The sequence below is a fragment of the Marmota monax genome, unplaced genomic scaffold (genome assembly GCF_021218885.2).
Source record: "Marmota monax isolate L192 unplaced genomic scaffold, Marmota_monax_Labrador192_F-V1.1 WCK01_AAM20220418_F8-fsc00025, whole genome shotgun sequence".
In the NCBI taxonomy this organism is placed as follows: domain Eukaryota; kingdom Metazoa; phylum Chordata; class Mammalia; order Rodentia; family Sciuridae; genus Marmota; species Marmota monax.
This window is the reverse complement of record NW_026691950.1, coordinates 9,785,509-9,907,100: the sequence shown is the minus strand read 5'-3', so window position 1 is coordinate 9,907,100 and position 121,592 is coordinate 9,785,509. Positions and strand designations below refer to the sequence as shown.

Here is a 121,592-nt window from a genome sequence, read left to right as displayed (position 1 = left end):
CCCCAGTACCCAAAAGAAAAACAATCCTATAAACCACTCAGTGGAAATGCTGGCCCCAGTACAGTTAGGGCAGCTAACTATAGTTAGGCCAGCTGTGGGGTGCTGGGAAAGTGCATACAGAAGGTGATCTAAGCAGAGACTCCCTAGGCACAGGCCCCAAATGTAGTCTAGGCTGGAACCCAACGTTATGGGGCTGCCCAGGAAGCCTGTGCAGGTATTCATTTTAATTTTCACCTATCATATCCCAATATCCCATGTATAGGCCACCTATAAAAACTTCATATTCAACTTCATGTTCAAGTTTTTATGGGTGTCCTGTACAGGGGACATCAGGACATAATGAGTTCAAACACAACTCAAGGAATCTTGCTCCCCAGACAGCAGCCGAGTTATGGAATTTTTCCCTTCCTGCTGAAGAGTATTAGTCTGCTACAGCTCTTCTGGCTCCCCTTGCCTAGGAGAAATCTGCCATGTTCCAACTTGACTTCTAAGTTAGACTGACTTCATTTTATAATGGGTAAGACCTGATGGATGTTATAAACGTGCTTTATGAAATCATCAATTTCTTCCCTCCCTGTGCATGTGAGATACACGAAGAAGTAGAAGTTGTTCTTCTACCTTGAACCTGAGCTTATCTGTGCCTGCTTTACCCAATACAGAACAGTGGAAGTGATACCACAGGACTTCTGAGTTTTTCATAAGAAGCTTTGTAGCCTCTGCCTGGGTTGCTCACTCTGGATGAAGCCAGCCACCTTGTAAAAAGTCCAGTTACCCTAAGACCACCATAATATAAGGAAGCCCAAGTTGGCCATGTGAAAAAGCCACATGGAAAGAGAGATGCCCAACTGCCTCCTAGTGGTTCCAGACACCCTTCCCTGATACCAGACATTCGAATAAAGATGATTTCAGTCCCAGCCCTGCAATCCCATAAACCCTGAAGCAAGAATACTTTGACCAAACCCATCAACCTCCAGAGATGTGAAAAAATAATAACAAATTATCTTAAGCTCCTAAGTTTAAGAAAGACTTGTTTACACATAGTCAACCCAAAAATAAAGGTATGTACTATACTAGGTATGTACTCTATAAAAATTAGGCATGGGGTCGCATAAGATTCTTTGTCTTGAGAGTCATGCTGTAGTAGTTGCTGCTGAGCTACTTTAGGGGTGCAACTGGAAAAGATCTCTTGCATTCATGAATGCATGTTAGTGCTTATTAAGTTTAGTTTTATATTTGCTCTATGACATACACACTAAAATTTTAATTCCTATTCCAAACTTTAGTTTTAATTCCCTTTCCTTCATAATTTGCCAAGTTATAGAACCATTTATAATTTAAGGACAGTACCTTTAATAAAGGGTGTTGAGGAAACTGGATATTCAAAAGTAGAAGAATGAAATTGGATTCTTATCTCACCCGTATACAAAAATCAACTCAAAATTCATGAAAGAATTCAATGTAAGACCCGAAACAATAAAGCATCTAAAGAAAACATAGGAGAAAAACTCCATGACATAGGTCTGGGCAATGATTTTTTTTGGATTTTTTTTTTTTTTTGCCCAAAAGCACAGGCAAGGAAAACAAAATAGACAGATGGGATTGCATCTAACTGCTGCGCAGGAAAGAAAACAACTAACAGTGAAAAGAGAACCCAAGGATTGGGAGAAAATATTGCAAACTATAATCTGATAAGGGGCTAATCTGCAAAATATATAAGGATCTCAACTCAGTAGCATGACATAACCCAATTCGAAAAGACAAAGGACCTAAAGATATTTCTTAAAATAAGAGAGATTAATGGCCAGCTATAAATGAAAAAAAAAATGTTCACTATCTCTAATCATCAGGGAATTACAAATTAAAACCACAATGAGCTACCACATTTAAAAACATCCTATTACTGGTTGCTTCTCAAATTTCTTTGTTTTTTGATTTACCAGGGTTGATATCTAAACAATGCTTCCTGTTGTGTTTTGGATTGGCTACTGTTTCAAATACCAGAAATCAGAATTATCTTTTCTAAAGTATTGGTAGGACCAGAAATAGATTTTAGTAGAAAAAAGAAAAAACACAATTTGCTTTAAGGAGATTTACATTTATATTAATTAACAAACACCACTCAGTATCTTTTTTGGGGGGGGCCGGGGTGAGGGAGTACCAGAGATTGAACTCAGGGGCACTCAACAACTGAGCTACATCTCCAGCCCTATTTTGAATTTTTTATTTAGAGACATTATTTATTTTGAGTTGCTTAGCGCCTCACTAATGCTGAGGCTGGCTTTGAACTTGTGATCCTCCTGCCTCAGCCTCCCGAGCCACTGGGATTATAGGTGCATGCAACCACACCAGGCCTGTCCACTTAACATCTATTACTGCCTCTTACCATAGTTGTATTTTGTGACTTTTGAAACTTTTCCAAAATCTATTCCATGATGACTTACATACAAACAAACAAAAAAGAATTTACATTTCATGTGGATAAAAAGGAGGCTTTTGTCATAGAACAATTTATTAACAAGAGAGTTCTGATAGCTTTACAATGAATAGCTGGAAAACAGACAAAAAGGTTGTCAACAGAGGCAGGACTATCACACTTATTCTTACCTGAGGCATGTCTCCACCCTGTTATTTAATAATTATACACTTAATTACAGCATCTTCTTTTCTCAATAAAGACATATCATTTACATAGCCCCATTAAACAAATGTACATTCAGGTGCAAGAGATTTTTGTCTTATGATTTCTTCTGATTAAAATATATTCCTTTCTTGGTGCTGGGATTGTGGCTTAGTGGTAGAGTGCTCTCCTAGCATGCATGAGGCACTGGGTTCGATCCTCAGCACCACATAAATGTAAAATAAAGATATGTGTCCTAAAGCTAAATATATATATATATATCCCTTTCTTAAAGAGACTTATATTTTTTTGTTTGGTTTTTCATTTTGCTCAAAGATACTTCCACTACTTCCAGTTCTCTGGGGCATGTACTCTGTTTGACTTCCTTGTCATGCAACATTGCCATGTCTTGTCATTTCTGCCTGTGAACTACCTTCCCTGTTAGCTCCATGGCCCTCCACACATGCCCTTGACCATGTAAGTCTACAGGGGGCTGGCTGTTTCCAGGCCACCTCTGCTCAAGCACTATGAGATTTGGTTATTCTAGATTAATGTTTTACAGGAGCTTTACAGATTGGACAAGGCATATTGGAGGGAATGAGGTCAACAAGGATGGTCACATGGCTATGATTTGGGCATCAGTTCATGAAGGTATGCATCAAAGCAGTGTCAGAGGGAGAGGCCTGGGAATGAAAAACCCACTTGAGAGACATTGTAGGGTAGAATCCCCCGTGTTGACTACTAACCTGGTCCAGTCATGTGGTGGCTGCTGAGTAGATACATGTCAACTAGGTGGATAAAGAAATGAAAGGATTGAGGGAGGGAGCAAGGGAGGGACAGGGAGATGGAACAAAGAAAATCCTGATACAGTGAGGTATAATAGGTCTTTTAAAATCTGGGTTGATAATCTACATTAATCCTAGATTAATCTTTACTCTATCGCCACATCTTTCTATGCCAATGGAAAGAAGCTAAAGAAGCAAGAGAGATTGTTCTGCAGAGGGACCCATATTCTGGATTTGCTGATTGCTCCCTGGTGTCATTCATTACCTTTGTTACTTGGCATCTTTGTTGTTCTGTCCCAGGGACTGTGTTTCCCCATTACTTTCCTCTGAATGTCCTGCTCACCCGTCCAGGCTGGCCAGCTGCTTCTCATGTTTTTATAAAGACCCTCCTGATTGTTCCAGAATCAAACTTCCTCATCCTTCTCTCTGTGTTCCCCAAGCACATTTCTTGCACTTCTATTTAGCCTTTATTTCATTCTGTCTTGCACTTGGTCCTTTTTCTGACTGAGCTGCGTCTCAGTAGATGTCTCTGAATAATCTCCTTAGGGAGCCAGCCTCTTCCCTAAAACTGCTATTCTAAGACTTCCACTTGATTTTTTTTAGTTATCAGCCTGTTCCCCAAACTTAACAAAACAAAAACCTGATTAATTAAATTTCATTGCTAAATCACAGCCTAAATTTAGGCCTCAATGTTATGTTTGAAACTTGAGAGTAGAATTTACTTTGGGCCGTATATTTTTATGGGATTGGTGGGCTTTGGGGTTGCCAGGGCAGTCCAGGTCCCAAATGCTGGCCTATCTCAATGTGGGTCAGGACTACACTAGAGACCCCATAAATAGAGAGGGCCCTCTGACTTTCTCTCCAGGGTAGCCAGAGGGAACAAGATGTGCACCAGACCCTGCTGTTACCACTTGGAGACCCCAAGCTAACAGAACAATTCCTTCCCCTGCCCTTCTCTGAAAATACTCAGTGCTCTACCCAGAAGGGCTGGAAATGGCACTGAAACTCACAGGGGATTCTACCTATACTTTGTGGGGCTGCACCAAGATTTACTCCTTTAGAGAAAAAGAACCTACTTCCGATTCTGTCCCTGGCTAGAAAGCTGTCCTTAGGCTAATGCACCCTGTGTCCTGGACTAAGTTCAATGAGAGCCAAGGTCAGCCAAGCCAAGGTAGAAAGTAGAAACCTTCCTGCCTTCCCCTACATTGCAGTACTACATATTGAACAAAACTTAATGGAACGTCAAATTCAAATAATCCTTGTTTGGTGAATTATCTCCTCAAACTAAAGAAAGAGTTGACTATTCCATTTTATTAAAAAGTATTTACATTGTAGCTAATCAACAAGGAGAACTAGCAGAACCTCAAAGGATTCTGGATTGAACATTGTTATCTCTCAATGCAGATAAAGCTGGAAGGAATGGATCCAAGGGTATCTGTGATTTTTGACCAGGACCTGGTGCAAATGCGATTAGAAGTGCTTTTAAATCAGGTGTAAAGTTCCAAAATGAACCAAAGAACTTTAAAAATCCCCTTAGTGTCTGTCTATATTTGAGAAGCAGAACAATTATTACTACTATTTTCCATAAATTCTTCACTCTCATGTAAAGTTAAACTTTCTTTGTACTCGATGACCTTAATAACTAGTGCAGATATTGCAGTCATTGCTTATATCAAAGTAAGAGTTAATTTTCCATTCAAATTCAACGCTTTGTCTATTTATGCAGTAGTAACATGAAAACAACTATAAGAGGGAAAACTTCAATTACACATTCATTCATTCTTTTTTTTTTTTTTTTTTTTTGGTGGTGGTGCTGGGGATCAAACCCAGGGCCTCATGCATGCAAGAGCTCTGCCACTGTGCTACACCCTAGCACCATCGACTCTTTTTAGATTCATTCATTAACATTTTGCTTCTCTCTTTCTCTGAATGTTTTTCTCTCTCTCTGAAAAATATATTTATATTTTTAAAATCTATATCAAATTTATATACATTAAAATTTATGATTTATATGTTAATAAGTATATGTAATCAGCTAACTATACAAGCTGTCCATAAAATCTGGAAGTCTAGGTGAATATACATAATATTGTCACAAATATCTTCCATCTGAAACAATGTTGTGTATGTTCCCAGAGTCTTTGGACACCCTGTCAATATCAAAATCATTCCAGATGCATTTTTGTCTTGCCTGAGCATTAGTTCATTAATGTTTATCACTTTCCCTGAAGGCCATCCACACACCCTTTGGCAATTGAGGAGTAAAATTCTGATGCTGGAAGATGAGAAATAACGTTGAGAATTATGCAGGGAATAACACATCTTTAGCCCTGCCCTGTTGTTTTTAAACTTGTCATTCTGTTCTTTCTTATAGCTAATGTAGGTAACTGAACTGTCGCTGGAGAAATATGATTCTCGTTTGGAGAAGTTTCCAGTTGAACAATGAAAACTGAACTGTTCTGTCACAGATAGTAAGTTTCTATGCCCAGGTCACCCAGATAGTTCTACTGTCCAAACAGAATTCCCTGTGGACATCTGCCTTCAAAGAGGACACTCTGTCCTTGTACCCAGTTCTCGGGGCTTTGCCTCCCTGCTGGCTAGCTGGCTTGATAGGGAACCCTGTCACCCAGGAGCTTTAAAAAGCATTTCTTTGAGGCCTCATGCTTTCCCAGAAGAACCAGGTGCCTGCAGAAGCACACGCCATGCTGGGCACCCTGCTGCTCCCTCACTGAGAAAGCAGGCTGTGTCTTTCAGTTGGAGTTATCCCTGTGCTTTTCACAGTTCCTGCCTGAACCTTTATCTTCCTGCCATCTGAGAAGCCCTACACAGCCAGCTTCAATGTCAGGTCTTCTACTCCCTCCAGATCCAAGGAGCTCAGCAGTCCCCCCTCACCTGCTCCTTGCATCTTTCCTGAACCTCCTTTCCCTCAGGTTTACCTGGGCCATACTGTAGCAGGCAGCAGGGTACCTCTGGGGCCATAAGAACAGTAACAATGACAATGACCCTCAACTGCCTTCTGCTATTTTAGCAGCAGGAGTGTGCTTGTTCTGAAATTGTTTCTGTTAAAGATGGCCTCAACCAAGCTGGCAGTGGCCCCTTATACTCTAAGGCCAGCCTCCCTTCCTCCTCACTCAGACTTCCTCCAACATGTCACTGAAGCCTGCCCTTTGTGGGACTCCTTGCCCTCACAAGGAAAGACTGCACAGTGTAGAAGATCTTGGAGAAAAGAGAAATGTTCCATCAAATATCTCCCTGTTTCCTGAGGGAGAAGATCAGCCTGCATAAATGGCTGCAACTGTGATTTCAATCAGGGCTGCCAGATTCCTAAAATAAAAATACAGGATGCCTAGTCCAGCCTGTATTTTAGATAAACAACAAATACTTTCTTAGCATTTAAGTATGTCCCATGCAATATTTGGTCCCTATTTATACTTGAAATATTATTTGTTGTTTATCTGAAATACAGATTCAATTGGGTAACCTACGTTTTATTTGGCAACCCTATTTTAATATTCAAATAAACTAAAAAATCTTCCATGCAGTGTACGGAAACCTTCTCCCATTCCAAAAAGGGAGGAGGATATTGCTGAATGTCATTTGCTGCAGTAAAGAAATGATTAGCTAGCTGGTTATGTTCTGCATGAGGCAGTAAGCACATACCACCCATGCTTGCAAAAGTGCCTCTGTCAAAGCCTAAGCAATGATTTACAAAAAGGTATAAATGGAAATTCACTCACACCAGATCCAGAGGGAAAAAATTCCAGAACATCAAGTCCTGCCTGCAGTTGCCAAGGAAAAACCAAATAAAATTGAACAAAACAAACCCTTGCAAAAAAAAAGGTGTTTCATTGCACAGACGCAGCATTACTTGCAGGGAGGGTGTATTAGGTAAAAGCTTGCACAATTTCAAAAAGAAGAACCTTCTTCAGAGCCTTCCATTCTGTTAGTTCTACAACTAGTGGTCGTACTCTCCCTTAGTCACCCTCAGCCTCCCCAACAACCTCATAGTTTCAAAAATATATCAGATCTGACTTTGCCTAACCAGCCTGGAAGGAATTACCTTCTATCAACTGCATGGCACAATTGAAAAGGACCATAGGCACTGCTTTAGTTTGCTAAATTGTGCACACATGCACAGGGAAATGCTCTTGTATTCACCATTCAATTCCACTGACCACCTCTAAAGTGCAAAATGCTGTGTCCATCCAGGGATGAGGGTGCCACGTGAGGGAGGCGCCAAGTGGAAGCTGGACCAATGCAGTCCTGCCATCAGAGAGCTTAGAATCCAGTGGGAGAGACTCACCAAGACCAAATTCCTCCACCAGAAGTACAAACCCATACTGCCCAGGGAAATCGAGTCCAGGTTCGGGAAGTAAGTGGTGGAGGAGGGGAAGCAGGAATGAGAGGTGAGGGAGATGGGAAGTCTGCAAGCCAGATTTTTGTTCATATTTTAATGTGATTTATGGATTTATGCAAAAGGAACACCAGTGTATTGTTTAGACCACAGATCTAAATAATAGCTGTTAAATTACATTCAAAATGTGATGGGCTACAGCCATACATGGGTCAGTAGAGGAAAAATCAATTTGCAAATTCATGAACAAGATTCTATTTACATTTAGTTATGAAGCCCCAACCACTTAGGAAAATCTAAATCTATAGATGGAAGTGTGTGGAAATTTTGTCTTCAGGTACCTAATGTCATTAAATGGCAACGTGAGCAAACCAAAGCACAATGGAGGAAATGCAAATGTACATTTATTTGTATATGAATAAGGCTACCATTAAGCAAAATGGGAAATATTTCCTTTAAAAAATGTGTGACTCCTTACCCAGAATCGAATGCACAGATTCCTTTTTGTTATTCTCCACTAAACACAGCTGGGACAAGCACACTTCCCACCAGGTAGCCAGATCACGTGGTCGCCCTGCATAACATCTTCCAGCTCAGCACCCCTGGCTGCCTACTGCGCAGTCTCCACACTAGCCTCTTGGTTGTACCAGGTCAGCCATACTGGCTTCTCTCTGCTCCTAGAACACATCTGCTGGTACCACTACAGGGTCTTTATGTTTGTTGTTTCCTCAGCATTGAGTGTATTATCTGTAGTTCCTATTCTGGTTTTTTTCTCTTTTTTTTTTTTTTGGCAGGGGGGATGGGGGGTGGGCAGATACTTGGAATTGAACCCAGGGGCACTTAACAACTGAGCCACATCCCCAGCCCTTTTTAAAAAATATTTTTTATTTACAGACAGGATCTCACTAAGTTGTTGAGAGCCTGGCTAAATTGCTAAGGCTGGCTTTGAACTCAGGTCCTCCTGCCTCAGCCTCCTGAGCAACTGGGATTGCACTCGCTCCTACTCTGGTTTCTTATTGTAATATCTTCCGTCTAGATAGTGCGCATCCCACTAAAAGCATTGTCTTGCACATTTTGACATTTATTATCTTCATGCCTTCTAAAATGATCTATAAAATTATTGTTTATTGAAGCATTTCCTTCTGAATTGTCTATAATCCCCATAAGGGCAAGAGTCTTATGCTCTGGTCACTAAAGCATCCCCTGGGCTGGGGACAGTGCCTGGTACATTGTTGGTGCTCAACAAACATGTATTGAATGGACAAATTATGACTCCAGCTAAACCAAATGGAAACAGTGTTTTCAACTACTCATATTAGAAAGGACACTCCTATTCACTGGAGAACAAAGTCCCAGACTGATTAATTTCAGAAATAACTAAAGAAAAATGTCATTTAATCTCCTATTGGAACAACTTTGTGTGATTTCTTGGAAGCATCCCCATGTTCTAGGAAACTGGAAAATTAGAAGAATGTTTATAATTTCTGACTTTCAGTCTAATTCTTTCTTTACTTAAAACATTTTCATAAAATTTCAACAGAAAGGGCCACAAAGCACCACCTCCCTGACAGTTCTCATCATTGCCCGATAATTCCTTGTCACAACTTCTATATGCTTTGGAGAAAAGAAGCACAGTTGGAGTCGTAATTTAGAAAGTAGTTGGGTAAGGATTCCTGGGATTTGCAGATCCTTGGTGGTACCATGCCCTCTCTTGGCTTTGGTTTGGTCCCTCGAGTCTACATGCCTTCCTTTTCCTTTTCCAGGGCCTCAACCAAAGCACCTACCTGGGCTTTTCCCCAATCGTGGACACCTCCCTGTGTTCTGCATGATGCACTCCCATCAGGGCCCAGTTGCACATCAATGGAAGCTTTATAATAACCCTCTGTGGCCTCATCAGTGAGCCTCTCTGGAGTTCAGCATTCTTCAAGGGCATGGGGCAGGTTTCTATCATTCTTTGGGTGAAATGCCTCAGCCTACACAACTGGGACTTAGGGCTGGGGTTGTGGCTCAGAGGAAAAGCACTGACTAGCATGCATGAGGCACTGAGTTTGATCCCCAACACCAGATAAAAATTAAATAAAGGTATTGTGTCCACCTATAACTAAAGAATAAATATTTTTTAAAACCCCTGGGACTTGGAGTATAATCAGGGTGCTGATGGCCTCCTTACATCTAATGTGTGACCATTTACCTTGAGAAATCTTTTCAAGGGAGTGTGCATAACCCTGAAGGAATAAATAATCTTGTGACCTTTAGAAGTGAGGATAGTTAAGAGTTTCACTTTCCACCCACAACTCTATTGGAACTCATATCAAATCATAAATCAGATTCTCTGGAGCCCAAAAGCCAATAAACGGCTGGTTCTCTCTGGGGACATTAGCCATCTAGCTGCCTATGGTAGGAAGAGCGCCAACGAGTCAGCTCCTGCCTAAGTCTTTCACTAACCCTCAGCAGGTGTTCATATGGAGTAGGTGAGCATGGTGTGTAGGGAACCATGAGTTGAGGGAGTCTGCTTCCTCTGCAGCATGCCTCTTTTCTGTCACCGCCTCCCTCAGGCTGCTCCCTGCAAACACTACCCTGAGAAGCAGCCTGAGACAAGGGTGAGAGCTCTGCGTTCTGGGCACACACACCCAGAAAGAACTTACAGCATCCTGCATGGCAGTCACCTCTCCCCACAAGGCACAGAGCCAGGCCTCAGGACTCTGTTCAGAGAGCCTCCTCCATTGGATTAGGAAGACCCTCTTCCTGCCCTGGTGCCCAAGCCACAGGCTTGCAGTTGAAGACAGAGGATGTGAAATATCGAGAGTGAAAGGTTGGAAACCTGCCCCTTGTGTCTTGAGGGTTTGTGGGAGGTGATAAGAGAGGAAGCAGGAGAAGAGTGACCTACCTGACTTTCCTGCCTGACAGAGGTAAGGGCGTGGGTTAGAGAGGCCAGGGAAATGCCGAGGCCTCAGTGAGGACCTGGGAGGGCGGTTTCCTCAGACCAGCCAGGTTCTCTGAGCCAAGGAGGCTCAGCGGTGCCCATGGCCAGAGAAGTGGAGAGTCAGAAGTGAGCTGGCCCAAGCTGCTCTTTCTCCATGGTGGTGTGGCTAAGATCCAGAAAATCCTGCAATGACCCAGAAGCAGGGTGGCCTGGGCCTAATTTATTTACCTTTCCAGTTTCCTTTGGTCATATGCGTCTAGGCCCACACATGGAGCTGCTGCCCAAAATAGGGGACCTTTTCCTTTTCTGCCACAAGCTAGCAGCACACCATTGACCACAGCCTTCGTTTCTTCATCCACTTAACAGGGATAGGAATAGCCCCTCCCCCCCCAGGCTTACATCACTATTTTGTGCCTCAGTTTCTTTATCTGTATATAATGTTATTATAGATATGATGATGTTGCCTACTGCAAATGACTGTTGTAAAGATTAACATGTAAAGCACTTTGAAACAGTGTCTGGCACCAATGAGCACCACATAAATATTTCTTGTTACTGGTATTTTATTTCCAAGTTAGTTTCACCTCATCACAGTTTCTACCAACAACATACCACTAGGAAATAGTCATTTTTATCATAGCATTTTAGAATCGAAGGGATTTTAAAAATCAATGTAGTTCAATTCTTTTGTTTTACAAATGACAAAAACCAGCTCAAAGTACTATACCCAAGATCAGGTAGTCCAGTGTGGCAGGGCTCAGGCTAGAATTCAGTGTCATCCTCTACTCTCTGCAGATCAAATCAAGCACCCAGTTGGTCCTGGGAAAGTGCCATTTGGCCCTGGGAAAGCCAGGGCTTTTACTGCAACAATCAAGCTTGGAACAGAAGGCAAAACAAGCAAACAGAAAGATCTGTAAATTCCTCCAACACTACCACCAACCCCTCTAGATTGGGTTTTGGAGCACTTATGGAAACCTGACAAGTCTTTATGTCAAGAAATGTCACCAGGCAGGGTGGCGCATGCCTGTAATCCTAGGGGCTCAGGAGGCTGAGGCAGGAGAATCGCAAGTTCAAAGCCAGCCTCAGCAAAAAGTGAGGTGCTAAGCAACTCAGTGAGACCCTGTCCCTACATAAAATATAAAATAGGACTGGGGATGTGGCTCAGTAGTCAAGTGCCCCGAGTTCAATTCCTGGTACCCCCCCCCCAAAAAAAAAAGAAGAAATGTCATCCATCTGGATTCTGGGCTACACCCTCCACAGCTTCTATGAATGACATAGGAAAGTTCTCCCAGCTCTTCCCTGTGAATTCGGTTAGGACTCTGATTGCCCTAGGAAGGCTCTTGCCCAGGAAGAGTACATGTCACCTTCTGCTGAACCCAGAGGCTGTTTTCTTTTGGCAGCTGAATGTTAATTAGTCATTGATCTTTGAATCTGCTTTATTTTTTTTTCAGACTGAGAAAAATGAAAGAATATTTGTCTTTTAGAGGGCACTCTGTAAAACAAACAAGCCAACCCCCAAACTCTCTCTCATCCATCCTTTCCTTCTTTGTCACAGCCTCTGCCCCAAGGGGATCCTTTTCACATCCTGAAGGGTTTAATACAGAGGTTATTATGGTTTAGATATGAGGTGTCCCTCAAAACCTCCTGTGTGAAACAATGCAAGAGGGTTTAGAGGTGAAATGATTGGATTATGAGGGCTTCAACCCAATCTATGTACTAATCCCCTGATAGAATTAGCTGTGTGGTAACTGTAGGCAGGTAGGGTGTGGCTGGAAGAGGTGGGTCCCTGGGGGGTGCCTTTGGGGTGAATATTTTGTACTTATTGAGCAGAGCTCTCTCTACTTCTTGATGGCCATGTCCTGAGGCCCTTTCCTGGACCACACTCTTTTTCCATGATGTTCTACCCTACCTCCTGCCTCAAGGAATGGAGTTGGCCATCTGTGGGCTGAGACCTCTGAAACCATGAGCCCCAAATAAATTTTTCTTATCATGTCATTTGGTCACAGCAATGTAACAGCTCAAAAGGAAAGCAAGGAACCTGGAGATGGGCGAGCAAGAAATGAAAGATGGAGACTAGGCAGAAATGCACATGAGAGTTTATTTGTCAGAGCTGAAAAATAAAGGCCATTTCTTCATAGATGGAGAAGGTCCCCCGAGACGTTCGGGTGTTGCGCTTTTGTGGGGTAGGGGCTTGGAATTGTAACTGTGGCACTATGGGAGAGGCTTGCCTCAGAGCTAGGCAGGAGGGGAATAGCATGCGATTGGCTTAGGTGATGGCACCATGGGGCTTTCCAGAGTCAAAGGGTCATGTCCTTCTGGGATTGGCTTAGGGTTATGATACCATGGGGTAAGTCACTAAGGGAAGTGGGGGGAATTGGGGTAAGGAAAGCGAAACTTATAAGATGGCAGTTAACATCTAAGATGGCTGCTCAGATGTTAAATCAAGACACTATACAGCCAACAACAACAGGTGCTCTAGTGCTTTGGTTGAGAGGATGGCAGGGGTAAGATCTAGGTTTGAGCCCTGATTCTGCCACTAATGGGCAGAGAGGAGCTTTTGTGGAAGTTGCTTAACTTGTCTAGGCAGAGAGGAGCTAGAACTGACTCTAACCAGCACACGGGAGCAAATCCTACATTTCTTTCCAACTCTGTGTCCAGTGACATAGGTTGGAAGCTTAAGATTACCCATGCAGATTGCGGATTGTCATAACCTGGTTCACATTAATGCTGCCTCAGCATCCACCTCCTTGTCCTGCCCCTAGCTTGTCATCTTTGACCTGCCTGGCCTGAGACAGTCTCTACCCAGTTCTTAGTCTCATGTTCTAGACAGCTAAGGCCATATCCTGAACCACCTGGCCTCCCTACTTCTGCTTTAAGCCTGGTGGACACAATAACATAACTCCTGAGCTCCCACGTTTAGCCTTTCCCTCCCTGTAAAAATGACAAATTCAACCCTGTTGCCAGAAACTCACCTCTGCAATGACTTGGATCACAGTAAAGTCTTTGTCCCCTGGATCCTGCCCGCTCTCTCTCTTGCTTCCCATCTACTGGTTGGCCCACATCCCGGGTGGCCCCCTCTCCCCATTTGACCCCGGAAGGCATGCTGCCCAACTCACTCTGGGATCCAGGAGTACTACAGCCTCATTCTGGTCTAAATATCCCTCACTGTGCTGCACCTGACTACAACTACCCTCACCTAAATGTCTCACTTAACAAATCACAACAGTGATGCTTTACACCACGGAAATGGGCATAACCACAAATCAGCATCCCCTCCCTCCCCAAACTAAGCATTTACCAGCACTCCACTGCCTCCAAGCCGTAGGTACCCATCCACATAGTGGTGATGACAATAGTGTCTACCCCACTATATGAGAATTATATGAGAAAACATATGTGCAATGCTCAGGAAGCATCTGGCACAGGAGGCTGGATGTCCTGCCATTATTATTCACCTCTTAATGAGAGTATCACCACTGCTGTGGTCTGAATGTTTGTGTTCCCCCCAAATTCATATGATGAAACTTAACCCCCATGTGATAGTATTAAGAGATGGCGGCTTTGGGAGATGACCAGGTGATGAGAGCCCTCCATCATGGATAGGATGAGTGCTCTTATAAAAGAGTTTTGAGGGAGTCCAGTTGCCCCTTCAGGCTTGTGAAGACACATGGAAGCTGAGAGTAGCCCTCACCAGAAACAGAATCTTGAGCCTTGATCTTGGTCTTCCCAGCCTCTAAAACTACGAGCAGTACATTTCTATTGTTTATAAATTACCCCGTCTAAGGTGTTTTGTTACAGCAGCACTCACAGGTAAACACAGCTTCCAACCTGTCTCCACTCTATCCCATCATTCATTCATTCAACAAACATATTTGGCCTTGCCATCCTCCAGGGAAATTTTACATCAATCTTCCCACACCTTCCTAGTAACCATGATAATTTCCCCTACCCCCAACGATACTGCAGCTCTATTCTGAATCATAGATTCTGTGATCAAGGGGAAGGGAGGATGCATGAAAAGAAGGGAAAACAGACTAAATGTAGCAGTAAGGAACAGCTTTACCACCTAGGGAACTAGGTCTTCTTCACTAATTCTTTATTGTCCTGGAAGTGTGACATCATTATGTTCACAATGTGTCTGTTTATCCATCAGCAAGGTACGAGCAGCTGCACCTGTGTGCCCGAGGGCAGGTGTGCACCCCTACCCCACCTTATGCAGGGGTGATTCTCGGTTTGAACTGTCATGGAGGTGCTATGCCTATCATTCAGTTTTTGTCCAGGAGTACACACTAACTTCTCCCTGAACTAACCAGCTATTTATTGACTTGCTGACTTCAGAAAATCTGCCTTGTGATTTGGTACAAGCTCCAACAGAGTGGTGGGAGGAGAAAACTATGAACCGTCTTTACTTTTAAAGCTTGCAAGTTTATTTATGCTGTTTTGTGCATGTGCCCTTGGAAAGAGGGAGAGGTATTTTTCCACTCAATCTTTCCAATTTCTCTCTGCCAGGGTGCTTTCCCTGCTTACCCACTCTTCCCTGATTTTCCAGCTGGGCTAGCTGCTGACCGTCCCCTCTCCCTCTCCACCTGACCCACCCACTTTGCTTGCCCTAATTAACTTGCTCAAGTACAGACCGGGCTCCTGCTTCCTTGGTTCAGTGCAGCAGGGTTTGGAAATGTTCAGAAACACCTTGATTAAGAACCTAAAACGTGGCTGGTATTGAGCTAGCCTGATCCCCAGTATGATCCTACTTGGTTGTAAAGACATTGAAACACTTTTGTGTTCACTGGTGTTCTTTCTAAGGCCTCCCCTTCTCCTGAAGGGTTCTCATCAAAGATGGAGCACCTGGTATATTGGCAAGTAACTTTAGATCTTGCCCTAGCATTCAGCAAGCATACGGAATAAAATAGCTGGATATCACCTTGTGCTACTGGGAATAAATAAAAATTACACATTCCCAATTCTGATTCCCACAGGAAGTTGAAGGTGGACAGACGGGCATGTTTCCACTGCCTGGGGACATACCCACTTTCTTCCTACAGAATTACCTGGACTCAGGTACTAACCCCTATTGATCCAGGCAAGCCTTTATCTTTCCAGCCTAAAACATAGGCATTGAAGCCTCTTGGCCCAGCGGTTCCCAGTTGTTGAGGACACTGCCTACCTCAGGTGAAGGTTTTACCAGTCTGTTAAGATGAAAGTGGTGCCAGGTGCAGTGGTGCATGCCTGTAATCCCAGCAGCCCCAGAGGCTGAGGCAGGAGGATCTCGAGTTCAAAGCCAGCCTCAACAAAAGCGAGGCACTAAGAAACTCAGTGAGACCCTGTCTCTAAATAAAATGTGAAAAAGGGCTGGGGATATAGCTCAGTGGTTGAGTGCCTATGAGTTCAATCCCTAGTACCCTCCCCAAAAAATAAATGAATAAAGATATAAGTGATACAAGAAATACACTCATATAGGGTTTTGTTTACTTTATTTCATTTTCATTGTAGTGAAATAAATATAACCTCTTACCTTAATTTTCCATCTTAATCATTGTTAAGAGCTTAGTACTGTTAATTATAACCACATTGTTGTACAACGGATCTGTAGAACTTTTTCATCTTGAAAATGAAACTTTGTGCCCACTGTACAACCTCTCATCATTCTTCCCTCCCCCCAGCCCCTGGCAACCACCCTTCTGCTCTGTCTTTATGACCCTGATTACTCTAGGGACCTCATATGAGTGGAAACACACAGTATTTGTTACATTGTGTCTGGTTTAGTTCATTTAGCATAATGTTCTCAAGGTTCATTCATCCATGGAAGGATTCTCTTCCTTTTTAAGGTTGAATAATTTTCCATCATATATGTACACCATGATTTGCTTATCTAGTCATCTGTCCATGATCACTTGGACTGCTTCCACATTTTCTCTATTGCAGATAATGCTACTATACTATGAATGTGCATGTAAATGTATCTGTTTGAGTCCCTGCTTTCAATTCTTTAGGGTATATACTGTGAAAAATAGAAAGTCTGTTGGTCCATTTTCTTTTCTTTGTGTGCGTGTGCGAGCGCGCCAGTCAATTTTCAAAATATAGCATTCATCCTCAATTGAATCCAACTATAGTAGCCCTTGCCTTTTGCCCATCCTAATTCTAAAATTAACCAATGGCAAAGATTGTACCCCTGAGTCCTCCAATCAGGGCAAAGGGCAGCACTGTCATTAGGTATGTAAACAAGTGGACTGCCCACCCAGGTGCTCTTGTTAGCCAGGTTCTGTGGCACACTGTTCTGTCAGAAATAAAAGGTTTGCCTTGCCCATCCACTTTTGAGCTGGTGTTTGACTTCTTGCAGCACCTCCTTACTCTTAACAACTTTGGTGCCTGGCATGAGACTCCATACATCGCTTAGGGGTTGTGTGGACCCCCGTCCTTAGAGAAGACAAGTAGAGTATGTTGAAGTGGCCTTGGAGCAGGGGAGGAAACTTCCATCCATAGTGTAGAGAAAACTTAAAATAACAGTTGTTTGTTTAACCAGAGTTGTATAAGCCTAAATCCTTTAAGGCTTAGCTTCCCTAAGTAATAAAACCTAACAGACACAAGAAAATGCTCTTGACAAGAGCAGATCAATGTTCAGAAGACTTTGCTTCCTATCCATATATTAAAACCTGACTCACTTTAGCTGATGATGCTAATTATAGCCAATTTCTTAAATTTATATTTAGAAACAATCCTTTGAATGTTATCTGTGCGTTCATTCCTTACACTGTGGATTCTGAATTTTCTTTAAAAGTTACACTTGGTTATTATAAAGACATCAATATAGTTGGGATGCTATCACAGGCTTCTTTGTGTATTATATGTATTCATGTTCTCCAAGTGAAATGTAAAGCTTAGGAGAGCACTTCACCAAGCTGGTGTTGTCCAAACTAAAGTTGTCTATAGCAGTAGTCTCTTTCAGACTTATATAGAAATAACAATTTAGTTGGAGGTTTATTTATGTCATATAATATTTTATAATTGTAGTGAATAAGTTATATGTCTAAAATTTTGTGTGACTCTTTACACTGAAATGAAAATTTACATGTAATTTTGGAAGGTAATAAGGAGAGCCTAGTTTGTTTAAAGGTTAACAATATGGAACATAGACGCGTTTTGTCACTTCTTAAATTTTCCACACAAAAAAAATCAGTTTTTGTTTGATTCATGTTTCAGATGTAATCTTGTGTTGTCAAGAGCCCCACTTTACCTGAGATAAGTCTCTGCCTCTCTCCCTACTCCACGTTAGGATGGCTCCAAAATTGATGAAACTTAAGCTTATTTAAAGTTGTTGTAAAAATTACTGTGGTCTCAAAATAACCAAGAATATAATACAAAATTACAGAAAGGTTTGGGTAAATTAGAAAATACATGTAACATTATAAGAGTTTTTAAAGAAAGTAATATTTGTGAAGGGTCTCATGTGTGATTGAACTGATAAATTTATATGTCACTGTGGAGGCAATATAGATACCAAAGACATATTAGTGTTATTATAGAAATTATGTTTTGAGGCTGCAGTGGTAGCTCAGTGGAACAGCACATGGTTAGCATGTGTGAGGCACTGGGTACAATCCTTAGCACGACATAAAAATAAATAAATAAAAGTGTTGTGTCCATCTACAACTAAATTTTTTTTAAAAATAGGAAATTATGTTTCTTGGTTCAAAGCTATTATACAAACTAAGTATGTTTTTGGTTTTGTTGATTTCATTTTGTATTTTCCTTGTAGAACTTTATAACTTCTATCTGTTAGTGTTTTGAAGAAATATTCCTTCTAACAAGACAACTTGAGTTAATCTTGAAATAAGCCATCACCTACAGGGCAGATAAAATATAAGGCTGACATCCAGTACTAGTACTGACTCCAATTAAATGTAAGTGATAAGTAACTGCAAAGTTATAGATATTAAAGTTAAAACCCAGTATTCCCACTTTAAGACTGGTGAAACTAGCCTGCCAGATGTTCAAAACTGAAACAAAGGCAAGGAAATTAAAGGGAGGAAAAAAAAAAAAGCCAATATTTGCCTCTTGCCCTTTGAGGTCAGCTAGGACCCAGGGAATGACACGACTTCTTTTTTTTTTTTTTTTTAATGCTTCTATAGGATTCTGGTTCTTTATTTATTTATTTATTTATTTATTTTTTATTGTTGGTTGTTCAAAACATTACATAGTTCTTGATATATCATATTTCACACTTTGATTCAAGTGGGTTATGAACTCCCATTTTTACCCCGTATACAAATTGCAGAATCACATCAGTTACACATCCATTGATTTACATATTGCCATACTAGTGTCTGTTGTATTCTGCTGCCTTTCCTATCCTCTACTATCCCCCATCCCCTCCCCTCCCCTCCCCTCTTCTCTCTCTACCCCCTCTACTGTCATTCATCTCTCCCCCTTGTATTATTTTCCCCTTTCCCCTCACTTCCTCTTGTATGAAATTTTGTATAACCCTGAGGGTCTCCTTCCATTTCCATGCAATTTCCCTTCTCTCCCCTTTCCCTCCCACCTCTCATCCCAGTTTAATGTTAATCTTCTTCTCATGCTCTTCGTCCCTACTCTGTTCTTAGTTACTCTCCTTATATCAAAGAAGACATTTGGCATTTGTTTTTTAGGGATTGGCTAGCTTCACTTAGCATAATCTGCTCTAATGCCATCCATTTCCCTGCAAATTCTATGATTTTGTCATTTTTTAATGCAGAGTAATACTCCATTGTGTATAAATGCCACATTTTTTTTATCCATTCGTCTATTGAAGGGCATCTAGGTTGGTTCCACAGTCTTGCTATTGTGAATTGTGCTGCTATGAACATCGATGTAGCAGATTCCCTGTAGCATGCTCTTTTTAGGTCTTTAGGGAATAGACCTAAAAGGGGAATAGCTGGGTCAAATGGTGGTTCCATTCCCAGCTTTCCAAGAAATCTCCATACTGCTTTCCAAATTGGCTGCACCAATTTGCAGTCCCACCAGCAATGTACAAGTGTACCCTTTTCCCCACATCCTCGCCAGCACTTGTTGTTGTTTGACTTCATAATGGCTGCCAATCTTACTGGAGTGAGATGGTATCTTAGGGTGATTTTGATTTGCATTTCTCTGACTGCTAGAGATGGTGAGCATTTTTTCATGTACTTGTTGATTGATTGTATGTCCTCCTCTGAGAAGTGTCTGTTCAGGTCTTTGGCCCATTTGTTGATTGGGTTATTTGTTATCTTATTGTCTAATTTTTTGAGTTCTTTGTATACTCTAGATATTAGGGCTCTATCTGAAGTGTGAGGAGTAAAGATTTGTTCCCAGGATGTAGGCTCCCTATTTACCTCTCTTATTGTTTCTTTTGCTGAGAAAAAATTTTTAGTTTGAGTAAGTCCCATTTGTTGATTCTAGTTATTAACTTTTGTGCTATGGGTGTCCTATTGAGGAATTTGGAGTCCGACCCCACAGTATGTAGATTGTAGCCAACTTTTTCTTCTATCAGACGCCGTGTCTCTGATTTGATATCAAGCTCCTTGATCCATTTTGAATTAACTTTTGTGCATGGCGAGAGAAAGGGATTCAGTTTCATTTTGTTGCATATGGATTTCCAGTTTTCCCAGCACCATTTGTTGAAGATGCTATCCTTCCTCCATTGCATGCTTTTAGCCCCTTTATCAAATATAAGATAGTTGTAGTTTTGTGGATTGGTTTCTGTGTCCTCTATTCTTTACCATTGGTCCACCCGCCTGTTTTGGTACCAGTACCATGCTGTTTTTGTTACTATTGCTCTGTAGTGTAGTTTGAAGTCTGGTATCGCTATACCGCCTGATTCACACTTCCTGCTTAGCATTGTTTTTGCTATTCTGGGTCTTTTATTTTTCCATATGAATTTCATGATTGCTTTCTCTATTTCTACAAGAAATGCCGTTGGGATTTTGATTGGGATTGCATTAAACCTATAGAGAACTTTTGGTAATATCGCCATTTTGATGATGTTAGTTCTGCCTATCCATGAACGGGGTATATTTTTCCATCTTCTAAGATCTTCTTCTATTTCTCTCTTTAGGGTTCTGTAGTTTTCATTGTATAAGTCTTTCACCTCTTTTGTTAGGTTGATTCCCAAGTATTTTATTTTATTTTTTTTTGAGGATATTGTGAATGGAGTGGTTGTCCTCATTTCCATTTCAGAGGATTTATGACACGACTTCTTTAAGGGCTTTGCAATTCTGGGACACATGACCTACTAATCAGGGGAATCAAAGGGACCCTGGAGAACAGGAAACCAACCAGTGCACATTCTGCAAAGAGTGGGTCATTGGAGAGGGAAATGTGCCTGATGCTTCCAAGGGAAGCAAGATCCTAATCCATTCTGGCAGATGGCACTGGAGAAGCTAAGAGGCTTCCACAAGTTCCTAAGAGTTACCCCTTAAGGAATCTCAGCTGACTCTTAGTAATAAATAGGAAGGAACAAAGTCAATTTTGACCAACTTGGCCTTAAATACCTGGCAGGAGAAGTATAACTAAAGCACAGTCCTACATGGGCATTTAAAATAAAAGACAATGGTTCTTTTTATGTAACTAGAGATGTACATTAGTGTCAGTCCTCCCAAAAGTGAGTAAAACCAGGAAGTTATGAAGAAGGAGGAGGAGGAGGAAGAGGAGGAGGAGGAGGGTTTATACAGGAGTGCCTAATGTACTGGGTCAATTTGTTTGTTCTGGGTCAATTTGAGACCTATCTGTAGTTTTTTTGTTTTCTGGTATGATTATTATAAACTACTGCTCAGACTCCCTTTTTAGAATTTGCAACACACATTTCCAGCCTTGTGACTTGATTTTAACCAAGCCCTGGAGAGAAGACAGTCTTCAACCAAGCTGGAAAGGACCTTCCTAAGTGCTCCTGATCACTGGGATGGCACAGTGGGGAGGAATTTGTGATAAATAGAAAGTCAGGTGGTCCATTTTTCAAAATACAGTATTCAGCCTTAATGGGACTCAACTGTAGTAGTGCTTCCCTTTTGCCCACTCTAATTCTAAAATCAACCAATTACTAGATTATACCCCTGAGTTCTCCAATCAGAGTGAAGGGCAGCGCCGAGTTATGTATATAAATAGGCAGAAAAACTGCCTGCCCAGGTGCACATGCTAGCCAGGTTGTGGTACCTACCCTTTAGCCAGGAGTAAAGGTTTGCCTTACCCACCCATTTTTGAGCACATTTGATTTCTTGCATCACCTCATTATTTCTAATAATGCCCAAAAGGGGAATGGCTGAATCATATGATAACTTTACTATTAATTTTTTGAGGAACCACCACACCATTTTCTATAATGGCTACATCATTTTACATTCTCTCTGACCATGCATGAGTTCTAATATCTCCACATCCTCACTGACACTTGCTATTTTCAAGTTTATTCTTAGTAGCCATCCTAATAAGTGTGCTCGAATAGGGTGTGTTTTGAAAGATGAATTTATTCCATTGTCTTTTATTTGGGATCGTTTCTTTTTGTTTTTAAAAGCTAAAAAATCTCCTTTCATCAAATGATTGTAATGTTGTTTTTAAAATATCCTTACATGAAAAAATTAAGTTGACCTTGTTATGTTAGTCCTTGAAATTCAAAGAAAAATTCAAGCCATGAAATTCAAATCTAGTGAGTAGGAAGGAACAATAAACACATTAGCAACTGCACAAGATCAAAAGAATGTTCAAAAAACAAAACGAGAGAAAATGAATCAACTCCATCATAAATCAAATAGAGACAGAATAGATTGCCTCATTCAAGCTATTCTACCAACTCTAACAATGTTATTGGATCAATGTCAGCAACATCTGCCACCACAGGATGGCACACAAGCTCACCCACCCCACTTTCAGTGAGTCCTTGAACTCAGATTAGACACAACAGAAGCAGAATGACATGTTCACCTAGCCATGGTCTATAGTCTTCTTTAGATCTTTGCCATTTAAGTAACCCATAGAAAACTGCATTCCTTACTACCTTGGAATTTGTTCCCAAAGCACAGGAACTAAGGGGAATCTGCATATAGCAGGTCCTTCCAAATATGCTATGCTACACATTTCTACCATATAAGAGCAAAAAGTCTAAAAAAATTCTAATGCACACTGCTCAGCTTTTCAAGATTTTAAATATTATTTCTGATGCTATCCTATTTTATAGACAATGCCATTCATGCTTCTGTACCTTGTTGATAATTCTTAGCACTAGAAAAAAAAAGATATGACTAATTTCAGATGACAGAATTTACAAGGTATAATATCACAGCGCCTCTTAGAATATCAAATTCAGGTAAAATTAATGAGATGAAGATTTACATTAGTGACTGGGTTTTGAACCAATAAGAGAGTGGAGAGATGAATTGGTGTGTCACTTTAAGCATTGTTATCTTGAAGGCTATAAATGTGTCTTAAAGATTTTAGAACACCCTCTTGAATGATTCCCTGGGTGGTACATCACTATGCATTCAAAATGGATGTGATTTCTGAAAATAACTAAAAGTGATTCAGAACCACATCTGAAGAAGATGATTGGAATTGTGCAGGGAAAATCTAGTTTCATCAAAAACCCGAGATGACTACAAAAGAATTTAAGTGATTTGTAAACCTTTCTGGAGGCAATTCTAAGAGAAAAAAAAATAAAAAACTTCTGAAAATATTTTGAGCAATCAAAGCTTTATCTCAAGAAGTTTGTAGATACCCCAACTTGACTAATATAAAGGAAAATATACAAGTTTAAACCCTGGTGTGAATGTTTGGAAGAAATAAAGTACAAAACATTGCTTTGCATGGATACCTCATAAATAATTCTCTCAGAATTCCAAACACAAGCTGGCAGGCAACCCACAGGTCATATCTGGCCCACACTTTGGTTTTCTTATTTGCAGAATACTTCTTTTTAAATTTTTAATTATTTTACTTAGGAGATTTTACTTTAAAAAAAAATCAGTTTCTGACTAAAGAAAAATCAGCAGAACTGTGCCATTGTTTATCAGGCATGCCCTCAGACCACCTGAGTCTGAATCCCAGCTCTGCTACTTTATATGCTTTAACCATCTGTGGTCAAGTTACTTAACCTCTGGATACCTCAGGACTGGAAGTAACTCCAGTTATTTTCTTCATTTGTAAAATTAGGGATGATAATAGTACCTTCCTCATGGGGGTGTAGGGAACTTAAAATTTGCCCAACACATGGTAAATATAAGCCATTATCTCAAAGAATCATACTTTCTTTGCTGCCACAGTCAGTTGGTGAGGGACCTATCTGGTCCCTTTAACCCATTTATATTTATATTATCTGCCTGGGACCCAAGCAGATAAGCAGTTTGTGTCTCCTACCTTAGAATCACGGATTGGCTCAAACAGCCATATTTAGAGAAAAAGAAAGCTGGTATGGTGGTGCACTCCAGTCCTGAGGTATCTCAGAGACTTGGGAGGCTAAGGCAGGAGGCTCAGAAGTTCAAGGCCAGCCTCAGCAGCTTAGTGAAAAAAAAAAAAAAAGATTGAGGATGTGGCTCAGTGGTTTAATCAGTGGCTCTAGGATTAATCCTCAATAGTAGGGGAGGGCAGATGGAGAAAAAATTTCCTCTCAGTCACCAAGCTGCCTCACACGTGCCTGCTTTCTGCCATCTGGTGCCATTTCAGGGCATCTTGTGTGTCTGTAATCTTGGCCCACAGGAAAGGTCTCTCCTGTTACCTCAGTGAATCACAGCACAGTCACGAAGTCACTCCCAAGGCTCGCAGAGTCCCAGAGGAAATGCAGTTTCCTTCTTCCAGGGGGCACCCTGCCACCCAGGACAACAGGAATAACTTAGACTGGCCCACAAAAAAAAAAAAAAATATATATATATATATATATATATATATATATATATATGTATCTCTTCTGATCTAAATTGTCTCCCTTTTATTCAAAATCTTAATCTACTAAAAATTGGATTCTTTATCAGGCCTGGTTTAGCCCGTTTCATGGAAATGACTTCATTTCTGGCTTTCTCTCTTTCCATTCTTCTTGTGCTGGTGTCTGACTATAGGAGAGCCACACTCTGTTTTTGAAAGGCTTTGAAGGGAAGGGGCCTCCAGACTGGGTTCTGCAGGATATGTCTCTGGATTGCCCAGGGGCCACTCTTCTCTTTGTCATTCTGTGGCTGAAATCAGCTGTCACTTGCCCTGTCTTCAATTTTCCTTGTTATTTTCCTTGATTGAGCTGCTGGGTCCCTGTGGGATTTTCTGGGTCTGAGCCACACCACCCTGGAGGAAAGGGCAGCTCAGGACAGCTCACTTCCAGTCCTCCACCTCTCTGGTGGCTATGGGCATCAATGAGTCTCCTCAGCCGGGATGGGGCTGAGTGTCTGCGGTGGTAGCCCTCTCAGGGTCCTCACTGAGGCCTCTGCATTTCCCTGGACTCTCTAACCCACGCCCTTACTCTGTATTCAGGAAAGTCAGGTAGGTCACTTCTCTCCTGCTTCCTCTCTGATCACCTCCCACAAACGCAAGGGGCAAGTTCCCAACCTTTCACTCAATATTTCACTTCCTCCTGTCTTCAACTGCAAGCCTGTGGCCTGAGCACCAGGGCAGGAAAGGGGTCTTCCTAATCCAATGGGTAAGACTCTCAGAGCTGAGTCCTCAGAACTGGCTCTGGACCTTGTGAGGAGAGGTGACTGGACTCGTGTTGGCTTCATTCAAACTTCATTCCAGCAAACAGTGGCTTTGCCTCTGCTGACACCTGTTAACTGGTTAGGAACCAGAGAGTCCCCACACAGCACAACACCCCTGGGCCGTCTGATCCAGTTCAGGGTCCTCTGTCTTCTCTTGCAGCAGTTTCTTTAATCAAAAACTTCCAGAAACACAGAGTCACAGTAAGAAATGAGTCAAAATGGTATGAGGTGCTAATATTTTAGCTGTTAGCAAATTTCTTGAACGTCTTCCACTTAGTTGCTTAGAACAAAATTTGGAGACACCACTAGCTTTCACTTACTGTAAGATGAAGTCAGTCAAGCAGGAATTTGAAACCTTGGAAATGCAGAATACTCTTAATGCCTTTGAAGGGGAAAAAAGGGTCAAAATCCTGCATCTCTAGTTCCCACAATGACCCAGTTGCTCATCAGAGAAACAAAAGCTTACACTTGTGTAATTTCATGTGTCTTCAAACAGGTCAATAAAAACAAACAAACAAACAAAAAAACACAAAACAAAAAACAATGTTCCACTTAGGAAATTCTGATACTACAAAATGACATGCAGTTTATGATTGCCCTTCTTACCAGGGAATTCGGGCTTAAAACTGGAATTCAGGATCTTGAGCACAAAAACACTTTGCAAAGAAGGCTCTTTTATCATTTGGGTCTCTAATGTCCCCCACAGGCCCATGTATTAAAGCCTTGGTCCCCAGCCTGTCGTGCTATTGGAGGTAGCAGAACCTTTAAGAGGTGAGACCTAGTTGAAAGGCCTAAGGTCATGGGGGGCATGCTCTTAAAGAAGTTAGGAGACCCCAACCTCTTTTGCTCTCTTTCACTTTGGGTCACCATGATGTGAACAGCCCCTCCCACCACAGACTCCCTACCGTGATGTGCTGCCCCACCAAAAGTTCCGAAGCAACAGGGCAAGTGACCATGGACTTAGATCTCTGAAACTGAGTCAAGATCAATGTTTTCCTCTTTATTAGTTGCTTATCTCAGGTATTTGTTACAGGAATAGAAAGCTGACTAGTACAGCTGCCCACTGCTTCCACCCAAGCCCCCCTGAGGCCAGCATGTTCTATGGGGCCTTCTCCCCATCCTGGACAAGGCCGGAGGAAGGGCTTTCTGTTGCAAAGCTGCCAAAGCAAAGGCTTGCCACACAGATGAGTTTCTAACCACAACCGGGGGAGGGAAAATAGTATTTTATTTGGGCAGGAAAAACATTCTTCCAGTGCATAAAAAATTGTATCCTGTATCATTACTGAGCTGGTAGGCAAGAGCAGTTTGTAAAGGTGTTAATTAGCTTAGTGGAGTTGTGTGCGTAGAAGTTAAAAGATTGACCCCGGGAGTCAGTTTACCTTTCTTCAAATCTTGCTTCTTATTATCTGTGACTGTAGGGTAATTGCTTAACCAGTCTCTGCCTCTGATATTTTCCATCTGCGTAATGAACAAAGTCCATCTTTCTATGTAAGGAGACTAATAATACGCGAATATCCACCTCACAGTGTTGTAGAGAGCTAAGTTTAAAATTACTGCCTGCAAAGTGCTTTGGACAGGGCCCAGCTCATTGAAAACACTCATCAGATCTTACTTATAATACTTGGGGGTCAAAAATTTCCTCTCAGTTGTTTGTGATCCAGGAGGTGCCCTCTATGAATCCCTGGAGGAGGCAGAGCTCAGAGTTTCATAGGGTATTTATTAACTACTGAGCCTTCATCAAAGCCCCTAACTCATAAAGGATTTTTCAAAACTGTCCTCTCCTGGTCTTTGAGGTTCCTGGCTGCTCTGGGATTCTATTGTGACCTCTGGGGGTCCTTCTGGGATTTCACTGTGCCCATGAGCCTGGCTGACTCCTGGACTGTATTAGAGTGTACATTCACAGGATGAATTGCTGCTGCCTCAGAACACAAGCATGAACCATATTATATAGTGATTCAAAGATTTTAGAACTCCAGTTAAATGGATGATTTCATATGTTATCATGTCAGTGTAAACCTTCTTTTATGGAAGTAGAATGGCATATACCAAAAAAATAAAGGCATAAACATTAAATGTAAAGGTGCATGAATTATCACAAAGTGAGGAAACCTGTACAACCCTCACCCCAGGGCTAACACAGCACGACCATGCCTTAGAAATCCGCCCTCACCCACACACTCTCCTCATCCAGACACCCTCTTTCTTCCCCAGAGGTATCTCTGCCCTGATTTCAAACACTATAAATAGTTTTTCTGTTTCAAACCTTGTATAAATGGAATCACAGAGAATGATCATGTCTGCTTTCTTTCTTGTGATATTATACTTGTGATAATCGTCTATGTCGTGGCAGGTAGGGGTAGTTAGCTGGAATAATGCATTTCAATGCCACCGGAGGACTTACGTAAACATTTCTGATGAGTATAGACCTGGGAGGAACTGATAAATCACAGGCTGTGTATATATTTAACCATAGTATGGAATATCAATCAGTTCTCTAAAGTACACTCCTGCCAGCCTGTAGACGAATTCCGGTTGCTCCATGTTCACATCAAAACTGGGTACTGCCAGTTATCCTATTTTTAAACTTTAACTATCTTAGGGTTACAGTAGATGTGTCTTGCTGGATATCTCTTGCAGATAACTGCATGCTAAACTATATGAAATAATCTTTCTATGTCTATTGAAGTTATTTTGTGATTTCCCCCTTTATTTTGTAAATATATTGCATTCCTTACCAAAAGTTAAATCTAAGTTTTCTTAGAATGAAAACTTAACTTTTTGCTCAATTTGATTTAATAGTATTTTGCTTAAGACATTTGCATCTATGTTCATGGAAGAAATTGGCCCACAATATTCTTTGTTGTAAAGTTTCAAAATGTTGTAAAAAAAAAGTTTCCATATGTTAGTGTTATCTCTTCCTTTAGTGTCTCCTTAAGTGAGATCATCTGGGCTTAAAGTTGTGTTTAATTTTGTAGGTTTTGCTGTTTATTCGTATTAAGCAGAACATACTAAAAAATGCACACATATTTATATTTATATAGTGTAATACATTTTAAAAATATCTTTTAAAAATTATTTTTATGTGGCGCTGAGGATCAAACCCAGTGCCCCACATGTGCTAGGAAAGCACTCTACCTCTGAGCTACAGCCCCAGCCCCTGTAATACATTTTTACAAACTGAATATAGTCATGTAACCAGCACCAAGACTGAGAAAAGAATATTATCATCACCTTCTCTGGGCACTTCTTGTCTTCTAGTCTTTACTTCCCTTGCAACAGGTAAAGGCTATCCTGACTTCTAAGATCCTGATTTAGTTCTGCTGGTTTGTACATTACTGGAAATCTGTTGAGACTTGCTTTTTGGCTCAACATCTGGGTTTTTTGGTATTGTTTTTCATACACTTGAAAAATGCATCTCTTCTGGGATTATTAAAAGCAGCGTTCTACATAAGTCACTTATATCAAGTTTTATCACTGTGTTGTTCAAATGTTGAATGTCCTTAATGTCCATTTTTTTCATTTGTTCTATCACATGTTGGGAGAGATGTATTAATATCTCCCTCTATGATGGTGGACTTGTCTATTTCTCCTTTTGCTTCTGTCATGTTTTGCTTCTTTTATTCCAAAGTTGTGCTATTACAGTTAGAATTGTTACATTTTCTATATGGATTGAACAATTTACTATTATAAAATTTTCATTATTACCAATAATGTCAGTTACATTTAGTATTGCCAATTGCTTTAAAATCGACTTTGCTACTAGGACTGCTTTCCAGTCTTCCCTGTGATAATGTTTGCAATGGTCTATCTTTATATCTGTCCTTTTATTTCACTCTTTTGGTATTTAAGATTTGCTTATTGTAGGCAGCATTTAGTTAGGGTGAAATTCTCAAGATCTTGGTCTTTTAAAGGGAGTAACATCTATTTGTAACTAATGGATAAGATGGCTTAAGTCTACCATCTTACTATTTGTATTCTACTTATATCGTGTGTTCTGTTCATTTTCATCTCCTTTCCTATCCTGATTTGATGGGGTTTTTTTATTAGTCCACTGCATTCCTTCTATTAACCTGTCATTTAGCCTTACCATTTATAGCTACGATTTTCACTTCAGACTAAAGAATTTCTTTTAGCAGATTTTGTATTGCAAAGCTGCCAAGGACATTTTTCTCTTGATTTTTCCATTCTCTGAAATTGTCTTTATTTCACCTTTATTCATGAAGGATATTTTCACTGAAAAAACTCTGAATTGAGAAGCTTATTTTTGGTGTTAGTGCTATGGGCACCAGTCCAATGTCTCCTGACCTTTATTGTATTTGCTGAGAAGTAAATGGTATTGCAGTTGTTTTTCCTTGTATATAATATGTTATTGTCACTGTGGTTGCTGTCTTCAATTTTCAGCAGATTGACCGTGATATACTTAGACATAGTTTTATTCATATTTGTCCTGCTTTGGATTTTCTGAGCTTCATATATCTGTAACTGTGTATGCTTTACCAAATCTGGGGGGCTTCTAGCCCTTAATTTATTCATTCCTTCTTTCCGGCCTTCCTTTCCTTAGTTGTCCTCTTCTTGCCTTCTAAAACTCCAATTACATATATCTTAAATCTTTAGTATTGACATATAGATTCCTGAGCTAATGTTTATTTTTTCAATCCTATTTTCCCCTATTCTTCACACTGAATCTTTCCCTATGGATTTGCTATTTGAGGTATTGCACTTTTAACCTCTAGAATTCCTATTTATAGTTACTATTTTTTTGCTGAGATTTCTTAGTTTTCACTTATTAACATATTTAGTCATAATAAGTGAGAGAAGAATCAACAAAGCTGATGTTACCATGCTAGTGATAATGAATCCTTTTTTTTCTTAAAAGACAGACACATACTTTTATTTATGTATTTATTTTTATGTGGTACTGAGGATCAAACCCAGCCTGACACATGCTAGGCAAGTGCTCTACCCCTGAGCTACAGACACAGCCCGATAATACATCCTTTAAAATTCTTTCCTACTAATTCTAACATCTGGATCACCTGAGGATCAGTCTTCACTGAGAGTCTTCTCTTGGGTAATTGGGGTATACTTTCCTGGTTCTTCATAAATTAAGTAAGTCTATATTTTATCCTGGATATTGTGATCATTTTGCTGTGGAAATTCTGTATTGAATAAAATTCCTCCAACAACTATTGATCAGTTTGCTTGGATTCAAATGGTAAACCTTGTCTATTGAGTAGCAACTCAAAATTCACTTCTGTAGATTTAACTTCACTTGCAATCTGCCCTGTACGTGTATAGTTCTGGGATCAGCTGAAGATTTGGGCAAAATTTATACTCAGAAATTGGGGCTTTCTGGGACTCTTCCTCCGTTTCTAGAGGCTGTGGATTCCCTGAAATCTGTCCTCTGATTCTCTGAAATACTCTGAAGTTTCTATCAAAGTTTCAGTCGTTGGGTAGTGCTAGGGCATGCCCTAGGCTAAAAACTGTAAAAAAAAAAAAAAAAAAAAACACGGGGACTTGTCTTGTGCCATGCTCTTGATTCAAGTGCAGACTTTCTTCTGGACTCTGGCTGGTTTGCTTACTTACTTTCCAGTGTCTTTAGCTACTAGTTTGTAGTTTGTCTACAGTTTACAATTGCTATCTATGGTATGGTTGCTTTAAGATAGTGTCTCTGTTTTCCAGAAATTTTACTTATATGTGCCTAAGTTTGGTTTCTTTATTTTTAACGTACTTAGAGCTTTGTAGCAATCCTAAACTGGGTCTTTTTTTTTTAAAAGTTTTTGAAAATTCTTGGGACATTATCTCTTTAAATTTTGCCTCTGTCATTTTCCTTTCTCTTTTCTCAGGACTTCAATCACACATAGTTTAGACCTTTACACTGTGCCATGAATTTCTTGGCTCTTCTCTGTATTTTCTACTTTACTTCTTCTGTCTCTTTGCTTCAGTGTAGATTTTTTTTCTGACCTATTTTCTTCTCGTTAATTCTATGTTGTGTCCAATCTTCTGTTAAATCCAGTTCACAGGGTTATTGATTGAATATATTAGGGTTTTTTTTCAGTTCTAGGATTTCCATTTGATCATTTTTTATAGTTTCCAGTTTGCTAAAATTCTGCCTCATACATTTTTCTACATATTAAGCTATAATAATTTAAATTCCACATTTAATAACCATAATATCTGAGTCTCCTATGAATCTTTTTTCCATAAATTTTCCTCCTTTTAAAATAATTATTTTTTGTTTTGCGCACCTGGTTAATTTTTTACGGATTGCCAACATTATGTATAAGAAAATGTAAAGTTTTTTTTTTAACTATTGAAAAAAGGTTTAAGCCTTCAACATTATTACAGATATACATCCAAAACAAAAACAAAAACTAATACCAACAAGGAGGCCAAAAACAGCTGGAAAAATAGGTTCTAGACCTAGAACTTTGGAGACTAAAACTGCCCCATCAATTTCTCAAGGAAAAATGTTAATCTACCCTATATCTTCAGGACATTATAGATCTTCCACCCGCCTACTACTACCTGAATTATTTACTGTATCTTAGTTCAAATTCCTGAGAGAGTATGAAAGATTCAGTCAATCCTATGTACAGATGCTCTTTGACTTATTATCACTCATTAATGATATATTTTTCCACAATTTACTTCTGGTTCTGGTAAGCAGTTAAGCTAGTGATGTCCTCCTTAATCCCATCCAGGATTGAACTAATTTAGAAGTGAGTTTTGGTCCTTCGAGTACTGGTCTATTTCTAGCTCATCCTTACACTCTGACCCCTCAAAGTTTTTCAGGATCCTAATCTTGAGTCTGGGAGTTTACCAAATATTATCCTCTTTGAAGTCTGTAAACCCCAGCTTCTGTTAATTTTTTAGTCACTCCACTCCACTAAGACCTTCACTTTCACAATTAACAACTGCCTTATAGGAGAAAAAGTGATCTCAACACTGGATTCATCTCTTTTGGCTTCTTTTTCAAATATTTGCTCCACAACTTTTCACTTCCTTAGTAACTTTTCAACTCCTTCAAACATTTTAAAAAATATTTTGCCTAAATTTTCCAGTTATTCTTAGCAGGAGGTTGTCTAAGATAACAGCCATTTTGGAAAGCAAAAGTATGTAATCCACACATTTTCAAAATGTCATCATTTTTAGAACAACAATCGTTCTTGGGCTGGGGATATAGCTCAATTGGTAGAGTGCTTGTCTCACATACACAAGGCCCTATGTTCAGTTCAGTTCCCAGCACCACCACCAAAAAAAAAAAAAAAAAAAAAGAACGAACAATTGTTCTTATTTCCTAGGTCTTTGGTCCCTCCCTATTATGGAGGATCTTTTAGCTAACTTTCATATTAACAGTCACACCTAGTGGGTTTTTTAAAGAGCCTTCTGGAAACATAGGCCAATGAAGAATATTATCTGCTTTTGCCATAAGGTGAGACTCCAAGGTCAGCCTGAGCAACTTGTGAATATAATGAGAAACTGTCTAGTGCAATACATAGATCTTCCCCCATCCTAACCATCACTTGTTTCTTTGATGAGGACTGTGATTTCCTCTACTTTTCCTAGGACATGTGTAACACAAGTTAATTCCATTAAACTAATGGGATACTTTGGGCAAACTGAGAAGTTATGAGTTGATCCTGTCTGCTGTCATGATGTGGGTCTTACCTAAGAGAAGAAACTGTCATCCCCCCTGCCGTTTCCTTATGTGCCCCACCCCACAATGCATTAAGGCTGGTCTCCCATAATCACAGTAAGAGAGATGATGTTTGTGTTTGTTTCATGTGGATTCTCTGGTTCTTACCTCAGGTGTTCTTTGAAATTACTCACTATTTCAATTAGTTTTTTAACATTTTGAACAAAATACCTGACAAGAACAGTTTTGGGCAGGCTCTCAGTCCATAGACGGCCAACTCCATTGCTCTGGGACCAAGGTGAGGTGGAACATTATGGGAGAAAGGTGTGGTGGGGAGAAACTGCTCTCCTCATGGCAACAAGGAAACTGAGAGAGGGAGTGGGTAAGGGGCCAACGGGAAGGTGAGCCATTAAAGGGAAGTGAAAAACACGAGATCAAGCTCGAACAGATCCTTCTACATATGTTACATGAAGTAGCCCAAAGGGCATCTGGCTCCTGTCTTTTCTCTCCTGACCTGTGCCTATGGTGAGACATGGCCAGATATGATTACATATGAATTCACGGGCTATGGCCAGTATCTTGTCTTGGTGTTAAGACTTGGAATGTGATTGTAAAACTGATGACATGGAAGTATGTCATCCTTATGAATGGGCAAACACTATAAAGTTATCTGTGTCCTATGCAGATGCTCACTAAAGGATAACCTCAGCAGAGTTTTATTTTAATAATCAAATGGATAGGATGACCTTTTCTGTGGATTCTAGTCAGCCACTCCCTGGTCACTCTGTTTTCCCCAAATACCTCATGAATAAAGTGGCCATGGTAACAAAGATGGAGTTTATGTATGGGCTCAGCAACTAAGGCTGACCTGGCTGTGGAGGGCCCAGTTCGCCATCAGCAAGGCCAACACTGGGCCCCTGATGTGGAATCATTTCTTGGGTTGGTCATCCAGTGATCCGGTGACAGGTTGATTACACTGGGCTGCTTCCATTAGGGATGGGGCAATATTTTGTCCTTATTGGAACAGACACTCTGAATATGGATTTGCCTTCCCTGTGTGCAATACTTATACCAAAACCTACTGTGTGTGGATTTATAGAATGCTGTGCTTCATGGTATTCCACACAGCATTCTTTCTGAGCAGAAACTCGCTTCACAGCAAGAGAAGTACAGCACTGGGCCATGCTCATGGAATTTACTGCTTGTACCATGTTCCTTGCCATCCTGAGATCGTGGCTCAACAGAATTGTGCAATGGCCTTTTGAAAACTCAGAGGGTGGAAATACTTTAAAAAGCTGGGGAAAGGTTCTCCAGAGGGCTGTCCCTGTTCTGAATCAGCATCTAAACTACCCTGCTATTCCCCTGACAGCCAGTACTCATGGGTCCAGAATCAAGGAATAGAAATGGGAGTGGCACCACTCACTATTATCCCTAGTGACTCACTAGCAAAATATTTGCCTCTAGTTCTGGTGACCTTTACTCTGTTGGCCTAGAGATCTTAGTGCCAAAGGGGAGAATATTGACACCAGAAGACAGAACAATGATTCCACTGAGCTGGAAATTTAGACAGTCACTGGCCACTTGGGACTTTTCATGTCCCTGAATTGATGAGCAAAGAAAGAAGTCACAGTGGGTCCAAGCGGAACTCCTCCTCCTCCACAGTGGAGGTAAGGAAGGGACTGTCTGGAATATGGCAGATCCTTCTCTATTATTACGCCCTGTTACCAAGGTCAATAGAAAAGTACAACAGCTCAATCTAGGCCAGACTACTAATGGCCAAGACACTTCAGGAATGAAGATTTGGTTACCCGGCCAGGTAAATCACCATGGCCAGCTGAGGTGCCTCTGAAGGCAAAATAAAGAAGACTGGGTAGGAGAAGAAGGTAATTATACACACCACCTACAACCACGACCAGTCACAGGAATGAGAACTGTAATTAACATGAGTATTTACTCCTTATTTTGTCACAAATGTGTGTGTGTGTGTGTGTGTGTGTGTAAGTTTTAATGCTGCTATAACAAAATTCCACAAACTGGGTATCTTATTTCTCACAGTTCTGGAGGCTTGAAGTCCTAGATCAGAATGGCATGGTTGGATTCTGATGAGTGCCCTCTATCTAGACTGCAGACTCTTGACTTTTCCTTGTATCCTCTGGCAGCAGAGAGCTCTCCGAGGTCGATTTTTGTAAAAGCACCAACCCCATTCATGCAGCCTCCCTCCTCCTTACCTAGTTACCTACTAAAGCCACACCACCTAACGCCATCACACTGGGGGTTAGGATTTCAACACATAACTTTTGGGGAGGTCACAAGCATTCAGTCCATAACTTATTCTATGTATTTATAATCTGTTTTTTTCTTTCTGTAATTTCCTTATAAGATAAATTGAATTTACATCAAATATTTAAGTACTGTTCACGTTATATCGCCGTATACATCAAGAAAATATAAAATATTTGTTCTCTTCTGAAGGTGTGTATGCAGAATAGTTGTGTCAGTAAGTGTCACAATGGCCTACTATCTTTACTTGAAGCCTATGGTTTAAGCTGTACAAGTGATTGGCTTGTGATGACTAATTTTATGTGTCAACTTGACTGGGTCAAAGTGTCCAGTCAAACTTTCTGGGTGTGTCTGTAGGGTGTTCCTGATTGAGATTAACCTTTGAAATTGTAGACTAAGGAAAGAGGACTGCACTCCCTAATGTGGGTGGGCCTCATCAATGCAACTGAAGACTAGAACAGAACACACATGCCATTGAGAGTGGACTCTTCCTGCCCGACTACATGGAATAGAACATCTGTCTTGTTTGACCTTCAGACTCATACCAGAACCTCAACCTTTCTTGGGGCTTTGTTGGCCTTTGGGCTAGAGTTTATACCATTGGCTTCCCTAGTGCTCATGCCTTTAGACTCAGGTTCAAACTATACATTGGCTCTCCAGCTTGCTGACAGCAGTGCTGGGGACTTCTCAGCCTATGCAGCTGCATAAGACAATTCCTAAATAAATGGATAAATGTGTGTGCACGCATATATGCGCGTGCGCGCGCGCACACACACGGTTTTTCTGGAGACTCCTCACACACCCTGTTATCCCTGGACCCCAACACCACGCCTAGTACATAGTCAGACACAATTAACTATATGCCTGATTGTCCATCTCTTTAGCACCCATGTTCTGCTTTTGGGTTCATGGCTGATGTGATTTCGTGCTGGCATTGGACAGCTTTGGCTGGACTATACTGTGGGCTACCTTGTGCATATCCTCTGATCCTTTGTGCAGTACTTTTTAAGTCTTCCCGGGCCAGCGATGAGGGTGTGCAGGCTCTAGTATGATATGGCCTAGTGGAGCCATGGCAGCAGCAGGGATGTCAGGTCTGGGTCCAGCCATCCTCACTTGCCCCTCAATGTAGACTTGACCTGTGGCGTTCAGCACTAAACACAGAGCAGAACAGCGCAAGCACACCAGGCAGGGTGGGATGGGAGAAAGAACACGAGTTTAGGTAGAAGATGGAGGTCTCAGTCATTGCCCTTTCAATTACTAAGTGTGAATTTGAGTAGTAAATATATTAACAAAACTCTATGAGCCATTAGTTTTTTGTTTTCATCTGTTAAGTGAAAAATTTAAAAAAATTTTACTTCATGGGGGTGGTAGTGTGACTCAAATGAAAGACTGTGGAAGAAAAAGCACTTTGTAAACTGTGGAATGTAATTATATGTCTTTCAAACTTGGATCCACCTGTAAATAAAAATTACCCAAAACTCAAGAGAAAATCATCTCACTGGTGCTTTTTCCAAATACACACACACACACACACACACACACCTTAAGGAAGAGATGGTTAGAAAAAAAATCACTTTCTGATGACCAAATATGAGTATAAAATCTTATTTATATTGGAATCGACACAGGCAGTCTCCAGTTATAAAGTTATAGTTCCTGTTCAGAGTGTCACAAAGGAGCAAGAAGCAGCCCCAAATACTGTCCTCCATAGGAACTGACCACCTTAACCCTTGATCCAGGAAACATGGTGACCACAGATCCTGTAAAGCTCCTTGGAGGATATATTCTACTTATTCAATCTGTAGGAAATATCTGTTAGAGAAAAATGAATTTACTCAAAAAGTATAAATGAATTCACCAAACCTGGGTTAATGAAAGCACCACTATAACATTTGATGTCTTTTCAAGTCAGAAAGTATGTATAGTAACATACCTACTAGTTAAAATTTTAAAAATTGGAATTAAAAACTTCAACAGTGCTAAATGCTGATCAGGATATGAGGAGCCCCTAGAACTCTCATATACTGCTAGGAATGCCAAATAGCATAACGATTGTGTAAAAGTTTGGCAATTTCTTCTAAAGTTAAATATTCACTTGTTATAAGGCCTAGTAGTTACATTAAATTCCAAAAGAGCCAAGAGAAATAAATACACATGTCTACAAAAAGATCTATATGTGGATATTTATAGCAGTTTAATTTGAAATTGCCCAGAGTTGGGAACTCAAATGTCCATCAACACGTCGTGACACAACCATTCAACAAAACACTGCTCAGTAATAAAAAGGAATGAACCAAGAGTGTGAGACCAAATCTCAAACACATTAAAAATGAAAGTAGGAAAAAATCAAAAGTTATATACTGTAGGATTCTGTTGGTATGACATTCTGGCAAAGTTATGTGAAAGGGAAACACATCGGTGGTTGCCAGGGCTTGAGGATGGAGGGAGGGGATTTCCTGCAAAAGGGCCCTGCAAGATCCTTGAATGAGTCAAGCAGCCCAGAGCTTACATACCTCAATTTTCCTAGTTCCTGGAAGACTTCTGTTATATCTTGTGGTCTCCCCACCAAATTGCTGGGGTGGAGACAGAACCTGGGTTTAAATATCAGCTTCCCAACTTTCTAGCTAAGTGACTTTAAAGCAGTCACTTAACCTCTGTTGGAAAAACAAACCTACCAGTTTCACCTACTATACACTCATAACAGATCACTTCTGACATGAGATGCATAGGTGTTTCCCCACAAGCAAACAATTCTGGGTGTCCTCGAATTTGATTCAATTCTGACACTATCTACGGGGAGTTAGCATCAGATCCCACAGGTTGGGGGCTCAGTCCCTAAAACTGCTCTTCCCTCTATCTCCCTTTAGATGCCAGTCACAAAGTCTCAGGTGGCTTCACCTGTTCTTCTCACTGACTGGTTATAAAATGAATGTTTCTACATCCACCTTCCTTGGGCTCCATTAATTACTTTGAGTGGCTCTCAGAACTCAGGGAAAAACTTGTGCTTACCAGTTTATTATAAAGGATGTTACAAAGGATGGAGGTGAAAGATGCACAGGGTGAGGTACCAGAAAAGGGGCTTGGACTCCCCGGCCTTCTCCTGGCATGCCACCCTCCAGGAACCTCCACATGTTCCGTCACCCAGAAGCTGTCTGAACTCCTTTGGGTTTTTATAGTTTTAATAGATTGTGTTGAGAACCAAGCAAGGCCTAAATGTTCAGATTCTTCCTGGCTTCTGTGTAGCATTCCTCTCTCCAGGGTATGGGGCAGGACCCTCCTGGACGGAGATCTTGTGACTACCAAGGTAATTAAGAATTTTTTGTTTTGTTTTGTGTACCAGAGATTGAACTCAGGGGCACTCACCCACTGAGCCACATCCCTAGCCCTATTTTGTGTTTTATTTAGGGACAGGGTCTCACTGAGTTGCTTAGCCATGTCGCCATTGCTGAGGCTAGTATTGAACTCATGGTCCTCCTGGTCTCAGCCTCTTGAGCCGCTGGAATTATAGGTGTGTGCCACTGCACCCAGCATGAGCATTTCTTTAAGCCAGCTCCAAGACAAAAGGGCAGGGGAAGATTAGTTTCTATAACTTACCTTGGTAAGAGAAATTCTAGATACAACTTCACAGATTGTGTGACCATCCTTGGGGAGGGAGTTATAAGCCAGGAGCCATGAATGAAAACCAAAAAATATTTACCATCATACTCTTCCAATCTCATTTTCCCTCCAGATCCTTCACATGAATGTTGAAGAGTGTTCAATGAGATTAGTATAAAGCATGTTGCCTGGCTGACCACTTTCCCTGATAAAAAGAGTTAAATAATGTCAATAAACCACCAAATGGCCTTCTTGACTATACCCCTAAATGCATTACAGATTGCTGGTGCATCCAGGCTCTAGAGAAACAATCCTCAAGATGATCCATGAATGTGTACCTGACCTATAAAGAAAGCTCTTCACTCATTCCTTATTTAATTCCTATAATGCCCTGGGCTCCAGAAGGAACTCTCAGCTCCAACCTAGTCAATGTCTTTCTAATCTATCCTTTATAAGTGGCTGATGGCAATGGATTTAAGACCTCCCATTCAAGAGGGCCTGCTTAATTCTTCAACCTGTTTTTCATTTCCCTAGTCTTCTCTGTACATTCTTACAAACTTAAATGCCTGTTACCAATTCCACACAGGAATTCTGCCTAACACCATGAAAGTTTTTGATGTCACAATTACATTCAAACCTGAAAATCAACCTTAATGTGGGAGAAATAAGGACTAGGAAAGACTTCTGAGCACTTTGTGAGACATGCAGAATAAGTTGCTAAAAGACATGTATTTATTTATCCAATGATTTCATGAGCATCTGTGATAGGATTACTTCCCTGACCAAGCTGTTCTCAAGATGAAATAAAAAGGAGCCACCACAGGTAGGGGAGCAAAAAGGAATGACCAAGCAGAGACAGAAAAAAACAAAAAACAAAAAACAACAAAGCCTTTCAGTATGCTTTCCAAGTTGGCCCCCAACTTTTTAGTGACTTAGTTCACTGGTAATGAGTACAGCTGCAGCTCTTTTTGTCCTCACACATTTATCCTAAGATTCTAGAGAACACTGGTTTGTAATTTTAGATATTCAAATTAAGGCAATTCTGAGATGTCACTGCTGGAAAGTGTCAAAGGGAAAAAACCAAGCCTCTTGAGCCCCCTCCTTTCCCACAGCTAGGATTCTTCACAGTCCACTTTCCTGAGAGAATGATTGCAAAGGAATTTCTTTCAAAGTACTGAACTTCTTTGGAAGAAGAGATTTACATTTTAAATGTTTTTTTCCCCCTTTAAAAATTCCATTTAGTTACTATTGTCAATTTTTGTTTTTCAATTTCTAATTCCTGGCACAGCCTATTCACAATGATTTCTAAGCAAGTACTTCTATACATGGGATCATTTTTATTTCTTCTTAAGGCGATTGGAGATAAATGCCGGGAACAAATTCAGGCAGGGGAAAAGCCGCACATTATTCTGCTGAATGTGCCAAAAGCAGCGAACGTGCCCAATGTTGGATTATCTTCTGCCAACGAGCTCAGATAAGTAAACAGGGCCAGAAAGCTTGATGTGCTATTCCCCCACGGGGATAGTTTTTCTTTCTGGCTGTAACAGTTCCAAAGATAATTCTTTTGTAACGGAATCATAAGAGCTTTTCTCTAATCTGCATAAAAGTTACTCTTCACAGGAGGATTTGAAGATCCTACTCCAGTGAGTTTGGTCTGATGTGACGCATTACAGCAAGTATGGAAAGCAGGTTGGGCCTTTGTGTAGGTGCAAATGAAGATGCTGTCCAGAAATAGCACATTTTCCTCCCTCTTCTGTAGCCCCAGGGTTGATCCAATGAGCTTCAGTTATTTTTCTATGAGAATATTCTCCATTTTTCTTTCAGTTCACTTTCCTCTGTATCCCCCATTGTTTTAAAGGGCTTTAAAAGGTCCATTAGAGTAACCTTCCTGTATCTCCTTCCTTCACAGGCATTATCTGCAGTGCATCTCCGCTGGGCTGTCTGAGTAGACATTAGTTACGTATTCTCTCACCAGTCCTTTGTGTTTCAATCCCATTGCTGGAAAACATTCATTTTTCCATGTGAACTAGTATCATCCAGGAGAGCTCACCTTTTGTTGTCCTCTAGCACTAGATGATGTAACACATTCTATTTCTGTTTATCACACTCTAGGTTGAGAATGACCTGTTCTAAGGCTTGTCACCTCCCCTCCTTTGGATCGGTTTGGGATTAAGTTTTTTCCATTATCTCCACCATCCTATTTCTGGATAACTTGAAGAGCTTTTCTTGTTGTTTTTGTTGTTGTTGTTGTTTTGGTACCGGGGACTGAACCTAGGCAAACATAACCACTGAGCCACATCCCCAGTCCTTTTTTGTATTTTATTTAGGGACAGGGTCTCACTGAGTTGCTTGGTGCCTCGCCTTTGCTGAGGCTGGCTTTATACTCTCGATACTCTCGTCTTAGCCTTCTGAGCTGCTGGGAATACAGGAATGTGCGATTTTCTTGGTTTGAACCTTAGCTTTTGGCTAACGACAACTGGAGGAACATCTATATCACCAACCCAAACTGTGCAACTGGATTCTGCTTTTTAGCAATCTTGTTTGCTACCTCCTCTTTCTTGCATTCAAACTTCTTAAACTCTTTAAATATGTGTTAGTTCTTTCAGGATTTTCTTGGGTACTGACAAGTGTTTGCCCAGACTGGGAACTCTGTTAACTTGCTTCCTTGTACAATGTCCATACAGTATGTGCCAGAGGTCCTGCCCTCAGGAAGCTAATCTTCTAGTATAAAACCTTGTGGTATGTAGCCAGATTGATAAACATAGTTTAACTGGGTGGCAGCCCTGGGCATGGTAAAAATGGTCATTTCTGCCTTGCTCATGGTCCACGCCAAGCATTCTATTATTAGCTCAATGTACGGCACATGGTACCAAATTTTCTAAAAATCACTATTTGTCTGAAAAGTGTTATTTTTGGTGAGACCAGGGATTGAATCCAGGACTTTGTGTATGCTAGGTGAGTGCGCCTCCACTGAGCAGCATCCCTAGCCTGTTTACACTACAAAACATTTAAAATATTGTATCTGAAAGTGTTTGGGTTAAAAGAGACTAAGAGGCTTGACAACTAAATACAATACTTTTATCCTTGGATATAAAATAAAATAGCTATCAAGGCCATTATTGGGTATTTTGATCAGATACTATCATCAGTGTTAAACTTCTTGAGTGTGATCATTTTATCATGGGGACAGAATATTATTTCAAAATATCAGGTATGACATGCCATAATGTAACTTACTCGCAAATAATTCAGAAAGAAATATTTACCTACAGAGAAAGAAGTCCACACACACACACACACACACACACACACACACACACACAAACTCACGAATAGGGCAAGGAATGTGGTAAAATGTAAAATTTGAAGTGACAGGAATACAGGTAGGTGTTCAGTGTGTAATTCTTGCATTGTTCTTTCTGTAGCTTTGACATTTTTCAATAGAAAAAGTTGAGGGGGAAAAAAAGGATTTAAAAAATTATACTTTAAAACTACCCCACTCTTTGAAGAGAGAGAGAATAACTCACAAATCAGTTCAGAAACCAAACACAAATACTTCTTTATTTATGGAATATCATTTTACATCAATTCCATTAAAACCTAAAACCAGTTTGCTGTACTCAAGTTAGGTGGCATAACAGTATTTTAGTTAAGCTGGGAGTCACAGGACTTGCACACTTTTATGAATGTAATGCAAATACTGACGACACGAAGCATTCACAGTTATAGGTTAGCTGCTGTTCATTTAACAGTAACCCCCAATAGAAATTATTTTATGAAAAAAGCAACCCACATTTTGGTCTCATTTACAGATACCCAACATTTCAGTTGGTCAATGAATTCTATACATTTATTATACAACATATGAAAGAATAAAGGATAAGGCGTACAGAGGTATTTCAGCAGTTGTAAGAATAAAAACCAAGGGCAAAAACTAACTTTTAAAGCTTTCTGTATAAACTTCAAAAGCACTGCTAGAATGGAGACTGAGAGGCAACAGAAATCCGTTGTTAAACCAGAAATCTAGAGGTCTGTCTAGTCAGATTATAAAAACTTCAGAGAGTCATGCTTCAAAAAGATGCACGTAACATTATAGTGGATGTCTGTAACAAATTAAACAATGAAATTTCTGACCTACTGCAGCAGTAAACAAGTAAAAGTTGTATTCCCCAACTACAGAGTATTGCAATATGGAGTTGAGTTCAAAACACAAGGGAAGAGAGAAAGGGTGTAGACTCAGGTACTAAAGAAAACCCAGAAGAAGGCACCCTAATTTATTTAACATTAGCCCATGCTTAAGTGCTTGATGACTCTTCAATTCTGTGTGACTGAGGCAAATTTTTAAGAAGTGTCTGACCCCCTTTTCTCCCCTTCAAAGTAACTACATAAAAATCAAGAAAACAAGGGCAAGCACTCTGTACCAGCAGTCACAGAGGTTTTTTTTTTTTTTTTTTTCCAAGAAAGTTTATAGATGATTTGGAGTTTTCAACTATGCAAGATTATCCCTTTGGAATACTTAGTTTAGTATCACATGAGATACTTGTTTTTACTTGAGAGTTCTTCTTATCACCAAAATGTTCACTGTGGATTAAATGAAAAATCTTCCCTCATAACAACTTTTTTATTTTGGAATAACTGTGCTTAGTGTTTAAAACAAAACTCTAGATGCTAGCACGTTTAAAATAATTTCATCTATGATTTAGATATGTTTTGCACAAAACAATAAGGGATCAAATTTAAGAATTGTGGCCTTTAAAGTGTGATTTTTATGCTTCATTGGGGGTACATCTGAAAATGAATCAATTTTCCATAGATCCAAACCTGCCTATGGCCAGTCAACACTGTACGACACACGCATGAACCCTTTTCAACATGTCAGTTTGAACAGCTGTTGTTTGCCATCAACATTTTCTATTCTTTCCAGATATTAATGTATGCAAATATTCATTTGTAAAGTTAAAAGTGAGACTACAAACAAGGAATGGTTAAGTATGCTTAGTCACTACTGAGTTTTTTTAAACTTGTGGTTTATTTCACAGCAAACCAAACCTTATTATTTGGTAGAAAAAGGAAGTAGTTGCATTCTACCACATCATGATTTTGTATATGCACACACACTGTATATACATACAAAATTTCTGTCTTTGGTGGTTTAGTTAGGGAAAAACAAATATGAAAATCTGAACACCGTTTGCAAAGAAACTGTAAAACAGTGGTCAAGAGTAGCATTGTCTGTGTGCTTTACTCATTTAATGCCATTGAAAAGTTCACATTTAATTGAAAAGATTTTTTTTGCCAATAATCCAAACATCTTCCAATCATTACATGCTCATGCCTGGATCTTTCTTACAACTACAGCATCACTTGTTCAAATGCACCATTAGCTCTTCACTTGGTTAAATCATTAGACTTTTGTGTTTTCACAAAACTTTAGGGACTGAGTTAGTCACTCAATAGCACCAGATAGTTAGGGTGAAAACATGTTATCTATACATTTCCTCAAGAAGGCAAGGTAAAAAGAAAAGGAAAGAAAGAAAGAAAAAAAGACATAAAATACAAACCTAAAAATACCATCCCACTTACTCATTTCCTCATCCACATAAATAATGGCTATCACCCTTCAGTACAAATGACTCAGGTAATGACAAGTGGCCCCTCCAGGAAAGGTCCTACTGTATGATAGGATTAGCTCAATGCTGGTGGTCTGTTGTCCACTGCCTGCAATGGACACGCTGCCAGGAAAAGCCTAGCATGAAAGAAACAAAGAAAACAAAAGGAAACAGCACTCACTTATAGTATACCTTTTCCCAAAAAACGAGGAAATTAGACACCATGAAAGCTTAACTAAAAATTCAAGCCATAACTAAAAGTGCTCTGCAGTTATAAATTGCCAGCAAACCAGTAGGTTTTCATGGGGGAGGCAAAATAAATTTGACTTTGAGTGGCACAGAAAGCATCAGCAGACCAACACTGGCTACAAGAATGCAAAGGGCGGGGTAGGAGGACCACTGAAGAAAGTTCATGAGAATTTAAACCCCAAATTTCAAAAAAGGTGCATGTTAATTTGTTCCTTTGTACCTATATTCAACCTACTATAGCTTTAACATTAAAAAACAAAAATACTATACCTTGCATGGTGGAAATGATCTGTGGCATGTTACCTGTCTAAGTAGTCAAATAGTTATAACTTTTGTCATTTTAAAAAGCTAATATTGTCAAGTAAACCAAATGATATTTGGCATATGCCATGGAAAAGTTATGACTCCTACCTCCTTCCAGAAGTTGGCCTCTTAAAACAGTACGGTTAATTCTGGCAATGTTTGCTTATGGTAACAGTTGTTCTGTCTTGTTTTCTGAAATGCTACGTTTGAGACCAAATAAAGTATAACTGGTTCATTTGAAAAAAGGGACTAGAAATATGCCACAAAATTATTTTTACAATACATTTTTGCAGAAATAATCTCTAGGTGAAGCTTTTTCTTTTTATACACATATACAAAATTTAAACAGCAATATACACATAATCACAGTGAGGACGTTGGCAAATTCACCAATCTGTAGTGTAAATAACAAACTGCAAAGCAGCCTTCCAAGAGAACAATGCTACACAGCAAGCAGAGCTGGCCCATCAATAGCAAACACCAAAACATCCCTGCGAAAGGGAGACAGTGCAAGAAAAGCAGCATGCGCTTTGATACAAACAGCAATTTATGGCTAATGGGTGACATAACTGTGGTAACAGTGACTCTCTCGCTGCTATGCATAAAGTCCTAGGACATCTGTTTGTCTTTATACCACTCCACGAACTCGTCCAATAAAACTGGCCCTGGAGAGAGAGGGAAAAAAAAAAAAAAAAACACAGTGGCTCTAAGGCTTTTCTCGGGGAGGCAGGCAGGCTATGTCCAAGGATGTGGGAGAGGGAGGGAGGGGACACTCTGCACCCAGTACTCACATGCTCCATCTTCATCATAGTTGCTGAGGTCAAGATTAATTGTTCTGCTGAATTCCAGCACATTGCACCACTGGTCTTTGTTAATCACTTTATATTTTGATTGCTGATGGAAGAAAAAGGAATATGATTACACTTAAAATGAACAAGTGAGACAGTTTCAATTCCTGTATGAACTTAATAAACTTCATGTAGAGTTAATCCTTTCCATCTCAAACATTGATGCAGGAGGAAGCAAGGGAGAGCAAGAGTAGAATTTAAGATGACAATTTTCCTTACAAAATATGGGGCGGGGGGGGCGGGGGGTGGGGAGCGGCAATTCAAGGTGGCAAGAACATCAAAGAAACACAATTTCATATTCCTAGAAGTGAAATTTCTATACTGTGGAAGCTCTTTTATGTAAAATGACAATGCTACAAGAATTAAGAGAGAACTTATAAATTTATACAAAGCACTCTATCCAGTCCTTGGCACAAAGTGTTACATAAAGAGTAGCTCACCTTAACAATCCTCAACATGACACGCACAGCACACTGCCAAGCTGCTGGCTTGAAGCACATGCAGCGGTGGGTCACTTGATGAGAACTTGTTATCAGTGCTACAAGTGACCTCAGAACTGGGGGCCCTTGCCACTGAAGAAAATTACTATTCAAATAATTAAGAACTTGAATCTGATCCTAAAAGAAACTGGAATAGCTATGAAGTAGTTCCTCAAATCCTCTTAGACAAGAAATATGCTATATAGGCTTTTTAAAAAATATAGTATTCCTAAACACAGATTTTAAAATAAAATCCACAACCAATAATTTTTAACTCCTCACCACTAAAATATAGGAAAATACAAATGCATAAAAAACAAAGAGAATTAATTAAGTCAATAGTTTTGAGGATACAAACATAAGAAAAGCTAGAATCAAAGATCACTGTCTCCTTTTAAAAGAAAATGCAAATTTGTATAAGAGCAAAGCACAGACTACAAGTTTACCTTTCTAAGCAAGTGGAATCAAAGAACAGTTTGAAACAGCTGGTAATGATCCTGGGATTGTGCAACATCAAGTTTCCTCACAGCCAGGTCTTTCAGTAAGGACCCTTCACACTCAGCTCAACTCCTGCTCAGTAAACTAAAAGCGAGAACCTAGTTCCGTCTTTGTTCCAAATAGTGAGCTTGTATCTCACAGGTTTGTCAGATAAATGACAACAGACCGGACATGGAGGGGACCATCATATAAATAAATACTTACGTTAAAACCAGTTTTTATAACTTTCTTGAGTCCCAGAGATAACAGTCCTCAAAGAATTCTATCAATTGTTAGGTTCTTCTGGACCGTTGTCCAGTTGTCAGAAAGATTTTTAATGCAAGAGGGAAGCTGGAGTCAGGGAAGATCTAGGATTTTCTCCAAGACCCAACAACGTCTATGGTGTTCTTGCAAGCAAGGGGCATTTTTAAAAGGGCTTGGGGCAAGAGGGCAAGGAGAATGCCATAGATAGCCCAAGTAACTCAAATATTTCAGACACTTCCAGGTGCAGCAGCAGGACATTTCAACAAAACCAGCTCCTCATAACCAGCAGCTCAAAAATTCTGATCATCAATACTTAAAGCAAACAAAGATTGATGGAGTAGTGCTGGTTGTTTCTAATACACATCTGAAGAAAATTTAAACTGAAGGCGACACTGTCAGTTTTCTCAATACAGTACTTAAGTTGATCTAAATTCCCCAAGTGACTTGGAGATAAGAGTAAATAAGAACAGATTACAAATTAATTTTGGTAAGAAGGCAGATGGCTGTTTTTTTTAACTTTTGCTTATAATCAAAGCTGGAAATTCATCTAAAGCCATTAAATAAAGAAAACCTTGTTTTTCTATTGTTATAAAGAGCAGGCAACTAAGCAGCCATGAAGCTTTTAAGACTGGGCTCATACAAAATAAATTTAAAAAAAGAAAAAACTGGGCTGAGAGGGGCGAGGCAAGGACAGAGCTGCAGCTGCACGTGATGCACTGTAAGGCAGAATGAGGCTCTGCCAAGCAATGTGGACGGACGAGCTCCAGAAGACAGGGAGTGCTGACTGACAGCAGTTATGGCACCATGTTTACTATGAGTGATAAAGTACGACAAACAAAAATTACACAGAATGGTTAAGGAAAGTATAGTTGGTAGTTCTAAGCAAGCAAATATACATTTCATAAAATAACAATTTGGTACCTCTAAGAATTGGTGAAAAACTGGAAAAAGGGGCCAGATTTTTCCTAATAACAGTCCCAACATGCACTTGGCAGTGTTTATGTCTAGGCTGCGCTGGTCCTTTTCCTGTTTAACAAACAAAAACAAGGATGAGCCAGATGCCTCCAAATAATAACTTCCAATAATCCAAATTTATATTTCACTTCAACAAGAAAATTTCAAACAACTCATTTACCATACACCATAAAAAACCAAATAGAGACTAAGGCAGGGAGAAGGAGAGTAAGTAATATACACAGAAGTCTTGATTATTTTGATATTATATAAATTTATTGTAAGAAAGATTCATGTCAATTGAATGATTACCCTAATGCAAAATTAATTATGTAGCAGTATCTACAATCATTTCATTGAATAAATAAAAATCTATAACTAACTTGCTTGTTTGACACTTATGATAATTATAAAAATCATAATTGTTGATCCTGAAGCCTATACTTAACTAAATGGAGTGTAAAGGTTTGATTGCCATGCTTAGGAATCAGGTTTCCTTAATAAAAATCATTTTCCCAACAATTTTATTTCATGGGGTAAACATTTTTCTTGTACCTAAACATGCTGGAATTAAATTCCACTTAAAATAAATGCTGAGCCCTGGAGATTCTCTCCTCATCAGAGGATGTATTCAGCCACCTGTGCTGGGGGAAAGCAGGATGTCTATCATTACAATCCTTCTTACCTTGGATTTCTTAGCAGATTGTCCCTAACGAGTAACCAAGTGAAAGACATTTCATAAGGAAACCACAAAAGAAACAAATAAAGGTAGATTATGTTCACTCATCTTTTGCAATTAAAGATCCTAATTTCTCATTTCATCTTTCTTATAAGTTTCCATTCTAGAACTACAAATGGGCAGTTTACATGAAAGGAATCGAGAGGGTCTGGGACCACAATAATACCTTACACATCCAAAGCTAGCCTCCATGTAGTACCTGAACTGTTGAAGAAATTTACAAGAGTGTTACAAAGGAAGGATGTGCTTGGCTACCCCAAATGTGCAATTTAAATGCTCACCACATTAAGGGAGGATGCTGTGACCATCCTCATCTGTTACATATGCAGCCACACATACTTTCCAACTCCACCAGTGAAGTGCTCTTTGGTACACAGTAAATTTCTACACAGGGTACTGACTTTAAAAGAGAACTTAATCAGCGAATGTTAAGAGCCTCACACAATAGCAAATGAGGGAGATGAAGATACAGAAACATGCTGCTAAGGAAAATGTCTAATAGGTCTGTTTTGTTCTCAGTCATATAGTATAATGGTCAATTCAAATGGCACTGTGTCACCCTTCTCTGTTAGAGGCCACCCAACTCAAATCTGATGATGGCAGGGGCATCCCAATTCCACAATTCTACACAAACAGGAGGCCTCTTTCTCACAGCCTTCTCTGCCTGTCCCTTGGCCATGCAGATAGTCCTGCTAGGGCTGTAGTACTCACAAAGGAGAAGAGGACAGTAGTAGAAGAGGTGACTTAGAGATTGTCTTTTACCAAACAAGCCTCATTGGCTTGCTGCATTTGTGCTTATGCTTCTGTGAAACACTGTGAAAGCAAATGGGAAACATCCCTTAGCCTGTAACAGGTGTGGCAGACAGCAACAGCACACCACACCATGAAGCAATCCACAAGAAAAATGAGTAAATTTTTGAGAAGCACACGCGGCACCACAGGACCAGGCCAAAGTCCATTTGTCAAAAGTTCACGAAGCACTGGGCTGATGGCAGTGGTGCTCTAAAGAGCTTTCCTTTGCAGAGTTTGTCATCATTCACCAAATCCCCAAATCTCTAGTCTGGCTGTGAAATATACCGGGCCTTCTTCCATCATCATCAGTGCCTATGCCCCCATCACAACAGACATACACTAAGGTGACAAAAAAGAAAAGAGATACAAAAGGACCTGGACAGACTCTTTGCAACAATATAATCATCCGACAAACTGATGATCATGAAGGATTTCAACGCGTGTTTGGCAGTGATGCCAGAACATGGAGGAGAGGCATCAGACTCACAGGACCGGAGAGCTGAACAGCACTCACTCACTCCTGCTCTGCAGGGTGCCAGCCAGCAGCTCATCACTAACACCATCTTCTGCCTAGCAAATAAGAGAGAGATATTATGGATGCACTCACAGTCTGAACAGTGGCATCTCACTGACAACCAACAGTGCCTGTGTAGGGACTTGTACCTAAGTGCAAATGACCATAACTGGAAACACTCAAAAATTCCTGGGAACAACACAGTTGAGAGAGCCCACAGCAAATGCCAACTAAACATCAAAATGGAGACACTCCCCAGGGTTCTCTGACTACAATGATCCCTAAGGGAATTCTCTGCAAAGAGGTTCCAAATTTAAAAGTGAAATGAACTTCCCAGGATGCTATCAGGCAGCCATCAACATTATGGGCATCAAAAAGAAAAAAAAAAAATCACCTTAACCATTTCAAGGAGTACAGCAAAGGAATCCAAAAAACTCTTTGCAAGAAATTAAAATAGTACACTGTGCACATCAATCCTGTAACCTTCTGTTCATGCAGCACCAAGAAGTAAGGGACAGACCAACAGATTTCTGCATCCCAAGGTCAGTATCCAAGCAGAAAGTACCTTGAGAAAGCCTGTCAAGAGCCAGCCAGCATTTCCAGAAGGCCCATCCAGGTTAAAGGAGAGGGAAATGAAGACTTTTCTTCCTACCTATCTCTTAACACAAAATTTATATGTGTGTTTACTAAACCTTAATTTTCTAAATAGAAATAAATAGAAAAAATAATTTTGAGTCATTTCTCAAATAATAATAGAAAATGAACTATTTTGGACAAACCAATCCTGTACAATACACAACCAGATTCTCACTGTCCTCCTTAAACATGGATTAAAGGCACAGCAGGATGGAAGGGATCAGGCCTTTAACAGTGCAGCTAAAAATCAAAGGATCCCATTAGAAATAGTGGAAGAAGTTATATTTTATATGTGGAATAAATGCACCCCTGAAGCTGAAGACTAATAACAAACAATGTAGGATAGAGAATAAAGAGGTTTTATTAAGGTCTGATTTAGAACTCTAATTTTTCAAAGAGTGCCTTTGTTTACATAAGACTGTTCCAGTGCAGTTCTTTCCTAAAGTGGAACAAATGAATTAAAAAATAAAAATGGAAATAGAATTTAAAAAGTTAATTATAAATGTTAAATGTAAAGTATGTCACAAAAATGGATCTTTAAAAAAACTTCCAATTTTCATTAAGTTTTAATAGCTTGAAAATTATATGAAAAAGAAGAACCTTTTATTAAAATTATAATTAAAAAAAAAAACTTAGCAGAAATAAAGTCCTGCAGCTTTTTAAGAGATACTAATTGGACTCAAGAAAATATATATTAGTTATTGTGATTCCAAAAATAAATGGTGAAGACGAAGTTAGAAATTACATGTGAAATCAAAAGGCCTCAAAAGCCTTATGGCACGCATCACATGAGACCACAGAGAAAATGCAGTCCTTCTTAATACAGCTACCTGCATCAACAAACATCAGGTAAAATAGGCTCTCAAGGCTTCATTCTTAAACACTGTGGTTCAGTTTTAGAAACTAAAAATACAGCAAAGTAGCTTTTGCATGGGTTAAAAACAAAAAGTAAAAAAGCAAAAAGTCATAAAATCCAAAAGTACCCGCCCTCCTGTTCGTGGAAAAAACATATCTAAAATAATTATGCTCTTAGAACTAAGCCAACAATATTTTATGAATAACAATATTTGCAAGGCAATTTACTAAGCTCAATTTTTTTTTTTTTTTGGTACTGGGAATTGAACCCAGGGGCACTTAACCACTGAGCCAATCCCCAGCACCCACCTGCCTTATTAATATTTTATTTAGAGACAGGGTTCTGCTGAGTTGCTTAGTATCCCACTAAATTGCTGAGGCTGGCTTTGAACTCATGATTCTCCTATCTCAGCCTCCCAAGCAGTTGGGATCACAAGCGTGCACCACTATACCCAGCTAAACTCAACTCTTGACACTTCCTTTAAAACAGAAGAGAAGTCTGTTGAAAGGCACTTTGCTTATTATTTTGTTGGTGGTACAATCATATTCTACTATATTTAATAAGCACTACTCTCAAAAAACAAGTCATTATTGAAACTTGAGATCTGCAACTCCCTTACTTCTAATTATATGGTTAACTTTTACCTTGAACCAGTGAGTGTACTGTTTCTTAAACTCTTTTAATACCATTAGGATAGGAGCAATTATTATTATTCCTGATTTATAAATAAAGAAACTGAGGCAGAAGAACTTAAATAATCATCAATATATAGTAGAGATGGAATTTAAGCCAGGAATTCTGATTCCAAGCCTGAGCTCTTTCATATAATACCATCTTGCTTGCTGGGGTGGTAAAAAAGGAAGAACAATTGAAATATTAAGAGATAAACAGAGGCCAATTAGTTTAACTGCTGAGCAAATCTGAGTGGCTCTGCAACAGCCAAAGAGGAATCTTAAAACTAACAAGATTGTTAGGGGTAATGGGCCTGCAATTAAATGACTACTTCATATTACTTTTATTCCTGACCTCATCTGGGCTTACCTTCTGTTTTCCTTATATTTACAATGAAATGTGAGGAGAAAGGGGTGGGGGGAGAAAGAGACACACAGAGAAGCACAGAAAGAGAGAGAGAGAGAGAGAGAGAGAGAGAGAGAGAGAGAGAGAGAGAACATGTGCACACATGTGAGAGCCTGTGCTGGGGGTTGTAGAGAAAGGGAAACTAGACAGTAAGTGAAAAAATGCTTCAAATGAGAAGAGAAAGTAATTCCAAATGTTCACAGACAAAAGTGAATGGCAGGAAGAATTCTCTTGATATACCAGGAATTGCTGAACACAAGACCTAGCAAGTTTCCTTAGCAAATTCTGTCAGTAACATCCATAATCATTTCTAGTTCAACTGTTATTTTTCTTGGAGGAAGAAGGTACTTTGGCTTTATGTGTCCTCTTAAATCTTCCTGAATCATCCTCAGAGACAATGAATAGAAGCCAATGGCACCTTCTGTTGGAATAGTGAGAACATCAAGAAACCAGTTTGATCTGGTAACAAACTCACTTGTCAAAAAAGCATTAGGAAAATGAATTCCCCCAGGTGTCTCCTGCGTCCACAAGACCCCTCCACATCTGACTGCTCTAAAATGCTTTGAAAAAACAAAGATGCTACCCCCCACCCCATCTCTCATTGTTGGGCTCACTATCATTTGCCCAGGCCTCTCCTTTGCATCCAGCAGCTTTACCTGACCCACTCTGGTCCTATTTTGGTTCACCTTAATCACTCCATCAGGGGTCCTCTCAACTTCTGTACTCCAAGCCCACAAACTTCTCATTCTGAATCTGTTCCTTTTGGTATCAGGAAAGGATTACACTGCTGGTGGGGGGGAAGGCCTACTGTTATGTGAACTCATGGACTCTGCCCTTATCTGGTCCTTGATGCTGCTAGTCAGCATCTCACTCCACCCAACCAACATTCACCCTTCTCAAAATGCCAAGTGCCAACCTCCCCCAGACTCTCACAGTAGCTTGGCTCCACCACTGAGAATGTAAAAGAAAATCAACTGTGCTGGTATTGATTTGACTATTCCCAATCACAATGAAAAATAACTGAATTTAGTCTTTCATCTCATTCTCTTTATTCAATCTTCTTATTCTCATTAGGTCCTTTTCAAAAAATGAACCAAGGCTGGCATGGTGGCATGTCTGCAGTACCAGGTACTTAGGGGGCTGAGTAGGGATGATCGCTTCACTCCAGAGATCCAGACCAGCGTGGGTAACCCCATCTCAAAAAAGAAAAAGAACTAAAGCAGGGGTGTGTGTGTGTGTGTGTGTGTGTGTGTGTGTCTGTTATTTAAAGGACTCCATGCAATAGTTTATATAATAAATATAATTTACATTGAGGGAAAAAAATCCCTATGCATAAAAACACTGAGAAAAAATCCAATTGTATGAGAGAACTGACTTTTTGGCTCTTGACATTTTTATCTCACCATCTTTCTCTAACAAGACACAACGGGGTGGTGACAGTTTTGAGTTGAGGAAGACAGCATGGCTCTGGGAGGACTCTGGCCTACATATCAAGGGCTGACCTCGTGCCATTAGCTTTCCCTTCTCTCTGGCTCTGTTTCATCGTCTGAATATTGACAAGACTGGACCAGAAGTTTCATGATTCTGTGATAGTTATAAAACTATAAATAAGTACAGTTCAAAGAAAAAATTGGGGGAAAGTAATACAAGTTTATAGCCAATTACCAGTTTTGGCTACAAGGTTCAGAGGTAAGGAAAGAAATGAATACCCACTTGGGACTGTAATTTTGGTGGAGAGGTATTAGAAGGTCCATTTTATCATTTTCTGATATTACATTAGTTTCTTTTCTGATATATTAAAAGTGTAATTTAGAATACTTAACATGTTATTTTGTTGTTTGCAATATAGTATTTAGGATACTAAAATGGTCAAGAAGTTCAATCTTCATTAAAATTCTGATTTTTAAAAGACCTGCTGAGTTGAATATAACATATTACCTTCAGTAGTCATTTTTCTATTAGAAAAAATATATATATTGGGGGTGGAGTTGAGCTCTGCTTCCAACCAAGACCAGATTTCCCTTTTCATTTAAAACAAGCAAAAAGCTGGACAAAAGATATGAATGAAGTGCCAGCTTTCACTCTCTGCAAGAGGCAGCAAGGGACCATAACCCCTGAGAAAAATGAAACAAGGTAAGTCCTACAGGATACTAGTTTACCCTGTGTAGGCGGTTTTCAGGTTGTAAAAAAGGAAAAGGGAAACCCAAACTGAGCCCAGCGGTCTTGCTGAGTTGGAGAAAACAGAGGTTGGAGGTCAGGGAGGCAAAGGGAACTATACTGTGTGAGGAAAAATATCAGTGAGATGGGAGGCATCAGAGAGATCTGGAGGTTTCCAGAGCAGTCTCCTTCAGTCTTGGGCTGAGGACTCATCTGCACACACACAAGGGGAAGGAACCTGACGCTGGAGAAGGATACACCACAAACAACGAGGCAGGCACTCCCAGGGCTTACAGGGGGTGGGAGATAGTTTGTATTTCCACTAGCCAGCATGGAAGAATCTCAGGATATTCAGGGCACACATACAGAATAAAAGCTGCTCTGGCTCAGCCCTTTCAAAAGATCCAATTAATTCCAAGTAAGTTAACTATGCACCAGGGGGGGAAAAAAAAGAAATTCAACACTGTTTAAAGGACTATTAAAATCTAGTAACCAGCAATGTAAAATCCATAATACCTAAGAAAACTAGAAAAGCAAAGAAATCGAACAGTAGGACTCATAATGAAAAGAAAAATCAACCAACCGAAAGAGACCCAGGAATGACAGATTATGAAACCAAAAGGCAAGGCTGTTAAACACTCCCTAATGAACATACTCTAGATATTCAGGGAGGTACAAGGAAACATCATGATGAAGTGAGAAATGGAAGTTATAAAAAGACCCAAATAGAACCTCTGGAGATGAAAAGCATAGTATCTAAAATGAAAAATACACTGTCTGGGATAAATAGGAAATTAGATACTGCAAAATAAAAAAATTAATCCTGGAAGACACAGTAGTAAAAACTAACCAAAATGAACAAAGAGAAAACAATAAAAAGTGAACAGAGTATCAGTGCCTTGTGAAACAGTATCAAGCAATCTAACAAAAATATTTTTTGTTGTTGTTCAAGAACAACAACAACAACAAAAAAAACTGTTGAAGAAATAACAGCTGAAAGATTTCTCAACTTAATATAAATTTAAAAACTCACAGATCAAAGAGTTCAACAAATCCCAACTTAAATAAGCATAAGGAAAATAACAATGCCTGGAATATCACAACTACGTGCTGAAAAGCAGTGAATAAATGCAGTCAGAAAACAAACAAAAAAGACATTATGTTCAAAGGAACAAAGATAAGAACAATAGGCTTATCATGAGAAACTAGTATACAATATTACAGAAGACAATGAGGAAATATCACTGAAATAATAAAATGTCAACCTAGAATACTTCTCTGAGAAGTATCAGACTAAATTGAAGGCAAAAATAAAAGCTTAGAAAATTCATCACCGGTAGATCTGCACTGTGAGAAATGTTATTTTAGGCAAAAGGAAAATGATACCAGATAGAATCCAGATCTATACAAAAGGAATAAAGAGCATAAAATGGCATCAAGTTGAGTACCTGTAACAGACATGTTTGACTATTTAATTCAAAAAAGATAACATCTTGTGAGATTTATAGCAGTAAAATGTGTTAAAGAAGCTTTAAGTATGGGAGGGCAAATTATCATGTTCTCGTGTTCTTACATGAAGAGGTATAATAAATATTCTTTGAAGATAGACGGTAAAACTTTAAAGATGAATACTGCAAAGCCTAGAGTAACCACCAAAATAATAAAATGGAGATACAGCTAATAAGGCAATAGGGGAAATAAAGTGGAATCAATGAAACTAAATACCTTTCATCCCCCAAAACACATAAATAGGAATGAAAAAACAAAAACAGATGGATAGAGGGAACATAGCAAGATGAGAAACAGAAACTTAACCATCCTAATCATTACATTAAGTGTATATGATTTGCATATTTCAATTAAGAAAGATATTTGTAAGACCCAACTACATGCCATTTATTAAAAAAGAAAAAAATCCACCTTAAATATAGAGAAACCAGTAAGTTAAAAGTAAAAGGAAGGAAAAAAGATGAATCATGCAAACATAATGAAAAGAAAGCTGGAGGGGGTGTATTTGACAAAGCAGACTTCAGAACAAAGAATACTACAAGAGATAAAGAGAGATCCTTCACAATGCTAAATGGTCATTTCATCCACAGGGAACAATACTAAGTAAACTGAAGCCTAACATCTAAGCTTCAAAATACCCGAAGAAACAAACTAACAAAAGAAATGCAGAAGAAATCATTAGAAATTATAATTGGGAAATTCAACATTCCTTTCTTAGTTACTGAAAAGAACCAGTAGACAGAAATCACAAGGACAGAAGACCTGAACAACATATCAACCAACCTGACCTAATAGTCACTTATAGAGCACTCCACTTAACAACAGCAAAATATTCTTTTCAAGTACATATCAAACATACATCACAGCAGACCATATTCTGGATCATAAATTAAATAGATTGAAATCCCAAAGGGTACATGTTCTTTGACCACCATTGAATTAAATTAGATATCCACAATGGAAAGATTATCTAAAAAATCCTAAATACTAAGAAAATAAGCAACACACTTCTAAATACCCAATGGGTCAGGAAATAAATCACAAGGTAAAATGGAAAATATTTCTAACTGAATGAAAATGAAAATTCAACATCTCAAAAACTGTGGGATACAACTAAACAAAGCAAAAAAAAAAAAAAAAGATTCATTAACAAATTAATCTTAGAACATCTGAAGCTGAATTGAAGTGCTATGGTATTGAGAGCCACAGCTGAAGGGGCCCCAGCAAACTTCCAGCTGCCAATGAGCATCACCGCAGAGGAGCCAATCAGTTGGCAGCTAGAAGTTTGCTGGGGCCGCTGTGAGCCAATCATCAGCTGGCAGCTGGAAGTTTGCTGGCAGCTGCAAGTTTGCTGGGGCCCCTTCAGCTGTGGCTCTCAACACTATGGTAATTAAACAAAGATTCAATATGGGTGGCTGTTTTCAGCATTACATAAAAGGGCTTAATTCACAAATTTTTTATGAAATCCTCTTTAAAAGCAAAGAACTGTGCTGGCTGTTGTTGGTAAATGAAAGAAGAAAACGTACAGTTTCTCAACCAATCAGGAAAAATGAAGGCCTGCACCAAACTCCAAAGCCACGCAGAGGAGATATTAGGGTAACATAAGGGAAGACAGCAGAGCCTTCCAAGACAGGAAGATCTAGGAGGCTGCCTAGGAGCAAAAGCATGTGGCTGGGACCCAGACAGACTGGAGATAGAGCAAGTCATGCCAGTGCAAACAGGGCTCTAGGCAAGGACCCTGGATAAGCAATGGCAGAAAGCAAAAAGGCTGAGAGGCCAGGTGGCAGGCTCAGTGAGCAGCCTCTAATACAATTTCCCCATGACACAGGCAATGTGAGGTGAAGCAGCTTGAGACTCGACTGGGAGGCCCAGGAAGAAGCCACAAACTAGACCTGAAGTCAAAAGACCTTGGTTTAAGTTGTGGATCTACTGTCTACCAACAAGGTGACCAGCATCAAATTCTTCCACTTTTCTGAGGCCCACTTCCCTCCCTTGTGAAGTGCATGAAACCATCTCTGGCTGTTCCTGAGAGATGCTATGAGGCTAACTGGATTGTAAATACCAGGAAGCACTTTGCTATCATAAAGGCAATGGGAAGTTATTGAAGTCTCTGGGGAACAGGATGAGTGAAGGAAGAGTATTGACACCCTACTGATGTGAATGCTGGATGAAAAGTGAAAGAACATGGAAACAGGAGAAATAAGAGTGCGGGTTAGGAGTAACGAGGGCCTCAACAGGGGAGGCTGCAGTGGCATCAAGAAAGAGAAGGCCAAGAGCTCCTGTAAGATGAGCCACCATGGGGTGAAGTCAGAAAAGAGTAAAACAACGTGAATCTTAAAGCATAGCAGCTATCTGGGAGAATTTTGACCCACCCTCCAAACAAAGTATTCAGAAAACAGCTGACTTAGGTGTAGGAAATATGATGCTTCTAAACAGACTTCTACCCACACCATAAACAACAGCTGACTATGGAAGGAGAGGAAAAACAATCTTCTTGTAATGAACTCTTTAATCCTAGAAACTAGTATCTATTCTAAAAACATACAGCAACTAACTTCTATATACAATCAGGTACCATTTAGTCAAACACTACGTCTGAATTTCACCTTATTTCTAGCACCAATGTATTTCCATGCATGTTGTGATTTTATTAGAAGGTTGCAATAAAGGAAAAATGCACCGAGGGCACCACAGAGAGCTACTGATGTGTTACTACAGAAGCATCAGCATTCACCATGGATTAAACCTTTGGTACTAAACTGGCAGAGCCAGAAAGAGTAAAAAGTGGAAAAAAAAATGATGATGCTGAAGAAAGAATAACTCATCACCAAGTTCTCTGCATTAAAAAAGAAGAAGAAGAATGCAATCAATCAAGAAAGTCTAGTCACTCAAATCCACTAAACACACAGACTATAGAAAACATCACTATAGAAAAAATTCTAATTGTAAGGGCTGTGGCTTGTGTCTGAATGACAATGCCAACTGGTGCCTGAGGATTCACTACCTATGGTGACCAGGCCAAATCATAAGCCTTACTTCACACCAAAGAACCACTGCTATCACATACTTGGACTTGACTCACTATGTAATAAACAGGAAATAAGCTGTTTGAAATTCACACAATTTCTAAATAATATGATAGCACCAAGTGAAACTAGATTAGATGTGGTTAGCTGATTCTATCTAGTACCATGAGGGGCAAAGGTTTATCATTCTATGAGAAGAGCTTTTTCAAGTTTACCTAAGAAACATTTAAAACAGTTTATCACATGCCCATGTATGTTACTTTTATCACAAGAGCTAGTAAAGGTCAAGGTCTGCCACTATAGCTTTTTGCTTATATACCAAAATCTTTACCCAGATCAATTATTTTCTTTTTAAATTGTACATGTATAAAGAAATACTAACTAGCATCCTGGGAGTAACTTTTTCATGATCTTTGCTGTGGTATGTAAAAACAAACCTCAAAAGGCAATAAAAAGTGGGGGGGGGGGGGGGGGGGGGGGGAAACATCTGGATAGGCTCCAGAGAACTCACCCGTGCAAAGTCAAATGCGTATCTGTAAATAAGCTTAAAGTTTGTGGAATCATTTAATAATGATCGTAAATAATCCAAAGTATTTCTGAGTTTTTCTGTTGTATCACATCTAGGGAAAAAAGAAAACAGCAAATTACAATCTTTGTTTTGAAACTGGGACAACATAAAACACAACACCCAAAGGAAGGAAAAAAAAAAAAAACACCCTGAAGTTGGAACATATCCAAAAATGATTTTTTTAAAATAAATTTCATATTTATAGACAAGTTGATAGAATAGTAAATAAGCACCTCCTTACCACACCCCTGCTTCTGGCACATTTATGTTTTCCTCTGCACTATTTTCTATACGTGTGGAAGCTGCAAACATAATGCCAATGCCCCACTAAACACTTGGATAGTGCCAACCCTCTTCAGTCTATCACTTTCACTTTCTCAGCTAACATACAGTCCACATGCACATTTCCCAATTGTTCTCCAAACTTCCTTTACAGTGACTGTCATCATTTTTTAAGAGACAGATCAGTTATTTTTATAGCACATCAATTTGTCAGGTAATTTCTCCACAATTCTGTGTAGGCTCAACACTTGACAGGACCACTCCATGTAGCATTGTGTCCTTCCAGGATACCCCAGGGGGAGGCTCATCATGTCGCCTGTCTCATTACTGCTGAAATTAAGATGATGGTTAAGGTGATGTCTACCGGGTTCTCCATTTAAAGGTACTTGTCTCCCTTTGGAGTGTTAAGTATCTGTGGGTTGACACCTTGAGACTAAATTGTCTTGTTCCTCAACATTTTGCTCAATGTGTAAATTTTTTAAACTTCATATTTTCTTGATGCCCCGACATGCCCACAAAAAGACTGTTAATAGTCTGCCCAGGAGACCAGGTGCATAATGTAACACAGATGGTCCCTGCCGCTAATTCCCCTTCCTCGTCTCCTCAACTGACCTAGTGATATTGAAATGCACCAATGAAGTTCCCTCTTCCTTTCTGCTTGTGTTTTGCCTTCTCCCCCAATGAAGGCACTTGCGCATGGATCCAAGCCCATTCCCTGAGAGCACCTCCCCTATGGCCTGCCTATCTCCTCTCCAGATCGGGAGGTATAATGAATCATGCCTCTCCCAGTAGTTTCTGAAGCAGTGTTGGAATGATCCTTAAAGACCCCATGAGGGAGACTTACTCCTCTATTTACAATACACGTGGTTTTAGCATTCACTGCTGGTACCTGCTTCAATCAATTAGTACATCCTTAGATACAAGATGGTGGCTTTCTATCATCCTTCTACCTTTATTGGCTACAATTCTATAAAGAGCTCTATGCCCCACCGTTCCTATTTTCTACATTTAAATTGTTTTCCTTTTAATTCACTATGTAATGATCTGTCCCCCCCCACACACACTTTTTTTCTTTGTTGATGTATAAACTGTCCCCATTTGGGCAGTGGCCCCTTAAAACTGGCTCCAGTGCTCCCCCAACATGTCACAACCACTCTCTGAGCACTTCTTTGCTTTGTGGAACAAGATGTTCCAGCTTATCTTGTTCTTTGCCTGCCCCAGACTTAAAATCAGCCATTCTCCAGGAAACCCTGGTGACCATAACCTATTTTTACCAGTATGTAACAGTGTCTACTTTTTTTTTTTGGGGGGGGGGGGTTGGGGGGATTGAACTCAGGGGCACTCGACCACTAAGCCACATCCCCAGCCCTATTTTGTATTTTATTTAGAGACAGGGTCTGAGTGGCTGACCACCTCGATTTTTGCTGAAGTGGCTTGGAACTCCTGCCTCAGCCTCACGAACTGCTGGGATTATAGGTGTGCGCCACTGCGCCGGGCTTGGTGTCCACTTTTCATAAGTAGGGAGACTAATTGGTTATTTTTACAAATTAACTATTTGCAATATGCAGCCCTTAAAAATGAGAACCAAGAATCACCATTTTCACTAGCAACATTAAAGCTTTTCAATACTGCATATAGTTGCAAGTGTTTTTCTGTAGAATTTTTATCTACTTTTAAAAGTAGATAATACATTTAGGAAGTATTATCAAAATAAGTATTTTGCCTACCTTATGCACTAAAATATGGTTAATAATAGAGCACATTTGATTTTTAGCAATAAATTTGTCAAAGCTTTTTTTGTAGCTAACTACCAAGTCCTCACGATTACTATATCAACAGGATAAACTGCCAGGCGAGGTGGCACACACCTGTAATCCCAGCGGATCAGGAGGCTAAGGCAGCCTCAGCAAAAATTGAGATGCTAAGCAACTCAGCAAGAACCTGTCTCTAAATAAAATACAAAATAGGGCTGGGGATGTGGCTCAGTGGTCAAGTGCCCCCGAGTTCTATCCCTGGGACCTCTCCCTGCCAAAAGAGGATTAACTGTCTAAAGGCCCAAAATTAAATATTTAATTTCAATGGAACAGAATAATTTAGAATGTCCTTTATTTCCTTTTGATGTTGGAAAACAAACATTAAAATTAGAGTATTTTAGAAGTTATCAGGAAAGGTTTCTTCAAGGGCTTGACATATAAGCTGAGAGGTAAAACACACACACAGGTCCTAGGTGTTTGGGGGGAGGTGGGAAGGGCTCTCTAGATATTAGGAAAAGCATGTGCAAAGGCCCAGCAGCAGAACAGATCTCAAGGAAAACCACTGTGGCCGGAGTGGAAAGAATAGGAGGGAAAGCAGTACAACAAGAAACTGCAAGGGAGGTAGGGGGTAAGACTATAAAGAGCTTCTGTGATCCAACGTGAAGGCTTTTTTATAAATCCTAGAAACCATGGAGGCTACCTCCAATCACGGGAGATCAGGTTTGCAATCCTGAGGGGCTCACTCTAGACCCTTGTGGAAGAGGATTTGGGAAAGAAAAATCAGAGATACTAAAAGCCTAGTAAAAGACCTGGTGCAAGAATCCAAATGAGGGCCAAAAGGGACTAGAAAAACACACAAGAAAGCAGTAAGCAGGAGAAAGTCTTGGAGGTGGAGCAGTAGCAGGGATTACTTAGCAGTGGATACTCAATGTTATTATATAAATTATAATATTTATTACTAATAATGAAGGAAGGTCAAAGAGGAAGGAAGCTAGGCAACACCAAGCCCCTGCTCTTCACTAGAAAGGTCAAGGACCAGAGCCATAGGCCACAGGCCACTGGGCTGACAGTTTAGTTTGGTCCTGTGCAATGAGCAAGAAGTGCAGCTGCTTGTTTTCATCGGTTGAAGAGCAGGGACCTCTCATGGAGGTAACTACTACGTGGCAAAAAGAAAATAAAATAGCCGCAGGTTTTGGGGCACTGCTGCAAGGTAAATCATGAAGTTAGTTCTGCAGCTAAGTCTGGGACCAAACCCCAATCCTGGGAAGAGATGTCCCTGTGCTTGAAAAGATACTACAGAGTGCAGGAAATGAGATTTCATGTTTTAAACATAAAATGCACAGGGTTCCACTTCAGTACCCAGTAAGGGTGGTTACATGGCGTTAGAGTGCACACTGCCAATAAAGAGTTTAATCTGCTCTTAGTGGGCCTTGTCCATGTCTTAAGAGAGCCTCTGGATTCACCCCCCACGATGGAGAAAAGGCTGCTGAGTCAACTGTCCAGAACTAGAGGCTGCCATCTAGTGGCCATGCAACAAGGACACCTTCAATGGACTTTATTCCAACTAACAGCCGATGAAGAAGTGACGGTGAAGTTCAAAAGCCCTAGACCTGACCTTTGGAAAATAGCTATCTCTTCAACCCCAGTTTTATTCCCTGTGCGCTTCAGTGTACCCTACAGAATAACAGTCACAAAAGTCAGAATGACTGTGCCACACTTTGAAGGAGTATCATTTCCCATAACAAAACATACACACATATGGGGTCATTTCTTCCATGAATGTTGCTGCTGTAACAGGTTCAGAAATGACACATCAGCACAATGACCCTCAAAGGTTATAAAATCAAAAGTGGTCTCCCCTATTACCCAGGAAAAGGCCTCCCACCCCTTGACTTAGCCCAAATATACTTCTCCAGCCCACCATCAGTTTTACCCCAAGTCGGCTACACTTCTCCCACTCTTCCTTAAATTTAAACCCCACCCCACCCTCCACAGCAGCTTAATTCATAGTGGTAAACCTGCATGCTGGGACACAGCGGTAAATAAAACGGTCAGTCCAAACAAGAGTTGTGCCTTCTTGGGCCAAGCAGAATGGATGTGCCCGCCAGCCAGGTGCTGTTACTTCCTCATCCTTCTCTTAGCACCACCTGCTCCACACCGACAGGCCTGGGGGCAGGGGTAGTGTTGGGGAGCAGCAGGCAATTCTTGCAGATAGCATCAAGGAGACTCAGTTTTGAGCACCCAGGTGTAAGCCACATGTTGTCACTTTCCCCTCCCAATTTGGAAATGTTAGCAGAAACACCCAAGAAGTGACAAAATTGACTTAAGCTCCAGTTCCAAAATACATGGCCTTTCTATTTCTATCATGCACCCTGTACAGTAACAACCTCCTTTTTAAACTCAGCATTTGAAGCAAATGTACTACTATGGTCTGAATCTTTGCCCTTCCCCCCACCATTAATATGTGGAAATCTTTATCCCCAAGGTGATGGTACTAAGAGGTGGAGCCTCTGGGAGGTGACTGGGTCATGACGGAAGAGCCCTCGTGAGTGGGAGGCCTGAGGGAGCTCATCTACCTCTCCACTGTGTGAAGATGCAGCTAGAAGACACCAACTATGAACCAAAACATGGCCCTTCACCAGATACCAGAATGCTGGTGCCTTGACCTAGGCTCTCTAGCCTCCAAATCTGGGAGAAATAAAATTCTGTTGTTTATAAGTCATCCAGTCTAAGGTACTTTTTTTCTGGGTTTTTGTTGTTGTTATTTGTTTTGTGTTGCTAAGCAAGTGCTCTACCACTGAGTTAACATCCTCATCCCCTTGAAAATACTGTGTTATAGTAATCCAAATCATCTAAGACATATAGTAATGTATATAAATACAGGTTTTATCATATATGCATTAATTCCAGCTTTGAGCAAAATCAGAAAATCTAAAATGGCAGACAAAACAGATGATTCAAAAGATGAACTACTTTCCATTTAGTGTAAATTACCTGAGTTTGCTTATGTTTTAGATACACATACCTTAAATATACAGGCTGATTTAATTAGCATAATTAAACAGTTAATTTAATTAGCATAAGAAAAACAAGCCTATTCCTTATGGGTCTTTTACCTGAACACTGGTTCTATGTCCCTGCCCTTAACAGACTTTGTCTTGTTCATAGGTTGTTTCCCCAGGTCTAGAATATCTGCTTGGCATATCACTGCCTTTCAAATATTTGCTGAGCAAGTGAATAATCTAGGGAGGCTGGAGGGGGGTTCTTGAAATTGTTTAAACTACAAAGAACCTTAAAGGTCATTCTAAGTAATTATCTCCACCTCATTGATGAGGAAACAGTCTCAGAGTTTCATATCAGAAACAGAAAGCAGATTCCTGTATGCCTAAATATAATGGATCAGGCTAAATTAAAAAGACCAGGTGGCAGCCACTTGTGAGAATCCACCTACTACCACCTGCATCACACATCATGACAAGAGTTCCTGACAAAGAGCCTGTGGGAGAGTCTTGTGCCTTCAGAATAGAGCCACAGACTTCTTCCAGGAAACCTGTCTCTTTTGTGAAAGAAGCCCAATAAAAATGTGGCCCTTAAAACACAGGCAAGTCCTGACACCCAATAATATTCTTTTGTAAAGACAAAGGTAAAAAAGAGCTTAAAACTATTAAAAAATGGATATCAGATCCTCTTAAAACAAATGAAAATGGACCTGAAAAATGTTGATGGTGCTGCCTCTGAAGGCTTAAAATAAAATCCTAATATGGCCAAGCGTTCGTCGTCACAAGGACATGCAATAAAGAGCAGCCACTGGATGTTCTAGCCAGAAAGGCAGTGAGGAAAACAATCCTAAGGCTTCAAATCATAACGTGATGTTTTCTCCAATGTGACAAACATAATTACAAAGAGATTTCAGAGAATTTAATCCTACAATCCTAGAGCATGCTGACAGGAACTACTATCTATTAAAGGACTGTTGGGCTTTTACCTAAAAATCATCTGCCGTCAGACAGTATTGTAAGAGGAAGAATGTGACTTAAGAATCAGAAGTCTTGGGTTTTCAGCTGGGCATGGTGGCACATGCCTGTAATCCCAGAGGCTCAGAAGGCTGAGGCAGGAGGATCACAAGTTCAAAGCCAGTCTCAGCAATAGCAAGGTGCTAAGCAACTCAGTGAGACCCTGTCTCTAAATAAAAAACAGGGCTGGGGATGTGGCTCAGTGGTCAAGTACCCCCCCCTCCGCCGAGTTCAATCTCCAGTACCAAAAAAAAAAAAGTCTTGGGTTTTCTTCCCATCTCTGTTACCTTTATGTCACTAGCCTCTCTATGCTCAGTTTCCTCATTTGTAAAAAAAAAATTCTGGATGAAGCCTGACCTGTCTTTTTCACAAAGTAGTCCTGAGGTTTCAATGGAAAACAGTAAAAAGGTCTCATGAACTACTCAAGTACAATGCAAGTAAAGCACTACCAACATTAACAAGAGAATGTCGATATTAAAAGCTGACAAACTCAGGGCTGGGGATATAGCTCAGTTGGCAGAGTGCTTGCCTTGAATGTATAAGGCCCTGGGTTCAATCCCCAGCATTATAAGGAAAAAAAAAAAAAAAAAAGGCTGACAAACTCAAACATTATTTAAATAAAATCATAAAGCCATTTCAATTCCAACTTTACTCAAGTAAAAATCAAGGTCTGTTATTCCTAGTTAAAGTGAAAAGAAAAGTTATTCCAAGTATTTTAGGTGAAAGTTACTAGGTTAAAAATTAGCATTTGATCTTCAATACCATCTGAAATGTTCAGCCTTCACCCCAATTGCATCCTTCAAGACATAATATATCAGAACAGTTAGTTTCTTGAATGAAAACCTTCACACACACATACAAGTACACACATCGATAAGCACAGATGAATACATAGAACCATTGATTTTTTTTTTTTCTTCTTTTTCTGGGCCAAGTAACACAAACAAAAATATTATTTTTTAATCACTAGAGTAGTGAAGTTCTAATTTTGCCTAGAACTAAAATGAGTATTTTTACCCAGAAAGTTATACTTCACTAAACTTAAACTAAAAACCAGAGACATGCTTAGATAATACGCCTTTTCTTTTTAAGCTCCAAACATGCACCATCCAATACAGTAGCCAGCAGACACACGTGACTACCGAGAGCTTGGAATGTGGCTAATACAAACCGACCAGGTGGACCATAAACATATCATATGAGTATATTTTGACATTATACTCTAAATAAATAATGTAAAATATCTCATTGATTTATAAATGTTGGAATGATAATATTTTGGATATTCTGGGTTAAGTACGATATATTAAAGCTGTTTTTAATCTGTTTCTTTCTACATTTTTAACGGGGCCATTATATACACTCAACTATCCCCTGAAGTCCCAGGGAAGAGGCAACCTCCTGGGGATGGCAGGGTCCCCACTAGGGCACCCTCAGAACTTACTGTAGAGAAGTCATTCCTTTTAACCATTCCTGTAGAGTAAAATAACCCATGTTTTGAGCATCCAATTTCCAAGCTAGGACCAGCATAACTACCTATTAAAACAAAAGACAAATTAAATTTCAGCAATTAAGTACATCAGCATCCTGCCAAATGCTGCTAGTCCCAATGGTTTAGTCATTGAAATTGAACAAAATAACTTCAAAACTGAGTTCTAGTTTGGGAAACATCTAAAAATCTTGATAAAACATTTTGTGACAAGAGCCTAGGAGAAACATGTACTCTCGTGATGCCTTACAGTACAAGTAGAAAGTGCTCAACCTCACCAGAGGGCAATTCCTCAGGATCTATCCAAATTAAACCCAGATGCTCCTCAGTATTCCACAGATATACCTGCACAGGTACACACAGATACATATTTAATGATACTTACTACAGCGCTATTTGTAGTGACAAAAGGTTGAAACAGCCAAGTGTTGATTGATGAGGGGCTGGTTAAACACTTCTTCATTAAATATATTCCAATCAAAGGAATAATGTAACACCATTAAAATGAATGAGGTAGAGCTAACTGTTCAAATATGGAATAAATTCCAAGCTTTATTAAGTGAAATAGCAAGGTCCAAAATACTGTTAAAAAAAAATTAAAAGGTAGATGGCTGCTTGGAGATGTACACTGTACCACACATACTTATTAGTCTGTGAATTGGGCCATATACACTGGGGAAAACCATCTTCAAGTAGCCGGATACTCCACTGAAAGAGCATTGTGCCTGGAATAAGCCCAGGATGAGTGGGATGGCCCAATCACTCCCCATTGGGAACCAATCCCTCAGTGCCATTCTTGTTTCTACTGAGTTTTCCAAAATTCTGCAGGTATCAAGAACTGTGACAACTCAGCTTATGTTACTCACTGCTTAGCAATATCTCATGCAGCTACTTAAGAGAAAGATGGCACAGAGAACAAAAGTAAGTTATACCAAACACCTGCAGTGTAAAAACAAGCCTATATTTCAAAAGAGCACCCAGCTTCAAGTTATCCAGAGCCCTGCACAGGAACAGAGTTGAAGCCAACCATGACTGGGGCAGGAGCAGGAAGTCTTCCTTCTCATCCATCTCAAGGAAAGGTAAGGAACAACTAAGCAAGCATAGCATTCCTAAAAAGGTAAACAAGAGGGACAAGGCCTTCTTAGCGCCATCCTGCCACTCTACTGGGATGGCCATCTCTGGACAGTCATTTATACACCCGATTCCTAGACTGGGGCCAGGTATACATTCTTGGTGGGCACTCAGTTGTTGCAGAAAAAGGCACTGGGTAGAAATACATGTTTTTAAGATGCAGTTAGCCAGGAACCAAGATACTTGCAATTTCTTAATGTGCTTTCTTTACACAGACCCTAAGGGGTCACTTCCGGAACTGGAAGAAGAGCCCCAAACCACCACACCATCATCCATGTGTCCAACTGAATCAGATGACAGTGGTGGTGAAAGGAATTAGAGTGATATAAAAACATGAAATAATGAGGCAAGAAGTCGTTTAGAAAATCAATTTTAGATGACTTAATGAGCCTCTGAAAGCCCACATGTACATTAAAAACTCCAGGTTAGGGAGTATTCAGAAGATGCAAAAGATCTGCCCTTTTATCTGTTGACCACAGGCTAGTCCTCAAGCTGCAAATCCCCAGCTGTGTCTGATGCCTGAGGCATTAAGAAAAAGCCTTCAACTAGTGTTGACTCCAGGGTTCTCCACTTGGGAAATTTTATCAGTAAGAACCTACTGTATTTCTAGGACTTTTCATCAAGTAAATGACTACATTACAATTTTTCTTAAGTCACTAGGGTTTTTTTGGACTTAAAAAAATCTAGATTATTAGGCAGATAATAGTAACGACTGTTAAAAAGATTCTTTAAAAAGTCACTTAGAGTCCAATCAGCACTAAGAAGAATTTCCCCTAAAAAAGGGGTTATGAGTTCTTTAAATTATTCACACAGCAATGGATTTTCTCCTCAGCCCTCACATTTCTTGGAATTCTGATTCCTAATACATCAATTTACCCAAGTGAACTAGCCCCCATTTCCTAACACATACTATGTAAGTTCATGAGCTTTATCACTACTCAACCCTTCATTAGAAAGATTAAAAATTTCATTTCAAAACTTAAGTTAAAAAACAAAAAGTGTGAGGGTGAAGAAGCAAACACAGCAAGTCTGCATGAAGCAAGGCCAACCAGCCAAGGCAGGCATTCACACAGGGAAACCGCCTTTCACCAAGCAGACCTCCTCAAGCTCACGGACAAGAAAGCCAAGTCCTTAAATAAAGGATTTTGCCCTTAGCTTCATAAATCAAAGTAGATAAGAATTTTATAGGCCTGCTTAAATTTCATAAGCTATGAAGACAGGCGAAGTGAAGGTTTTAAATATTTTTAAAGTGCCTGCTCTTCAGTGAAGACAAGGCATCGTCTGTCACCTCATTTTTCAAATGTTAACATCTCTGAAATTGGGACGTATCCACAATTAACAGCATATCAAAATTTATTTAGCCACACTTTTTCTTTCTTAGGGATGATATAAAATAATCTAACTTCTATTGGTGTCATCTTGGAACTAAAGTACAATAATATATACTTGGAACAATATTCTGAATTTGGTCTTTTAATCGTCAACATGAATTTACATTTCAAGGCTTTCTTCTTACTGAAACAGAATTCTAAAGAGTTCCAAATCAAATTACCAAAAAAACAAAAAAAAACCCAATGGCAATAATAACTTTTTTGAGTAGTTATTACTCCCTTGAAGCACGCTTTCTTGCCTCTGAGATTAAATGCTCAGATAATCCTACACATACCTGCAAACTGACTCTGGTCTCCATCTCATCTTACTTCAGGCTTGGGCCTGTTGTGGGTTCCTCTGATCACAGGCCCATTTCTGTTTTCTGGATGGACCCCTAGATCCCCAGCCAGGCCCAACTCATTCCCTGATAACACTGTTAGAAAATAATCAAGCTTAGCCCAGCTTCCAGCAGAAAATTTCCTTCTGAAAATTAGTGAAATGGTCTTTTTTTATGTCCATGGACTAGATCAGGGAAAATACTATTGATCCAGTCAGTGATCCCCAAACCTTTATGCCAAAGTGAATAATTTATCAAGTTACCTGAACTGGAACCCACTAAAATACAAGACAAAAATCCACATGAACAAGTAAAAAGATATCCCAAAGGCACTTCGGAAAATTTAAATGTTATTTGAGGCAAGATGGTGAGAGGCAGAGGACAACAGAGGCACAAAAATGGTAAAGGTACAAAAAAAATCTAAAGAAAGAGTCAAGTCTCATTCCCAATTTTAAAAGCACAACAAATATGCATGGGACCGATACCTCTTGTAAAGTCTGAATGAAGGGATGATCTCTTGAGGGCTTTTCTAGATAATACATTTATTTCGGATACATTTGTTAAACTAGGGGCGTGTGTAAAACTGAACTGCATTGTTTATGAACTAGAGCACATGTATGAGCACAATTTTTCATTTTAGTGTTAAAAGATATTTTGTGGAAACATAAAAAAAAAATTCAACGACAACAAGATGCTAAGAATTAGGCAAAAATAATTAAGCATATAAAATAACTGATCTTTGTAAAGAAAATATTCTAGTGCATTAATACTAAAAAAAAGAGTAACCTTCTGAGCTAAATTCGACTGGAAGTAAAAGATCTGTGAAAAATTCATGGTAATTACAACCTACTCAAAACCTTTATGAATAATTATTCAAAGTTTAAGACTAACTCTACATTAGACTGAAAAAACTATTGAGGGGGACCAAGGTACACAGCATGCAGTGACTTGGTTCCCCGGTTGCTCTTGTCATTATAGGTACACATGCCCACACATTTTTAAAATATCCAATTACTTAATCACTGTACCTTTTAGATACAAGAAGTTAAACTAGAGGGGAAAAAAAAAAATCACCATCATTACACCATGCCACTTACAAATCAAACTGCATTTTCTTAAGTGACCTCATAAAAAACTAACCTATCATTATTTCTGTATTTTTGTTTTATTTGTAAAGGAACAAAAAATTTAAGTAATAAAAATGACTGAGTCACACAACTCAATAAGTTAGACTTACATTTTCTGGTTCGACCCCAATGTCTTCACAAAATTTTTCCATGCCTTCAGGACCCACAACATCATCAGTACCTGCAATGAATACAATCTTACATAAATTAAATCTGACCATGCACATGATTACTACTGTAGTAATATTACATCATTGAATAAGACTTACAGGCCCTAACTCCTTTTGGAAGAAAGAAATCAAGTATAAAATGAAAAATATTCTGGAATCCTTCATATCTTTGAGATTCTACAGAGTCTATTTGCCCAGGCTGGCCTTAAACTTGTGATCCTCCCATCTCAGACTTCTAAGCAGCTGGGATTATAAGCACATACCACTATGCCCAGCAGACTGATTTCTGTTATGTTATTTCTGTTAGATTATGTTTCTGCAGTGCTGGGGATGGAACCCAGGGCCCTCATGCATGTTCCGCAACTGCTCTACCACTGAGCAACACTCCCAGCCCTTGGTACAACCACAGTCTATCACTATGTCCTTTATAGAATATGCTTAAAAAGTTCCACTCTTACTTTGGTAATAATTTCAATATATACAATAATTATTAGGAACACAGCAAATAACCACATACTAATCTCTACAAAATTAACTGGAAAACAAATGTTTCTTTAACACAGAAATAAACAATCAAGTACAGTTGGTCTTCTATATTTGTTCTACATATGTGGATTCAACCAACTGGGGATCAAAAATATTAAATCAAAAAAAACCCCCTTGTGTCTAACTAAACACTTATAGACTTTTTTATTATCATTATTCCCTAAATAATACAGCATAACTACTACTAATATAGCATTGACACTGTATTAGGTATTATAAGTAATCTACATATGACTTAGGAGTATACAGGAGGAAGTACATGGGTTACATGCAAACACTGTGCCATTTTTATATAAGGGTCTTCAGCACTGTGATTTTTGGTACCTCCAGGGGTCCTGGAACCAATCCCCATCGAATAAGAGATGTCTGTAGTTATTTTGATCTTGATACAGGCAACAAGCTACTTTAGCTTTAGCTCTATTTCTGCTCATATGTTGCATCTCTACTTTCTCCCCCATTCATTTTTTTGAGTCTTGCAATTTGCTTTCTTCTACTTCTGTCTTTTCACTGACACTCCTCTAAGATCACCAATAACCCCCTAATTGTCAAGTCTAATAGATACATTCATTCATTCTTTATTTAACCTCTTTACAACCTCTGAAAATCTGAAGTGGTTTTTAACCACAAAACTGTCACCTCCCATGGCTTTTTAAGTGCATTCTCATCTGATGTTCCTCCTTCCTCTTTTGGCTTCTTCTGCTTCTCCTAACTTGATAAATTTGATGTGCAGAGTTCCATCCTCAAACTTTTTCTAGTCCATTCTAGTACACTCTCTCTAGGAAATTTCAACCATTCTTGAGATTTTTAGGTACCACCTATGTTTCTTTCTAGCCTGCACTGCCCCCCTTACTTTTGAACTGTATGCCTGCTGATTACCCTCACCTCCTGTTTAACTGCCATAACTAGACCTTTCTTCTGCCCCAATCCCACTCCTACTGCATTTCACTTTCAAACACCACCTCACACAATGGAGCCCATCACCTATCCATATAAAATATAGCCAAGCCTGCTTATCCTGATGTAGTCTGTCCGAACTGGTGGCACCAACAGAATTGAGAACCTGGGAGTTATCCTATATTCCTCTTCTCCCACACTGTCCATAGCCAATTGATTACTAGTTGAACTTTCAATTTAACTGCTCAATATTCTTAATGGTATCTCTCCTGTACCTCCCTGGTGGGGGCTTATTCTTTCTCTTAAAATCCCTGATCCATTCTATAAACAGGAGATCTTCTTTCCCAAACAAAATCCCATGCATCAGTGGCTTCCCAATGCCTAAAGATAAAGTCCAAGTCCTTGGCACATCAAGTAAGGTTCTCTATGATCTAGAAAACCTTCCTCTTCAGCCTCCTTTTTTCCTACCTGAAAAGCAAGTTTTCTAGCCAAATAGCTATTGCTGAATGAATAAAAATTAAGGTCCAGAAACACCCACTGACCTGCAGTTCACCATACTGTACTCTGTACCCTGGCCTGTCTCCCTCTTATCCTCTTCCTCACCTCTCCTCATCTTCTCTGGTTACCTCATTCAACCTTTAAGACTGGACCCAAACAGGCAGTCCTCTGTGATCCCATACAACGATGTGAATGGTCTCTCGTGTTTAGCATCCTGCATTCAAAAAGTGCCAGCCCTCAGTATTTATCTCAGAATTCCTCAAGAGCAACTGCTGTTTTACTCCTTCCACAACCTCAACATCTGGCATTGCTCAATAAAAGTTTACTGAATGATGAAACCAAAACCAAGATCACACTCTACAATCCTTCCTTAGCCTCTAGATCTAGCAAGTTGTCAAGTCCAAGAGAATGTACCATCTTACTGTTTTATTTAGTTAACTTTAACTAGACAAATCCTGGAATGTGCACTGTGGTAATTGCCTAGAGGACAAAGAGGGAAAAACATGGCTCCTGCCCTCCATGAAGGGAGCTTAAAGCATGGAATTACTTTCAATACAGAGTAGTAAGTGGACTGCAATAAAATGTTAAGGCAATGTTCTCAATGAAGGATAAACATAAAAATCACCTTGAGCACTTGCCGGAAAGTCTTGTGTCACCTTCTTTTCAGAAATTTTTGCTTACTTTAAAATGAAATTGTGCATTATGTTCATGTATTAATATACCAAAAAAATCCTAAATTAAATTAAACAAACTTTTAATTGATTCTTCCCTAATGGTTGAGGTAAGAAAACTAAGAATATATAGAAAAAAATATATAAAAAATAAAGAGGAAGTTGGGCACAGTGGCACACACCTGTAATCCCAGCAGCTTAGGAGGCTAAGGCAGGAGGATGGCAAATTCAAAACCAGCCTCAGCAACTGTGCGAAGCCCTAAGCAACTTAGTGAGACCCTGTCTCTAAACAAAATATAAAAAAAGTTCAGTGGTTAAGTGCACCTGGGTGCACATCCCAGTATCAAAAAAGTAAATAAAGTGGAAAAAAACAAAAATCCCAGAAGAAGGTAACAGAACTGAATATGTACAACAAAACTTTTTTTTTTTTTTTTTTTTGGTATCAAAATAACATATTTGTGATAAAAAGGAATATAGTGGCATGGAGAAAAAAATATCTGCTTTGACCATATTACGAAGAACTGAGTTTATACTCCCAAAAGTATATTTTATCCTAAATATATTAAAACAAACATTATTTTAAATATCAATAAACATTATTTAAAATCTACCCATAATCTTGCCACCTATCACTTCTCTCTCTTTATTTTTTTATTTATCTTTTCCATGCATTTAAATCTAGTTGTGATGATACTGGTCATTGGGATCTTAATTCTATTTTATAGCAAATTGATAGCAATATATCAATTCACCTGTAGAATTAAGATGATAATTTTATCAAGCTAATGAATGCTACAAGATAACATAAAGTGGTCAAAAAATGGAGTATGAGAGACAAAAAAAAAAAAGTATATTTAAAGCAAGGAGCTATGGAATGCCTTGAGTGACAAGACAGTAGAGATACATTTGGAAATGCAGACATACTAACAAAAATCTAGAAAAAAATCAATAACACTCCCACTTTCCGGCCACTGTAAGTAGGTATTAACGTAACTTTCTCATGATAGCCCAACAAGACCTTTATGCTGAAGTTCCCATTATTACACAAGGCTGCATCACTGAGGCAAAAGGGTCTTCTTTGGTAGTTTTTTAAAAAAATATATTCAAAATGATGTTTATTGTACCATTTATAATATGTTTATATTTATTAATTATACTATAATTATATATGTGATATATACATCTCTTCCTTCACTGTCAGACCATTTTGGCACTTTTTGCAACTGTCAATGCCTAACTTTAGCACCTGTTCCTAGTCTCTGATCTCATTTTTGTAAACCAAAAGAGAATTCTGCTATAGAACTTAATCTAAAATGGATGGAGGGACTACAGTCAGGGCTTGCAGAACTAATATGACCTATGTATGTGGGTGTTAGTGTAACTTTAAAAATCAATGTTGGCACTTGTGTATTTGGCTTAACTTCTTTTTCTTAAGACGCATTTCAGAAAGTGGAAATTACTTGATAAATAATTTATGTAAAACTGGGTTTCCTTTTTCAGATGGAGGTCTAAACAACACAGTTCCTGACCTCCCAGACAATCCTATCTCAAATTACAGAGAAGTGAAGTACCAAGATAGAAAAGGGAGTAAAACATACAATCACAGAGAGCAGGTAGAGGCCCCACAAAGGGGTAAGAGGGCTTTATTTATCAATCTTCTGAGAATCCACAATTGAATTGATAGGGATTCTGAAAGGTGAGAAGCTACATTCCAGAATATGCAAAGCAATGCTGGGGTGAACCAGCTAACTTGAAGCTGAGACAGGCTGGGCGCAGGCTGCAAGAGCCAAGGAAATCAGGAGGCAGGATGACAAATAGAACTGAGAACTCTGGAAAGAACTGAGTGATGGACCCCAAGGCTCCACATCCCTGCCCCCCATTAAAAGCATAACGAAGTCAGCCTTTATCCTCAGCTCAAACCAGCTGGCTCTCTCCTAGAGACAGTACCACAGCCAGGGCACCCGGGCCTTCCTCAGGTAACCAAACAGCCAGCAGATCACAGCTACAGCTACAGCACATTCTGTCAGTTATCCTGGTTTTTCTCACAGTTCATTACTCTTAATACTGACCCACACTTTCAACCCATGTGCTTGAGATATTCAAAGTAAAAGTAAGTAACTGGAGCTTTCAGTGATTCCCAATTTGAAGCAAATTTCCCTAGTGATAAGATAAAAGGAAAAAAAAAAAATGAAAAAAACAAGGGTAGGTATAAAACTCAGGAACAGCCATATCCATAGAAACATTTTGCTGAGATGAATTACAAGGAATCACTCAGCAAGAATCCCAAGGAAACTAAAAAACGTGGCTTAATTTTTACTTTCAAAATGTCACCTTTCTTCAGTCAGAAAAAAGCAAAAGGAAAATTCCACTCTATTCCCTTTTTAAAGAAAACAGTTTATACTTGCCTATAAAGGAAGACACAAAAAGTCAAAATACCTGTGCTACTATGGTGGGATTCTATTAAAAATTTCCTTTTTATATTATATTTTCATACAAATAAATGTGAATCAATATTGGAAAGCAAAAGATCTTCATAATTTTTCTCCAGTGGAAAAATGCTCCACTTATTCAGGACCCATTTCCTGAACCCTTGGCAAAGTGTCAAGTACTTTTTACTAGGATTACAAAATGTCTTCAAGAGACTCATGACCTAAGGAAGTACACAAGAAAAGATAAAATTCTAATACCATGTAAGTGTATGTACAGTGTCCATGCCCTAACAAACAAAATCCAGGTGAATCTAATTAATGAGGAGAATTTACTAGAAAGATACTGGGAAGAACTTCCCAAAATCCAAATAAAATCAGAGGAATCAGGGATGTAGCTTTTCAAGTTCATCAACAGGGGGCGGGGGGTGGGGACGACATTTGTTTCCCAGCTTAAATCTAAAAATCCCCCCCCAGAAAATATGGTCCCTCTGGACCAACCCCTGTAACCAAAGGGGAAAGGCTCATCAGAAAAAGGATAGTGAGGGTAGGAAAAAATTGCCAGATAAGATCAAGGAGAAAAATCTTCATTTTTATACTCAATAAAAAGGGATCAAAATAAGTTATGAACAAAGTCCTAATTTTTGGACAAAGAGGGTTATTAATATAATTAAGGGGCTTAAAAGATATAATACTAAGAATTAAATAAGAACTCAATGCAGGTTTTTCAGAATTAAACAGAACTACTACTGTTGGAGAGAAAAGCGGAGAGAAATCTTCCAGCAAGAGGACAGAATTGTCTTTTATCCTGTAGGTAGCAGGAATTTCTAAACAGAGGGCAGGAGGGTTTCAGGGCAGATATTGTTAGAGAATGACATGAATGTTCTATTCTGTTTATTTATGTTTAAGTAAGACAAAAGACCTGGTCTAGAACAGAGACTGATAACAGGAAAATTGGTTTGAAGGTTGCTGGAACTGTTATGAAAAGGGAATGAAAAACATGAGGAAGAAAAAAGGTTAAAGAGCTTACAATTCAACTTCATCTGAAAAATGTTTCCTTTTCTCTTTTTTACACCATTCACACAATACAAGTCCTAGATTGCAATATTAAAATATCCAACCAATTATAGTAAGTTGCAAAACTAAATTTAAGACATTTTAAATGAAAAAACAAACATTTTATGCCAAATCATCTTTCAAAATAGAGACATTTTAATATAAATTCCATTGTACTACAAAAGGGATCAACATGGCAAAGCTTATTTTAACTTCAGTGCTTAAATCAAATAATTACCCATTATCAGCATTCTAAATAGGTCTCCTAGCAATCCAAAGTATTTCTCCCAAGTGCATTTCATCTTTTCAGTTCCCTTCTAATGTTCTGAATTCTTTGGCTTAGCTGCTGACTATAAATAGGACATTTAGTGATTTGTTTCAACTACGTCCCTCCCTTCCGTTCTCCCTCTCTTCAACAGGGACACAAACACAATACACAACATACAAGCACTGAATTTAAAACTTGTTAAATTCTTTAACCTCCTCTAAGGCACTTCTTTATTTTCCTAAGGGCAGTCTTCCATGATATAAATGATTACCCACCTGCGTATTCATAGAACCACTCTAAGCACCTCTTATTTGAGAAGGCTTCCTCTTCAGTCTTTATTCTAGTTGAATCATATTTTCTATACATGCTAGAAATTGAAAAGGTAGTTGTAAGTTATTTAAAGATACCGAGTTCTTTTAAGTAGCAGATAATTTTTACTTTTATATAAACAAGACATTCACTCAATCAGTATTTTAAGTATTTTAAACAGATTACTCCCTGGATTTGCAAACAGCAGCTTTTCTAACTACGGTGTTGAAATATGGTCATACACCTTAACATAAAATGAGATTTTTTTGCTGAGGAACAAGTAATCAGTAAGAAGTACAACATTTATTTGATATACTCTCTTCTCATGAGCTAGAGTTTACTAAAGAATGATAATAAGGGGCTGGGGATGTGGCTCAAGCGGTAGCGCGCTCGCCTGCGTGCGGCCCGGGTTCGATCCTCAGCACCACATACAAATAAAGATGTTGTGTCTGCCGAAAACTAAAAAATAAATATTAAAAAAATTCTTTCTCAAAAAAAAAAAAAAAAAAAAAAAGAATGATAAGACACAGCAACAAATGTCTAAGGTGTTTTCTTCAATTAATGATCCTAAAAATCACTTGTGTCTCTCCATTAAGTTCTGACTTCTGTCTTATAAGTCAGGCTAAGCATGCTCTATATATGATATAAGAAAGACCTGTCAATAGGAGACAACTCAAGAGCACACTGAACAAGTACAAAGAAACATTAATTTATGTTCAAGCTTCCAAGGGGGAAAAAAAATTCAATCATAAGGTTGACAAGAAAAAGTGTCTTGGATGAGTCCTTGATTAGTGTAAGTCTTAAAGCCTCAGAAGAGAGAAGCATAGCTCCCACATTCCACACTGTGGCCACATAGCCTAAGCTGGAGAACTGAATCAGGAAGCACAGCCAATGCTCCTGCTATGTGGCAACAATTCCTTATCTCCTAATCAGGGATGGAGGTCCTAGAGCTTCCTCACTGGAGGGGGGAGAGTAAGTAGGCAGTGGTTTTAAAATCATGACTTGCATATGAAAAGTATAAGTACAGACATTTGAATCTATTATTTGTATATAAATTACCTAGAGAGTTATGGTTAAAAACACTTATAAATAACTTTTATTTATATAAGAATATACAAGATGAAATTCTTTTTTTAGTGTACATTTACTCCAGACCTACACAATCAGATTATCTGTATAGACCTCTGAATAGAAATTCCTGGTTTTTATTAAAAAAAAAAAAAAAAAAAGAACACAGCTATAAGGATATTTAGTAATCGAAACTGTAAACCATAGCCACATGCAGTACTGTACACCCGTAATCCCAAGGATTCAGAAGGCTGAGGCAGGAGGATCATAAATTCAAGGCCAATCTCAGCAACTCAGCAAAAAGGCTAGGTATATAGCTCAGTGGTAAAATACGACTAAGTTCAATCCCTAGTACCAAAAATCACACAAACAAAAAAACCTGCAAACCACAATTTATAACTTTTCCTATAAAACATGGGACTACTACCTGGAAATAAAGGTAGTATTATAAAAGGTACTGGTCAAGGGTTTAGACAGATCTTCTTTAATCCCGGGCTCAGACATTCCTGTCATAGCTCAAAGCCTATCAGCAATCAAAACCTGAAGTCCTTTGTATGACACTATAATATTTGATTCTGAATTACTTAAAAATGTTCTACATAAAAAATGGACCAAGATCATACAGTGGAATATCATTCAGCAAATGAATAAAATATGGATAACTGCTATTATTACACAGATGTGCCTAAAAAACATAAGTGAAAAGAAGTGAGATACAAAACATCATTTACACAAAATGTCCATAAAAGCACATGTATCTGCAGGGACAGAAGGTAGATCAAAGGCATTGCTTGGGGCAGTGAGTAGAACCGGGAGTGGCTGTGACTAGGCATCAGGGATGTTTCCGGGTTGATGGGAATGTTCCAAGCTGGACTACAGTAATGATGTTCACAACTCAGCTAAGAAGAAACCACTTTTGTACACTTAAAATGTATGAACTTTAAGGTATATAAATAAATTGGCTTAAAAAAAAGACTAAAAATTCAGAAATTGCAACTGCCAGTTTTTAATCTGATTTTATCATATTAAATTATATTAGACTGTGGTGAAAAAAATAACAAGGATTACAAAGGCACAAAATGCTAAGTGGTTATTAGAATTAAATAATTCCCTGATAATAACATTTCATACTGACAAGAAGACATAAAGTAACCTGGTTTAACAAAACTAAAAAACACTGTCCTAAAGATTATGAGTGATCCCAGCAACAAGATGCTAAGACAGAAGGACCCCATGTTGGGGGCCAGCCTGGGCAACTTAGTGAGACCCTGCCTCAAATTTTAAAAAAATTTAAAAGGTCTGGGGACATAGCTCAGTGGTAGAGTACCCCTGGTTTTAATCCCAGTACTGCCAACACACACACACACAAAAAAAACAAAACAAACAAACAAAAACCCACACATTGCTACTGATTATCTTCTAAATTGTCTTCTTTATTACATAATATTTTCTATTCATTTGAAATATGAACAGTGACATTATTTTCACATTTTCAGAGTCCATCTCTGTATTCCTCCAACTGAGTTGTAGCAAATATATCACAGCAAGGAAGAAACAGAAAAATCTCATCTAAATCCCCTCAATTTAAGATGTGAAAATTCTAGGCTGAATGAAGTGACCCACAGAGCCAGAATGGGGAAAGACGAGAAAAGACAGAAAAGATTAGACTACGATGTTTTACATTGTTTAAAAAAAAAAGAGATAAGGGTTTGGTGGCATGTGCTGGTAGCTCCAGCTACTTGGCAGACTAAGGCAGGAGGATCACTTAAGTTCAGGCATTCAAGACCACTCTGGGCAACACTGTGAGACCCCGTCTCAAAAAGAAAAACACAGGAAAAAAAATTGCTTATTAAAATCAAGGTGAGACAATAAAGATTAAACATTTAACAGGCCTAAAATAAACATTTAACAGGCCTTTGGAGTCACCAAAATTAACAGTTCACTTGTGTAAAAGGGAAGTGGTCTGAACAGTCTAGTTTTTCATGGTTTTTGTCAAATCCTCAACCATCTGAGAATAAACCTCCATGTGGCTAACATTCTGGGTAAGTGTAGAACACGCAGTACAGGTGCATTGCTCCAGCCCTGTGGCTGTAGTCAGAGGGTGAGACACTATGAAAGAACAGACAATTTTGTGGTCCTCACGAGACACCAACAGTAAGGCTTTCAAAGGAAAGAAACTACTGCTACTCCAGTTTTAATGGATCCACGAATTGAGACAAAACTTTTATCTCTAAAAACTCAAATTATCTATTTTGTTTCTGTTTTATAAAACCAGACATAAAAATACATAAAAATAAGCATCATTAAATAATTTCACTTTGAAAGATCATCTGGCAGAATCAAAACAATGTTCCAGGTGGCATCTACACACTAAGAAGACCCTATCAGTATTTTCAACATGCATGTCATTAATATGAATCTACAGTCTCTAAACCATACCTATCATGTCTACTTTTCTTGGCAGATAAATCATCTCCAGAGGCAGGTCTTCTCTTTTTCCTTGGGGGCATCACTTTACTAAAGCAGTCTGAAGAACTGCAAGACCGCAGGCTTCCTATAAAGAAAATTCAGAATACAAATTAAAACATGCTGCACAGGAACTCCTACAAACTGTATGACTGCTAAATTTAAAAACAGCCATGGCTTGTATTGTGAAGGGTTTGATGTTATCAGTATATACTATAGAGAAAATGGTTTGTAAATCCTCTTTGAAAAAATGTTAGTCAAGGAAAAAACCTAGCAATGACACAAAACAAGTAATTACTTCCCACCACCCAAATCATACCAGAAATAGAAGCAAGCTCAATTTTAATTTACTCTCCAGAAATACTAACGGAAATCACCTAAACTTTTGGCTTCTCTTACACGTCAATGTTCCTTCAAGAGAAATGTACTGCTATTGCATTTATCTATTTCATTAGGCAAGGTCCGTTCAATCAGGAACCGTGACTCTAAAATACATATAAGCACATCAATCCTAATGCTCACAAGCTACAAGGGAAATGATTGGCCGAGGGGAGAGATTGGGGTGTTGTGGCGGGGGGGCGGGAGGGGTCATGCAGAATCTGATGTGGCCCTGAACAAAACACAATAACTTTTCTTGTTTCTGCCACTTGAAGAAAACTCTGCCATTTTTCAGTCAGGGTTTACAGTCAGGAAAGCAAAGCTTTCGTTTGGTAAAAAGGTATTAAAATTTAATAACAGACAATAAGAATTGCAAAGAACACTCAGTGAGCACTTACTGGGAGTCTGTCCTCCTCTTAACTTTTGCAGATACTAACTCAGGTAAGTTCATAACAAGCCGCTGAGGAAAGGACCACTGTTGCCTCACACAGGGAAGAAAACAGAGAAAGCTAAAGTGGAAAACTGGGATTCAAACTCAAACGGTCTTGCTTCAGATTATCCTAAACCATTATAAATTACAAGACAATTATAAGATAATTAAATATCCCATTTTGGCACAAGTGCCATCAGATATGTCATTTGGTTCCCACAATAACCCTGAATGACAAGCAGGGCAAAGATAATTATCTACTTAACAGATGGGAAAAAAATCAAGGCTGAGGCATTCAAGTGACTTTTCAAGATTTGTGAAGCAAAACATGGTGAATTCTGGTCCCCACATCCCTCCCCCTTTCTTTGGCTCTTGGTTGAGGGACCTGGACTCTCAGGGAGCCATGAAAACAAGAGAGCATGTGAATGCTGCTGGAGTTTGGCAACCTGCACTCAATGAACCATTGCCAGCTCTTTGCTAACGATGCAGCAATTGCTAACTTACTCTGGGTCCCTTGATTGTAATCTGAAGAATGGGACAGTGATATTTCTCAGGATATTCATAAGGAAAAACATTCATTCAGTAAATACATAGGTACCAAAGCAAGCACTGTGTTTAGGTACCTGCAGCAGAAGTGTAAGGGAACCCAAGAAGCCCTACAGCAAACCAGCTCTCAGCCACTATCTGCTACCACTCCTTCAAAGACAGTTATAGTTTGGATCTTTAAAGTTCCCTGAAAAAATCATATGTTAGACAATGCAGGAATGTTCAGAGGTGATATGATTAAATTATGAGAGGTGTAACCTCATCAGTGGATTAATACATTTGAGATTAATAATGTGAATGAACTACTGGGTGGTAATTGTAACCATGTGGGTGTGGTTGAAGGAAGTAGGTCACTGGGGATGTGACGTTGGACTGTATCTTGTCCCTGGCTCTTCTCTCACTCTTCTGCTTCCTGGCTGCCATGAGCTAAGCAGTTTCCTCTGCCACACCCTTCTGTCATGATGTTCTGTCTCATCTCAGGCCCAGAGTAATGGAGCTGACTGACCATGGACTGAACTTCTGAAATCCTGAGCCTCAAATAAGCTTTCTTATTATTTTGGTCCCACTAATGAAAAGATGGGTAGCAGGAAAGTAGAGACTGAGAAGCAGAGAATTAAGAGCAAAGCTATGGGTAATATGGATACTAAAGGGACTAAGAAAAGAAGGTGACAACCTTGGCAGGGAGAAAACCCAAGCTCTCCTCTCCTCTATGATATCCTGGAAGCCCAAAGAAAGAGTTTCAAGGTGGAACTGTTCAAATACTGCACAGAGGTCCATCAGGTAAGGAGTGAAGGCACACACTGCATTTAACAATGAAGTACAGGGGCTGGGGATGTGGCTCAAGCAGTAGCGCGTTCGCCTGGCATGCATGCGGCCCGGGTTCGATCCTCAGCACCACATAATAAACAAAAATGTTGTGTCCGCCAAAAAATAAATAATAAATAGTTTAAAAAAAAAAAAAAACAATGAAGTACAGCAGAGACGGACCTGGAGAGAGCAGGCTAGATGGAAGGTGGTAGGGGAGGGATGTGAGGTGAGGAAGCGGACAGGGTATGTGTGCAGAGTTCTCTAAGGACACCTGCTCTGAAGACAAGGAGAGGGCTCTCAGTAGCTGAAGTTATAAGGCTGCTAAGAGCAATGATCAGGGCTGAACCTGAATCCCAGGTCACATTTAGGCTTCTACCACTGTGCTAAGTTTCTTTGGTGATAGCCTTTAGGGACATACCAGGGGAAAACACCCTTTCTGTTATGAGGCGAAATGACCACCCAAATGGGCTATAGCCCAGAGCCTGTTTCTACCAGCCCCTGAGCTCAAGCAGCTTGCACTCTCAGCCCAGATTCCATGCAGGTCAAAACAAGATGACCTCCAGCTACCTTTCCAGGGGGCCCAACAAGACCTATCCTTTCAGAAAAAAAGTACCCCTAATATGTCTCTCCCCACAATAGGGGAAAAAACTGGGGAAAAAAAAGAATAACCAGACATAGAGTGCTACCCCCACACCGATACTCCATTCATCTTCCCTGGAAAACAGTGTCCTGTTTATAAACAACACCAAAATACCAAAGGTCCAAAGAACTGTAGTGACCCAAGTTTTCACAGATCACCAATATTTAAGAAAAAGATTTATCCTTGTCTATTAATGCCTCATGACAGAGTTTACAGGAAGAAAAAGTCTACACTGCCTGACTGTGAAGCCAGTAGCACTGCCTAGAAATGAAAGATCAGGCACAACACTGGAAGGCTTGCTTCTCCCTGGATATGGACATGTGAAGGAAAGCCATCTTCTTCCAAGAGCAGGCATGATTTGGTTCTGGGTGTCTAGCCTGGCGGTAACCTATTCTACCTGCAAGTACTTGCAAAACACTGAAGAAAAGGCACGCATCTCGTCAGTCCACAGGAAGTGTACACTCCAAAATAACGTCTTCTCCAAGAAACACTTCATACTAGCTTTTCTACCATCTGCTTCTTCATGAACACTGGTATCACCTGGCTTTCGCTTACTCCTACCTTTCAAGAGTAGTACGTTTTTGGTAAACATTGTAAGTTAATTCACTTTTCCAACTTTTTCTTATTGATGAACGCTTTCTGTTAAAAGATTCAAAAATCACTGTGTCTGTGTAAAACTTAATCATATTAGAGTCTCAAACCATCCCAAGTTCAGCAATATACTCTTCTATTTATTCAAAACATTATCTTCTAGCTAAGAAGCATGACTTCCTTTTCTGTCTTTCCACTCTAAGCATCAGCATAAGTGAGTGGTTGTTGTAGAGCCATTTTTACAAAGAACCCATGCCTCTTTGCCCCCCCCTAAAGTCACCACAGCCCAGGCACTCTCTGACTTACTGCCCTGCTCACAGCCACCTCACAGCAGGGATGCAACCAACTGGGACTTGGGAAGGAAGTTCCCAAGGACCACACACAGTTCAGCCCTTCCAGGCATAACCACCTAGAACCCAGGATGACAGGAAAGTTTCAGGCTACAGAAGAAGCAATGTTTTAATGCCATGGAAAACAAGTTTACTTAAAATAATAGTTTACCAACATGAACTAAATCAACCAAATACACAGACAGCACAATTAAGGCTATTTCTTCCAGATCAGATCCCTGTCCCCACTCTACCCTCACTGGCAGATCCTAACTATGCAAGAGCAAAAACCAGAAATTTTAAAGTTATGCTGATGCATAATAATATACTAAGGTACATCTTGGTTTGTGGGTCCTGTCTAGCTCGCTTGTACATACAGAGCAAGCAGCTAATGCAGTATCTTGTTACAATAAAAACATCTCTCTCAATAAATATTTGTTGAGTGTGTTCTGATGACACACATAAATCAAATTCTGCTTAAAAATCAGTACACGTACAAAGACTTAAAATACCAATGAGTAGATAATATGCCATCATTTCTGATTTTTTTCACCATTTGTCAGCAAAACAAACACTTGACTTTACGTTTCCTGGCAGGCAGAAATTTTTTTTTTTTTTTAAACACAAATATTAGCAGAGTATTTGCTCCTTGAAGTAACTCAGTGGTTAAGTCTTTTTATAATAGAAACACTTAAATCTAAGTAGATATGTTACAAAAATTTGTTTTTATTTGTATCATTTAGACTTAACGAACAACTTGTATCACTTCATCTACTTCAATTAAACTTTATCTTTCAACTACAAAAAAATTCAAAAGTAAATAATGTACACAAGAATATTATGGAGTATTTATTTGCTTCAAATATCAAGACTGATGATGTTTTAACACATCGACAATAATTACAACACCCTCCCCTGACAACCCTATGCTAGGATTCTTAACTCAGGGCCTCATGCAAGCACTCTACCACTGAGCAATGTCCCCAGCACAACTTTTAGAGTATTTACCTTCACAAATCTGAGAGGTGTTTCTAACATTTCTATACTGGATGGGCGGTGGATCTGCAAACAATCCTCTCACTGCTAGGCTCTTTCTTAATGCCGTGGTGTTTGTATGATCCTTAGGGATGCAATAAAAATTGTGTATAGTTTTCAACCCAAGATTATGATTGGAGTTCAGGTTCATTCTTTTTGGTTCAGTATTTAAAAAGAACAAATTAAGTATCTTATAAGTTACCATTTTTTTCCTAAATAAATCAATCAATGAATATATATAGGCTATTTCCCAAATTAAACAATTAGAAATACTGCCAACACTCTTCAACAGGTCTATCCTAGTATTTGCCCCATAAAGGCAACCTGAGTTACCTGGATCAGAGCAAAGGTCCTTTAATGTCTATCCAGCTTGCTCTTTTGATTATAGTTTACTTAAACACGCTATTCCTTAAAAAATAATGCCTCAGTAGGTGCTTCACTGATTTTACATATTTATAAAATATGATCTTGCTTTATGGGCCTCAGTAAAGTGAGTTCCTATCAGAATTGATTTCCTATAAGACATATCAACTCATGTGTCCATTTTCCAATCATCCCCAAACAAATGATTTGCCAAATTAAAAAGTGTTTCTGACTTTTCCAAACTTATATAATAAATGCATATTCCAATACAAAAACCTCACTGCCAAAGGGGAATAAAGGGAAGGGAGCGGGATGGAAATAGGGAAGACAGTAGAATGAATCAGATCTAACTTTCCCTTGCTCATAAATGAATACACGAACAATATAACTTCATATTATGTAAACCCACAAAAATGGGATCCTAATTGGAATGGGTTGCTCTCCATGTATGTGTAATACACTCTACTGTCATGCATATCTAAAAGCAATTTTTTAAAAACTCACTACCTAATTTGTCATTTTAGTGAGCTTGATGTATCGCAGGTTTGGTTCACTTAATGATGTTTTACAGGGCTCATTCTGCCACTTCAGTTATTTTTACATAGCTAGTTAGCCTCACTACTCACTGAACAATGCCATAAAGATTTAATAATTTAAGAAGATAAAAAGATAGCATTTTAAGATATCTTTCCAGTAGCTAGTGTTTTATTTCAATTTTTTTTAACAGATCACTGCACTACTTACCTGCTTGAGTATAAAATTATTAATTTCTAAATGAACAATTTTTATCCTATTTAAAAAGTTTTCCTTTTCCTTTCTTTCTAAATAATATTGACTTCTGACAACTAGAATCAACTTCCTTACACATTTCTTTGTCCCTTTTTTTTTTCCTTTGTTTATTCATTCATTCTATTTTGGGTCACTTCTCCAAGATTAACTACTAATTCTCTCTCTACCTTGGGAGGAAGATTAAGAACACCAAAGAAAAGTGTTAAAGAAGCCTTTTCTGACTTGGGTTTGGCTCTTCCACATGCAATTTTTATAGATGTGGCTCAGACTCTTGTGATGGGACAAGATAGTCAAAGAAGCATCTGAGCAACTAAACCTTCTCAGATTCCAATCATCATAGTTTTACATAGTTAAGTTTTTAAGTCCATTTTGTTGGGTATGAAAATCACAAGTGATGCTTCGTATAACCAGAAAGGAAAATGCCAGACATTCACAAGTCATCAGATACTGTACCCGCCGTATGCAATACACCAACCATCAGACACAGCTGCCATTCCCAAGGGCATAAGAGAGGCATGAGGCCAAATGCTTTTTCCAATTTCCTCTTCCTTAAATATGACTTACAGTTATTAAATTGTCACATATCAGGTTAAATATATGAATGTAAAATTACTATAATTACTCATTTAAATCAAACCTTCAAATTAACAATATAATGTGTAGAATTCAGAACTTAAGAAGCTATATTACCATATCTTAAAGAAATACAACTTTAGGGCTTTACAAATGCAAAATTGTTTTAAAAATAAAAACTATTTTAAACATAGTTTAAAAATAAAACAATACTAAAGAATAAGATGAAAAATAAATCCTCATAGATCCACAAACATCATTTCAGAATGAGAAACAAGTGTTTTTTTCCCCTTAGCTATTAAGACTGGCCCTGAAAATTTTATTCCAGCATTACTGAAAGTAGCTAAAAGTTAAATATACAAATGTGTGTTATTAAGAGCCTAGAAAAAATATATTATAATGTATCTATGAACTAGAAAATTTATGTAGCCATTTAAAATGAGAGAAGATGCTTTATAAATGTGCTACTATAAAGACACACAGTGCCCTAGAATATTCCTGCCCCCTTGTCTCATTCCTCCCTGAAAGCAGGAATATCTGGTCTAATTAGTGATCCACAGAGAGGAAACTGAGCAGAGAGCCCCGCCCCTTGAAGCAACTGTCAGATCTGCTTGCTGGCAGATATATGAAACCTTCCACCATCACAGTAGGTGGTATGAGAGGGCAGCAGATATGCCAGCCTATACTTAACCTAGTTGTGGCTAAGCCTTAAAGAGAAATACTGAAAAGCTTGATTAGTCTTGCTGCACATCTCAGCAAGTTTTCCAACAAAACTGTTACTTTTTAATCTCTTTCTTATGCATAATTTTCAATTGATTCTGAACCAATCTAAGGGGGTGGGAGTCCTAAATCAATGACCCACGAGATTAAATAAAATTAATTAAATGAAAAAAAAATCCAATAATATACATAGTAAATCATGAATGCTAAATGAAAAAAACAAGCATATATACAAGTATATATGCATGCATAAAAATATCTGAAAGAATCAACATTAAATAGTGCACTGGGGAAATAGGGTGGGATTGGGAGACATGAATCTAATCTCCAATGTGTTGGTATGAAGAAGTAAGGCTTTTGGGAGGGTTCTATCCTCATGACTGGGAGTAGTTCCCTCATAAAAGCAGCCCAAGGAGTTGCCTCTCCCTCCCACAATGTGAGGATGCAGCAAGAAGAGCTAACACTGAGGAACGGGCTTTCATCAGATACAGAATTTGCTGGTGCCTTGATTTTAGACTTCCCAACATTCAGATCATGAGTCATCAATTTCTGTTGTTCATAAATTACCCCATCTAAAGTACTTTGTTATAGTAGTCCAAACAGACTAGAACAAGCCGGAATTCATATACTGTGCAGTAACTTTCTAATTTTAAAATAGATTTTAGTAATTTTCACTGGAAGTTTAGTGACTATAAACCAAATGCCAGTTTCTCTTTAACAATTTAAAGAAATGGTCTCAAAATATGGTCTCCAGATTCAGGAGGATCAACATCATCTCAAAGCTTGTTAGCAAAGCACACTCTGGGGGCCCACTCATCCCCAATCTACAGAATCAGAAACTCTGGGGGTAGAGCCTGACAACCTGTTTTAAATAAGCCCTCCTTAGGAGACTATCATGCTAGCTACACTTTGAAGAGCGCAGGGCTAGAGAGTAACTGTGAATAATCTAGCTTCAGTGTTCTCATTCATAAGTCCTCATTTCCTATACAACACACACACACACACACACACACACCCCCCTACCTTTCAAATCAAATCACATTTTCAGCTGAATTAACCAAAAAATGAGATCTTAAGACCACTAGAGAATTTTTAGCCCCTTTAAAGGAATTAAAGTGCTTTTCCATAAACCAGCACCCCAGAATAGATTTCTTCTAGGAAGGAGCTGAAATATGGCTGCCTTCACTACACCCTGAAAGATCTCCTCAACCAAGTACTTGTTCATGGAGTGTTGCGATAACACAGAGCATTAATGGCTAGTATTTCTCTTTCATAATTTGTATTAGTAAGGGTATTTAAAATTAAGCAGTCAGTACTTGGAAGACTAAAGGTGGGAGGATCCAAGTGCAAGAACAGCCTGGGCAACTAAAGAGAGACCCTGTCTCAAAAGAATAAAGAAAAAAAATTAAGAAATGTTAGCATTTACAGATACCTGTTTGGTGATCGTCTTGGCCAACGTCTTCTGTTAAATTCTGCAAGAAATACATTCATTATTACCAAGAAATCACATAGCATACAGCCAGTTTTATACGCAATTGCTATCTTATCCACAATTGAAAATTTTTCAGCAAATACACTTGCACAAAATGAATAGTTCATCTTTTTTTTTAAACATTTTATTATTTTTTTTAGGTGTAGATGGACACAACAACACAATGTCTTTCATTTTTTATGTGGTGCTGAGGATCGAACCCCAGTCCCGCCTGTGCTAGGCGAGCGCTCTACCACTGAGCCACAATCCCAGCCCATAGTTTTATCTTTAAATGACTGACTTACTAGTTTATTAAGGGTGTGGTAGATCTTATGAATATTTGCCAGTGTTGAGAGATGAGAGTTCAGCTGAAAGTCTTTAAAAGAAAAAAGAAAAAATTCACTGTCATCTATTTCCACACTACAGAGACTATTTAAAAAAGTAAAAATAAACAAATGTTTTGATATCAATTAATTTATATTTATATATACAAAATGACATGCAATTACTGACCTGCCTCCTAGAAATAAAGTTTGACAATAATATTAAATTCCCAACCAAATGTTAAAGTTCATGAAATTTTCATGTGGATTCTAAGGTAAAATGAAAATACTACAGTAATTGTAAAATCCTGTCAGCAGGGAACTTGAACTTACTAGAAAGATATAAATGTTAGCAAATAGAAGACAGATCTCGAAATGTGTTCACTTTCTCCTCCCTGTCCCCAGAATTTGTGGTACAATGAGTAAGTCCTGGCAAAACAACGATAGAAAAGCACTCCAAGGCCAGTATTTCTTACAATATATTTATTTTGTGGTTGATTATACAACAGAGAGAACAAAATCTCTCCCATTAAACAAACAGATAAATCAAAGAATTCTCCTGCAGGCCAGAGCCCAATGATGGGTCTATGGGTATAGTTGCAGGCACTGCAATGTTAAAGCGTACCACAGAAGCAGAAATCATACTCCTAAGGAAACAGGCCTAGATCAAAAAATATACCCATGCTTCATCCCCAATCATTTCAGAATTATCTACAGAATCAAAAGACTGATGAAGTTGCTCCATCCTAGAATCCTGCACAATATAAAACTAATAAACTGTTAGTCTTACAAATTTCTCATTTTTGTAAACTATGCTGTCATGTATATTAGGCAGTAAAAATACAAGTTTATCAATAACTTCCTATTTGAAAAAGCATCAATGGAAGTATTTTCATAAAACATTAGGATTTACATTAGTTCCTTTTCTTTTTTCTTTCTTTCTTCTTTTTTAGGTTTTCTTTGTTTTTAGTTGTTGGTGGACCTTTATTTTATTTATGTGTGATGCTGAGAATTGAACCCAGTGCCTCACACGTTAGGCAAGCGCTCTACCACTGAGCCACAGCCCCAGCCTACATGAACTTTTTGATATCACTAATAAGCAGCCCCCAACCCAAGTTCCTTTTCTTTCCAATATAAAGGTTAAAATCTTTGAAAAGATACTATAACTATCCAACCAACAACAATCTAACAAAAAAGAAAAAGAAGCCACCCTTCACTGAAATGTTTTTTGGAATACGCATCAGATGCAAAGAACAGATCCAAAGATGAGATACTACCACATTTTAAGTTGTCTGCTGGGGCTGGACCTTCTGGTACTACTTCACTTCAAATCAAGAAAGCAAGCTGCCTCCCTGCCACTAGTTAGAAAGGTTTATCGGTTCATTTTCTAAGTCTTACTAGGAATCCAGTTCTGGGCAGGCCTATGGGGCAAAGGGATCCAGGATAGCAAAGCCCCTGACATTAACACAGGAGCAGCAAGCCATTATTTATACATATACACACGTACTGCTCAGGCACAGTCACAGCCAGCTAGAATGGTTCAAAGAACCAATTTTGGGCAGAGAGACAGCCAGAGGAGGGCCTCAGGCTCTAAACAGGCCTCAAATAGAGACACATTTTGTTTGGCATCTCAATAATCTAGCCATGCTTAAAATTATGACATTAGTGGCACAGAATCTAGATCTTTCATCTTAATTGGTACAAATGTTCAGAAAAGCATTTGGGGTGTGCAAGTGTGTGTGTGTGTGTGCGCGCGCGTGTGCATGCACTTAATTATGTTTACATTTAATGAACACCAATGATAATCTCTAAAACCAAAATTGACAGCCAAATGAGCCAGAAAGTCCAATTTCTGCAGCCTCCCATCTACTACCACACCATAACCCCCTTCTTGTACTCTCTCAATTTAGAAACAGGAAGACAATACATTCCATTATCACCTTGGAATGTTAATTAAACACTTGGGACCCCCACAAAACCAAAAACTAACACACAAAGTTTGAGGCCACAATAGGAGGAAGAGAGAATGGGGCGCGCCAAAGGTCATACATGCAGTGAGGTCCTCCTAACCCCCATGCTACATTTTGTCATTTCACTGTTCTACTGTTAAGTCAGTGTCAAAATTCACATAAGGGAATCTAAGGGAAGAAGTCAAGTTGTTAAATCTTTCTCTCTCCTTTATACGGCTATGAAAGAAGTAGAAAAGAAACAGAAGATGTCCTCAATCTGGAATTTCAGCTGAGCCCTACCCAACTTCTTTCACCACTCCATCCCACAAAACCCTTCTTTTCAACCTTCACATTCTGTCCAATGCCCTCTCTAATTCCAACAGAGTCCAATGTGCACACATATGTGCGTGTGCACACGCACACTCACTCTGTTCCTGCCCAAAATACCATTTTGTTTTATCACCTCACCTTGGAGTTTTAACTCATGGCTCAAATCTCAGGTCTAACAGTTATTTAACATAAATCCCAATTTCCTTATCTGAAAAATAAGACTATGAAATAATCCTTCATAGTGTTGCTGGAAGGATGAAAATATATCAGACACCTATCATAATACCTATCTGTGTCAGGCACCCATCACAATGTCTGGGACACAATAAATAAAAGCCACTGATGACCACTATATTTGCTTATGGTGTTCTACACACCAAATGGTCATCTAAAATAATATCTACTTTCCCTAGGTCCAACTCAGGTCCAAAGTCAGAAATCCCTTTATGATTGAGCTGCCAGCACCAGATAACATCTCTACAGCCTATGACAGCATTTCTATATTTATATACACCAAGTGATGTTTATAATAATGGCTGCAAGTAATCTCAACACACTGGAAAAAGTACAGGAGTGTTTACAACCAGATTCTGCATGTGAAGTTTCACTTCACACACACAAAGAAGGTGTAACGGTTCATTTCAGAAATCACGTGGTATAAGCCAGCAATTATTCATTTCCATATCCAAACCCTACTCTGACACCACCGACCATCACGTCACCCAAAAAATACATACAAAAAGAAAAAAGAAACCAAAATTAATAATCTTTCTTTAGTTTTACCAACATAAGAAGTTAAGAAGACATGAATTCAGAGGGGAAAAGGACAAAAATAGCATTAAAAGATAAATTCACAAAGGTTAACACATATTGGATTTATGGTTCATCTGTTCAGTGCTCAGGGCAAGTAATAGACCTTGAAATCTAAAACAGATTTCACATCCTTAAGGCATAGATGTTAGGGGTAAAGATCAAATGCTTTACAGAGAACATATTTAAGGAAAGCACTAACTGATTCATAAAAATCTCCTTCTGCTCATATTTCAATTCCAAAGGATAAATGCCAGGTTAAGTCAACTGTATTCCATGATCCAATGGCTTTCCACAGTAAGGTGGTGTCTGGGCTTGATTCTCCTGAATGACAAGCACAGCTCTATAGTCCTACATTAAAAGCAACGACTGGCTTTGCAAAGAGGCATAGCCTGCTTGACAAATAGCTTGCCTAAAGGATCTTCAGGATATTTTTTAAACTATCCACAAATGCAGACTGACCACAAAATTATATAGTTTATTTTCCATTTTAATTCAAATTCACTATGCACAATATAAAAGAAAAATGAACACCACTAAGGAGGTCAAAGTCCATTTTCCTAAACTATCCTCTCCACAGAATGGGTAAGTTCAGACAATGACTGTCAAACAAAAGAATTAAATATGAAAGTAATTTTGTTAATTTGGCCCCTGAGGGCCAAAAAAAATTTAAATATATAAAAAGCAAAAGCTTTCCTTTATACTCTAATAGTCCCTTATAAAATATAACTGGGAGAAGATCTCACTTATAATAACAACAAAAAGGAATAAACTTCAGTATGTAAGATACAAGTGAAGAAACAATAAAAGTTTGCTGAAAGACATAAATGTAGATAGAGCCATTACATTCCTGGAATGGAAAGACTCTAACTGTAAAACAATCACTTCTCCCCCTTCATTAAACTATACAAACTGAATGCAATCAAATACCTATTCCACCTGCCCTGCAGTTCTTCAGCCCCCAAAAAACATAGGGAAAGCAGTCAGGCAAGCTTGGTAGACTGATTTTTTTAAAGTTTATGGAAAAACAACATGTATGATGGCCAAGAAACTGTTGATAAAGAAGAGTGAGGAAGAACTTACTCCATCTGATATCAATAGATATTATAAAGCAGAGGTTGATAAACCCTCTGGTAAAGGGCCCAGGTCGTAAATATTTTAGGCTGCCTGGGCCTCTTTGATCTGTTACAACTACTCAGCCAGCCATTGTAGCTCAAGAGCACCCATAAATAATACATAAATGAGCATGGTTGCATTCCAATAAAACTTTATAAATAAGCTGGGTGGTAGACTACATTTGGTCTGTAGGCTTTAGTGTGCCAATACCTGGTATAAAAATACAGTAACTACAGCAGTATGGTATGTGTGCAGGAGGATAAATCCATGAAAGGAGTTGATAAACATGTTTGTATGTTTCCATGTATGTATAAGTAAACATATATAATTAATGTAATTAAATATCATGTGAAAATCAATAGAAAACAGTAATTATTCAGTAACAGATGGGTAAATGGCTAGCCTGTGGAACAAACTAAAATTAATCCTAATCTCATCCCAAAGTTACAAATGAAAGGGAAAGCTATTCATGACAAAAGAAAATGCCCTATCACAGGCTCAGGACCCTGCACACTCTGCTTCTACTCATCTTCCCCTTGCTCATTCTGCTTAGGCACAGTGACTTCCTGCTGTTAAGTGGACACTCCCAAGCACACTTATACCTCAGAGCCTTTGTACATGTTGTTCTCTTTGCTTTGAATGCTCATCCCTCCAGTAACAACACAACTTGCTCTCACACATTATCAGGTTGCCATTTAAATATCACCTCCACAAAGAACCTTGGTAGGTCAAAAAACAGGATCCTTTCTTCACTCTACCACCACACCATGTTTTACTTCTCTTTATGGCATTTGTACACCTGACACTATATCACATACCTGTATTATATGTATTATAATGTTACTTCCACAAAGGCCAAGGATTTGATCTTGTCCACTGCTATGTCCCCAGTGCCTAGAATAGTACCAGCACATATTAACTGTTCGATAAACATTCAGTAAATGATTCAATGCAGATATAAAGGTACCAAGACTTAAACTTGATATGTTCAGAGGATTTCAAGTGACTTTCAGATTTAAGAAGTGTCAGGTTAAGAGAGAGAGAGAGAAAGAGATTCAAAAGAAAAGCAAAGATCAGAAAATAAAGAACCTACTTTTGAGTTTAGATTGAATATCCTTAAAATATATAATTCTACCAGAGGGATGCAAATTTAAGAGATAAACATGGCACATTCAAGCAACACCAACTCTACTCAATGGTAATATATCTACAACAATTTTACATGATTATGGCATGATACTGTAAAGAAATTTCAACACGCTGAGTGCATACATAATTCCAGAACCCTGGAAGTGCCTACCTCACAAACCTGTGCACTGCAGAGCGTTGCTGGAGAAGTATGAAAAGCACTCCTGTGGAAGTCTGGATGCTGTGGGAGCATTCTAATTAGGAATCTGCTAGAGAGACCACTCTAGGACAAGAGTGTAACATGGATGAGGCAACCTGGATCTAGAGTGGCCATTTATGGAGAGAACTGGAAGTGACTGAGGTGGGAAATAAATAAGTAGGGCCTCAAGTTAGACAATGGCAGTAAAAGTGGAGAGGAAAGATCCTCCATACACTGGATTTGCAGAAAAGAGCCACATAACTCAAGTAAATTCAATTTTATTCACTTTGGGAGGGAGGGGCATTTCAGTTGTCCCATTAACTGCATTAACTGCCCTCTTTTCTATTTAAACTAAGATGTGACACATGAATAGTCACTCAGTTTCAGTTTTTACAGGCCAATCTTAGTGCATCACAACACTGTATGAGTCTAGTATTTAAAGAGATGCATTTTTCATAAAACATGGTCCCTAAATGCCTGCCAGGTGCTTCAACTTAGGAGCTAGTGATCTGTTACAACACTGGAAGAAGGAAATGACTGTGCTGGATTCATCCAAGCTATTCTCCAATGGGGTGCCTTCTGCAATTATTTTCAGTGGTATTTTTAATACAGGTGATGTGCACCTTAAATAGGAGCCTTAGAAACAATTTCTATATAAAATGTGATTGTACTACAAGAATAAGACCAAGTGGAGTGCATATGGGAGGTGAGAGAGAAGACCTCCTCCACGCCATGCACTTGCATCGGATTCTCTTTGTTGTAGTAGCCCAAGCAGGATCAGACAGCTAGCTGGCTGTGGCCAGGCTGGGAATAAATCACATCTTCTAACTGCTAATCTAAAGCTAGCTCTTTCTTTTATTCTAGCTTAACTTTTTTGTTAAGCTATTTTCACACTCCATGAAGGGAAAAAAGCAGCAGCATTTCCTACCCAAAGTTGTTAATCATCAAGTCCACAAACTTAAAGTAATTAAATATTAAAACTTAAAGTAATTAAATTACAACTGGATAAAACAATCTATCAACTTTTTTTAAGAGAAAAAAAAATGGGCCAGAGTAATAAGAGAAAGAAATAAAAGGCACCCAAATAGAAAAGGAGGAGGTTAGATTATCCCTTTTTGCAGATAATATGATATTATTTATAGAAAAATCTAAGGATTCCACCTTGCCATGCTATGATTAGAACTGGCATGAATTCGATAAGACTGCAGATACAGAAACAACATACTAAAAGCAATAGTTCTTTTAGGCCCCAATAACAAAATTACTGAGAAAGAAATCAAAAAAGCAATCCCATTTACAGCACTACAAAAAATGAAACAACAAAAACCTAAAAATAAATTTAACAAAAGAGAATGATCTTTAGGATGAAAATTACAAAATTCTGATGAAAGAAATTGAAGCACACACAAAAACATGGAAAGACATCCATGTTCATGAACTAGAAAAATTAATATTGTTAAAATGTCCATACTACCAAAATGATCTAGAGATTCAACACAATTGCTATCAAAATATTAATGACCTTCTTTACAGAAATAAAAAACAATCATAAAATTGGTGTGGAACCACAGAAGACCCTGAATAACCAAAGTAATCTTGAGCAAAATGAACAAAGCTAGAGATTATAGTACTTAACATTAAAACATAGTACAAAACAATAGTAACCAAAACAGCACAATACTGGCGTAAAAACAGACACAGACCAATGGAAGAGAACAGAAAACACAAAAAGAAATCCATACATCCACAGCAAACATTTTCAACAAAGGTGGCCAGAGCATACATTGGAGAAAGTCTCTTTGATACGTGAACATGATACTGAAAAAACTAGATAGCCATACTCAGAAGAAAAAAACTGGATCCCTCTCACCATATATAAAAATTTAACTCAAAGTGAATCAAAGATTTAAATATAAGGCCCCAAAACTATGAAATTACTACAAGAAAACACAGAGGAAATGCTTCAGAATACTAGTCTGGGCAGATTCTTTGGATGACCCCCGAAGCACAAACTGACACATGGGATTACATCAAATTTAACAAGCTTTTGTAAAGCAAAAGAAAACAATCAACAGGAGAGAAAAGACAACCTACTGAAGGAGGAAAATATCTGTAAAGTAGTCATTTGACAAGGGATTAATTGCCAGAATATATAAGGGACTTTAGTCACAGCAGCAAAAAGAAAGAAAAACACATATAATACAATTTTAAAATGGGCACATGAAAAAGAAAAAAAAAAATTTAAGAAAAACAAATGGGCAAATAACCTGAAGATACTTCTCAAAAGAGATTATAAAAATCACTAATAAGTATGTGAAAAACTGCTCAACATCACTAATCATTCAGGGAAACAAGAATCAAAACCACAAAGAGAGGGCTGGGGATGTGGCTCAAGTGGTAGCGTGCTCGCCTGGCATGCGGGGGGTGCTGGGTTCGATCCTCAGCACCACATAAAAATAAAATAAAGATGTTGTGTCCACCGAAAACTAAAAAAAAAAAAATTTAAAAAAAAACACAAAGAGATATCTCACTCTAGGTATAATGGCTATTATCAAAAAGACAAAAAAAAAATTAATGCTGAGGAATTGAAAAAGGGGGAACTTTTTATACACTACTGGTGGGAATGTAAACTGGCACAGTCGTATGGAAAAATGACTAGAAATGATATGTAGACAAAATGATATCTAGAAATGATATGTAGACAAAAGGAAGGTTAGTAGAGGAGGGGTAATAGGGAGAGGGAGGAGGGGAGGAAACAGGGAGAGGGAGGAGGGGAGGAAATAGGGAGAGGGAGGAGGGGAGGAAAAAGAGAGGGGAATTGGGGATTGAAATCAAGTTCCTTCCATGTATGATTTTGTTAAAATGGAGCTAACATCTGGTCCAGCTATCTCACTACCAGATATAGATATATATATAGATATATATATAAAATCTCCAAAGTAAATTAAATCAAAATGTCAAAGAGGTATCTATGTTAGCATGTTTACTGTGGCATTACTCACAACAGCCAAGTTATGCAATCAATCATCATCAAAAGATGAATAAAAATGTGGTATATATGTGTAGAAACACATACACATATGCATATATACATAAGGGAATATTATTGGGTCATAAAAACAAATGTCATTCTGTCGCCTGCAGCCAACATGAGTGTATCTGGAGGACTTTCATGTTTAGCAAAATAAGTCAGCAGAGAGACAAATACTTCATGTTCTTACTTATATGTAGAAGCTAAAGAGTTGATCTCAAAGAAGTACAGAATAGAACAGTGGTTACCAGAGACTGGGAAGGATATGGAGAGGGAGGAGGGATGGATGGAGAGAGGATAGTTAAGGAGTACAGGGGTACAGTTAAGATAGAAAAAAATTTACTGTTCTATATGACAGTAGGATAAATATGGTTGACAACAATCGATAACTAGAAGAGAAGATTTCAAATGTTCCCAGTGCAAAGAAATAATACACATGTAAGGGTTAGATATGGCAATTACCCTGATCTGATCATTATACATTGTATACATGTACTGAAATGTCATCCCATAAATGTGTTCCATTACTATGTGTCAATTAAACACAAAATATATTTTTAAAAGGCATGTACTTGGTATATGAAAATAACATATATTGTTTTTCTGGTAAAAAATGCTGTCCATTTATTTCTGAACCAAACTAGTAAAATTATTTAATAAAGCTAATAAACATTTTTTTAAAAAGAGGGTGCAGAAAAGATATATAATACCAGTGTTATAGACACTTTCTGGTCACTAAAGGTTCATCAAAGTATCATTAGCTAAACTCCAGCTAATCTGTGAGCAATGTTCTCAGATATAAACATCTTAAATACAGCACTATGCACTTAATAAATGCTTTTTGATGACAATGAAAATGATGAAACAAACCTGTAAAGTTTGGTGTCGGGCAGGGTTAAAGTAGTAACTGCTTTAGCAGTTACTCCTCAATTCCCCCCACTCCCTTTGGCACTAGGCAACCATTAATCTACTTTCTAAATCTATAGATCTGCCTTTTGTGGATATATACAATATGAGGTCTTTCATGATCCCAACACTGTATTATGCACATTTACATAATACAGGTAAAGGTAGAATAATGGCCATGTTGTTGCCAAAAAAGTAAAACAAAACTGGAAAAAATTAAAGGTTATCAAAATCAGCATTCATTCTAAATGTCTCTGGGACAGGACAAAACAATCTAGCAGTGCAAGGCTATGCCTCTCTAACTGGGAATCGACATGCAATGCTTAAAGGGTACTCCAAGCCATGGGGTACATAGCCATCTTCCTGACAATTTTACTCTGAGACATGGAAAAAGAAAAAAAATGTTGTTAAAGCCAAGGGCGTACTATAGTTGAGAACCACTGTTCAGGTTTGCCTTGCTTCTTTAAGCCCTCTAGGTTTCAGATAGACCCAGGATAAGGATGTCAATGATGTTGAGTGGAGACCTCGGTGCCAACTCAGAAAGGACATGTCACAACCTGATTTCAATTACTGAAAATCTGGATGTCTTAGTGCAGCATAAAAGAAAAGAAATCAAGTCCTTATGAGACCCCACATGATATCTTATAGAACCCCACTCTTTTGGACGTGTTCACTGTTATTCCAGCTACACTCTTCCTCGTATATTCAGGAATGGCATTTACTATGTCCTTTCCTTCAATGACACTTGATATTGACAAGGCATAACAGTTGTCTTTGTCTTCACTGAAGTATCTATTCAAATGTCACTTCATCAGAGAAGTCTCCTTTACCTTCTCTATCCAAAGCAGTACCTTCAACCACCACCGGATTCAGACTTTGTGGCATTTATCACTTCCTGATATATTTTTAAAAGCTTTCTGAAGGTTTAATTCACATACCATATTGCTCACCCATTTAAAGTATATAATCCAAAGGGTTTTAATATATCCAAGAAGTTATACAACCATCACCAAAATCTAATTATGAAACACTTATCACTGCATTAGCAGTTACTCCTCAATTCCCCCCAACTCCCTTCCATACTAGGCAACCATTAATCTACTTTCTAAATCTAAAGATTTGCCTTTTGTGGATATCATACAATATGAGGTCTTTCATGATCCCAACACTGAATTATGTATATTTACAACTTTGTCACTATCCCCAGAGTCAAAGTTTCAGGAGGACAAGGACATTTTTCCTTTCTTCACCACCCTATCCCAATACTTAGAACAGCAAGAGCCTACCTAGTACATTGTAAGTATGAATAAATAGGGGAATTAATGCTTTAAAAAGTCACTGGATTTAGCATCAAGGAGGTTACTCCCATGACCTCAGCAAAGATTGCAATGACAGAACTGAGGTCAAAATAAACTGAGATGAGGAAACAAAATATGCCAACCATGGACAACCTGTTCAAGAAGCGTGGCTTTGAAGGGGAGACTAGATATGCTTGTGGACTTGATGGTATGTGGAATACAGGTTTTTATATGGCAGGACTTGAGCATGTTTAAAATGCCAATCTTAGATTTGCTTAATATCCTGAAAGGCTACCATAGCCAGAAGATAAAGAGGCAGGTCAGACCACAAGTCAGTGCAGACCTATATCTGAGCTCAACAACACAAAGCATATGTGTTTTAAAGTATGAAATGCAATTTTAAAAAATTACATTAAAATAAAGACATAAATTGGCATGAACATACTTTATATACAAAGATATGAAAAATTGTGCTCTATATGTGTAATAAGAATTGTAATGCATTCTGCTATAGTGTTTTTTAAAAATAAAATCAATTAAATAAAAAATAAGTTCTACCTCAAAATGACTTAAATATAAGATCTACTATCATAAAGTGAAGCATACTTTAGTTGAAACTATAAAAAGGAGTGTTTTAAATGATCTACAATACCAATTTACAATTTTGCATACCAATTGATAAGTTTATATGAGATGGGACAGGTCTTAGTTTCATTTGTAAAATAAACATTCATATTTGAGGCTAAGTTATTAAAACAAAGATTTGAAATGACTTTTCCATACTGCAAGACAAGAAAAATCCACAAGCTAGGTTTATGGATCAGTTTCACACTACATGGATTTCATCTAGAATTAACAATTTCTTTTTCTATAAAAAGCATGACAGTGCCTGCCCCATAAGGATATTGGAAGGATTAAATGAGTTACTGCTAATGTGTGCTTAAAACAGAACCTGGCACAGAATAGGCACTGCCCTGGTATTGGCTATTATGTCAGAAGGTGAGCAGGAATGGTCTGCCTACCTCCCAGGGTGGGGACACTGAAGAGCTGCTGCACCTTTTCAGCCCTCTCCCTTAGGGCCAAACCACCAAACCCATCTATCTCACTAATCTTCTTAAGGAATCCATACAGGATTGGCTATACAGGAGACTCACCTAGGGAGCTCACAAAACACTGATGCCAAGGTCCCAACCCAGATCAATTAAATACAAATGGAAGTGAGTGGTCAATCTTTTCTCAAGCAGCCCCAGGTGATTCTAATGTGCAGCACCTGTAACTCAATTCTACCCTGCCAGCAGCCAAGCTGCCCCTAGGACAACCTCTGTGGAGGCCCCACAGGACTCTAACTCACTCGGGGGTATCCTATCAGTGCATGGAATAAAGGTCAAGGTCCAGGGGAAAGGCTCAGGACTGAAAAAGCCAGGTGACAGCAAAAGAAAACAAAGGTAGCAGGGGAAGGAGGTATTAGCTTCATTCACCTCATCAATAAATATTTGCTACTTACAAGGCACAAAAGCCAAAAAGGGGTGCTTAGAGAAAGGGAAAACTGATAAGGAAACCAGGTCACTGCAGGTGACTCAGCATTTTCAACAAGCACAACATCCAAAGTGAAAGCCATCCAAGCAAACCACACCTGGCTTTTTCCTCCCAAGTCTCTCACAAAACCCACAGAAAAGGACAGGAGAACCAGCCACCCAAGAGAAGGGGGTGCCCACCCAGCACACTGCCCTGCTGGTGCCATATTCAAGGAGACAGTCACCTAAGGACATACAATTTGGTTACATTCCCAATGTAACAAGGTAAAAAGGCTCTAGATTCCTTCCCACCCCACCTACCCACTGAAAACACAGATCCATGGGTCAGTCAGAGGAAAAGTCATACTGAAATATTGCTAATATTACAAGGTCCCAGACTTAGCGGAGAGTAGGTGAGCTGTGGCATCAGGGCCTGGGTTAGAATCCCAGTAGTGCTGTGTCCTAGCTGAGTTCCCCTGCACACGGTACCCAACCTAACATAGCCTGCCTCCGTGTTCCCCATACACAGCTGGAGTAACTCACAGGCTCCTCTCCACAAAGATACTCAGAGCATGAAATGAGATGATACAGTCAAAAACACTTAGCACTGTGCAGGCCCCTATCACGCTCCAAATGAGGCTAATTATTTTAATTCCTATAAGGCAGAAGAGACTAAGACACACAAAACCTAAAACAGCAAAAAGTAAAGACAGGGCAGAGGAATAACAAGATGATGCATCTTTAAAACTATTAATTCAGTAACCACTAGACTTGACTCTGTACAACTATCCTCAATTTCCTGTTTAATTAAGAATGAGTATTTTGTAGTCAAATTTTGGAAATGGCATCTGTAGAGAAGAGATATTAAGAGGGGAAAATACTTAAATTTACCCTAAACTACAGGAAGAAAATAATTTCAAAAATGTTACACAAAAGCTATCGGCAGCTCTACTAAGAAATCTTATATTTCCTAGCTTTTCTGCAAGTGAGATATCTCCTGAATTTAAATATAAGTTTCAAGAGTATTTCAATACACATCTAAAATAAATAAAATCTAAGAAGACAAAAATGACTATTTCATCAGCAAGTTAATATAGAAATACTTTTCCTTGCCATAATTCTTCAGTTGCCCAGTGAGATCTGGTTTTTTAAGTGCCTATTGTCTTATAAGCAGACCAACAGGAAAGGGGATAAAGAGGAATGTAAAAGAAGGCATCTGAAATCCCAATCCTGACCATTCCAAGAAGAAAAGAACCAAAAGCAAAATGGAGATAACCGTATCAACCTGCTCTGCTATCATCATTCACAAGCCAAGAAAAAAAAAATGGAATTTCAAAATGCTCAAGGGGTTACACAAAGTATTAAATGAAAAGCACAAATAAAATGTCAAGAATAATTTCATTGGTAGTGGAGAGACACCCCAGATCCTGGAGTCAGAATGCCTTAGAAACTCAGTTCCCCACTTCCAAGCTATGTGACCTTGAGAACAGTACAACTTTCTAAACCTGTGAACTGGGGATAACAAGAGGCCCAAATCCACTTTGAGGGTGGGTGGGTGGGTGGGGGGGTGTTGTGAGGATCCCATGCCCGTGTTTGTCCCCCCAGGCCCTTGCACCCTCCTTTTCTCCTGCACCCCACCTCGGACCACCCTCCCCCCCAGCTTCACCTGCCCTGTGCCCCTCCTCTCAGGCCTCACCCTCCCCTGCACTCCAGCTCACCACACACTCTTCCCGCTGCCTCAGCTCTCCTTCCCACCCTTGCTGTTCCCTCAGCTCAGGAGCCCACCCTCCTACCCACCTGACTCCGCCTGACCCAGCAGCTGTCATCCATTGAGACTTCACCTGTCCATTACTTCTCGGCTCTAACTGAACTCCCCGGAAAGAACACTCCTTAAACACTGGCCCCCACGCTCCTTCTCCATCTTGTTTGTTATAGCAGCACTGGCAACAAGAACCCCTCAGATGTTTGCTGAATGGCTGAGTAAGGGAATGTCTCACTTGAGTCTTCTTTCTTTCCTGTAACCTCTTTTCCTCTCAACTGGTTCCTTGTAAGGCCTTTACACAGTAATCAGCAACAAAAACACTTCATGTGTTTTAGCTCATTTACTCCTCAGGACCACTTCTGATCTTGCCTCCTACTTCTTTCCCCTCCACTCTCACCCAACTACTCCCAGCACATCATCTCCTTGCTGTCCCTCATATCCAGGACTCTCCCTGCCAGAGCCTCCACAATGATGTTCCCTTTGCCTGGAGTGGCCCCTTCCCCATCAAATTTTAATACCTTGTTAGTGAGGCCTTCCCTGAGCACAGTATTTAAAACTACAAACCCCTCTAAAACACACACACACACACACACACACACACGTATATATGTATATCCAGGTGCCTGTGCTCTCCTCTTTACCTCTTTATACAAAATTTACCATGATTTATTTACTACCTGTCTCCTGCCTCACACAAGAATGAAAAAGTCTTGAAAGATGAAGAACAGGACCTGGTACAGAGCAGATGCTTGGTATTAACATTTGGTGACAATACAACTCCATGCCCCACCATAGACAACAAGTAGTTTTATACATGAGGACTCAGCACACAGAGTGGTTGAGTAACTCACCTACAGTCACATACCTAATAGACAGCAGAGCAGGATATGAATTGACATTTTGACTCTAGTGCCCATACCTAACAACTAAGCTTTGCAGCCTACAATCTGATTCACTTGGCAATTAAAAGACATTATCGCATCAAAAGAGCAAGTGCTAACAGTGCATATCTTTGGGTCACAGAAAGGCAAGAAAAGTCATCCACTGGAAAACCTTCCAACAGAGCAAGTGATCCAACTCAAGACAATCCCACACAGTAAAATACTAATTATCAGATTTACCATTTACACAGCACTGATATTTTTCTTTAGATTTAACAGTTCAGTTAAATCTAAACTGAGACTTATCATAATTCCTTTTAGTACTATAATTAAGAAGAGCAAAATGACAAATCATCAACTAACATAAAGGAAGCCTCAGGAAGCCAAAAATCTGGTGGTGGGGCTGGAGCAGAAGTACTGGCCTCAAGAGGACACACATACAGAACATGTTCTGTATCTCAACAGTGGTTACAACAGTATATATTTGTCAAAATCCACCCAACCATAATTGGTACAATTTTATAATATGTACATTATACATCAATATAGTTGACTAGAAAATCATTACAACTATTAGACACAGTTTTGGCTAAATGAAATAAATATTACACACACACACACAAATATTTCCACAGCTGATTTTCCCAAGTCTGATCCCAAACAATGCTCTAGCTCCTGAGCATCGATCGGTAATCAGAAAAAACAGTTCCATCTAATGAGATGCAGTGAACTGGTGAACATGTGATTCAACCTGTCTGAATCCAGGCAAAGGCTGCAGGAACCACCTACAAGTGACATTACCTGTGTGCCCCCTTCAGTCCTTTGGGTAACCTCTGAACAGAGCCCACAGGTAGCCAGAATAAAAAAAGGAAACCACTACTCTTCTCCACAAGGGCTTTTACTATGTATTTGACCACTGACAGGTCTAAATACTTAAGTGTCTGAGTTCTTAGTTATCAGCATCAAAAACTAATCCTGGATAGTTTAAACAGAAAAGTGACTTTTCTTAAAAAGGGCTATTGGAGAGCTCACAGATCTCTCAGGAATACAGAGAACTAAGCCTATCAGTTATACAACCAAAAGAACATTGTGAACACATAGCAAGGTACCCCACAGACAGTGCCAGAACTGGCCTGGGCCTCTAAAAATAGAAAGCTGCCACCATTGAACACCCTCCAAAATGGCCTCCATTAGCTCCTGCCTTCTTCCCATCATCTGTCTCCACCTTTAGGTTCACATTTGGGGATGTGTATCTAACCCCCCTGCTAAGGGTAGGAATTCCCAGAGAAAGAGCCAGGGTCCCAGAAAACTGACAATGCACACTATACACACAACCCCTGCTCTGCAAATCTTACTGACATGGGCCAGCAAGTAAAAAAGGTTTCCAAAAATATTCATAAGGGGGAAATAAAAAGAAAGAAAGAAACCTCAATCCAGGCATGGTGGCACATTCCTGTAATTCCAGCAACTCAGAAGGCTGAGGCAAGAGGATCCCAAGTTTGAGGCCAGTCTCGCAACTTGGTGAGACCCTTTTCTCAAAAAAAAAAAAAAAAAAAAAAAAGAGGAAGAAATCCTCAAAGATGGAATAAGAAAAAAAGTCATATCTAGGGGTAATGCTATTTGGAGCAGGCAGGGGTCTTTTCCTAACATTTAGTGGTTTATTCAGCATATTAGTTTCAAAACCCACAAGCCTACCTCCCTACGCTGAAAATAACCCATTAACAATGTTTTCTAAAGAAAAGCAATTCAAAACTGGACTAGCAGGCACTCTAGAAAAAAAACAAATTCTTGGATCTAAACTGTCATACAACGATTTACTAAAACACATAATTCTATCTAAAATGTTTCCATGTCTTCTTAAAACACAATTTTAAATGCATGTTCTTTCTGCTTTAAAGAATAATCCTCAAGAGGTTCCTCTCATAACCTGAATTTCAAAATAAGAAAAAGAATAAGCTATGAAAAGCTATTAACACCAATTCAGGCTGACCAACTGTAGAGTTGGCAGCAATGATGTAGAATTCACTACAGATAATTTTACTTTAAAAATTTACCTCCAACTCATATTTTAGTTTCTAAATGAAAGCCTTTTCATGTTAACTTAAATAAATCCTTAGGAACAGGATATAGTGATAAGACAAAAAGCAAGAAAAGCCTAAATACTCTTCCTAAACAAAAGACCTGCTATCACCACCCTAACCTTCTGCACACAGGACTCTGTGACATCAGATTAGAAATGGACACACACATTCAGACTCCTTCTGTTCCTCCCACATGACCAGCATTTCAATCTCTCCACACCTTCAAGACTGATAACTTAAATAGTATTTTTTAAAAATACTATTTAAATTAATTTGCATATGGCTGACTTTGTGAAAAAAAAAGGTGAAGAATGAAAAAGCAAGTTTGCATTCCCTGGGGGGGGGGGGGAATGTAAGATAATGAAAAAAAGATAAAGAAGCATGCAAAATTTTATAGATAATTCACTAACTATTCAGTAGCTGTTTAAGTTCAATCCAATACATATAAGCACTAGGCAAGGCATCATGCTAGACACTAAGTGGACACAGTCCCCAATCTCAGGGGGTAATAATCTAATTAGGGAGAGGAGAAATTAGTAAGCAAACAGTCACTGTCATGTAACATGAAACTGAGCAACAGAATAGAAGTAGCCAGAAATTTGGAGATCTAAGGGCGAGAGTCCATGAGAGAGAGGGCAAGGTAAAGCAGCTCCATAGCAGCAACCAAGGGCAGTCAGCAGAGGCTGTTCATCCACACCAGAGTCCATATTTAACTAAGCAGCTGGGAGACTCCAAGTTTCTCAAGTAGGCAGGGGGAATCCTAAGCACAAAGATCACTCAAATGGTAATAGAGAAGACAGAGGTTGAGCCTGACAAAAGTACAACTGATTATCACAACCGAAAAATGGGTCAGACCAAAGGTAATGGCCATAGGTGCAGGAAGAAGCATCCTCTCCTTCTCACTACTGGCCAGGGAAAGAGAGGATAAAGAAATGCCTAACTAAGGTTACAGTGTGCGTTAATAAAAGTTACTGCAGTTTCATTAACCAAATGAACAAAATTAATTGGTTTTGGTATCCTCTTTGACTACTGGGAAGCTCAGAGCCAGATACATAGTCTATTTCCAACAGACAGAAAGAATTTTAGTGCACCTTTTAAGTCCATATGCAATTTATTTTCCTTCACTTGATAGGATTTAATATTTTGTAAGTCATCCCTAATTCTTTTAGAATAAAGCAGAAAATACATCAGGAAGATTAAAAAAAAATGAGACCAAGCCAGAGAGAACCTTGTTAAGTAGTTGGCTTAGACGTGTACCTGTTGCCAATCCAGAGCCATCTGAGCACCATCACTCCAATCTAGCAAAAGCCACATTCTATCATAGAAGCTGAAAAATGCCAGTCTTTACTTTCTCTGCCTCCCTCACAACTAGGAGTAGCATGAAATCGTTCGACCAATGACACTGGAACAAAAGTCTCCAGGGCGAGCTTTTGGGGAAAAAAAGCCCTAACAGGGAACTTTAAGGAAATATGCTCCTTCCTTCCCTTCTTTCTTACATAAGCATGATGTCTGGTGCTGCAGCAATCATATTGCAAATGTGAGGCAAAGAGCTTGGATCAAAAGTCAAAATACATAAGAAGAAATGATGCAAAAGAGACAAAAAAGGCCCTCAACAATGTCCCCCACACCTCTAGGAACCACCCCCACCCCCATCAGTAAGCTGCCTTCAAAAGATGTTTCTACAAATGACCAGGATTGGGAGCTGCTACTCCTCCCCCAAGCTTTCTGCAACACCCCGCCATAGAAAGCCTGCCAATATATACAACCTTTATGGGCTGGTGGTAGTGAGCACCTACTTCCATGGTCTTTTGTGAGTTTAATGCAGACAGGCCAAACACACATGAGCACATCACTATATCAAATGCAAACCCATGCTAAGTTAAAAACCTGACAAGATGTGTGCAGAAATAGTGGCATCATGTGTGCCTGCAGGAGCCCACTCTTTTTGTCCTTCAAGCTTTACCCCTCAAGTCCTTGGAGAGCATGCCACAGGCCCAATGCTGTTTTCCATTTCCCTTCTGCTAAAGAATAAGCAATAATAAAGCTCAGATGGTTTTCTTTACTGGCCTCTTCATGATCTCTATCTGGAGCTGAGTAAAGAACCCAGGGCTGAGTTGTGATACTAAGTGCTGGGAAGACTCTGAGAAGCACAAAGAGCCCCATTCTTAATGACATCATTAAGCCACTGCATCAGTCTAAGAAACACCTATTTCTATACTTCCTGCTACTGGACAATAATAAGCCCTATTATTTAAGCCATTTTTAGTTGAGTGTTGCTGCTTGCCAAAAGCACCCTAACTGACAATATAAACTATCAGAAGGTCAGTTTCTGACAAACTTGATTTTTATACTGCTGAGTTAACAGGATCATTAAACATTAATTATTAGCTAAAATTATCAGGAGGATGATTATTATTAAGATGAGAAAAATGCAAACATATATCATACACAGGAAGAAGGCAATATGTTAGTAAGAGCTGCAATAAGTAGGTAAGATAAAAGCAGAAAAGGAGACAATAATAAAGTTTGAAAAAATGATCTGATCAAGTCCAGTAGAGGCACATCTTGGAGCCAGGAATAAAAAATGAAGAGTAAGTAAGTATACAGAAGTCCTCTAAGGTAGAGAGAATGAGGGAACTTTCTTCTCTGTTTCTGTTACAGATAAAATTACCTAAAAAGCTTCCCATTCTAAAACTGTCAAAACTGCTAAGTAAGGTATAAGAAACACCTGTTTAAATGCAGAGTAATATCACAAGAAAAAAAAAGGACCTTTCCAAGGAACCAAAATCAAAGAGGATCCTAAAAACCAGAGCAGAAAGTATAAGCTGATATTGTGCAAGAGTTCAGGCCTTTAGGGCTAGAGACAGGAGTTAAGCATGCGCAATGGGCACTTCTCCTTTGAGATATACTAGAACCAAAGAAAAAGGTAGAAATGACTAGACTAATATTTTCTTTAAATCTTGAAAACAATTATAGATAGCTCTATATATTTTCAACCTCTTTGCAAGAGTAAATCCCAGAATTAAATGCATGTTTTTGAAAAACGTCTGTATTATACATTTACATATTTCAAAGGATTTTTTGGACATTTTAACCACAGACTTAAATCAAATATGACAGAAAGATACTCATTATTTCACACACTGACCTTTTTAGACATTTAAAGAACCATCATGCAGTAAATATGCAACTTGAGTATATTTATAACTATATCAAAAGGTTTCCAAACCTTAGGATTTCTTGTATAAATTTTATTCACTAGGATCATTAAAACACCTAATGACTGTTACCAATAGTTTCATATTAGCTGACATATCACAAAAATAATCTATTATTTCTACCTCATCTTCCTAACCTCTACATTAGATTTGGGAGTTACCACTGTAAAGGGAACTGGCAGAAGATGTTATGGTTGGGTATCTACAAACTGAGAGGAACGTTTTTAATACTAAAGACTGAAGGAATTCAGCCCACAGCTAAAAAGGAAACAAACAACACTCATTTTTTTCCACACTTACTGAAAGATGAAGACATCACATATTACCTTTACTCACTTTCATATTTTCTGCTAGCTTTATGAATGGGACAATTCCAACCCAAATTCCATTAAGCCACCTCCATCACTCAATTCAATTCAAAAATTCCCCTTATCCTTGGGCAATCAAAATAGCCCAAGAAATAACAAATAGTTTATATCGTCTTCATAAGCGATACATACAACTGTCTCTACTGTGTTCCCAGGTTTATATAAGACTGCGCCTTTCAACCTAGGCTAGCTTACATACAAGATGCGGAGAAACACACCTTCCTAAACGCTGCCTTGCGTTGCTTCTTGAACCTATATGCTAGATGGTTCTAGACTAAGCATTTATTCTACAAGGGGAAATGCAGGGGAAAATAAACTCGGAGATCAAGAGCCCAAGTAAAAAAGGACTGGGCTTGGCTTGGGCTCTCTCTCTCTCTGGCCGATACAGTCCCCAGGGACTGGAGCGCCTCCCGAGAGCGTGCTCGGGTCGCTGGGGGAATAAAGCACGGGTTAGCAGAGCGGAGAGGCTCTGAGGGGCGCGCTGCATTCTGGGACTCGTTTCCACAGTTACCCACGTGCACCCAACCCAACCGCGGCCCGGCGCGGCCCGGACTACAAGTCCCAGAATTCCGCGAGACTGCCTTTCCCCTTCACACCCGGCGACTGAAGCCAGACCCTAAAGGAAACCCCTAAGCGCCCGCCCCGCGCTAGGGGTGAGGTCGCGCTCCCCAGAAGCTGAGCCCGGCCTCCAGCTCGACCCTCTCTCCAGGGAAGCAGGTCCCAAGACATCAGCCTCCACACCTGATGGCCACAAATTAGACAACTGCGTCACAGACTGCCAAACCCACGGACCGCCAGGGACCCCGACACCTCCCCTGCGCAAAACCCTCGCCCGGCCTCCAGGGCCCGACCCCTCCGGCTACCGCCGCGGAAAACCCGCAGCCCGCGCCCCTGCCCCGCCTCCCAGTCCTGTAGCCCGAGCCCGCGCCAACGCTGACCTCGCTTCCCGCCGCTCGGGGAGAACCGTGGCCAGAGCCAACCTCGGGACACCTCCCCCGTCCCCTCCACCCCAGCCCCGCCCCCTGCTCTCCGCTTGCCCCGAGGCTCTGGGCTCCCCCCTCAAAAGGACCCTGGCTCGACAAGGGGGAAGAAGCACCCCTCCCAAACACACAGTCCGACGCCCCCCGCCCCGGCCCGGCGCGAACCGAATCTGGACGTGACAGTACTCCCCCTCCCCAACCCCTCCCTACCTCCCCTTCCTAACTAGCTCTTCACCCCCACCTCACCGCCCCCACCCCTGCCCCCGCCCTCCCACCCCACATCCTCCCCACGTTCCTCTCTTCCGATAACCCTACCGTCCCAACACCAACCCCCCAAACCCTTACCACTCTTAGTTACCCAACCACCCTTCCAGTGCCCCTCCCGCCCGCCGGACTCCCCAACTATTCCATCACACCCCAATGCTTCCCACTATCTCGTTCTCCCGTTACATCAGCCCTCGTCCCTAGCCCGCCCTCCTGCCCCGCACGGCCACTGCCCCCGTTCCCCCACCCCATTGTTCCCCCCACCCTCGCCATTCAGCCCTTCTTCCCATTGTCCCCGCCCCCGCGCTCCCCTCGCACTCACCCGCCTTTCTCACGGAGCCACCCGCACCGCTCAGCCCCTTGGAAATCCTCACCCCTGCGCCCCGCTCTCTCGCTCCCTCCCTCTCCCCCGCTGGTGCCACCCCCGGCCCTGCCCGCTAGCGCCCGCCGCCACAGCCTCCACCTCCATTCACCCCGGACACTCGGGTCCGGGCCCTTCATCGCACGTCCCGCCCCCGCTTCCCCCAACATTGAAATGGAGCCAGTCCCCACCCCCCTCACCTCCTCCCGCCCCCGGCAGGCCGTCCCCTTCCCCCCACGCCCGCCCCCGCCCCACGCCGCCCGCGGCGTCACCGCCCGCCCGAGCCCCAGGAGGGGAAGGGGTGGCTCTCCGTCAGGGGCTCCCGGCGCTTTTCGGGACAGGAGGCGTGGGGCGAGAACAGAGGGAGCTTAGTGGAGAGTGCTGGCAATAGCTCGGGCCGGCCTGTTGGCTCTCCACTACTCACTGACAGCTGCGGCATCCGAGTGCATTTTCGGGCAGCTCACACCCCGCTCGCCGCCCAGGCTCCCGCGCTCGCCTCGCGGTCCCCCCACCGGCTCACCGCACCTCGGCTCAGAGCTGAGGACCCGCCGCCAGGCACTCCGGACCCGCCCATCTCGCCCTCTTCATTGGCTGAGCCGAGACCAAGGGACCTCCCCTCTTCGTCTCTCATTTGACAAAGGGTGTGCCGATAGTGCCGGTCTGGAGCTGGCAACGAGGCCCCGCCCCCTGATGTCCAATACGATTGGTCCGGGCCCCTCGTCCCCGTAACGCCCCTGGCGGAGGCCCCGCTTTGGAGTAGCAGGTTGGGTCTGACTGCTGTCAGTCATCCCCGGGGGTCCGAAAGCGCGTGTAGGGGCGAGGCTGGGGAATTGGTCCACCTTGACCCTGAAGCCCCGCCCTGAGGCGGGCAGGATTGGTGGAGCTGGAGACCAACCGAGAAAGATGGGTTGGCGTCTGAAACAAAGCACGCGAAGTGTTCCCCTAAGAACTGAGAAGGGGAAGCGCAGTTGCGGGACGTTGAATCCCGTTGCTTAGAGTAGCGAAGCCCCTACATCCCTAGCGCCCAGCGCTTCTCTTTCCAGTCTCCCACCACTTGTCCCGCACGCCTCACAGCAGCTCTCTGCAAGCCCAGTCCGCGCCCAACTTGGACTGGGACTTCTCTGGCCAGCTGTTTCCTACCGCAGGAAACTGGAAAAAGAATTGCCGCGTCTTCATTTCTAGCAAATCCTTTGCTGGAAACACCCATCTCTCCGACAACGAGCTATCTTCTTTCCACTTTCGCAAAATGCACTTCTTTTCCAAAGTCAACGCACCTTTACCCCCTTCGTCACAAATGGACTGTTTAAAACGCTTCGAATGCTACAGGCATTGTCCGTCAGAAACGTTCGCATGTTGCAGACAACGTGCACCAAATCCAGGGCCACTCTGCTCCGAGGTCAGGTTGGCACATGGGCAAGTCCAGGGGCAGATCGCCAACCCACGAAAGACAAGTTACTCATCTAAGAAAACCTAAGTCATTGACGCGGAGAGGCCATCCAGAAAACGAAACTGGCAGTTTGGCAGAGGGAGGCGTTAATTGAGATGAATTCTGATCCTTGTTTCCTAAATCAAAAATTTGCACCATTCGTATGAATTTCGACGTTTTCCCAACTCTTGAAACCAGTTCACCACACCACATTGTGGTAACAGAATAATATTTCGAGACATTCACAGACAACCGCCCACCCCCATCCCCAAGTCACACACACCATTTTCCCCAGATTCCTAAATGCTGCCAAAGACAGCCCAGGCATCTTGCAGATCCCGCCACAGAGCGTGGATGACACCACAAATGACAGGTACAAAGGGGCAGTCGTTTTGATTTCTACAGGCCAGACTTTTGTTGCGGGTTTCTGAAATGTAGGTTTCGAGTCAGGACATAAGTGTTAGGCCAAAAACAAGATATTTGAAGTAGGGCTCAAGCAAACCAGTTTCTATTGCCCACATAACTCTCCTTGTCATATGCTTCTCGTCCCTCTTAATTCTTAATTTCTTTTTAATCAATGGCATTCTTATGATTTTATCTCTTTCATTGTCATTCAGATACTTTGCTTAATCACAGAATCTCAGAATTTTACTTGAAGTTATTACTTAAGGTTCCTCCTTAAGACAGGAATCTTTCATAGAGCATCTCTATATATGATAGAACTTCAGCTAGGCCCCACAGAGATGAGTAACTCTGGATTCTGAGATAGTTTCTTGTTGGACAACAAAACCTATCCTTAATCTGAGCAGGCATGCTGCTCCTGCATTATTTATCCTGTTTGTTTTAGCCTAATATACACACGGAGAATAAAACATATATATTTTATGTAAGTCCTAATTTTTGGTAAGTGTAATATTTATATGTGTTTAAATTTTGTGTTTGTTTTACTATTTATCATGGTGTTTCAAGGCTGAGACATAATATTTTGCAAAGAAAAGGGCTTGCTTCTTGACACTTCTAAACTAAAATAAGCCCATAACTTGTTTTAGCAGTTACTATATTGACTTATTTGCAGCAAACTTTATAATTGTATACTGGTTAAGCTATATGAAGGACCTGCCAGCTGATATTTTCCTAGCTCTTAGCACTCCTTTGAAGCATAAATGGTATCCATAAAAACGTACAGAATGGACAACCTTTGCTATTTCTCAACATACCTTTCAGTTGAGCCAGTATAATTATTTTCAAATAAAATACAGACTTAGAGTAATTTAGCCAGATCTTTGAGGTACATCAGGTACAGCCTGAGGATTGAGAGGCAAAGCTCATTCTTAGTCTGCTGAGTTTCACTGCCCCACATGTTTTATGAATAATGAAACAGTATAATAAAATGACTATATAATTCCCTGCAAATATTACCTGGTCATTTTAATAATCCACAAGATTGTGTACTTTTTGTGTGTGGCACTGGAGATTGAACCCAGGACCCTTGTGCATGCAAGGCAAGCACTCTACCAACTGAGCTGTACCCCCAGCCCATATTATATACTTTTGAGGTCAACAAACTTGGTATATTTATCTTTTCATTTCCCTAGTACCTAGTATGGTGCTTTCAAATAGCAGTCACTGGTAATTGTTCCTAAAAGTGAACTGAATGTTGACTAATGTGAAATTGTATATCTGGAAGGAAACTTGAAGACTATCAGATCCAACTTCCTTATTTTAAGAAATGAGACTTGAGGCTCAAAGGAATTGAATGTCTAATCCAAGTCACTTGGCTAGTAAATAACAAAGCATACTCAAAAATTCAAGTTTCCCATCTCCTGGTCCAGGTCTTTCGCTGCAACACCATATTGTCCAATATCAAAGCTTCAAATTCCAAAGATAGGCAATCCACTCTTCCTTCCTATTTGAAAGTTTTTATGTCAGCATATTCTATGCTTCTTATTTGGAATATCACCTTTTAAAATGTAGATAAGGAATTTTTTCAATATATACTATATTGAATAATATAATATACATTATTTCAATTTTCTCATTGGTTGTATTTCTAAATAACCCCTGAGGGGAGGCTTACTAAAATAATAATGTTATATTTCTGTGCATTTGTATTCAAATTCAGGAGAGAATTAATAATTGAGTATCTTGGGATGTGATAGGTAGAGATTTGGGGATACAGGTATGCCATTTCATTTAACTTGGTTACTGCTTTAACATAATGCTTTATTAAAGAAAGTTACCTCATGTTAACTGATATTTAATTTATTAGGAAGTTTCCTATTTTAGTTATATGGTATTAATTTTAATCATATATATTTTGAAGTACCCTAAGCTTAGAATTCTATATGGAAAGTCTGGTAAGAAAAAAGAACAGCAGAGCTCTTCAATCAATCCTTTTTTTTTTTTTTTTTTTGTAGTTGTAGATGGACAGCATGCCTTTCTTTTTTAAATTTTTTTTATGTGGTGCTAAGGATCAAATCCATACTTCACACATGCCAGGCAAGTGCTCTGTCACTCAGCTACAATCCCAGCCCTCTTCAAATTTTAAACTTTCCCCCAAATTTGATAAATCCCACTATAGTGTGCTTTTGGGTTTGGAGTACAAAATGGAAAAAGCATAGCCCTCAAGGCTGAAATGAAATTGGGTCTGCTCGGACATATAGATAAATGTGTCTCTGGGAAGATTTGTAAAGAATAAGAAAGAATACCCAGCAGGGAGGAATTAATGCAGCCTAAGATTACAGTAAAAGACTGTGCGGAAGCCAGCACAGTGGTACACACCTGTAATCCCAATGACATGGGAGGCTGAGGCAGGAGGATCCCAAGTTCACGGCCAGTCTGAGTGATTCAGAGAGGCCCTGTCTCAAAATAAAAAATAACAAAGGCTAGGGATGTATCTCCATGGTAAAATGCCCTATGGGTTAAAACCCTAGTTAGATTTTAAGAGAGAGAGAGAGAGAGACAGAGATAGACATACTATGTAGAATTCACTAATGTGTAGAATTCTTCTAATGATAAAAAGTCAGTTGAAGTCAGTATCCACGATATGGAAATAAAAATGACAACCTTTTAAAGTGTTTTCCAAAATAAGCACTTTATTTGTACATTATTCTACCTAACCTCATTTGCTTTACTTGCAAACTATTCTACCTAACCTCATGACAACTCAATGGGGTACTAATGTCATCCCCAATTTACAGATCAGTTAACTGAGGCTTAGAGAGCTCCAGCAACTCACCACCCAGCTAAAAAGTAAAAGTGCCCCTAAGTTGCCACTCCTGCATGTAATATTTCCATTGCTGGGCTTTAGTTCTTTCTCTTTCTAACCAGGTTAGAATATGCCCTACAGAACTCAGAGATTTGTTTATAAAATACAAGAACATAGATATGAAGGTGTTTTTAAAAGTTAATGAAACCAGGCCTCTTACCAGGTTGAACATTTAGCCTCTTGGGGGTCTTTGTAGATAAATAACTATATATTATGGAAAGTGTGAGTTAGAAGCATTGCTTCCAGATTTCTAAGTCCTTCTTAATTTTGCTCTTTTGACATTATTTCAACAGCAATGCTCTACTCTATGATATGTTCTTAATGAGATTATTTATTCAGGGTACCTAATGAGACTCTGCTGAACGTAGTAAATTCTGTCCTTCAGTATTTTCTCTGAGAAGGGGCAGCCTCTTCAGCCTTACTGGAATTAACCTTTTAACCAATGAGGCCTGTGTTATTGAGAACCAGTTGCATCTTTTAAGCTTTTAATAACAAAGAATGCCACTGTAGCATGTTGCTTTTCACATATATCATAAAACAGTCTTGCACACAGCCACTTGCCAGATGCTACAAGGGTAATAAAACTGTTGGTTTCACTTTTTATTTTTAGCTTTTATTTATGTATTTATTGTAAGTTGGGTTCTCAATGAATTGGATTTTTTTCTCTTTCACTTCTTTTTTTTTTTTTTTGGTGCATTGCAGTTGTACAAATGATGGGATTTGTTGTTACATATTACATATGCACAGTAGTTTTGCTTTTAAATATCTGCATATAGACATGTCCTAATTATCAGGTCAATGGAGAATAGAGGTAAACATTTTTTTCATTGTACCAACAAGGACATCCCTGCCTCACACTTGTAGTGACCAGCCCATGAAAACATGGCATCATTTGCTGTCATCCTTTACTAATTCTTTCATTAGTTTCCTCCCCACCTCTCCTCCCACTTGTCTTATTTACCCTAACGATCAGAAAAGTGAATTTTAGCACAAGAAGTGACCTATTTACAATCAGTACTAAAATTCTAAAATTTGTATTTTCCTGTAATGTGGACTTACAGTGTACATTAATGGGACTTACATTTTTTTTTTCATCAGACTCCCTTGGGGGCAATACTGTATCCCCAAATAAAAACCTTAATACATGCAATGGAGACGAATTTTCTAAAGGCAACTCTTTGCTAGACATTTGAACCTGTGGACCACTTTTGCCATTTTTTTTCAGAAGCAGAACATAGTCCTTCTGGAACAAGATGGCCTGGGTGAAGATCCGGTTTGCTCCTCCATGTAAGAAGAAATTGCTTCTGTGCTTCAGTGTCCTTATCGCAAAATGGTGAAAAAGATAGGCTCTCCCTCATCAGGACATTGTGCACATTAGATGAATGAATATAATAAGGCACATACTAATTCCCAATGCATGCTGCATAAGCAATGTTGTTGTAACACTACAGTTCCATCATGTTCTGCAATAAACTCTTCCCTATCACAAAGCTTTTCTTTTCCTCTAAACTGCCCCATGACTCCATGGTCACTATATTTGATTACTTGGCTTCCTTCTTGCCTGGAGTTTAGAATTTACAGTGAACTGAGTTAGGATGCAAAAGCATCCTTCACCAGGACATGCCACCAATGTGAAATTTGCCTAGTTCGAAGCTGAAATATGAGACTTTACATAGAAACAAACTGTGCACCCCATGTTAATAACTGCATCATTCAAACTCTCTGAAAAATAGCTTAACAATGACTGATTGATACTGGGAGTTCAGACAAATATGGAAAATTCCTATGAATATAGAAAGATGGCATCCTAAAAAAGTAAACAGGTTGTAGTAAATTACAGGGGACTTGAAGTGAATAGAGACACATTGTGTTCCCATAATGAATAATTTCTCTTCCCTGTACTTTGAAGTAATATTACCCTTCTCTGAAAGCATAAAGCATTTTTAATCTGCTATGCCCAAGGTGAAGGCAAATGTCTTTAAGTATTGCCTTTGAGCTAGTCTGGATTAAGATGCAGACCCTACACTTATAACCATTGAACAAGGCATTAAACTTGTCTGGGCCACAATTCCTTCATCTATAAAAACAGGAATAATATCCTCAAGGGATGAATAAGGAAGGGCTAAACAAGATAAAATATGTAAAAGCATTTATAAGAGTAGAAGAGGTAGCAGGAATGACTGCAGGAGCTTCCAGGTTCCCTTGTGAACATAATGCAAGCCCCTGAGGTACAGCTGACTAATTTTCCTGCTTAGGGAAAACTCCAAATAAAATTGTGCATGTATTTTTAAATTTTCTAGATAATTCTGCTTTCTTTCTTTATAAAGTAACCATCTAAGGGATCCCTTTGAAAAACTAGGGATTTTCTAATTAGATTCGATATTAGTGTTTCAATTTTAATTTCGTTTAACAACGATTTTTTTTTTACTTCTAGCTCTCAAAAAATTTTTCATTTATTTTTAAAACTAACTTTCAAAATTTCTTGGTACATAATTATCAGGATAGCATTAATTTTTTGCTAATCTTTTTTTCTGGCACAGCTATAGGATGCTTAAACTCTTTTCCTTTGTACCCAGGGCCTTTTACCTTACAGAAATCTCACCTGCCTTGAGAATTTACAGAGTATTTGAATTAAAATATATTCACTCATTATCACATGTTCTTCTCTGAATTGGGTATTTTCACCTTACTCATCGAGCTAATCAAGTCCTAATGATGCTGCATTTAATTCCATTTCAGAAGGTATAATTTTCCAATTGAATCTAAACAATGCATGACCTTTATGGTGGCTTCCATAAATATAGCATTGCTTCAATTACTCCAGCTAGAGGGAATGGACAGAAAGAATAACCATTTTACTTGGACAATGGCTTCTGTGTATTGTCAGGCTCTTCATTTCTCCTCGCCTCCTCTAGCCTGCTTCCATGAATACAATGTCTTTTCAACATCCCTCTCAGGGCAGTGCAGGAGACCCCATCCATCTCCAGACGTCAGTGGCTGCTCCGCAGCTGAGCATCTCATTATGGCAAAGTGGAGCATTCTGGGAGAGTGGATAGAGAAGGCAGACAGCAGTAGGAAAGGGGGAGGGAAGAGAAGGACAGGAACTGTGGAAAATCTATGCTCACTTCCATGGTGATGGGAACAGGTTATGGAAGTAAGGACTTCCTATTCTGGAGAGGAAGAGTATATGGGATGTCATGACTAAGCAGATTCCAGCCCCTACAGCCTGGTTACAGCTGCCTCAGCCACCTCACACCTCCCAACACTCACCCTTGAACCCCTATTGAAGCTACCACCAGAGCCATGTTAGTGGGAGGAGAGCAATGAATTTAAGCAGTTTTAAGAGAAAAAATGGATGGCTTCAACATTGAAAAAGAAAGGAATTTGGAGACATACATATATGTGCACATGCAGGCATGCACACCTATGCACACACATGTGCACACACAAAAAAAATCACTAGCTTACCTTATTGAAAAATATTTTCTTCCAACTAACCTGAATGCTTACCCTTCTGCTTTGTTACCCTGCCTTGGTCAAGATGGGTTACAGCGAATGCCCTTAACATTATGGGATCACAGACCCCTTCCTTTAAGATCATTGAAATGATTACCTTCTATGAAAAGCCGGCAACCCAACCATGCCACCCCATCAGGCCCTTGCACTAGGCATTCATTGGAGTGAACAGGTATTTCCTTTTTAAAATCCAGGAGCTTTCAGCAATAGTCAGTGGCTCTCAGTAATTCCGTTAGTGGAAGATTAGTTCCACTCTGTTAGTTTTTTCCCCTGAGTTCAGCAGACATCTAAGCCTGCACTCAAATAATGGGAATTTTATTGGGAACCAGTGTATGAGGTGAGCAGAGGAGGAAGGCAGAACTCAGGAACAACATCTTCAGGGTGGTGTGAAGGT

At 39.5% G+C, this 121,592-nt stretch overlaps 1 protein-coding gene across 1 annotated transcript; it reads right to left on the bottom strand.

The window, feature by feature from the left end:
• Window positions 1–42,398: 42,398 nt before the first annotated feature.
• Window positions 42,399–113,096, bottom strand: Dcun1d4 (defective in cullin neddylation 1 domain containing 4). The gene is given in 12 exon segments (XM_046459770.1): window positions 42,399–45,690; window positions 45,817–45,919; window positions 48,015–48,119; window positions 59,865–59,973; window positions 67,415–67,506; window positions 71,536–71,606; window positions 78,230–78,321; window positions 81,771–81,885; window positions 90,431–90,470; window positions 90,775–90,845; window positions 112,950–113,048; window positions 113,051–113,096. Coding segments are annotated over 12 exon segments (999 nt in total). The 3' UTR covers window positions 42,399–45,634.
• Between the last annotated feature and the right edge of the window lie 8,496 nt (window positions 113,097–121,592).